This window comes from Chaetodon auriga, chromosome 18 (assembly GCF_051107435.1).
Source record: "Chaetodon auriga isolate fChaAug3 chromosome 18, fChaAug3.hap1, whole genome shotgun sequence".
NCBI classification, from domain to species: Eukaryota; Metazoa; Chordata; class Actinopteri; order Chaetodontiformes; family Chaetodontidae; genus Chaetodon; species Chaetodon auriga.
The window spans coordinates 2,801,295-2,912,410 of record NC_135091.1 but is presented as its reverse complement, the minus strand read 5'-3'; the positions used below and the strand labels follow the sequence as shown (position 1 = coordinate 2,912,410).

The 111,116-nt window shown below is 43.8% G+C and overlaps 4 protein-coding genes across 8 annotated transcripts; 2 read left to right on the top strand and 2 right to left on the bottom strand.

The window, feature by feature from the left end:
- Positions 1 to 41,813: 41,813 nt before the first annotated feature.
- On the top strand, positions 41,814 to 73,449 carry xrn2 (5'-3' exoribonuclease 2). Of its 5 annotated transcripts, none has more exons than XM_076756167.1 (31): positions 41,814 to 42,046; positions 42,713 to 42,840; positions 43,339 to 43,450; positions 43,714 to 43,825; positions 44,255 to 44,313; positions 44,526 to 44,615; positions 44,869 to 44,941; positions 45,179 to 45,229; positions 45,346 to 45,503; positions 45,894 to 45,968; positions 46,179 to 46,312; positions 46,864 to 46,921; positions 47,028 to 47,135; positions 47,429 to 47,473; positions 47,603 to 47,746; positions 48,583 to 48,627; positions 49,571 to 49,665; positions 51,818 to 51,953; positions 56,045 to 56,152; positions 56,438 to 56,527; positions 56,617 to 56,689; positions 56,791 to 56,874; positions 57,242 to 57,339; positions 58,285 to 58,364; positions 58,540 to 58,596; positions 59,876 to 59,944; positions 60,981 to 61,109; positions 62,445 to 62,563; positions 69,352 to 69,412; positions 71,427 to 71,643; positions 73,088 to 73,449. In XM_076756167.1, exons 1-31 carry the CDS (start codon positions 41,972 to 41,974, stop codon positions 73,148 to 73,150), a joined length of 2,946 nt encoding a protein of 981 aa, XP_076612282.1. In that variant the 5' UTR covers positions 41,814 to 41,971; the 3' UTR covers positions 73,151 to 73,449. The 5 variants fall into 5 exon arrangements, 4 of the variants coding, with proteins under 4 accessions (XP_076612282.1, XP_076612283.1, XP_076612284.1 ...); XM_076756168.1 differs by having other exon boundaries at positions 69,352 to 69,413; positions 71,434 to 71,643; positions 73,088 to 73,295; XM_076756169.1 differs by lacking the exon at positions 73,088 to 73,449 and having other exon boundaries at positions 69,352 to 69,416; positions 71,440 to 71,574.
- Positions 73,450 to 73,812: 363 nt separating this feature from the next.
- On the bottom strand, positions 73,813 to 76,456 carry nkx2.4b (NK2 homeobox 4b). The gene is made up of 2 exons (XM_076756172.1): positions 75,829 to 76,456; positions 73,813 to 75,068 (listed from the first exon to the last, which is right to left on the bottom strand). The coding sequence occupies exons 1-2, from the start codon at positions 76,319 to 76,321 to the stop codon at positions 74,392 to 74,394; spliced, it is 1,170 nt and encodes a 389-aa protein (XP_076612287.1). The 5' UTR covers positions 76,322 to 76,456; the 3' UTR covers positions 73,813 to 74,391.
- Positions 76,457 to 87,630: 11,174 nt separating this feature from the next.
- Positions 87,631 to 89,220, bottom strand: nkx2.2b (NK2 homeobox 2b). The gene is made up of 2 exons (XM_076756901.1): positions 88,992 to 89,220; positions 87,631 to 88,178 (listed from the first exon to the last, which is right to left on the bottom strand). The coding sequence occupies exons 1-2, from the start codon at positions 89,218 to 89,220 to the stop codon at positions 87,631 to 87,633; spliced, it is 777 nt and encodes a 258-aa protein (XP_076613016.1).
- Positions 89,221 to 94,409: 5,189 nt separating this feature from the next.
- pax1b (paired box 1b) lies at positions 94,410 to 103,328 on the top strand. The gene is made up of 5 exons (XM_076756377.1): positions 94,410 to 94,484; positions 95,977 to 96,567; positions 98,781 to 98,914; positions 100,352 to 100,592; positions 102,350 to 103,328. Exons 1-5 carry the CDS (start codon positions 94,481 to 94,483, stop codon positions 102,418 to 102,420), a joined length of 1,041 nt encoding a protein of 346 aa, XP_076612492.1. The 5' UTR covers positions 94,410 to 94,480; the 3' UTR covers positions 102,421 to 103,328.
- Positions 103,329 to 111,116: the final 7,788 nt, after the last annotated feature.

Below are 111,116 nucleotides of genomic sequence, written 5' to 3'. Positions count from 1 at the left end.
AGTAATAATAATAATGAGTAATAAAATTGTACTCACACAGTCTATTTTCAGTACTTTTGTTACTTCAAGTACTGCTAACTACAAACTATGTACATGCTTTGACTCAAAGATCTGAACACTTCCTCCATCGCTGTGTCTTGCTTGAATATTCAGGGTCATTAAATCCTCAAATTCCCAGAAGCGTCAGTGAGGATGTGACAAACAGCTCAAACAGCACGTGGAGGTATTTGACTTAAAATATTGGTTGAATGAATCAATGAATCAATGAATGAATGAACGAATGAATAATTAAGGTATAAATCAGCATTAGGTTATATAATGAAAGCAAGAACCAGAAAATTCAAACAACTGCTGGCTTACTGTTAGATCAAAGTGACAGTAGACTGGTTCAGGTGTCCATCACACTCTGTTCATATTCATGTGTAGCAGGACGAACATGTGGAGGCCGATCACTGCACACTGTAAGAGCAGCTGGAGGTCAGAGGTCAGGTCAGAGGTCCCCTGCAGGTCAACACACACAGAACATCTCTGCATCTGAAAGACATTCCTGCAGTTCCACTCGTCCTTCCTTTCTCTCTGCTTCTCTTTCATATACGGCTGCCATCGTGTTCTTCTGTGGAGCAGAAACCAGAAAGTTCTAAAGAACTGACCCGACGTCAGCTGCTGTGGCGTCAAGCCAGTTAGGAAACAATCAGCCAATCAGAGGAGACGTTTTACTGCAAAGCGAGTACTTTTACTGCTGATACATTAATATTTCTTCACTTTTTCTTGAGTGGGATTTTGAATGCAGGACTTTTACCTGTAATGAAGTATTTCTACATTTTTGTGCTGGTACTTTCAAAGGATCTGATTCCATGAACAAATAACAGAAACGACTGTTTCCAGAGTCGAGAAAGAAGTTAAACTCAACACAAATGAGTTTTAATCAGTGGTTGATTTATATTGAAAAGTACTTATGAGGTTATTAAATTTGCATCGACGTGCTTATTAAATGTGCTAATTAATAATTCCATTTCATCATCTTGTCCTGAGTAAATGAGCAATCTTTTAATGGATTCCCGTTCACAATATGATTCTTAAAAGGCTTTTTCATTTATTTATTCCAGTTATTGATGTGACTAATGTGTCCACTGAGGTCAAACCTCTGTTCATTTTTACCTGCTGTGACATCTGAAGACTAAAACTCACCACCGTGCAGCTTTTTCATCGCGTCACATCAAAGTTCATTTTTGACGTCTGAAACAGCAGCTGATAGAACGATCTCATCTCGAGGTTCGTTCGGTGGCTGTTCTGGAGCTTTCGATCCAATCAGACGCTCTTCCTCAGCATCCGTCTCCACGGTAAAGATCTAATTTTCAAGTTGTTTAATAACGTTAACAGATGAGAAAGTGAGCAGAAGAGAGGAGTAGAAGAAGCTTTTTGAAGCAGTAATGAAATTCAATCATTTATCTGAAACAACAAACGGTGTCAAAAACAAACTGACACGTTTTATTTTGACGAGTTTTTTTTATTATTAAGCAGAAACTGCTGAGAATTTTCACAACATGTAGATGGAAACCTTTTGTTTCACCTCCACTTTAACCCCTCCATCACACACACTCTCCCTGCCTCTAGCTTTTACCACACACACACACACACACACACACACACACACACACACACAGAAAGGCAGGCCATCAGTCTGCGTCTCCCTCCTTGTGTGGCTCTGACAGGTGTAAGCCAGCTGGGGAGCAGGCTGCAGATAAGAGCTACAGATAACACACACACACATTAACACACACACACACACACACACACACACACACACACACACACACACACACACACACACTCTGTCTCCATAATGGACCACAGCAGTGTATCCACAGAAATAAAGAGTCTGAGCAGAAAGCAGCAGCTGTCGGAGATGCAGGACTCAAACTGTACGTCTGAATACGAACATGTTTCACAGCTGAGCCGCAGCAGCGAAAACACGTCTTTTATTCAGACAATGACACTGAGCACAGACGCCAGTTCACCGCCAAAATGTCTCAACAGCTATTTGATGGATTTTGTTTGTTTCCCAGAGAAGGAATCCTTTTCACTTTGGTGATCCTCTGAGTTTGTCTCTAGCGCCACCACGTGGCCACCACGTTTGGTTTAAAGTGGAACATCTCAACAAATGTTGGATGAATTAGCAAAACATTTGATGATCCCTTAACTTTTCATCTCCATCATCAGCTCAGATTTGTCCAGTAATACACCAACACCAACACCAGTACAATACTGGTTTATGGTTTCTATAATGCACCCATCCAACCATCCGTCTGTCCATCCACCCAACAAATCAAATCCACCTTTCAATCCATCCATCCATCCACCCTTCCATACATCCAACAAACCAAATCCATCCAACCGACTATTAATCCATTAATCCACTCAACCAACCAACCAACCAAACACATCCATCCATCCATCCAACCAACCACCCACTCATCTATTGGCCTCTATTAGCTTTTAATTGGACACCGATGAAGAGAAGAACACACCTATTGATGGAAACCTGTTACAGACTTTTCCTCCACCCTCCTTTTGTTCGGTGTCTCCTGATGTCACAGACGCTCTGCAGTCCGTCAGTGTTCACACGTCCTCCTCAGATCTGTTGGTGGTGGTTTTGCTTCTTTCTGCTGCTGTTTTCTTCACGTCAGACGACTTGTTATCAGACATGAAAGCGACACGATGTGATTCAATTTGTCTGGTTTAATCAGACATTCACTGCTCTCTAATGCTGTTAGGCCGGGACAGGGAGTAATGTTACAACCTGTGTGTGTGTGTGTGTGTGTGTGTGTGTGTGTGTGTGTGTGGACATGTATTACTCATTATATAAATCTGTTTACACAGTTGGGGACTTGCCTTCCTTAACGTAGATCATGAAATGTTAGGATGAAGCGTGTGGCTGTAGATATTAAAGGATAATTTGTCGACTTCAAAGCTTCTATTTTTGCATTCTATTGTTACTCTGATGAGGAAAAGGTTCCATTAACAGTAATTCACTCTATCTCACACTAGTAGTGTTAGTGCTCATGTTTCTCAGCATTAAGACTGCATTTCCCATCAGCCCCATCACTTCCAGGCAATCCATCCATCTGTCACAAATTCATCCAATTATACATCCAACCAACCAACCATTCATCAATCCATATTCAAACATCATCGCCGCAGTCATCCATCCATCTGTCCGATCATTCCATCCACCCCTACATCCCCCGGAGGGATTGATAAAGTATGCCTTCCTCTTCTTTTTCTACCCCTCCACAGATTCATTCACCCATCATCAAGCCATCCAACCATCATTTCATGCATCATCCAAATGTCCATTTACCCATCCATCATACAACCACCCAGGGTATATTCTTCAAACCATCCATCCATCCAACCATGCTTATACTGGTCTATCCAGCCAATCATCCACACATCCATCAGGGACAGATTTCTTCCACTCATCCACCAGGAGCACCATCCGATGTGTGCTAAAAAGAGAGACAAATGGCTCAAGGAATCTACAACACCTAAAACTGATTGTTTTCTGTATGAGAAAAATTACTGTTGGCCAACTTTACACATGTTTAAATTCTTCTTCTCTACGTGTTGGTTTTGTTTGCAGCATATAAATTCCTGACGAGCAGGTGGGGGGTTACATCACTCCAGCTCCCTCACACTTTCCAGTCAACTCACATCGACTCGCGTCTTTTCACCTCCTCCTCCTCCTCCTCCTCCACTCCCCGCTCTCCGTCATGGCCGCCCTCTCTCAGTTGCTGCCGCCCTGCACGCGCCTCCTCTTATCTCCACTACACTCAAACAAAGAGACCAGAAAAAAGAAAGAAAGAGGCAGGAGCAGACAGAGTAAACACGGCCTCGCTGCCTCGCTGCGTAGGCCGAGGTAAGTCAAACAAACCTCGGGGGCATTTTCCAGGCCGGCAGGTGTTGGTGTCAGAGGCAGGCGAGCGTGGCGTCGAGTCAACAAGTGGAGAAGAACAAGCAGTGAGAGGCGGACGCAAACACACGGACAGCGTGTTTTAAGTGCATGTTCAGCTTTAGTTGTTGCTGCTTGTAGAGTGTTTGCTGCCTGCGCTGTCTTTTGTTCCCTCGCCATGTGGGCGCTAAAGTTAAAGTGGTAAATCCTCCTGTTTGTCTTTTGTTTGATGTACTGTAGTGTTTCTGCACGGCACGACCAGCAGGCCTCCTGTCAATCACAACAGAGGAGGTGGGACTTGGATGACTTTTCCTTTCATTATGCTACTTAGGGGCTCTCTGCTAATTATGCTTCCTCCAGTCTGTGACCCGGAAACAGATCAAGGACCGCTATCATTGACATTTAAGCCCCTTAAATGTGTCTTGGAGAAAATTAGCCAACAGCACTGCAGAACATTTAATAACGTGGAAGGAATTCAAACACATACTGACAAAGACCTTTCAAATGGCTGTTATATGATGTTTGTATGTCATGAAATAGACATCATGGAAGTACTGATTTGTTTTCTTCTGCAGTCACTGGTTTGATCCCATGTGTTACTCAAAGTTACCAGTTTGATTGAAAGCACTCACTGCACCTAACTACATTTAAACCAATGGCTGTGATCAGTGATCAATAAACATGAGATGTGTTGTGTAAATCCATCCTGTTTGGACCTGTGACATAATTTCCAGGGTCGGGGTCCACAGATGACTTCTGATCAGCTTTACAGACGAGCCTACAGCTGGCTGTGATACCCATCTCCCCTCTGATCAGCAGGGCTCAAGTGAAACCTTAATCGCCTTGTTGACTTGAAAGGCTCTCGAAGTGGGAAAGCTAATTAACTCTGTCCAGCAGCACAGAGACGGAGAGGCATTTCAGCAGTGGAGTTCTTGATATATACATTGTATTTGGTCTCTTGTGTAAAAAAAATGAGTAAATGAGTAAAAATCCTGCAAGAAATACAAACTCATATCCAACCTTGACACAAACAGCACCAAGTTTTATTGTGCCAACAAGTTTCCTCATTCAGACATTTATTCCAGTCCTTCCTTTGACTGGTTTTGCCACATGTATACATGCATTTTCCCTCTCCACTCACACACAGGTGTAACAGCTTACCTGATTGCCTGTGAGTGATTGAGTTCATTTGTGTTCTCTGAGGAACAAAAGACAAGACACATGGACACAGTGAAACTTACGGAAGGACTCAAGAAATGTTTGTACTTTCAAAAAATTGTCCTGTTTACTAAGACTGACGAGCAACTGCACTGATGGAGCATCCTGTAAATATTAAATATATGAAAGACAGCACCACAAACTATCACATACAGGCCAAAAACAAATACAAATTATTGCCTCAAGTTACCTCCAGGGCGAAAGTTAATGATTTAGCAGTCATTTGCTATGTATAGTGTACTTATTCCCAGTCCAAATTTTCCAGTTGTGTGATTTATGATCTAAATTTCCGTCCTGCTAACAGTCCCACACGACAATATGGAGCATTTTAAAGATGGGAAAGTTACATGATGTTACCCATAACATTTAGATGACATGACAACATTTAGTGAATGAGTGAACAAGGAAGTGATTTCAGACATGCTACATTCAACTAGCTAGCAATTAGCTAATATGCTAGTTAGCCCCTCACCCAAAGTACCTATTTTCTCTCAAATTACCACAACAGATACTGTATATCGTGGCACGTTTCTCATATATATAAAAAAACAAAAAAACAAAAAAACAAAACAACCCAAAACAGATATATATATATATAAAAAAATAGCACAAAAGAACTGACAGGGTGAGAGCTGCACTGTTACAATGCGCTAACTTAGCTAGCATGCAACTGCAGCTTGTCACCCAGCTGGGCTCCTTTTTTATATGATTATGAGGGTAAAAATGTTTTTGTTGTGATAATTTGGGCACTTTTTGTACCGTTCAGGTAGACACAGAGCTCAGGCGGCTCATCACGCTGATAACCAAATAGATATAAAACCAAATGTCATTTCAGCTCACTGCAGCTCGGCTGAAGCTTTGTTCCCATTGAAATTATTGTTCTGTGATAAATAGCCTACATATAAAAGCTTACATCTGTTTGTATGAGTGGAAACTTAATGTTTTAATGGAACATTAAATGAGTTTATTTTCTGACTTATTGTTTTAAGTCACTTATTGGGTTTATATTGGCTGTCTGTACTGACAGGCTTTAAATATTGGGGACACTGCACACGAGCTCGCGGTGGAAATTGAGGAGCAGCTTTTTGCATCTGCTGTGGCTGAAAGCACACGTCTGTTCTGTAATTTCTAAAATCCTGCAAAACATCAGTGTGTTCTGTAAGCTTTTGTTCAGAGGGTTGAGGTAATGGGTGGCGCAGGGGGGTGATATCTGTGAGTGTGTGTGTGTGTGTGTGTGTGTGTGTGTGTGTTTGGGGAGGGGGGACAGCTGATTTGAGGGCCCTGGCAAACACAAAGGGGCCAGGACCTCCTCCACACATGCCCCACACAATGCCCCGGCCCTAATGCTTGTAAATCTATTCACACATCCAGAGGCCAAAGATAATAACAAGCTGTTCAGAATGAATTTCTAATGACCAAACTGAAGCCCGTCTCTCCACTGGAAGCCTGATTCTGGTTCTGCCTCACAGTCAGCCATGAAACAAACGCGCCTGTTTAGCATTGATGCAGAGACGTGTGCTTTCTCTAACGAACCAATGGCGATGGGCAAACAACAGAGCAGCAGGGTGCAGACAGACGGACAACCTGCCTACGAAGGAATCTGAGCAACGATTTAACATTTTAAACATTTGGTTGATCTTCTGCACAAAGAGAATTTGGGGTTTTTTAATTCCTAAATCGCTGTCAGTGTGGACTACATGGGTCAAAGCTACAGCTGGGATTTATGGGCGACCTTCTGGTCCTTCTTCTTCCATATTTAAAACTGGTCCACTGTCAAAAATGACTCCCGTCTGCTTCTGTAAAAGCATTTCTGCTGAGCAGTGACGCGTCCATCGATTTATCTGCAGCCTCCTCACACTTAAAGCTACGCTGAGATTTGCCAGTTGAAGACTTTCAATGTGAAGCAGCTGCAGTAAAAAATTGTTGATTAGCTTCAGCAGTGACTTAATCCAGCTCTGCTCTGACTGGAGGAGAGTGAGCAGTAAACAGTTGATATTGCTGAGATGAAATTAGTGACAGTGATGTCACTTCCTGTGAGTCCCTTGTGTGCGTGGAGGCGACTTCAATTCAGAGCAGAAATGTCGGACTCCGCCACTAACAATGAAAACTACCATAAGGAGGTGACTGAACTAAAATATATTAAACAACTATTGCAGAAAAAACTTTGAGTTCCAGACTTAAAATCCTTAAGATTCACGTGAAATCACACCTCTTCTCTGATGCGACAGTCATTCAGTGCGTTGCATAATTACTTCTCCACCACTGAATACCGAGCAGGAGAGATTCACAGGAAGCGAAGCAGCATGCGACCCAGCGTCGGTGTGTGATTGGTGTCAGTGTCGGTGCTCTGGTTGAGCTTTGGGCTGTGAAGGTGTTTGAGTAGCAGCTGAAGAAAGGTCATCAGAGGTCACAGCAGCTCCCCTCATCACTGCAGGAAGCACGAGCATAATTATGTAAATGAGCCGGGATCATCCCTGATGCTGCCAGTCTGCTGGACACACACACACACACACACACACACACACATTCACACACACATTTTATAATATAGTTAAATCGTAACTAAAGTTGATTGATTAAAAAGAAAAGGAGTAAATCTGTAATGAAAGCCACTTAAAATACAATTTACTGAAATAGTTAATAGAAAGTAATCAATGTTCATACTAATTGAATGCAAATAATAATCATGACAATACAAACATATTGTACTTGCATCATTTAATACAATTAAAAAAAGACATATCTTTATCATCATGGCTAGTTGTGGTACTTTATATTAAACATTAGGAAAGAATATGCTCCCAAATCTTCATAAATCGTCTTTTTGGGAGAATCTAGTTAGTGTGTAGTCGCCTAAATATGTAGTTTTATACCAGCCCAAGAAAGGAAGGACGTTGTCTGTGTGCTGGCATTTGAAACATCAGTCATTCATATCTACTTTTAAAATATCACATATCTTAGACTTGGTCGTGTAGTTGAGTCTTGTGTTGCTGCATCAGTAAGCAGTCGAGGTGTGGGATGATTCACTCTAAAGAGCGTTAAGAAATCAATAAAAACATGGTGGAGACAAAGTGGGAAATAAAAATGCTGCCTGAAGTCAAACAGCGAGTATGTTGATCTGCTCGTTTCCATGTTGATGCTGCAGTGACCTTCACAGCAAAACTTCACTTTAATCACTGGTCAATACAGTTAAACGCTCGCTCTGACACACACAGCTCAGAGTGTGTGTGTGTGTGTGTGTGTGTGTGTGTGTGTGTGTGTGGGTGTGTGTGTTCAAACCCCTCCACTTGTCTCATTCAGTCCTAACCTCCTGATGACTGCAGCTAATGAAAAGCCTGCAGAGAGGAAGGAGGAGGGAGGGTTTGCTGCCTATTCTTGTCCCTGGATGGGGGCTGGGACCGGGTGCCAGGGCGGACGGCGGCTCCCGGGCCCCTGGCTGACAGCGGCGGGCTGTCGGGCCGAGCGGCCGTCTGGCGAGCAGGCCAGGCCTTCCTCGGTGAGCTGGCACGTGCCGGCGCAGCAGCCCGCTCGAGGCATGACGAATCACTGAAAGAGACCTCGCAAGGCCGCGAGGAGGAACACCTGAGCCGCCGAGCAGAGGGAGGGGTCAGGATGGAGGGAGGGGTCCAACGGTCTGGTGTCACAGACGGCGGGTCATACTGATGACACTGAAAAGGACCAGAGCAGACAGGAAGAGACCAAAACACATTATCCTTAAATTATTGCCTTTATAGGATCATTTAGCTTCATCACAATTTGAGTGATATTTTCCAATATTCCACCATCATTTCTGTAAGTTTACACCAAAGTAACGCTGAGATCTGGAAATATGTCAACATTATCAAAAAAAACACTTCAACAGAACAAAGATATGCACGGTCCAGTGATCACAAGACATCCAAGCCGCTTCATCTAAGGTCAAACTGAACGTGAGCGCAGCAGAGTCAGTAAAAACGCCTCATCACACAGGAAAACTGTGTAATTACAGTCAGTCAAAGTTCAACCAGAGGTGGGTCTGTAAGCTGTGATGGATGCTTACAACAGACTGCCTTCATTCTCTCTTCCACATTCACATTTGACTGATCTGTACGTCAGTTTACAGCAGCACTGTGGTGACTTCGTGCCTCCTTCTCCTGGTGCAGATCATGGGGACAGCAGGCTAAACAAGGCAGCCCAGGTGTCTTCCTTCCACGTCCTCCAGCTCTTTCCAGTGGAATCCTGAGGCGTTCCCCGGCCAGATGGGATTTGTAATCCCTCCGGTGTATCCTGGGGTCTCCTTCCAGTTAAATGCCTGGAATACCTCCACAGTGAGGCGCCTCTGGAATCAGATATCCAAATCACGTTAAAATGGTTCCTTTCAACGTGAAGGAGCAGCGTCTCTACTGCAGGTTTACTCTGTCTGTGGATGTGAGAAAAACAATTATCCGAATTATCATTTCAACGTAATATCTGCCAAATATCTACAGTTTGAGCTTAAATGATGGCAGTGAAATTTAGCAGTTTTTGGCCCTCACTAATAAGCAGCAGCAGTGACCAATGGGAATTCATGTCAGGCACAGTGGATTCTTCTGTTTTCACGTTTGGAAAATCTGAAAACACACGACGTCCTCGGGAGCTTCTGCAAACCAATCCGCTCCTCTGCTGTCCTTCTGAAGGCTCGGCGCGCTCACAACAGTCACACTTTTGGAAAACTGCATCGTCAACATGTCGTCTGTTTGAAGGCAAGGGATTTATCTGTCCTCAAGAAATCTTTTGCATGTCTTTGTAGTGTGAGATGCTTCTGGACAGTCTGTCCTCAGTGGCCTTCTTAGAGCTGCATCGTGCGTAATTATGTCGTACACATTGAGCACTTCTATGTTTCTGGTTTCGCAGCTTCATGTTTCTCTTTATTGGATGCTTCAGGATGCATTGGGAGCATTTAAGTAGCAGTTCAGTTGCCATAGCAACCAAAGCCTCATCAGCGAATCGCACGTTTTGGTTTTTTTTTTACAACATACAGTATCACAACATTTTATGACAATTATATAAAAAGCCTGAATGAGGACTTCACAAACAGACATTTTCACAAAATTGACACCCACTCCAAACAAAATGATTGCTGGCATTAAACTGAAATGCATTATGGGTTTGCTTTTATGTTGTGAGTCATTCTCAGAGCTTTGTTAATAAAAAAAAAAAAAAAAAGATGAATTTCCAGTTTTAAAAATAATAACAGATAAACTTCAATTAGCTGAATAATTTCCCAAATGCCTGCATGTAGCTGCAGCAGCTGATTTCAGATGAACCCGGGTCCTTGATCTCCATAGGAACAGAGCGCTTCAGATTCAGTTTCACAGAAATGAGTCACTGATGGACGAGCAGCCGGTAAGTTACATGGACTCAGGAGGAGCGAGCAGACCTGCCGCGCTCCCTCGGGCGAGTATTGATCCGAGAGAGAGGCACTCAAGTCACGTACATGTGGTCGGGATTCTCGTTGTTCGAGGAGCGGCTGAAGGACAGTTAGGCCGCCGTGAGGGTTTGTTTAATAGGTTACAGACCTTTCTGAGGCTCCCAGGCTGGTAGAAAACATCTCTGCTGTAAGCTGCCGAGCCTCCACCTGCTCCGATGGCTGCCCGCGACCTCTGACCCCTCCGCAGAAATGAGTGGAGCTGTGTTTGTTGCCCTCGAGCAAGCGCACGTGCTTTCTATCAACATGATGGTTCTAATATACGAACACAGTTTCTTAATCATCACGTAAAAATAAAGTTACCATGAGTGAATTAACCACAGGCATTTATAAATAAATAAATTTAAAAAAAAAGGAAAATAATCTGCAATAATTTGATTATTGATTGTTTGTCATAATTTTCATGGAAATACATCAAATATTCTCTGGTGTTTTTCTGTGTTGGACATAATCTCTTTGGGCTTTAGGAAACTATTTGCTGACATTTAATTAAGAAAGTAATCAGGTTAATGGATCTATATAGATAATTGTTAGTTGCAGCCATCTTACTCATCTGCAGGATTTATGGATGCTGGACTTCTGGTTCTCCTTGGGTCAGCTGGTGTCTCAGCAGTCTTCAGATTGATGCTGCTCTCTCAGGTGGTGTACAGAGTGTTTATCAGAGCTTCTTTTATGAAAACAGGCTCTGGAAACGAAGCTGATGAGAGCCGTCAGACAGAAAATATGATGTAAAATCAACAGAATGAGCTCAAAACGACTGTGTCTTCACATTTCAACGATGACTCATTTCGTTCTGTATTAAAAATACACTTTCAGATAACGTATTTCTTTTCTAAAATGTGGAGTTGTGAAGCCAGACTGTTCGAATGGATTTCTCCTGTCACGCCCGAACAATGACAGACATCAGTAATTGAAACATTACGGCACCCCAGTGCTGTAGCTCGAGGGCCTGAGCTCTTTGGAGACAGCGTGTGTGTGTGTGTGTGTGTGTGTGTGTGTGTGTGTGTGTGTGTGGGTGGGTGGGGAGTTGAAGAGGGCGCAGTGCAGACCTGAATCAATAAGGGTCAGGGAGAAAGGGTCGTCTGAAGTCCCCATAAACTGACAGAGGTTTCAAAAGGTTTGGGGATGGTGGCAGCTGAGGCCTTTTACAGAGGAGCTGCCGGCGGATTAACCCCCTCCAACCACACAGTCGGACAACTTGTTTCATTGCCTAATGGAGCTGCAGGCAAGGGGATTATTGCAATGGCAGACCATGACGAGAAGTCTTTCACCTCAAAGACGATGTAAGGACAAAACCTTGTGGCCTTTGACAGGTCATTATCGTTCACCAGCGATTTTAGACAATCATTCGATGGAGGGAGCGTCGCCTCTGTTTCCTTTAACCTTGAATTATTCTACACTTTCTCCAGCCTACCGTAAACAAGAGTTAAAAGAAAGGATCCCAGCCAATGAGAAGATTCCACCATGGCCGTTTTGAAGTGTTTGCGTAACGGGTCAAGCACACACGAGGACGCTGTCTCTGCTGTGAGAAGCAAATACGTCCTTGATTTCAAGAAACAAGACATTCCTCTGATGGGCAAAGTAATGGGTGACTCACACTTGACTGCCTCTTGAGCGACAGTTGGTTAATTAGCCCCCATCGACGTCGCTGACCTTCATGTAACATGCTCGAGAGGCCTGCGGTCACACCGACCCTCCCTCACAGAGATAATTGGCCTGTAAATATGAAGCCTCTCACGGAGGCTCGGTATGGTGCAGCTACAGGCTCGCAGCTCCACACGGGCGAAGCACGCGTCCCTTCCTGCCGGAGTCAATACATCTGGATGTCAACGATCGCTGAAAGATATAGACATCATAACGAAATTAAGAGTCGTTCGAGTAAAGGAGGAGCGATGTGCTACAGTTTGGGAAATACGTCTCATCCCATACGGAGTCAGGAAACGTTAGCCTGCAGCTTAGCGCGCAGACGGGATTCAGAAGGAAACGTCCAGTCTGGATCTGTCCAGTTCAATAAAAAACAAATCTAAAGCTGAGTCATTAAACATGTGAATAAACACAAATTCAACATGATGTCAGTCTTTTCTGAGAGAGTTTATGGTGCAGCGGTAGGCGACACAGGCTAATGACGACAGCATGGCTAAGATTACCTGACATTTCATAGCTAGCTACTTTAGCAAACATGTTAGCGACCATGAAAATGTTGGATGTGTTTGAAATCACTCCCTGTTTGCCAAGCAGTGCATTTATTTATCCTCCTTCTGATTGTGAAATACTGTATTTGCACTTTATAGCAGTGTTGATGGCATGTAGACCAACGTTACTTTATGATACGAAATTTACCTTTGTGAGCCTCGACATCTGTCAATGAATGGCGGAAAATGACGACAACAGTCAAATTACTGCTCACCACAGTACAAATGTTAAGTATCTGTTATGTAGAGAGTAGTAAATGAGTGAAAAAGGAAGTAATTTTGGAAACAGCCTTAGTCCCATTCCACTCATTTCCCCTCACATTATCGTGACAAATTTTTAGCTAAATGCATGTTTAACAGGCGATCACTGAGCTTAAAATTCTGCACTGCTACAGATGGACGAAATATATTATTTTTTATTAGAGCAGAACTAAAAATCCACCTTCACAGAAAACAACATGGAGACAATTTCAGCCTAAATGATGGACCAAGAAATTCACATTTCAGGTTAAAACCCTCCTCACACCATCTTTCTCACCATCTCCTGCATGGAGAAGCGCCGCTGTGCTCAAAGTTACAAACATCAGTCTTGTCCCAGATGGCTCGGAGCTGAGATACGCTATAATCTAATTTCCATCTCCATTACCCAAATAAGTGAGCAGATTAAATTTTCATCTGCATCTAGGGTTTAGGAAATTAAGACGGTGCTGTAACAGAGATGAGGCTTGATTGCTGCGAAATGTGATTGTCAGCGCTGCGTTTCTCATGGATGATATTCAGTGACGGTGAAAATTAGGATTTGTTTTTTTGTGTGTGTGATCCACAAAGGGCTTCATTATACATGTACATGTAAATGAGAAAATACGAGTTTTAGGTTTTAGGAATGTTATAATTTACATAAGAGTATGCATGAGAATGACCCCTTCACCTGTCTGATGTGGTAGATTTATGTGTAGTTTCAGGTGGTTCAGGTAGTTGAATGCTGGTGCATTCAGTCAGAGCTGACACTATGTTTACTCCTCAGAAACAACAAAAGCTGAAGCTGGGAGCTGGAGCCCGTGTGGCCCTCTGCTTCCTGCTGAGCGCTGATCAGCCTCCACCCTGTCTGGGCATGCCAACACCCGGGCGTCTAGTTAACCGATCTGGTGGGAACGGCAGGAACAGTTCGTGCCGAAGTGGCAGGAAGAGGCAAAGATGGCTGACGAGACCCTCCCTGCTGTATTAACAAACCACATAACAGCACACAGCAGCGCCTCCGAGTTCTGAGAAAGCTTTTTGTGTGATCATTAGAGAGCAGAGAGGAGGGAAAGGCATCTCCCTGAGGTTCGGCACAATACAACAACCACGCCGGGTCTGTGGAAGGAGTGTCTGCTCCAGCAGGCAGCTAATGAAGGCTGAGAGGACCTGTGGCGGCTCGGTAATTGAACCTCGGGGACATTCTCACACTCTACATCAGCATTCTGCTCTCCTGAAGTTACATGCGGTATCACACTGCTGAGCTGAGGGTGTGTTTCATGTGCAGGGACAAAGGCATTGTGTTGTGTTCGTCTCGGTTTTGTTGACTCCTCAGTTCACCTTTGAGGGCGTTTTCATTCATGTGTAACAGCAAATATGCTGTGAAGGAAATGCACAGAAACGCAGAAACAGTCTACTCAGGACGAATTGTTCGACAATGCACCGAACGTGGACTCTGGTGTCAGAGTCCAGCGCTTTAGGTCACCATCCAGCCAGACAGCCTCTCTGCGATGCAGAAGCAGCGCACTGAAGCTGAGATGAGATGAAAAATGCCTCTTTGACCCTTTTCGATCACTGATCCCAGGTCAGATTATGCATCTGTTTAACAAAATGTGCAAAAAAAAAAAATCTTAATATTCGTTGTTTTCTTCCTGTAAAACAAAGCATGACGTGCGCTTACGTGAGCTTGAACCAGCTGGTTTCCACCAATGATATCATGACGTCCACCCATCAATCAACTTTTAGCAGCACAGAGCTAACACTCGTTTGTTAGCTTACTAGCAACAGCGTCATATATCAGTGTGTTTTCCATCGTTTACCTCCACCTCTGCTCACCTCCACCTATTCACAACAGCGTGGCTAAACGTGTTGAGATGAAAATCAGCCTCAGCGCCATCATGTCCTGGCACCATCTGAGACACGTCTACCATGTCTGTCCCACAGATGGCCCGGCCCCGCTCTCCCTCTGTCCTCTGGCTGGACCGGCTGTCTGCTGGACGCCGCCCTGGTGCCAAATCCACCCCCCTCCCCAAAAAACTCTCCTCCAACATCTCCCTGACTGCTCCTGGCAGCCGAGGCAAAGCTCTCTCACTCCTCGTCTCATCTGACTGCGTCTGTAAATAAATAACAACAACAAAATAGCAACAAGAGGGTGACACCCGGCAGAACCCGGTCGGCCACACGGGACCTGCTGGTTGTCAGCGCTTGGCGAGGTGCGGGGGTCACAGATGGCGGCACAACCCCCGCGCCGGCCCACATTTTTCCAGGCTACTGTGCTTTTAGGTCGTCCTCCATCACTAAACCGCCCTTTTCCAACTAATTTTTTGAATGTTGACACGGGCTCAGATGGGTAAAACACAATAGCAAATAATTAACCAAAGGGGGCTGAATTAAAGGGGGACTTAATATGAGACGGGTGGTGAATGACTCACTTTGCATTAGGCTTTGAAGCCGGTCCCTCGTGGCCGGCGTGGGGCGCTCCGGCTTTAAAAAGCTAGTGCATCTTGGCATCTTGCTCAATAGAAAAGCAGGCGGTTGATCTGTGCTGCATTAGTGCTGAGCCTTTGTTCTCCCGAAGGGCTGTCAAATGGAGAGACGGCTCCCTGAGACATTTTATAGATACATTCCCCTCAAAGGCAGCTGAGCACCGGCAGGATGAGGCAGGCTCAGAGTATTAAAGCTGCAAGTATTCCATTCATCCATTTGTAAACATGGATGGATTCGACTGACAGACAACTCGGAGGTTGCTTGAGAGGATTTGAAGTTCAATTTCATTCTCGTCATTGTCCTTTGTTGTTACTTCTTCATTTTTCTCTCCTCTCCCTGGTTCTCCTGCACTTTCTGATTAAATGCTTTCATGTGTGGCATACCGGGTGGGGAAATGAATTCCTTATTACACTTTGCCCAACAAGACAGAAGTGCTTTGGAGAGCACTTAAAATTTCTGCAGATTGGAGTTGTAGCTCTGCAGAGGTTTCATAGAAAGAGAGATGCTGTGAAAGGAGCCGCATTAAACCTGAAAGTATGTTCCAGACAGCATTTGGAGTCTTTTTCTGATTTGTTCTTGACGTTTTCTACAGTATTTAAACATTTAACCACTGAAGAAAGTAATTGAATTGAATGAAAACTGAATTGCTACGTTTAGAATCGACTCAATTAAGTTAAATCTACTAATTTATAACTGAAAAAGCATTTGAAATACTCTACTTTCCACCCGTGCTGCCCTCCTGTATTAGTACTAGCACTTGTAATTACTATTCTGATGCAGGTTGTCCTCCCCTCTGAACATTCACTGTGTTGTTCTGTTGTCTGTAAGTGGAATAATCCCGCTGCTGCCGCTTCAGTCCCAGCCGGGCTCCTCCTGGCCCCGGGTCCCGCAGGAGATCAGGCAGTCAGGCCCTGTGGACGGTTACCTGGCAGCCGGTGCAGCGGGGAGGCTGAAGGTCCCTGAACACAGCAGCACTCAGCCTCCTCCCCCTGATCCTCCTCACTGCATCAGCTCCATCTGTGGCCACAGTCACACTCAGGAAGATTATGTTACATCTACAGTCTGTCTGAGCACTCGCTTTGACTGAATCTGTGCTGAGAGAGAAGCTACTACGGCTGGAAATGCATCAGTTTTAGAGAAGTAGACCAATACAGGAAGAACAGGGTGAGGTTTGATAGGCGGGATTGGACAAAATAAAAGAAACACAAAGGGCATGAAAGTAGTTCTGGACGATTTTTATAATAAAAATATATCAAATGACAACGTGAACGTGGCCTCTCATAGTGATGAACTTGCAGAGTTACATCATATTTGAAGCTTTGCAGATCTTTATATCGTGATCTTCGCTGTCTTTTAGCTCCACTTTGGTCTCCACCAGCTCCTGAGAGAACTATCTGGCTCTGTATCTGTGAAATGCTTCGCTGTGTTCAAACACAGTCAGGCGCTCATGTTCACACATGTTGAAGTGCTGCACGTACTGGAATGAAAAAACATTTCAGTATGAGTATTCAATGCAGATGTGCATCCAGAGGCAGATTTAAACTGCTTTTATGATCAACTCATTCTGCGATTTATCACTAGAAAAGCACTTAAGAGGCAGCCTCAGCAGGAGGTTACATCCACTTGTTCGTGTACTTTCCTGGCTGAGATCTGGACCTCTGCGTCTCAGGGTTCAGGAGTCATCTTTGCTGAAGGCAAATATTCTGCTCCATCCAGCTGCTTTCAAGCCTCGTCGTCATCCAGGAGCCGATAGAGACGCATCCAAACCCCCGGACGCGGCGGCTGTTCACCTCAGATAGCCTCCTCGAGCCACGTAACCAAATGAAAACTGCACTCTGGCCTCCTTTCATCCCCTCCTCCCTGAGTCCCTTCCCTTTTCCTTTCATTACTCAAGGAGTGTGTGTCTGTGTTGCACTGGGGGGGTTAAGGTGGGGGGGGTGCAGTGATAGAAAATGGACTTCTGTGTGGTAGCTAGCAGCAACAGCTTTTTCTAATCCCAGCCCCAAGCCATACTGTGCGCTGAAGCAAGCTATTACATGGCAACAATTAAGAGGCTGGAGCGCAGCACCTGGTCCTCCCCATTCGCTGGCCTTCAGTGGCAGCTGACTATACAGTTCCCCACGCCAGGTGGTTCCACTTCAATCACATTAGCTAGTCACTGTAGGGTTAATAAAGAGCCCACTAACCCTCCCTCCACACTCCCTGCTTCTTTTCTGCAGCAAATCTGAAGACAGAGCATTTTAAAACTCGTTAAAATTAAGATCCCTCCGCCAGCGCCGGGTAATTAAAGCAGTGGCAGGACGAGCTCCTTGGAATCCAGGGCTAATGTTTCAGGGAGGGGGGTGTCAATGAGGAGGGGGTGCTGGGGGTCCCTATCCGCTTAGTAGTCCATTTGTTCAAAGAGCAGAGGATCATAATAGACCTTTTCATGGATAGACAAAACAGATGGAGGCCAATTGAAATGAGACAGGCAGGGAGACTGTACATATCTGCCCGGATACTGGCGATGTGGAGGGATTCACAAAAACAAGTGGCGAGCCAGCAGCAGCGCCGCCGCTCGCCTTTTGTTTGTCGCCGCCGCTCGAAGCGTTATCACACTAAAAACAGCTTGAAAACCAAAACCTGTAAATAAAGGAGTTGGGGCCGAGTGTGTCAGCCTCGCAATCAATAGTCATTTGTAAGCGCAGAAAGCAGATGTATGCAGTGACATTTAATGCAGCTCGGCCTCCTTTCAGCGGGATGTTAATGGTACGTTTCTCGACTAACCTCCTGTTGCTCTGCTGTTGTTGTCGATTTTCTTATTGGTGGGAAAAGTTTTATCCTTTTAACCTTTATTCTTTTCACTCACTCGACGAAGATGCCTTTGTTTGTTCACAAAAAATAGATTTTTGAGGGTTTAGGCAACACTTTAATTGTGAGATAAGACGTGTTGGTACCTCGAGGGCCTCTGTAGAAACATGGCGGACTCTGCACGCTCTGTTCATACAGAGAGCTCATTCTGAGGTAATGACAACACAACAGTTTCTGTTCTCAGGTGATTTCACACTGATGGAAACATAATGATGAATATTGGATTTCATTTCTGCCAATAAATCCCCCTAAATCCTACCGGACCTTTAATCCTGTGTGAATCTGCCCTGTCTGTAAATTAACAACCATTTTTCACCAAACACAGAGGTCATGTGACAATTTTAGTCATCATTATTATCATTATTATTACTGTTTGACATCATGTCTGGGGGATAATGACAGTGAATTCTTTCTTTTGACATCCAGTTTTCTCTTCTTTTACTTCCCTTCAAGCAGCTGCACAGTTAATAAAATCCCATTTTTCCTCACTGTCTGAACTTGTCGTGTATATTCAGCATCATTTTGTTCGACTTGCTCATTCAAACTGTATGTTTACACGAAGTAAAAGACTTTTTATGGCTGCAGCGGCTCATATAGATATAAATAGAATAAATCCACTGTCATCTGACAACAAGCTAAAAAATGAAGCCGACGCAGAAAACTGCAGTTCTTTGAATGGCACCAAATGCGAGTCACTCCCCATAGACCCCCACATTAAAATGACCAACTTTACAGCACATTCACAGCTTTGTACATGAAACAGTTTTGGTCTTTATACCTCATTCCCACGTTCATGACGACTGTCCAGAGTGAATTTTCATATAACTCACACATTTAAATTCTATTAGGGCTTAAAGTTCTGCATAATTGTGACCTTTGAGTGACAGAGGCTTCATTCGCCGGCCTCAGCTCCACCCACGCTCCACCTCTTTGACCATTTCTGGATCAGCTGGGAGTCTGGTGGCGTCAGACTATGTCCATGTTTTATACAGTCTATGATGATAACAAACAAACAAACGAACAAATCAGTTGGAATAATAGTTAATTTCTTGTCTGTTGTTCCCTTTTTGTGGAACACGATATAAAGGACCGCGTGTTGAAAAATTATTAGCGCTACCATGGAGATCATGCTAAAGTTCCTGCATTGAAGCCGATTCGTTAACATCTCCTGTCGCTCGACATCGGCCTTTTGTTTGCTTCTCTTTCATCAGCAGAATAAAAACCCTCTTTACAAACCCTGATTCTACGTGTCGAGTCCTTTCTCTGGATGTAACTCGACCGTATTTCATGTCTGCCTTCCCCAGAAGCATCACGAGACCGAGGCCGAGCTGGAGATGGAAGGAGGGAGGAGGGAGGAGGAGAGGCGAGGAGGAGGGAGGGAACGCAGGATGCCCGCACTTTAATCTTCTTTATCCGCTGATGTGAGGACAGACCGTCCCAAATTCCATTTATAAGAGAAATACTGATGCAAAAAGGCTGAGCGTGTCTTTATACCAGAGTGAACAAATTGGGATGCAAATGCGCAGCCTTTGAACTGTGTAAAGTGGCATAATGGGATGATCCATAAATTATTAATCAGTGTTGGTTTAGAGCTGAACACAGAGGACGGCTGACATCACCGCTGCACAAGAAACCCACCAAAGAAATGATATTTATTCAGCAGCACATTACGAAGAGGAGCGCAGCGTCGTACACCTGACACAAACCGGAAAATCAGCCTGATTTGACCTTTTTTAACAAGGTTCACCAACACGTGTTAACGGCGGGTTTCTCACTGATTTCATGTTTCCAGACTTTTCTTGGGATAACTGTTGTTGTTCCATTATGTAGATATTCTAATAAATGAACTAAACATGCTGTAGTAATGTCAGCGTTACCTGAATTGAAAAATCCATGAATGTGCATCTTTAAGAATCGACATCGTCAACTTGAGATCCAAACTTCAGGCGTCTGCAGTCGATGTTTGTGTACTGTTCAGCTGACTTGGTGTGATGTGATACAGGTGGCGTGACGCGATGAACCCGCTGACTGTGGCTCCCCTCTGCTCCTTAAAACGTTTGAGCATCTTTTCAGCTCTTTGTGTTGGTTTTACGGTCCACGACTTTACTGCTTTGGTTCAGCCTCAGCTCTCTCACAGCGTCACTTTCTCTGAGCAGCAGCTGTTTTCAGCAGCAGAGCTGTAAAACGCCACTGAGCTCGACCCGCTCTGCAGAAAACAGCACACAGACGGGAGGCTGGATGGAGAGGAAAGTGGAACAAGTTCCTCTCTGTCCGCTGGATGTGATGTGGACACAAGCTAACAAGTGCAACCAGCTTAAATGGTGCTGGTTCGTCAGTACGACTTCCTGTCAGGTTATCCAGCACCGACAAGGTCAATCAATCAACCTGACAGGCAGAACATTTTGTTCTTATCTCGTCTTATTTCAGAAATCAAACAAATCAAATTAAATCGAGCAAAAAACAGAAGCACGAGGACGAAACATGGATTTTTATCCTCATCGTTATTTGTGCTCTAACTTTTCTCGGACAGGTGTGCATGCTTTTTTAAAATAACCACAGTCACCTCAACGGCTCCTCTCTCTGGTCTTCAGAGTCAAATTAAGATGAAATACCTCCTTAAAATTGACTTTTCGGCTCGTTTGCCACACTGAGCACAAAGAAACGTCTCCAGGTTGCACTAATCTTCTCCTACCTGCCTTCAGACCCTGCGGGGCCTCTCGCATTGTTTGGGAAGCTGGATTAGCGACGCTCTGAGTGACTCGGCATTATTGTGTTGCGTTGTGGAACTCCAACGCCGCCTTTCCTCGGGGATCCGCGCCACATGCTGTCCGGGCTAGCGCGCTAGCTAGCGGGCAGGAGAGCCGAGGTCGTGGCTGATAGGCTGGCAGGCTGCTGGGCCTCCGAGCCAAAGCACGCTGCAAAAAATGACCTCAGAATCAGCTTTTTATTAAAAAAAAAACAATGAGCAAAATAATGTTGAGTTCTGATACACGGTGCTCAGACCAGAGGCGACTCCATTGAAATGTAAATGGCTTTTCTACACGAAGACATTCTGTCCAGAGGGCCTGCATGAGGAATTGTCTCTGCCTTTAATAATGCATGACTGTCTCTGCTCTCATCCTGTGGTGAACCTGTCCCCTAAAAACACTTTGTTTAGGTTCACTATATTTTTAGGTTGTTGCTGACTGTAATCCTTCCTCTCCTCGTTAGATACCCTCCTAATGTGGTCCAAGTGATGAAGGACGTTGCCAACACTCCTCCCTCTGCACAGAAAAATGCATCCCAGTTCAAGGTGGTATGAGGCTTCAGCAGCTGAGTCACCGAAGTTGTTTTTAGCACAGAATTCCCTCTTTTTGTGTCCTTGGACAGTGTTTCCTCGCTGAGCTCGAGGGATTTTCTTCTGAAAGCTTCAGAGGGGATCCTCAGCTCGGGCTGCTCCAGAGTTTTATTATCTGCATGTGAGCCGAAATATTTTCTTGAACATGAATGCTGTTGATTTTGGGCCCCATCACTGACAATGGAAGCTCATTTTTCATTGTTTTGAGTTGACACATCCGTAAAATCGTGTTGCCAAGAGGAAACAAAAATCGAACAGGCTGCAAAAAGACGTTCAGCTTTCAGCACCAACGTTTCAGGACTTTGCAAGTGCGTTCTTTAAAAGCCTGTTCAGGTTATGTTTGTAAAAAATAAACAGAATTTTTACTTCTTTAGACTTTTCAAAATTCCTTCTGCTAACTTCACCTCTAGTTGTCATGTATTGGATATTTATGAAAACCAGTTGCTTTTAATTGATTCATGTTTCTGCTTCATTCATGTGTTTGATGCATTTCACTGCTGCAGATGTTTCAGCTCATTTGAACTCCTTTATATCCTGTTGGCTGCTTTCATCTACAGCAATGCATCATATTCTATAAGATCATCATATGTTTGCAGCGTGGCCGTCCTGTGAGAACCACGTATCTCCGTATCTTTCAGCTGATCCGAGAGGCTTTTAAAGAGTTTATTGACCCGAAGACATAAAGGAAAACTTCATCCTTCATTTTAGCATGAACATTCAACACATCTGGAGATACAAGGTTTCCATGGGACAGGAATCTGAATTGCAATCTGTAAGTAAAGCCGTCAGAGGAATGTAGTTGAGTAACAGGTCGAATATTTGTCTCTGACATGTTGTGGAAGTATTAAGTTGCGTGAAATGTAAACATCAAGGTCAGGTTCGTCTCATCACTGAGGCTCATGGGTAACGCAGTGTGAAGCATCAGTGGTGTTGCCATGGTTACCTTCTGATAGATCCTGCATAAACCGTGAAACAGATGTGTCATCATCGCACTCGCACTCAAGACGAACCCTTTTTTTTCCTGCTTCCTGCAGCTCTGCGACTGAAGGTGTGATTTTTATTTTTATTTTTTGGCACTGACATTTTTTGCAGTGTGCGAGCGGTGGCCAGACTCGGAGCAGCTGGTCAGTTAGCAGGCCACATCAGCGTCAGGCCGCCTCACTGATAATGGGATTAGCTTAAGCCAGGCAGCAGGGAAAGCAGAGAGGGGAGGCGTGTGGAGGGGGGGGCAGAGTGCGAGTGGGGAGGGGGGCGGCGGGGAGGGGGGCAATCGCCACAATACACACAACCCTCACTCCTCCTAAACCCCAAAACCCATGACTGTACACTGCAGGGCCCGGATACTGCAGGTATGTCGGTCAGCTCTCAGACTCCGGCTCTTCGTATCAGCGCTGTGCAGATGAATGAAGGAGAACTGGTCACGCTGAGATCGGCTGAATTTTTCTTTCTGCAGAGTGTGAATGAGTTTCTTTTCTGTTTCACACTGTGTGTTCTGAGGAGCGCAGAGAGATGGTCCAAACGTGCCAGAGCAGGTGTCTTAGCCCGTACCTGGCGACGACCGCAAGCCAAAATCCAGACGGTGAAGTTGTTCTTTCAACATTAAAAATGTGTTTGAGGCAGTGAAATCTTAACTGAAGCAAATGAGGCAGGAGAGAATCAGTGTGGGGGGGTTTGGGGTCAGGAGAGAGGAAGCTGGGGGGGCTCTGCCTTACGATCAGAGCAGTTATCATCTTCCACACACTACATTTAAGCTCATGTTTTCTTTATCGGTGCTTTATAAATGGAGGTGTTTCGGTAATTCATGATGCCTTTTTGTACCAAATTCCTCCTTTGGGTCTTGAGCTGAAAGGTTTGTGAACGACCCTTTCAGTGAGCCTGTTTGTGCGGTCCAAACCTTCTAAAGGGACAGTTCACCCAAAATCAAAAATCCATACTTTTCCTCTCACCTGCACTGATGTTGTTCTGGTGTGAGCCGCTGAGGTCTGGACATGTCAGCTGTCTGCCTTCTCTGCAACATAATGGAACTGGATAGCGTTCAACTTGTGTCGCTCAAAACGCCAAAAGATCCATTTGAAAAGCTCGACAGCGGCGTTTTTTACTCTACTAACCCAGCTCAGCTCGACCTGAAGCATCATTTCTAATTTCGTATCCGCTCTCTAATACAGAGAACCGAACGTACCTCAGAAGCATCAACATTTTCTCTGTGAGCTCAAGCCTGCGTGAACTTCTGGGCCGGATATTTTTTGCAGCGCAGGCTCTCCGCCCCTCGGCTCACCTGCAGTGGAGGCGGTTGAACCACACTGGGCTCTAATAGGCTCACAGCAGCCCTATTATCATAGCCAATCTCACTTGCTCGCAGCCTCATCTTGTTCTGCAGCGACCGCAGGCTTTAATGGCTGAAGTCTTTGCCAAGGGGAGCGCTAATAGTGGCATCAATACGAACAGCAATTTTGGTGTGATGAGAAAGCCCCGAAGTCGACATATTACATCCTCTAAACCACCAGCAGCAGCAGAGGCACTACCACATAATTTCACCCTAAAAGCCCCTGGAGCTCCCGCTGAGGGCTGGAGAGGATTGCAGGGGGATTGATCTGTGAGAGTAGATGGATGTGTGAAAGCCCACAGAGCCGCCTATTGGTTTCAGACGGCGTGGAGGATGAATCCATGATAACAAAAGGTCACCGCTCCTTAATCCTGGTCTTTAATCAGAGCAGAGATCCGTCCTGCAGCCCCCGTCCTCCTTCAAAAGAGTCCGAAGCCAAAACAAGGGACGTTTCAGAGGCAATACATTCACAAAGAACTGTCTCGGTGGCTCGTGATGTCGGAGGAAGAGCTGCACAACAAAGATGTCTTCCTCCCCAGAGTGCCATCACGTTCGGAAGAAGAACAATCATCACGGTCCAAAATGTCTTCCACATTTTCCAGGAGGCGTCTTCTCAAACATGCCCCCCCTTTCCAAAAGAAGTCCCCATTTTTCACTTTCCAAAAATCTCTTTCGTAACTTTCCTGAATACCTTCACTGTCCAAAACTGTCCAAAACTGTCCCCACATACCACAAAACATGTTCATTCATCCTCTTTCAAAATCGACTTTCTATAACTCAAATCCCAGCTTTCTGAAAATGTCTTCTCTTTCCAGCAAAGTCTCCGTTCATTGCTCCCTTCAATGTCCTCACCTTTCCAAAAATGTCCCCACTTGTCATGTAATTTCCTTCTTTCTAAAAATGTCCTCACACACACACATACACACACACACACACACACACACACACACACGCACACACACACACACACACACACACACACGCACACACACACACACACACACACACACACACACACAGGCACATATATACTGTACTTGCAAACATTCACACACACACGCTGCCGCACACTCCTAATTATTTCACACGTAGAATCACACACACGCGAACACACACACACATTTCCCATGAGGCACCTGACACATGCAGCTGCCTGTGGCTCTGACATGTTCCTACATGTCATTCCAACATGCTGCTGAGTGGCGTCTCGGACAAAACACCCACACACACACGGTCACACACACGTGTTGACTTTACACGCTTCAGTCTTCCTGTTTCCAGATTTTTGAGTTTGACGAACAGAAACATTCATGTTCAACATCACGTTGTTTCCTCCTGTATGACCTCACATCGAACCGTTATTAGACGGCGGCCTTTTTGACAGCTGAGCGCCATCTGACGCTGTGACGCCGACCTTGAAATCGATGGATTGTTTCTTTTAATCACATAATTTCGATGTGATTCACACCTAATCCATATCATCGTAAAAAGTTAACGACTGAGAGCGAACTGTGCCGGCGCGAGTTGAATTAACAAGAAGCAGCGGGGGGACAATTTCTGGCCGAAAGCACTAATGAGCTTGTTGAACACACTCCAACCTAATTAAGGACTTTATTTGTGTGTGTGCGTGTGCGCGTGAGTGGGTGTAATTGGCATGTTTTTGGTTTATTCGTTTATTCTGGAGGGGGAACAACAGCCTTTGAGGCTGTTCAGATTCTTTATTTTGGATCATTCTACAGGTGAGAGGGCATCATGAGGTCGCCACGTAGCATCAGCCTCAGCTCCACCCACGATGCACCTCCACTGAGCTCCACAGCGGCCCTTCAGAAACCTGTGGGTGACGTCACGGAGGCTACGTCCATGTTTTGTGGTCTGTGGACTTCACACAGCGCCTTCCTGAGACACGAGAGCCTTTAAAGTTCACCTGCCGATGTGTAAAATCCCTTTAACTCAAAGTCCACTGACAAGGTTTTCCCAGAACTTCAGCACGTGGAGTCTGCTCATGGAGATGGTTCAGAGGTCACATGACCTAAGAACAGAACGCCAGCGTATGGAGGCGTAGTAGTACTCTCATGATGGTACTGTTACTTGAAAGTTGCAGCAGCTCACGGTCTCATTATGCAGATGATGTTATAATGAACAGAGTCGTCCCTCCATTAGCGGGCTGGACTGACGGAGCTGCAGCAGGGGCTGCTGGGAGTTTGACAGCTCTGCGGTGGTGGTTATGGCTGAGGCAGCAGGGGCTGCTGGGAGCTGCTGGTGCCATGGAACGATGCCTGAGCCGCCAGCAGCGCTCCTCCGCTTCTTCAGCATCGGACACAAGCTGACACCCCCCCCAACTCACACACACACACACACACACACACACACACACACACACACACACACACGCTCGGCCAGCCGTGCCTTTGTCTGGCGTGTCCACATACATCTGTCATGCATGGCAGCGCTGGCACTGACAGTCTGCTATTGTTGCCCCCACAAACCCCGTTCGCCCACCCCTTCAGCAGGAGACGCAGCCACAGTTTGGGGTAATTGCTGGTCCTAATTAGTTCACACACACATCGACACACACACTCTCACGTAAACACACACATATATGCCAAAAACACAGATTAAATGCCCAAATCCTATTAAAGGGAAGCTTCACTACAACAATGTAAAGTGTGTTTTGTAAAGCGTCATTGTTCAGTTCTGAATGGACACAGGAGCAAAGTTTCTCTCTTAATTCTGTATTTAACAGTTGTGTTGGAGAGAGGACGGACACACACGTCACCTCCTGGTGTTCAGGTGTTTTACTCGCCGAGGTCAGTGGAGGAGAATGAAGCAGCAGTTTATTTTTCTTGACTAATTCTGACAATATAAACACAAATGTTGAAACTTTAAAGCTCCTCTTCTGTGAAAAATCATGTTTGGGTATTTCTCTTCTAAACTCTGAGATCACTTCCTGTCTCATCAGCTGTTTATTAATATTTGAACAAATCACACCATGACAGATTTCTGACCCCGCCCACGCCTCCTCTGACCCCTCCCACATCTCATCCACCCCCACAATCCTCTTCAAAAACATCAAGGAGGACGGATTCTCTCATAATGTGATCTGCAGACTTTGCTGATGGAGGAACGCATGCAACTGTGACCGCACCCAGCGGTGATGTCACAGGTCTCGGAGTACACGCCTACATCACTGCAGCCAGGTGAGACGTTACACCAGCGAAGAAGAAACAAAGAGAGAAAAGACTGTGAGCAAGGTGACGTAAACAACGCAGGTTTCAGACTTTTAAGAGACATTTCACGAGGAAGAATTCGGCACATTTGTTAGACCTTTAAACTTTGTTTAACACCTTACGGGGACACCTTGAAGGTCACAGGTCATCGCTGCCCCCTGTGGTGGTTGGAGGAAACACACAGCACTCAACACTGATCTGTTACAAGCTAACACTGTGTGCAACACTGTGCTGTGTATTATTTATACTGCATTATTCTACTACTACTACTACTATTATATTATCATTGTTATTATTATCATTAGTACCATGTGTATGTTAGTATTGTTGCTGTCATGTTATCAGTAGTACAGTGTGAGGAAACATCTCTGCTGTCACTGCAGAGTTTGATCTGGTCTGAACTGAACTGTTTCTGCTCAGTCCTGTTGCTTCCAGCTGCAGCCTGTTGTCATGGACACTGTTACCTGATAGTAATCAGGGCTTCGCAGGGGGAATACATGCGAGCGCCTCCGCTCCAAATAATAGCCGGAGCGCGGCCTCGTTGGCTCCCAGGAGCCCCGACACCACCACAATCCTGATTTAATCTGCTCATTAAAATACTGACAAAATACATCAGCAGGCCCGGGCTTCATGCGGGAGGCGGCGTGATTTACATCCTGCGCTGCTTCACCTGTTTAACTTTGGTGTTTGAAGGCTGGACAAACTTCACAGTTTGGTTTGTAAAATCAAACTCTGGTCTGTGTCTTTAAACCGCTGTGGTGACTTTTTTCTAAATGTTTACTGTCATCTCACCTGCAGGTGCTGTTTCAGTAACATCACACACTTACATGACTCACCTCACATGATTCATCCCTGCAGGACGCCCTGAGACGATTAGAAAAATACCTCAATAATACAAAATTACAGCAAACTCTGCATTCAGCTGCAGCTTCCTCTGAACGACTCGCTGTCAACCTTCTACATCTGAGGATGAAGCAGTCGTCCGGACAAGTGATCAACATCACTGCCACAAGAACCGCAAGTAAAAGATTTAGCTTCAAAATGTACTTAAAGTACCAAAAGTACAAGCACTCACTATGCAGAATGGCCCATTTCAGAATAATCAACTGGATTACAATTATTCCAGCATTCATGTGTTCATCACTTCATGTTGCATCTAATCTAAAGTATTTCAAAGGTGTACATGAGCACAGTACTTGGAGTAAATGTACTTAAAGTGCCTCAAACTTGCCGGAAACGTCTGACGAGGTAGAAAAAGCTGAACGTGATCAGCACGACTGACTGCAGTGGCTCCATGTTGATGATAATGAGATATTTGATGGTATCAAATTTTTAGTCTCAAGGTTCATTGTGAAAAGTTGATTTCGTAAATCTATTAAAGTGTATAAATTACACTGCAGTCAGCCTCAAACATTATGAAGGATCACACAGAGTAACTGTAACAGATCACCGTGATCATCCTCAGTGTTGCTGCACTGACTCCAGGAGACTGGAACAAACCACGTGTGGAGAAGGGTGGAGGTGTCCAGGTAACTTTGCTGTGCTGAAGCAACGCATTTTCCAAACCACAGCGCCATCTAGGGTTCAGAACGAAGAAGTTCTCCAGAGTTAAAGGCATGAGGAAAGAGAGTCAGGAAATTTGGCCTGTTAATTATCTGAAGGGACATGAGGAGCTTTGGGAGGCGGATTCTGGCTGTTTCTGGCTCAGCTTAAAAAGAAAAAAATCACTAAATCGTGAATCAAGAATTCAAGTCACTCATGTGTTCTTGGTTGTCTTCTACAACCTTTATAACACCTCCATTATAAACCTCTGACTCCACTTCTGAACAAAGAAAAGATAAAATAAAAAGTTTCTCTAATATACTGCATCTCACGTATTCCCACAGTAGAACTCGTTAAATGTTTCTGTGACGTTTCCCGAACTCGCATTGAGCCCCTGAGCTCTAAAACCACCAGCAGGTGGCAGCAAAAGACCAGAAATACAAAACCCTAAAAGTCTGTGAATCCTCTGCAGGAAGTTTGAGCGTCCACTGTTTACTGCGCATGCTCAGTTCCACCCAGCTGAGACTGTAAATGTTTGAAAGTGTTTGAGCTCACAGTCCAGTCCTTCAGGCCTCAGACGTGCAGAATGGTGAGTTTTCACTTCATTTTTTAATGTTCGCACTCAGCGTAACGACAGGTTTGAATACATCATCAGGTCAGTCTTTTTACAGGGAATTTTTAGGAAAATCTAATGTGTGTTTACACTGGAAACTGGTCAAAAAACTGGATCAAATGAGCCTTTTAAAGGGCTAAATCTGATGAATATTAAAGCTCAAGAGGGCCGTTAGTTGACACAGACGAGCGGACATGTTTGCTCCTCCTCGCCGCCTGTTTTCCAGAAGCTCTGTGCAAACCTGCGGATCAGTGCAGGCTCCACTGATGTCTCCTCCTCCCCCTGCAGGGTCAAAGGTCAGGCCGCTGTTTGGTTAAACACAGTGATCCTGTTAAAGATCTGAATGGACCACAAACACACACACACACACACACACACACACACACACACACACACACGCTGAACAAAAGATTTGTGTCTGATTTGTGTTTCTTTTCAGTACATTCAGAGCCTGTTTCACGCAGCTGTTAAGGTCTGTTAAGGTGGTCACTTTAAAGGACAGACTACACGACCAATCAGAGCTGGATGTGTTTCATGACCCGCGCGATGACGTGAGGGACAAGAACGTAAACAAACAGCAGCGTCTGAGGTGGTGTGTGTCACACCGCCCATGTCGAAAAGCCTAAAAAAAAAAGAAAGAAGAAACGAAGGCGACCTTTGAAGTTCCACCTCGTCGTCACACCAGCATCTCTCCTCGCTCACCTCACCTTGCAGTGAAGGTGTGCTCCTATTGGTCAGCATCTCCAACGCTTTGTGGAATGGGTCACGTCCGACATCCAACATGGTGGTCTGATATTCTGTAGCTTCAGCCCAGCGGCCTGTGATGTGACCCAGGAGGCTGCTGTTCGCTTTCCAACAAAGTCAAACAGTCTCTGCTTTGGGCCGAATCACATGATCTTCATCGTGATGAGGTTTTCAGAATCCTCCGTCACGGTGGAGCAAACCCGCCTGCTGAAGAGGATCACGTGTTATGGTTAAAAACAATCTAACGCTTTATTTAGATGGTTACAGGCTCTTGAAAAACATCGTCCAGCTAAACCCAAAGTAGATCGTTCAGCCAGCACAGATCGAAATGTTTGAGGGCTCCCAAGAACTTAGGAGTATAAAAAATAAGCACCAGGACGCATCGTGAGTCGATGAGTTCCTGATCAATGAACTTTTTCATTATTTTGTCATTATTCAGTTAGTTTTTCTGTTCCCTTGTGTTCATGTATTTATTTATATACAAAACTATTTTATGTTACCAAACCAAAAAGATCCAAAATAAAAGTTTGTCAAAATGATGTGAAGAGGCAGAGTAGTGCCAGTAAACAGAAAGAGAAAATGAATCAGATATAATGAAAGCAGCAGAGATTAACAGATGAAAGCTTCTCTTCAGAGTTCAGCAGGAGGAGGATCGTCCCTGCGGGTCCACGCGGTCCGCTTCGGTCCGGGTCAGGAGCTGCTGGGGTCTCTGCAGGCCTTCGTGGAGGAGAGGCGACTCCGGGCGCCGTTCATCATCACCTGCGTGGGCAGCGTCACCAAGGCCACGCTCCGGCTGGCCAACGCCACGGCCAGCAATACAAACGAGGTACGTAACAGCAGCGCGAAGGCCTGAGGTTCATCTCTGGAGTCCAGACTCACTCAGACACCAACCCTCAATCATAATGTTCCTCAAGAATAAAGCTGACAAGAGCCAAAATCCAAAAAATGACACAGGTGGTGGTAAAAATACCCAAATCTTGGTGATAATCCCTGAAATTGTATTATATGTATTATAGACCACTTTAAGGTTCAATAAAAATATATTGTTTCACTCATTAGAAATACTGAAAACACAATAATTTCTATTTAAAGTATAAATATACGGTATATAGTTTGGAGGTATGAAAGTAGTATGTCTAATATGTCAAATATGTCTAATTGCGTCATCACGTACTAAAAAACGTGTAGATACCTCATAATGAGTTTTACCCAAAAAAATGTTTTGGTAAATTCACTTGAAAATGAAATTAAATCAAAGTTTTTTGTCAAGAAAAATTACATGATACGTTTGCAGCTCCATAATAATAAGAACATTTTAATAACAAGAATAATATGAAAAATTCCATTTCATATGTTTGTGTCACTGTCGTCCCGTCAGATGGTCAAAAGTAAAAATGCGTAGCTTTAATTCATTCCACATGTGCACAGAGTGGCCCTGGTGCTGGTAGAACACAGAGGAGAAGCACTGCTTTGGTCCTGGTTCTCTCCTGCTGTCTATAAACTGTGCTCAGCAGGACTCCAGGACCTGGTCTGGGAGGCTGTGGGCAGGATGTGGGCGTGGAAACAGAAGAACAAAGCCGAAGATCCTCAGTGTCATGTTGTTCCCTCAGGTGCTCCACCTCAGCGGGCGCTTCGAGATCGTCTCCCTGGTCGGTACGCTGAACCCGGACGCCCACCTCCACGTCTGCCTGTCGGACGTCTTGGGCCGGACGGTCGGCGGTCACGTGCTGGGTGATCTGGAGGTGTTCACCACGGCCGAGGTGGTCGTCGGCGAGGCGGTCGACCTGCAGTTCACCAGAGAGACGGACGAGCGGACGGGGTTCCCTGAGCTCGTGGTTCGACCGCACTCACAGAGCAAAGACAACTGAAGAGTGCCTCGATTAAAGGAGTGAAAATAGTCCAAAATACGCGACATACAGTGTTTTTGATTACAGCTGTTAGATAAACCTCCTCAGGCTGCGTCCTCCTTCCTCCTGATTTTGGTCAAAGCAGCTCTGTGATCAGATTTATGGCAGGCTTTGACGACATCCGTGAACTATAGCCAGTGTGTTTTAGTGTTGTTCAGAGTGTGCAGAAAAACTCGACTTCACTGCAGAACAGACCACAATATCTGCATCTCCTCAGTTTCACATTCATATTAGAATTGCAGAAAAAGCTGCTTCTTTCTTTTTGGATAGAATCGCTGGAGGGTTGCAGCGTGATCGGTTAATTGATCCATACAGCGTGAGTGTAGCTGCACGTTTCGGCTATTTAAGATGTGTAAGATTGAAGAAGCTTTAAGAACAACATCTTCGAGAGATGCAGCTTCTTAAACACACACACACACACACATACACACACCGTTTTCCGGAGCCTCAACAGCCAATCACAGCGGCTCTGCGGGGGGTGCAGCTTTCTGCTAATAGATGTTAAACTGGGCTGCGGCCTTTCAGAGCCTCTGACCCCCGTGGTTGTGACAAGACAAAGCGAAACCCCCCCAAGGATTAGCCATGACCAAGCAGAGGCCGCCGCGAAGAAAAGACGGCCTCCGTTGCCGTGTGGCGGGCGGGTCGGAGGGAGGGGAGAGGGGAGTGGTAACAGCCTTTTGATGGAATCCAGTTCAGTTTAATTGGACCTCAGGCTGATTGATTCCAGCCTGGCTGACATGTTTCTTCATTACCATGAACGCACACGCTCGTTTATTTTGACCGAATTCTGCACACATGAATACTCACTAGAGCACCAAACGTGGATTAATCCACCGCTGAAAGTAGTCCCAACAAATGCACAGAAAGAGAGCAGCAGTCTCCAGGTGAAAAGTGGACTGACCTCCACTCCAGTTTCCACAAATGTTTTCTCTTTGCGTACAAAATTACATATGTAAACATACATATATATTTTGCAGTATTACCTCATAAACAAGTTATTTGCTCTTGAAATTGCCAGAACAAACCATCAGAATCTTCTCAGATTTCAGAGTGAACAGCATTGGATGCATCTTTAAAAAATCTGATGTGGAAACAAAAACAAATTTGGGAGCTTTTTGCTTTTTTCAAAACATGCATCAAATCTTGAACGCTGGATGTTCCTAAAAAACCAAGACGATATAAAAATATTACCAGCCTGTAGTTATATTCTCATACACATCTAGTGCACAGTTTTAGCAAAACAAATGGCTGAAGACTGTATTGAAAACACAATGTTAGCATAACATTTCTGTTTGTTTCATGCATTAATGTGAGGAAGGGTACGGTCTCCTTCTCCACACAGATCTGATGTTTTTGTCTCAGCATATAGGACCGTTGGAGAGAAGCAGCGACAGCGCACACTCTCACAGAACTGGAGTTACATCCAATAACCATTTAACATGAAACACAGTTTGGTCGGCTTTAGGCACCGAAACTGGTTGGTCAGGAAAAGATCATGGTTTGTTACATCAGTGGACTTACTCAGCGAAGCACAAAACTTTTTTGTTTGATAGTTGGGCTTATTTTTCTCCACATTTAAATTTTTCAGATAATTATATTCTGAAATTATATTTTTTGGTGCACAAATGTGATAATGTGCGTACGGGTTGGATAGAAATGCGCTGCGGTGGTTAGAAAAGCGTTAATATTCCTGAATGCCGACTGTGATGGATTATATATCTGCAGAAAGTTTTAGTCTCAGCAAGTTGATCTTCTGAAAGGACGGTTTATAAAATACTCAAAGAGCGATTTGTTGTCATATAAAATGCAAAACCCACCAGTACAGTTCCAGTCAGGACGGAGACCCTGAACGTGTCTCCCACAGCACGAGGACACTTCGGCCGTCCTGCCGCCACATTAAAGCGGAGCTACAAAGCGTCCCCGCTGCAGCTTTGTGCTTTTGTTTTGCTGTGTTGACGCAGCATGGTGGCCGAAAAGCGTTGGTGGTCTGCCCCAGTGCCCCCTGGGAGGCGGTTTTACGCATCCAACTAAAGCAGCTCAGTTCTCGTTCCTGACAAATTGAAAGGCGATGCAGCAGCCCAAAGCGGATGTTCTGGATTTGAAATCTGGCTTTTGATCTCAATTCTCATCTTTTTGTCTTTCTTTAAATGGTATCATCGAGCGGCAGATTATTAAACGTGTTGCTGTTGTTTTTCCTATTTGCTTACGTGCACTTGTTGAAAATGTTTGTTATCTGTATTTGAAATGTCTGTGAATAACAAGTTAGTCGTCATGCTTGTTGTTTATTAATGCAGCAGCGTTTGCAGTTGCCTCCTGCTGTGAGGCGCCAATTACATTTTACTGGGAGACTCTTGCTCTTCAAAGACTTGACTTTAATCTCTGCACAGCTCTGCTGTAGTGCTCAAGACCACTGTGGCTGCCAGTCCGCACATCTTTGACACGGACAAATAATAAAGGTGTCAGTTTCTTTTAAAATAGTCTAAAATCTGAATCCTAAAGAAGAAATATTTACTATTTCTTTACTTTGGAATTTGGCCAGTTGTTATTAGAACATAGGTCCAGAGGTTGATACTCAGAGCCAAGTTTTATCTCCTTCAGGTTAAACTTCTCTGTTGTAGAGACCTTTAGCTGTGTTTTACGTCTTGATTTTATGCTGGCCGGATGAAGGTCATGGTGAAGATGTTTCGGCGGCAGCAGCATTCACAAAACAAGGGACACACAGGTACATGAGACTCTGTGTTGTCCTCATGTGGCCTTCATCAAACTTCTTCTAAATCAACCACACACAGGCTGTTATGGAGCTTCAAAAATGGCTTTTGTGAAGACCTTCAGAGAAACTTGTGAGGACATGGCCGTGCTGCTTTCAGGGGCAGCTTTAACTCCCTGTAAAAGGACAAGATCAAACACTACGTCATAACGTGGCCTCTTCGATTCCTGCTTTGACTTTGGAGAGACAGACTAACATCAACAGTGAAACTGAAATGAATGAGGGGACTGCACGACCAAAGAGTCTCACAGCTCCACGATGTTTCATCAGAGCTGCTTGTCGGATGGTGGAATGTCTTTGGAAACCCCTCCTCAAACACCCTCCCAACCACTGATCTGGGGGGTACAATCTGACATTCACACTCATTTCAGCAGTGATTGGGAAAGGTCTGTTTTTTGGAGCATGACTTTACAGATGCAGCAGGTCTCTTCCTGCTCTGCTCAGGTGAATCTCCCCCTGCAGCATGGACAGTCCGAGTGACAGACGAGGAGCAGAGAAGCCGGTGAGGAGGCTCGTAATTCCTCCGTTTAGTATCTGCTCTTTCGCTCATTAGCGACTTCTCCTCCCTGTCGCCTTTTGTCCGTCAGAGTAATGAGCCATGTGAGCGGCGCAGGGACTCCGGCGTTGTTAAGCCGCCCCCTCTCCGCCTCACTTCAAACGAGACCAACCCAGGTCATTTGTAAGTCAGCTGCTAAACGGCCTCCTGTTTGGGAAACAAGAAGCCGTGGCGGCGGTCGCTGGCCTATGCGTGTCCTCCGGCACGGGGATGCAAGCGGCCGCCCACCCGGGGAGCCGCCGCCGCCGATCAGGCAGCTTTCATGTGGCAGTCAAAGATCTCAGGCTAATGACACGCAGCTCTGTTTGAATGTCACAGCATGAGGCGGAGGGCCGGACGGATAACAAACACAGATCAAAACATCCGAGCCGCCGCTGTCGCTGCTCAAGGAAGTTGTCCCAAGTTTGTTGAGTTTTCGCTCCAACATTTTGTTGTTTTCGACATTCAGAGGAGAGTCAAAGACACACTCACAGCACATCAGCATTGCTGTAAACACAAACGGTTTGCACACAGTTCAGCTCTATTTCCAACAGCAACAGTGCGTCCAGTCGAGAAAGTTTCTCTTCAGAGGTGGAAGAACGAGTCCTTCGCCAAATCACAAGTCAAGTCACTTTCAATTATACAGTCCAAAATCCCAAATCACGAATGTCAACACACGTCAACCTTTGTCCTTAGATGCTCCATTCAGATGAAGAAGAACTCTTTGGTAGAACCAATGTCCGTTTGGTGGACTGTTTCGAGTATGGATGCTGCAAAGAAGCTACAAATCTAAAATGTGGACGCTTCTCACCCTCTTAATCCCTCTCATCCAGCTCTGGATTTGGACTCGAGACCCTTTGGGGCCCCGTCAGAGGGGCCTCGGGTGCTGCTGCAGGGGCCATCATGAGGCAAGAAGTTCCTGAGAGGAAGATGACGACAGGAGAACATCTCAGCAACAAGGATTTCATTTTTTTCTCTTTAACACTAGTTTGTCCTGAGGGTGGCGCCAGAGGAGAGAGTTGCCCAGATGAAAAGGTTTTCCCAGCATGCAGTGGAAATTCTGACGTTTTCAAAAAACAGTAGTGGAAAGGTTCATCCTCCTGTAACTCCTGTGATTCTCCTCTCTGTCAGGGTCTGAAGCTCCCACCGTGCTGTTTCTCTTCGGAGAGAATGGCCGTCTAACTTTATCCTTATTTTAAGTGTTATACAGAGATCGTTAAGTTTTGTGTGTTTATCTGATGGAGACAGATGAAGTTTAACTAACCTGCAGGACGAGAAACTGAAACTCAGCGCACAGATCAGCCTGATGAGGCTCCCTTTAAAAATGTGTAGTGAACTTCCATTAACAATAATTGAGTCCCACTCCAGTGACATGTTAACGGGGGGGGGGGGGGCTGTGTTGTTATTAAAATGCCTTCTCCTCTAATGTGCAGGTAAGGACCCCTTCACTGTGGCTGCCTGCTGCCAGGACCGTCTCTCGCTTTTAAGTGAGCACCTTCATTGAGACAAATTTAGCTCAATTAAACCGTTTTACCTCTGCTGAGAGTGTTTCAGAGCATCGGTGCTGCAGAGCGGCCTTTTCAGCCAGGCGCCGCCGCCGCCACTGATCCCGTTACTGTCTGGGTTTCTGGAACCATCCTCAGGTTACATTTTTAATTCGACTTACTGCACAAATTCCTGCAACTCACATTCCCATCATCCTCTGCAGCAGTTTGCACACATGCTCACATGCAACATCACACGGTGAACATGGTGAGTTTAAGAAAAAATTAAACATAAGTTGCAGGTCTGTGACCGGATGCAGACTCAAACCACCCATCGCCTCACAATCATATATTCACACGACTCCGAGGATGTTGGGCTGCCTCCTACATGCAGGATCGACGCACTGCATGTCCATCGACCTTCTTTCTGTACTTACCTTTTTGCCCTTCTTCTTTCATCTCTACTCATACATTCTACTGTTAATTGTTTACTTTTACTTAAACATGTATACATTGTTTTTTTGGCCACTCAGAACATACTGCATTATCATCTAATTAAGTTGACACGGTGAACGAGTGCAGAGCTGCAGTTGGTGAGACTTCACTCTGGGTTTGTCACTGCAAACACTGCACACTGTAATCTGAGCCTTTGTTAATATAAGAAAATTGTTTATAGCAGCTTTAAGCACAGAAGTATTTTTTCCTTTCAGTTGAGAGTCTTTGCACTCGTAGCACTGGCACTTAGCTAATTAGATAATTATGTTTTTCCACCACTGATGATTCAAACAAAACGAAACCAAGCCCACTGTCCCCTGCATGGCACCTGAAAGTATTTCCACACAGAAACATCACAATGTTTTGTAAAACTCGGCTGAAATGGGCACTAAATGAGAAGTTTCAGACTGTGTGCGTTTCACTGGAGGGATAAAAAACGGAAACCCGGCGGGTCTTTATTCCTGCAGCACAATGGGCAGAAACCAACTCAAAGAGGCTCAGATGTGAAGACATTCTGCGAGCCGCTGAGGACACATCACAACCTTGGGGACACAAATTGCTGTATGAAACCATGTGACTTCCTGCTGAGCTTTTCATGTGCAGGCGAAAGGGAACAGTTAATCAAAGGCACGAGGAGGAAGGAGCGCTAACACATTTAGCCGGCGTCTTTGTTAGCATGACATTACAGTGCAGTTTGAATTGGACCAACACGACGGAAAAACAGCTCCTTTTTCCTCCACGAGCTCTTTCGTCAAACGTCTGTTAATCAGACGATTCATATCTCGTGTAAAACGCTCCGGCTGTGTGGACATTAAAGTGTGAATTTAACCCGCAGAAACACAGATCCTGGTTCTCTGAAGACAGATTAAATGAGATTAACTGTTGTTTGAATACTTAAGCGAGAGCTGCAACGTCCTGGTGAGAAATTAATCCTCAAAAGCCTTTTATCTGTTTTTTGTTTCAGATTTAATGCCTGGAAAGAAATGAGGCATTATCACTGTGTGTGTGCGTGTGTGTGTGCACGCGTGTGTGTGTGTGTGTGTGTGTGTGTGTGTGTGTGTGTCCAGACAGGATTATTTCAAATCTAAATGCGCAGAGGCTTTGTGTGCAGCAGATCAATGATTATATGTTCCACGGAGATCATCGTCATTCCTCGAGTGCGGGCGGTAATCAGACGTCACTGATTTAAGATTTAAGAGCAACTTTAAATCCCAGCAGTGTCTTTTAAGTTTGTATGAACTGTACAAGCCAAGAAATTGCATTTATACCTTTAAATGACTCTTTACATGGTGGATCTAATGAAGCCACCCTTCCACATACAAACTGTTATAATTTGGGAGGTTCCTGACATTATAACAGTTTAACTGGTCAACACAGGTCTTCATGTAACTGCAGCTAAAAACACTAATTTCAGATACTGTTAACAAGCAGGGGTGATGACAGTGAAGAAGGAGGTTGTAGCCAGTGCTGGAGGAAGTATTTACTTATAGTAAAAGTACTAACACCACCCTGTAAACCACTACTTAACTTGTAAAGTATCAGGTAACCAAAGCTGTCAGATAACTGCAGTGGAGTTGAGCTGTGGCAGATTGGAAAAGTGGCATTGACGAAAATACTCAAATACAAGTACCTCATACTTGTAAGTACAGTACTTCAAATTCACAGCTGCATTCCACCAGACATGACCTGAACATGCAGATGTCACATGTTTCTCAGTTATAATAATAAAACTTTTTACACAGAAAAGATTTGTCTACAACCCTGAATCCAGAAAAGTTTGATAATGTGATAATTAACCTAATATCTTTAGTCTTGAATTGTTTCACAAACAAACAAGCAATTTTATAGCATCATCTGGGGTGATGGGGAAATCTTTTCTTCCATTTTAAAGACCAAACGTCTGATCAAGAAAATGAACAGCAGATAAATTAATTTAAATTAATTTATATAAAATACAGACAGTTAAAAAGTAAAAAAGCAACAAAATATAAGATTTGAAGCAAAAGCAAAAAAAAAAAAAAAAAACACAATTATTTCAGTAAACCTAAGAACTAACAGAGAAGTTGTCCTGAAAGCGTTGATGTTGAATTTTTGGATTTTTTCATAAATTTGGCATCTGATTAATTAGCCAAACAAATATCCAGCAGTCCAGATTAACTTTTTCCTTGTGGACTTGAACTATATATCACAAGAAGAAAACATGAATAGACTTTTATATGTCAGCTTGTATAAACTGTAAAAGGAAAGAGGAGGATCATCCACATATGACGTGTTTTTAATCAGTTTTCATGCCCTTAACTGGTTTTAAAACACTGAGATTCAGTGGCTTTACTGATGAAACACAGTAGCTGGAGTGACTCAGGTTTAATATGCCAACACACACACACACACACACACACACACACACACACACACACACACACACACACAAGGAATCTGACAGCTGCCTGGAGGCTCCATCCTTACTGTAATGGTGATGATCCACCAGGTGAGGGCGCTCTCCCTCTTTAAGTCTTGTGCATGTGGGAGGAAATCTAGTCAGGAAAAATCAGCTCACACACAGACAGAAAATGAGTCGACCTGCGCGCTTTGATTTAGTTTCATCCTGTTTGAAGGCAGAAAGCGGTTCACTGCGTTCAGCTGCTGCACTGAAACACACGTACTGACTCCTGGAACGTCCACATTGAACCTTTAGGGTCAAATACTGCTCGAAGCTCGTTTTGACAAAATTAATTTTCCAGTTTTTAATAAAAAGGTCTTTATGGACATTCGTCTGCAGCAAACCAAAGCCCCAAATCAGCGTGAATTTTCACATGATTTCAGTGAATGCATCATCTGCAGCGACCAAAATGTATTTTCATGTCACATTCCTGAGCTGTAACGCCTCCGTCTGAGTGGGAGGTTTGTGTTGGAGCTCTCACATCAGGGATTTGCATCAGATTTTCCTTCATTTCCTCTGTTTCTCTCCACAAACACTGAAATGATGGCTTCATCCTATTACCTGCAACTCCAGCGTAAATGTTTATGGAAATGGCCTGTCGGAGCAGGCCAAGTGTTTTCCATCAGCAGCTCTTTGCAGTAATAATACTGCAGTGTTGATGTCAGACCCACCCTGCCTGAAGAGGGGAGGCTAATGGCCCTTTCCTCCCTCCATGCATGAACCGCAGAGATGAGGAGGGGGAAAAAAATCTAATTCACCTTAAATGTGGTGCTGCAGGGTTGGGAAGCGAGAGGGCATCTGTTCAGAGAGTCCCCATTAAAGGAACATTATGTAACATCAGACTGTGGATGATGGAGATTCAACCACAATACAATTAGAGGGAATATGGACACGAGTCTGCAGGGCTCACACATTCACACACCTGCTTTAATTCGGTGGTTAGTTGCTCTGTACAACATTCAAATTGTAGTCTTTAACAAAAACAACAACGATAATTATTTCTGTTATTAAGAATTTGCTATTGTTTGTTAGATGAAAAATCCAACCCAGTCAGCAGAATCAATGTTTCTGCAAACCACAGAATTTTTGTTATGCTGTCTGAAAAGACTCTCGTTATTGGTTTAGGCACCAAAATCACCTGGTTAAAATTAAGAAAAAAATTATGTTTTGGCTTAAAAAAGCTGGTTTTGTTGCCATAAACACAGCTGGAAAATGCTCCAACTTCTCCTTGAAGGTCTTTGTCCAGTGATGTGAAAAACATACGTGTGGAAACGTTGACGTGATATGTATGAATATATAACATTTCTGTGGGTTGCAGAAGTTAAACAATGTTGACATTTTATTCTGATGACTGGTCTTTCTTATTCATGATGTCCAAGTTATCTGTTTCCTCTGCTTTCACTAAATTTGTTTGTATTTATGTGTATTTTCTTATTTATACATTTTTTTCATTCTAAATTTGGGGTATAGGTCTGTTCTATAATATCTTGACATCTCCTGTCACATGTTTCACTTGTGTTTTTATCCAGTTTGAATTAGTACAGAAATTATATATATAATGAAATCTTTGGATAATAGATGGTAACCAACTAGTGTTGTTATTTTGAATCCCTGAAAACAGTGTTGGTGACAATAATGTAATAATAATGATAATAATAATAATAATGACAAAGCAAAAATCCATGAGATAGCATAAAGGGTTAGACCAAATGTACTGTCCATATTGTAATTTTGTTCACACATCTATTTCTTGTCTGTCTGTCCTCCCTTAAATGAATTAAATTAATATTGAAATGCAATAAATAGGCTACATCAAAATAAACAGGCAGAAATTTTATGTCATAAATTTATCCGAAATGAGACGCGTTTGAGGTGCTTTTCTGCTTGGATGTAACGCGACATTCTCAGGAATGAATGAGTCTTGTTTAAGAAAAGCCGTCAGCTGCCTGCAGTACCGGTTATGGCCATGATGTCGCTGTAGGCCCAAGGGCATTTCCGGAATGCTACGAAAAAAGTCGACACGAACCGGAAGAAGTACACAATGGTCATTACCAGCAGCATGTAACCGAAGTGTTGGATTCATCCATAACAACTTCAGTGTTTTAATTGAGCTATTTTAACTGTTTCGTACGGGTTCATATTTTTATAAACTACCAGATACGCGGTTCTTTACCGGAGATGGGAGTCCCGGCGTTTTTCCGTTGGCTGAGCCGAAAATATTCGTCAATCATTGTGCATTGTGTTGAGGAGAAGGTAAGTGAGTAGCATGTTAGCTAGCAACCGAGTCAGTCTGCCTGTCGCGTGAACGTTAGCGGGAAGGTTTTTAACGGACTGTAACCTCCTAAATACACATCGTTTACCGTGTCCGGGAAATTAAAAATGTTCTCTGTCGTCAATGCTGCGTCTTCGATGCATTTTTGTGTTGTGAAAGCTTCGGTTTGTCAGACATTAGCTAGCACTAACAGCACGGCGGAAGTTTGTGGCCTTCGTAGTGAGACTGTAAACAAAACGGCGCGGTTTGTTTGTCCTCAACTTCAGACCACCAACAATAACGTCCTGTTGAAAATATTTAATGTAACGTTAGCACTATGAACCATAATCAACCTTTAATCATTAATGACGATGTTAAAAAACATTGACTGAGTTTCTGTAACCCTTGTGCACTCAGTACGGGGATGAAGTGAAATGTTTGAGGGCTTTAACTCCTCAGCTTATATTACAAAAAGCAGGACACCTTTTAGAAATGAAACCATAGAAGTTCACGGGTGATGGAGCTGATGTACCCTTTCTTTTAGCAGCTGTCACGTGTTGAATGAGCGGGTCTGTTGTTTCGACCTCCTCTGCCAAACGGTTTTCTACGGAAAGCCTGGGGTGTCTTCAAACGAAACGATTTATTAGTCTTCTGTTTTACCTTCACAGGCCAAAGAATGTAATGGAGTCCGCATTCCTGTTGATACAACCAAACCAAACCCCAACGAGGTGGAGTTCGACAACTTGTACTTGGACATGAACGGGATCATTCACCCGTGCACACATCCAGAAGACAAGTAGGAGCCTCTCTGTGCACTTTAGACCTGTAGGACCTGGTTTGTGTAGTTTAGCATCACCACTGGTTCTGTTTGCTAACTGTTAATGTTTGTGTTGCTTCTGCTGACCAAAAAGCTGAATGCAGTCCTTTTTATCGGAACGCTGTCCTTGAGAAACTGATTATTTTAGGGGGTTTTCTTTGTAATGTTGCAGCTCATGTTGTGAGATTTGGACTGCTGGTTGGACAGAATAGAAAACAACCAACCAAGTAAAATAAAATTTGTAGTTTTTTTTTTTTTTATTATTTTGCTTCGATGATCAAACCTTGATGTGTGATTATTGCAGCAAAATGGAGCCACGTTTGTTAAACTTTCAAATTTGAGTGTTGGTGTCTGGGGGTTTGCTAAACAAGGACACCCTCTCACATAAGACAGCACAGATAATGGATTAAAAAATGAATCCATCGTCAGCCCACATACCCTCTGCGTACTTCATACTCTTCACTCTGCTTTCCACAGACCCGCTCCCAAAAATGAAGATGAGATGATGGTCGCCATTTTCGAGTACATCGACCGCCTGTTCAACATTGTGCGGCCCAGGAGAGTTCTCTACATGGCCATCGATGGAGTGGTGAGTAACTGTCAGGAGGAGAAACCTGCAGCCAGAGCCTGATTTAAATATGTGCTTCAGTCTCACATGAGTTTTATTTTAACAGTCAGTTATTGTTTTCATGTGAGGTCATTTGACCGCAGTGCTTGCTTTATTGCTTATTCTTATTGCTTATGTTCTGTTCAACACAATCAGGCTTAATAGAGGCAAGAAAGTAGCTTTGAGCACCAACCTGAAATCAGCTGCTGTACGTTCGAAATAACACCCTGTTTCACTACGACCAGGCTCCACGGGCCAAAATGAACCAGCAGCGCTCTCGGCGGTTCCGTGCCTCCAAAGAAGGAGTGGAGTTGGTGGAGGAGAAGAATCGAATGAGGGAGGAGATCATCCAGAGAGGTGTGTGATGTTATTAAATCCCTGCCCTGCTGGATAAAAACTTGTGGACTTTGTGCAGAATTACAGAGACGGATCCAGGCTTCAGAAACACACCTGGTGTACTTTCACACACAGAACTGACACCTTTAAAAAAAGAGCATCGTTATGTGTCCCTGTGAGTCTCTGTGCAGTGACGTTACCTGCTGCACAGTTGTGTTTCGTGTACCTGAAGTGTCGTTTACACTTGTCTGAGAGAGGAAAGACTCGAACCAGGACAGCAACTTAAAACTTTCACTGACTGAAATGAAATGCTGAGTTAATCTGGCAGCTCACCCTGGATGAGTAACCAAATCCTCCATGATTTACGGCTGTAGTTGTGTGTTTCGCTGTTTGTGCAGTTTTATGTCTTTCGATCTTCTCCCTTCATGCTCAACCTTACTTCCTCTACAGGAGGTTATCTTCCACCTGAGCAGATTAAAGAGCGGTTTGACAGCAACTGCATCACTCCAGTAAGTGTGTCAAAGTACTGCATTCAGATTCTCTTTAAAAATTAAAATCAGAGGTTTTAGCTGATATTTATTTCGCTATAGCTTAATACTGGATAGCTTGCCTTCTTTCATGACCACGTTAGTCTTTTTTTTTTTTTAGATCAGATTTTTTTGTGTTTGTTTTTATGATACAAACTTGGCTCACTCTTGGACTTGACTGCTTGTGTCTCCAGGGAACAGAGTTCATGGACAACCTGGCGAAGTGTCTTCGATACTACGTCGCAGACAGACTCAGCAATGATCCTGGATGGAGGAACGTCACAGTACGTGTAACTCTGCTGCTCAGGCTTTCAGATGCAGCCAGAAGTGTTACCAGCAAATTCACATTTTATAGCTTAAACAGATTTATTGACAAAATATTATGTTTAAACAAGAAATGACAACGTTAGAATGATTTTTCCTGTTTTACTTTGTTGTTTTAGCCTCCAGCTCTTGTCAGTTGACATGTTGCATCCTGGTTGTATCTTGACCTTGTTGACAGTCAGTAACCTTTGACCTTCACTTCTGCTTCTCCAGGTCTTCCTGTCTGATGCCAGTGTTCCCGGGGAGGGTGAACACAAGATTATGGACTTCATCAGGAGACAGAGAGGTACAGCTGCCATGCGCTGACTTTCTGAACTGATGGATGCCTGTTACATTACGAAGACGTCCATTAAAGCACAAACAAACGCACACAGTCCCAACAGACAAGACACAATGTTCACGAAATCACAAGAAAAATGTACTTAATGTGCAGAAAAGTGCAGAATTCCATCAGACTGAATCTTCTGCACACACAAACGCCATCAGACGTGTTTTGACTCGTGTTTGTGATTCGCTTTGACAGCTCAACCCAACCACGACCCCAACACACACCACTGCCTGTGTGGAGCCGACGGTAAGCCTTTAAAACCACCTTCTGAGATGAAGAGGAAGTGCAATAAAATACACGTTTCACGATTTCCATCCTGTTGAGATAAAACCTTTTCTGTCTCCGCGGTGGCTGATGATCAGCTGACCTGATCATGCTGGGCCTGGCCACCCATGAGCCAAACTTCACCATCATCAGGGAGGAGTTTAAACCCAACAAACCCCGCCCCTGCGCGCTCTGCGGACAGATGGGTCACGAAATCAAAGACTGTCAGGGGACGGCCAGAGAGAAACAGGGAGAGGTGAGCTCTGCTTGTGCTTCTGCGGTTTATTTAACGTCAAGAATCTGATGTATAGAATGTTTTTGTTAGTGTTTTATAGTAGCAATCTTTGTTCAAAGGCCAGAACTAATGGGGAAAAAATGCTTATTTTATAGTGAAGTTCAGTTAAAAAAACAAGCTATGAAGTAACTGGGCGGGAAAAAACAAATGTCACTGAGTTTCAATCAGAAAAATTCAACATGTGCTGTGAAACAATATATAAATTTTAGCGTTCCTGCCGTCCTGTGATGCAGATTTGAATATTTAAAAAAGCTGACTGTAACTCTGAAGTATCATGAGTGTCAGGTCGATACCTTCCTGCCTGGCTTTCTGTTAATCTGATGTGAATTCTACTTTTCTCCTTTCTTTCAGCATGATGAGTTTGCAGATTCGATGCCAGTGTCTGAACAGGAGTTCATATTCATCAGGCTCTGTGTGCTGCGGGAGGTACGATGTTTATGATGTTAATTGCTTCCTTCTTCATCGCAGCTCTACACTCTGTTTAATTCATGCTTTCCTGATTTTCATTAAACTCTTAGGAGTGGTGCTTGTCAGACACACAAATCATAATTTTCTTAATCGTTGTTAGAGCAACCTTAGAAGTAAAAGCACAAACCAGACGACCCACCTTAACTCCGCTTCCCTCCGTGTTGCCAGTACCTCGCCAGAGAGCTGACCATGGCCAGCCTGCCGTTTCCCTTCGACTTTGAGAGGAGCGTGGACGACTGGGTCTTCATGTGTTTCTTTGTCGGAAATGATTTTCTACCACACCTGCCGTCCTTAGAAATCAGGTGAGCTTCAGGACACCTTTTCATGGTGAAAGCTGCTTTGACCATTAGAAACGGTTCAGAGGTTTGATAAATAAACATACAGGGTTTTTTTTTTTTTTTTACGCTTCCTTCCTGCCAACTCCTTTATGGCAGCACGAGTCCAGAAGCGGGCGAGACTCGGTCTTTCTTTAAGCTTCACAATAACGGTGTTAATTGCAGGACGGTTGTATTGTGTTGCTTTAGATCGCGCAGGTGTTGAAGACAGCCTGATTATTCACTTTCACGGTGATGTCACTCCAACAGTGATCAGACTAAACGCTGGTGGAGAAGCTCAGACTTCTGTTGTTCAGTTTAAATACTCCTCTGTAGCCTTTTTTATTTCTATAAGGATAAAACAGAGCTCTGAATGTTGGTTGGTTACCTGCCAGAGTGGCTAACGGGGCAGCCAAATTTCCTGCTGCTGTCAAGGACAAACCAGTGTTTGGTGTCGGTTCAGTGTCCTCTCCCGATTCTCATTTAAATCCACACTGATTGACTCGTCTTTAATTATTCACTGCTGTCGTTTCTTTCAGAGAGGGAGCAATAGATCGACTGGTCAACATCTACAAAGACGTCGTGCACAAAACTGGAGTGAGTGTCCTTGTAAATTTGTCTCGCTCGGTGTTTCCAGTTTGGGTTGCTTTTCTTTGGAGCAGCTCTGTCTCTCTGGACTAACCAGGCCTGTGTTCGCCTGCAGGGCTACCTGACGGAGAACGGCTACGTCAACCTGGAGCGCGTTGAGATGATCATGCAGGCGGTGGGCGTGGCCGAGGACAACATCTTCAAGAAACGCAAAGAGGACGACGTAAGTTTTCCGCAGTTTCACACACAGTGATCATGAGAACTTTTTTAAAGACGCCTTTGTATGCAGCCTCAGTACGTTTGATAGGAGCCACAAGGTGTCTGAAACATAAGTTTTTATTCATGGTTATGATTAACCATAAATAATTAGTTTTGATATAAACCCCAAGAAACTGTTGTTTGATTACACAGCTTTCCACCTCCGGGCCAGTTTGCCTCAGGAGTGTTGATATTTCTGTTCTGGCAGTGGTTTGTTGCTTTCTCTCATTGAAACGTCTTCACATTTTCTTCTTTTAGGAAAGTTTTAAGAGAAGAATGAAAGAGAAAAAAAAGAGGATGAAGGTGAGTGTGCTGCAGAGTACTGAGACAATGAGGTGATAAGTTTCGTAGAATTATCATTGACTAAGAAAAGGCACTGGCGACGCTGAAGTCACGGGTGACTGTGTCATGTTTCCCTCTGTGTTATGGCAGATGGAGCAGCGGGGCCCCGCCTACCTGACCACGGGCCAGTTCGCCCCTCAGGCTTTGGGGAGAAGAGACCGACCTGAGGCCGTCCAGAACGCTCGGCACCAGGCCTACGACATGAGGATGCAGTCCAGGCAGCAACACAACATGGTACCACACGTTTCTGTGTGCACATGAGGGAATTTGTCAGTTCTGGTTCTGGGGTGTGTGTGTGGTCTACAGGGAGCAGGAAGGACCTGCAGGAGTGTCCTGCATGGAGTATGACAGGAATGATCGCTTAGCCGTCATGGAGTCCAGGGGTCATCCCAGGACATCCCATGGACAGTGTGGACGGTTTATACCATGGTTCCTTCCCAAAGAAGACAAAATTAAGACCATTAATCTATACTTTTATGCACTTTGCAATCAAAATCTCAGTTTTTTTTCAAGCCATAACTCCTTTTCCATGGTAGCGCCTGAGGGTTTGACTAATGCCTGGAACAATCAGTACCATCCCACATGGCTCTTATGCAACGCAGCATTCACTGCTCCGTTAAATAGGACGAACCTTGGATGCGACTTTGAGCAGGAGGTGTTTCCAGTCTGCTCCTCTCATACAGAGGACTCAAAGAGTGTCTGTGTATTAGCTGCTCAGTCTGTTTTGTTTCTTTTGTGTGTGTGTTGATCTCGTCTTGTTGATTTAATTCTCCTGGTGTTACCTCTCTGTGCCTGCTCTGTTTATTCTCATTCCCTCGAATTCGGTTCTTTTAAAAGCAGGATTGATTTGTTGACCCTGGATGAAGTTATTGAAAACAACGCCTCGCTCTTCTTTTGATTATTTAAATGACGGCTGTAATTTAAAATCTCAGTCTAAATGTGACATCAGTATTTGATGTATGTGTCTGCGGTTCAGTCACATGTTGTGATGTTTTCTTCAGGTCCGGTCAGGAAGGTGGAACAGGTGACATGCAGTCATGAATGTTTTTTTTCTTCTTCTTCTTCTGCAGGATGCTGCTCAGTCCCTGAAGGCCATGATGAGGAACGGCGGCAATGTAAGTTCTTGGTGGAAAATGTCTCTCAACAGTAATCTGAAAGTTCTTGATCAGTGTGTTCAGAAGTGAAAGCATTTCATTCTCCAGCAGGTAAAGTCGATCGCATCCGTGAAAACGTCTCTGAACTCGTTAAAATTTCATGCCGTCAGTCATTTTGAAACCGATGAGTTGTAGCTGAACCGCAGTCCGTTTGAATGCGGGCGCTGTCTTTTTGTTCACTTCATGGTCGTGTTTCTATTTAACGCGTCTGTTAAGCTGTTAAATTTCCTGCCCGTGTACTGCGTTAAATGTATCGACCAACAATAGCCGGCCATTCATTAGCACATGAATGAAAAGAGTACAAAGGCTTCAGAGAAAAAGGAAGGCTAAGGAGCTGTGTTCGTCTTTATTCTTCTTTCTTTCTTTCCATCAGCTTCCTTGAAATGTAGAAAACCGTATCCATACATACATACAGCAGCTGTACCAGACAGCAGCGCAGGTAGTTCAGATCAGTCAAAGGATTTTTTGTTTTGATGATGTAGCAGCAGACACCACTGTCGAACACAGTACAAGCTGCTGAAAACACATTTCTAATGTTCTGATTAACATACTGCAATATTCAGCCTTTGATCTTTATCTCTATGGTAGGAGTGTATGTATAAAACGTGGAGTTTAATGGCGTGGTCAGTGTTTCTTGGTTGATGTTAAAAAGGACAATCACATAAATAGAAGATGTGTGGACCACTAATTATTTGTTGATTAATTAACGGACAGAAAAATAATGTTCTGTTATAAACAATCAGTCTTCCCAGTTGTGAGGGTTTACTGCTGGATAAACTGGAGTTGATAAACTGGTTATGTTTGTTGTGACTCCTGGTGCTCTGATGAAGCTTTCATTCTCTGCTTTGGGTTTCTCCTGATCTCTTTCTTTTGTTCCGTCCTGGGTTTTTGTCGCCCTGTGCAGCCGTCTGCAGGGCCCAGCGACAGCTCGGACAGCAGGGGGGTGAAGAGGAAAGCTGAGGACAGTGACAGCGAGCCGGAGCCTGAGGACAACGTCAGGTAAACCTGGACGGGGGGGTGGTGGCATGGAGGAGGGAGGGGTTTAGAGTTTCACTCCTGTGACACTGGCAGAACCAGAGACATCGGCTTTGTTCCACACATTCTTCTTCCTAGTCGAAATCGGGTGCCTACGTTACCCACAATGCATCATGACTGTTGAATTTCGGGTCAGAAGTTTGTGTGTGTGTTGTGTCATGGTCGTGGCTAATGCCTGGAGCGTCTCGCCTGCAGCAGAGATCCAGAGCAGCTACAGAGGTCACCACAAGTGAAACCATTTGAAGGTGCAGAGGACATCTTTGTATCTGACGAGTCGATAAAAACAGTTTTTAGTCATTTTCAAATGACGAAAGGAGACAGCCTGCAGCTGAAGTCTCACCATCAAGCAGCTGCTTTGAAGTTTACCTGCCCGATGCATCCTCTCCACGAGCGCTGTCTCTGACCAGAGACCAATCAAATCAGAGCAGCAGATCACTTTAGCAAACACGGTCCTGATTGGCTGCCTGCTCTACACACAGCGGTAACACAGTTAAGGCCTCCACTGTCACCACGTGGTGACTGATAGCAGCTTTTTCAAACACCACAAAGAAAATGAAGCTAAAAAGAAAAATTAAGCATTTATTGTATTAACATTCAGAATTTGCTGTCTGTTGTCGCACAGCTCAATGAGGAATTAATCCTGGAAACAGGTAGAATAATAAGAGCCTATTGTTGAGTGGTAAGGACTAATTCCTGGTTTTTGGGGTACGTTCAATCTAAGTGTCCAGACAGTCTTTACAGACCAGCTTCAGGCGGCGAAGATGCCGTTAACAAACACAACCAGGGAGATGTGCTCATTAATGCCACAGTGCTGCAGCACAAGCTGTTTAACTCTCTGCCACCTCCCCAACACACACACACACACAAACACACACACACACACACACTCACCCCTCTGCTGAACAGCTCCCACCTCCTTCTGCATGTGATTAATATGGAAAGCAGGAATATTCGAGTAAATTCCTCTGTGACGCACTCCTCAAAGCTGCTAAATCCATCGGGCTAAATTGGTATTCATGGAGGCTTTCCTCTCAGGAGCCGGCGCTCCCCGCAGGCTGCTCCGAGGATCCACGCCACAGATGCCGGACAGCCTTGATTATGTGTGCAGAACGGCATCGCTGCCCCAAGTCTGCCAAGAAGTCAAAGCCATTAAACTATTCCAGCAGCAGCGAGGAAGTTAATGCAGGTTTTTTTTCAGCCTACAGATGTGCGGAGCGGCATCCTGAAAACTACTGATTTTAATAAGCAAATGTGTCGTTTTGGTACGTTTACACTGCAAACAGCTAACGTGAACCGTCACTTTCACTCATGTTCAGCAGTCCAGTAAATTCACATTTCAAGGTCAGAAACCATATATGTAATAAAAAGATGTAATAAGCCTCAGCGGCCAGAGAGTTGATTTTGACGTCTGATTTGAGCGTTGATCAGCATCATGATACTTCACAAACAGAGGTACACACGCTGTGTGTGTGGGGCAGCCATGTTGGATGTGGGCATCAGTGTCGGTGGGAATTGAGAATGAAAGCATTGGGTCATAGTTTTGTGGTCAGCTGGTTGTTTCCACATGTGTATTCTGAGAAAATCACTGGATCCTTGACCTGCAAATGTTTTGGAATTGGGCCGATTTCCCACCACCATCCGATCCGTACTGTCAGGTCCTGACGCCTGGAGGATGGGTCACTCCAACCTAGCTAGCGACGTTTGAGGGCTGCATTTTCGCACCGGTTGAGCACCGACACCCCTGATTGGCTGTCGTTCGGTGGCGATGTCAGAGTTTTTGACCAGCAGACTTGTCTTCGAGCAGATTTCCCCATGGCCGCTGTCACTAATCTGTTCTAAACCTCAGTCAGCATGTTTTTAATATTGCTGGTATCAAAAAAGCAGCATTTAGCATGTTGTTACAGTGTGAGCGTATTTTAACTGCACAGAAAGGCCGATTAAGACATGAAGTGCGAGTTAATTCAGCGTACAGGATCAATGGAAACACACAGTGTCTGCTCAGCGTCAAAGGCTGCAGTTAACTGACTGATTGTTTTTAATGCTTCCTAATCCAGGACTTTGTGTCTTTGTGAGGAAAACTAGATTCATCATTAAAGTACAACCATCTGTGTTGCAGGCTGTGGGAGGAGGGCTGGAAGCAGAGATACTACAAGACCAAATTTGACGTGGACGAAACGGACGACGACTTCAGGCGGAGGGTGGTTAAGTCGTACGTGGAGGGTCTCTGCTGGGTGCTGCGCTACTACTACCAGGTAACACTGACGTCACTCTGCGGCTTCATTTACTGTCATTCATACCGTGAAATCATAAAATCCATCTGCATTTTCTTATACCGCTCTCGCCAAACCCACCAGACTCCATTGACAGAAACAGCAATTTTAGCATCGTAATTTACACAAAATTCAAACCCAGCAGAACCAAAATAAAACTCACCAGAAGTCTTACAGATGTGTTTTGTGCATACACATCTGGCCCCCACCTATGGCTGCTCAAGCCACTGCAGCAGCTGTGCTTCAGCATCGACTGCAGTGAAGATGGGCTCGTTCCCCCCAGGGCCGATCTGAAGTATGCTGCATCGACTGGGGCTGTTTAACTGTGCTATTTTACAATCATTGTATAGTTAATGTAAGTTGTAGTTTGTCGCTGATGAAGCCATTTGGATCTCCAAGTGGCTGTGAGGTCTTAAATGTGCGGAAAAGGTCTTAGATTTAACTTCCTGTATACGTATAAACCAGGACTAGTTACCCAAACGCTATTCAGAACGAGTGTGACAGACTTTTAATTGGCTTCCTTTGAACTGTTCTAATGATTCTGGTGACCCCCCCCCCTTTCATCCTGCTTCCCAATCAGACCGCCTCTGCACGAGTAACTTCAGCTGTATTCAATAAAAACCAATCAGCGCACGTTTGATTTGAGGTACAGATTCAAATTCTGTCGAGCTCCCAGAATAACTGTGCAGATTAGGAGTCCGAGTGAACTTTAAGAGCGTTTTACAGGGCAGAGCTCGTCTCCTCGCAGTTCTACACGCTCAGTCTCTCTTTCTTCAGCATGAGTGGGTCAAAATATCAACTGTTTTTTTTCTGCTTGCAGTTATAATGTGTTTTTCCATCAAAGTCTTCACTAAGGGGCAGTGTGCGTGTCCATTAGAAACTGTTCAAAGAGCTGATTTTAAGTTATTTTGACGAGGATCTCTTTATTCAGAGATCCAGAAACGTGCTGCAGGTTTGTGTTTGTGTCGTTCTTTTTTCTGTCTCAGGTCGGACTCGAGCAGAGACGCCTAATGGGCGAGCGGCGTCTTTAACAGAGCAACAGGTTTTCTCCTCCGTTCTGTCGAGCATCTCAACAAACAAGCCTCCTCGCTGAGCTGCTGATATCTGCACTTCTTGTTTGCAGTGTGATTATACACTAAATCATTTTATTGTTGTAAAATATTGATCTTTATCTTGAAATGAAATAATCAGCCGCGGGCCCTCTTCAGAAGAGCCGGGGCATTTCGGGCTGAGCCGGGGGGATTTGTCCGGCCTGATTGTGAGCCGTGTATATGCACGTTCTGTGTTGACTCCACATGCTCGCCAATCCAAAGCCCGTCTCAGGGGGCTCTTCTGGATGAATTCATTAGCGGGCCCTCGGCGGACGGGGACGTGTCTGCGTTCTGCTGCCACACATTCAACGGTTCCGTCCGCCGCTGCAGAATTATGATCGCGCACACCTCGCCGAGTGATCAGGCGAGGCAGGCCGGGTTCATCCAAAACACAAAAGAGGGGATTCGCTCCTCGTTCTGAACCTCAGTTTGTCAGATCCTTTGAGTTTGTGTGTCATTTTCCACGCCGACAGTCTGTTTGAGACGGCTCATGCAAAAATCAGACACCGTAGACAAACCACATTCGTCATGAATTTATTAATTTTTAACAATAATTCACCTGCTGATCAGTTGATTTTCCAGTTAATAATGATCCAAAGATCAGTGTTTTTCTCTGTGAATGCGCAGCTTTGATTCCTTCTTATATTGTTTTATTTTCCTTAGTTTCACAGCGTTACAACAGTGAAATGTGTCCATGTGTCCAGATAGAAGAAGCCCTGAATCTGCTTTCAGGGTGACAGTTCGGTGTTTGTTTCAGATGTTGACTGAATAGACTGAAGATCCCAACTCACAATCTGAGAGGCGTTTTTGTATGAAATGCTTTTATTCTGCTAATTTACAGGAATCCTCAAGAATTCAGACAAATTCAGTCAAACCTCGACCCTGAATAGAATCGAGGAATCAGCGGCAGCAAGTCTTCTGTCTTAAACAACAACCTGCATGCTGCTTGATAATAATAATAATGATCCTGATGACAACATGTGGTTTAATTAATGCATGCTTTGATTTCAGCATCGCTGTTCTTGATATTCGTTTTTTTAAAGATGCTTGAATTCATTTTAAAGTGAACTGACTCCCCAAAATATCCACCTGTGTGAAACACTGCACGAACATGAAGAGTTTAGAATAAAAATGATCAATTATTTTTAAGAATGGTGCTTTAGATTGAAGTTTTGGATTTGACAAATGTCAGCAAAATCCTGTGTAAAATAATCTGATTTCATTTTACGAGTTTTAACTAATTTCATGGTAGTTATTTATTTTTTTTTTATTACAGTCTGATTTGAATCATTGATTGGGATCTGAGCAGCAGTGATTAGTTAATTAGACAATAGACTGAAAATTGATAGGCAACTTTTTAATAATCGATTAAGATTAAGTCATTTGCTCACGTGAAGATTTTCTGTTGCTTTAGTTGACACGAAAAATTGAACATGTTTGGGTTTTGGACATTTGTTCAGCCATCATCATTTTAGAGACTAAAGGGGAAATCAGAGGAGTGATTGATAGGCTAATTGATGATCAAAGTATTGGTTAGTTGCAGTCCTAAATCAGGCAGCAGAAGAGTTTTATAACACTTGTTCACTACGAAGAAATCGTCCGGAGAAGACCACACTGGGTCGAGACGCCGTGAGCTCGCAGCTCTTCCATCTGCGTCAGGTGTTCTGAAGCAGGCCGTAAATGTATTTGGTCGCCGTGGTTTGTGGTCTTTGACCCCGCCGGCTGCAGTCACAAATGAATTTCTCCTCGAGACAAATCATTTCGTCATATTAACATAAATGATTTGTGCGATTATTTCAATGTGGAGATTGGCGCCTCTTCTGCCTTTTATTATGGTAAAGTCCCATATTATCATTTGAATGACCATCTTTGATAATAGAGTGGTGAGGTTGGCTGAGATGTGAGGATTGGTGGATTTATCAGAGGGCCTTGTTTTCTCAGAGGTGGATTGTGGGAAGTGAAGGTCGTTCTTTGGTGTGAGACGTGTTTGTTCAGGAAGGATAAGTGGTGCAAATGCTGGATCTGTGGGATTAGATGGCGTGTTTTTTTTTTTTTTTTCTACTGCTCTTCTTCTCTGCTCCTGCATAAAGCTTTCAAAAACACAGAGCTGAGGACGGGAATTATTTTTGAGATGCAAGAGCCTCTCAGGAGGCGCTGAGGAATATTTTGTTCCCAGATGCTCCAGGGTTCACGGGGCAGTCTGGTTTTGAAGGACTGGCTCGGTTCGTGCTCCATTGTAGCTCAAGCAGCAGAAATCAGCCCCCACACGTCGAAGTTTGGAAGTGTGGCCGCGACAGGCAGGAAGGTAATTTTGGAGTTGGAGCCACTGAGCAGGCAGTTCAGACTCGGTTTAAAACAGGGATCAGGATTCAGGCCTGTGAAGGTTTTTAAATGTCAGCTCAGTCACATTCGCCTGATCAGACTGGATCTTAAGCTTTGTGCTGCAGTGGAATTTTAGTGGAAAAAGGGCAAAGAAAAGCTTTTCTCTGTCCATTTCCTCGTCGTCTCTGAGTGTTTTTTTCTGTCTCCTTTTGTCCCGTTAGCATGTTCGTCTGGACGTCACGTCTAGTCCAGCACTTAAAATGAAATGATAATGAAGAGTTCAGTGGAGAGTAGAAACATTAAATCGAACAGGAAGTCAATCGACAATTTGGATAATTTATCAATCATCATGTTAATCAAACAAAAACACCAAACTCAAACATTTAGCTTTGCTGCTTTTTCTATGTTATAAATTAAATCTTTGTGTGTTCTGGACGACACAGATGATTTGGAGACGTTTCTTTGGGCTCTGGGGAATTGTGAGAGACATTTATTTAACAGCCTGATCAGTGAAACTTAAAGATCTTCGACAGATCAATCATCTATGAGGATAAGGCGTCAGCTGCAGCCTCAGTTAAATGGTAATATTCACATGGCCTGAACGTGGCGTTCCCGTGAAGTCATGGTAAAGTCAGTGATTGTCTCCGTGTGGATTTGCAGGGTTGCGCCTCCTGGAAGTGGTACTTCCCGTTCCACTACGCTCCGTTCGCCTCCGACTTCAAAGACATCAAAGGGATGTTCACGGACTTCGAGAAGGGGACCAAGCCGGTAAGAATGGACTGAAATCTTCATCTGCTGTTTCTCCTCTTCAAAGTCAAACTCTGACAAAGAAAAGTTTTTTGTGATCAAAGCACGTTGAACACGTCGAACACGTCACTCCCGTCAACGCCAGATGGAGGCGTTATTATAGAAATCCTGTAGAGTTCTTAGATAAACAGGTGAAGCTGTGTCTTCAGCAGCGATGCTCCTCTTCCTACCTTGGACACGGTTAATCATCATTACATTGTAGTTCAATGAGTGTGCAAACTGCTTGCGTGTGGTTGTTGTGTGCAGTTCAAGCCGCTGGAGCAGCTGATGGGAGTGTTTCCTGCTGCCAGCGGCAACTTCCTGCCGGAGACGTGGCGAAACCTCATGAGCAGTCCGGTAAGTCGTTGGGCCCAGAATGGGATGCAGAGACACCAGGGGGCCGCTCCGTCTTCAGTCTCTTATTCTAAGTGCTTCTTTTGACACAGGATTCCTCCATCATCGACTTCTACCCCGACGACTTCGCCATTGATCTCAACGGCAAGAAATACGCCTGGCAGGGTGAGTCGCGATAAACGCTGGAGTTGTCCGTTTCATGACACTGAGGAGTCACGCTGAGTGCATTTGTTGACTGTGTGTTTATTTCTTTGTTTATTTTGAAGGCGTGGCCCTGTTGCCTTTCGTGGATGAACGTCGGCTGAGGGCGGCGCTGGCTGACGTCTACCCCGACCTCACGACCGAGGAAGGTGAGCAAAAGCACTTTAAAGCTCTGGATCTCTTTTAATGAACTCTGTAACAGAAGGAGCTTCTCTGCTGAGTTGATTGCGGTTTGACATAAAAGAGCCGTTTTATGACTGACGCTGGAGGAGATGTATTCAGATTTGATTGAATTACAGTTTATAGAGGAGATATCATGCAGGTTACTGTTGGCCCCTCTCCTTCCTTCCTCCTCTCCTCTTCTGTCTTTGCTCGTCTGTTCTTTTATCTCTCGTCTAACCAGCCCTCTCATCCTTCCTTTCCACCGTCCAGTCCAGTAAGGTCAGAGCTCCAGTCTGTCCAGCACTCACTGGTTTTTCCTCCCTGACCACAGCTGCCGTCTGCTCTCTGTTTCAGTGAAAAGAAACAGCTTGGGCAGCGACGTGTTGTTTCTGGGGAAGTGTCACCCGCTCTTCGACTTCATCCACGAACTCTACCGCGCAGAGTCTCTCGAGGTAAACCCGAATCCCGGTCACATCGGGTCCGCTTCAGAGCAGACTCATGGCTAAATAGCAACGACTGAGAATTTTAGTTTAGCTCACAACATGCAGCATCTGAAGGTTTCGCAGTAAGTTTGACACTGAAGCAATTAGTTCCTCACAGTTACGCTGATTCATTGCTTCTTTAGCTTTATGTTAAAGATCCTGATGTGGTGCGATGCATCCTGCAGCTGCACTCAGTCAGCTGCTTCGTCAGCTTCACACGTGTCTGTAATGATAGTCTTCTTCTGTGGTTCAAACTTTCACATCCAGTGAAAGATTTGCATTACTTGCTGCGTCACTCTGCTGCAGATGTGTTTGTGTGGCCGTGCAGGTGTCGCCTCAGTCGGATTTCGTCCTGTTGATTGTGCATTTGTAAAGCGGAGCGATTGCAGTTCAGACTCTTGTTTCGCTCGCTGGGTGAATGCTCGTTAATGAGCATGTCTGCAAAATACAGCAGCGTAGACAGCAGACTGCAGACAGTAATCAGGACTGATCAGGTTTGGACAGACGAGCGTTTTCTTACTTAAAACACGTTCCGAATCTGAAGCTCTGGTCTGCTCAGACATTCACATTTATCTGTTGAGAGTCTCATTAGTGGCAGAGCTCAACATGTATACTTGGTCCTGATGGTGGCACCACAGAGTTGCTCATGTGGGCTTTAAATGAAAAAGGTTTCCCCTTTGAGGAGCAGGAATGTGGTCAAAGACATTCAGAACGTGGCTCCTGTGGTGTTAGATTACAGATATCCTCTGTGCAAAGCTGACACGCTGTCCAAAAAGGAAGCGGTTCATCCTCTGGGGAGCCTTGAAGTAACTGCACATTATTTCAGTTTTCTGTCCATCGTCTGGTAACAGCTGGGAGCAGATGTTCCTCTGCTGCTGGTCTGCTTGACACAGCCTCCACCTTTCTCTCCTGCAGGGCACTGAGATCCCTGCAGAGCTGTGCCATGGAATCCAAGGTACATTAAATCTTGATGACGACCCTATTCTACCAGATAAGTAAGGAACGCCCGCTTTATTCCCACTTTTGTACATTTTGTCCCACGTTCCAGTGTTTTTAACAAGCGCTCTGACCCACTGAAGGCGAGCCGGTCCAGCGTGACGACTCTGACCTGCTGATTTGTTCATCGTTTTTGTGCTTTTCTGTTTGTTTTTTGACATTTTTCCCCCTCAGGGCAGTGGAGTCGCCCATCCCGATGCTGCGCGACATTTCACAGAACAGTGCGATCGGGTAAGGACCGCCTAGCATCGACGCTAGCTGTGTGACAGCAAAAGGAGTGAACACAGAGAGTAGAACGTTGTCGTATTTGTAGGATTTTTGTTTGCAGGTTGAGGTATCTGCCATTTGACGACACTTCATAAACACTCGTCCAAGTCTAAAAAGGACGGGTGCTCATGCTGGTTTTTGTTTGTGCGCTGACGGCGTAGCAGCTTGAGAGGATGGATCCTCTGTGTTCAAACATACAGCGTGCTGAAAGTCGGTCTGCGCTTTCAAATGCTTGTACTTGAACTCTGACTCTGCATATGCATGTCTGCCTGGAACAAAGAATGATTGGAGTGCAAATGTTCAGATAATGGAAAGCTGAAGTCAAGTGCCAGAGGAGGTGGACACAAAAAGAGGAACACCTGTAAGTTTAAAGCAGACAAATCCAGTAGCCGCACGGCAGATCCTTTCTTTTGGAGGCTGATAACTACATGTGCAAGGAGTCATTATCAGATTCGTTTCATTGTTATTCAGTTAATCCTTTAAAATCGTTTTATCTGAACAGCTGCCTAAAACCCAAAGATGGTCCAATTACAATAATATACAAGTGAGAAAAGCAGCATATCCTCTCACTGAGAAGCTGGAACTGTTTGCTGTTTTTGCTTGAGAAATAACTGAACTCGTTATCGATGGCGATAAATACTCCAACCATCAGCCTTTTTTTTGTCTGGGCCACTTAGATGTAGTGAATTGTTTCATGTGGTCAGGTGTTCCTCTTATTTTGTCCAGCCCTTCTGTGTAAACTACTTGCAATTTTAACACAGATCTCACCTTTAACACAAAGAGGTTTGAGATGAGCATAAAAAACCTTCACACACAGTTCAAAATCACATTGGACTGAACACTGACCGCTAACAGTACTCAGTATTCTGTGTACAGGTACTTTAAGACCTCTCGTTCAGATGTATTTTGTCTGCCTGCCTGCCAGTGAGCATAGCTGCAGAGCGGCATATTTTTAGGCACATGACAGCGCTGAGCCATGTGTTTCTTTACACCCACCCGTCATTAGAATAATGCGAGTGTGCGGCTGAAAAGACATTCAGGAACATGTTGAAAATCACGGGGTGAAGTAGACGAGGCAGGTTGAGAAGAAAATGACAACACTTCATCGGAGAATAATCCTCCACATCGCACATCTCAAACTCAGGATCCCTGTGCTGAAGGGGACGTTTTCCTTTTAAAAATGTGAGCTAATGGAAATATTTCTGACTGTTTTTGTTGAAAAATCTTTCCTTCTGCTTTCCAGAGTGAAGTTCAAGGATCCTCAGTATGCAGATGACTTTGTGTTCAAAGCGGTCCTCCTTCCTGGAGCCAAGTGAGGGTTTTTCTTTGTTAAACTTATCTATCTCAGAAAGGCTTTTCTTCATTTAGGTGACATTCTGTATTTTTGTTCCTGTCCACAAATCCCATCAAAAGACCGTAACCAAGAATGTGTGAGTGCTTCTCTCAGCACTTGACTTGCCCTCTCTGTCTGTGGCGTTCAGCTTCGAGCCCGTTGGTTTTTATTGAAGATATAAATCCCACAAACACACTGACTCGTTTTTAACAACAGTCCAGTAAATTCCTACAAGAGCTGCTTCCTGTAGCTTTTAACAGACGTTATTCAAACAGGTGGAAATGTTGAATTTGTTGGGGACTATTTTCAGCAGCGGATTAATCCACATGTGGTCCTCCAGTGAGTGTTTGCTGGAGGGTGTGTGTCACAACAGTGTGACTCACTGATGATGATGAGTAGTGACCCAACCCCGCAGTGACGTCCTCAAAATGTTCATTTTGTTTGACCTTTCGTCAAAATACACAGAGTCTTCAAATTAAAGCAGTATTGTACAAGAATTGGCATTTTTTCCACGACAGTTTCAAAGTGTGATTCGGTTTTAGCGGGTCTGTACGTGTGCATGTTACTACATTACTTGGCTAACACCCCCAAATGTCAAGAACCCAAGACACAACAGAACAGGCCAGCTAATATCACATACTAGTCCAAAGGCAAGAAGGCCAGCTCGGCGTCTCTTGCTGCCAGTCAGCTAGCTGCACGGCTAACTGAGCTAACTCGCTAATGGCAGCAGTTAGCGGTTAAGTAACAAGTGAAGCTATCTGTCCCATTTTATGTAACAGCATTGATCGCAGTAATTAAGTAAATGAAATGAAGACTTGGTTTTAAAGATCTTACCAGATCACGCTTCATCACATTTTATTATTTCCTTCTTTTATCTGGAGCAAACAGAAACAGCCGGCTCACCTGAGACGACACTCGAGTTAAAAACAAACAGTAAAAAGAGCTTTATGTTAAAATGAAGCTTTAAGTTTAAGTTTTTTTTTGTCACTGATCGTCTTTACTGTTGTTTTTTCAGGATGCCCAATAAGGTCCTGAAGCCAGGGGACTGGGAGAGGGGGAACAGGGAACCATGGAGGCCCCAGCTGGGCTTCAACCCAAACAGGCAGCAGGCTCACCTGGACCAGTCCGCCTTCCGGTCTCTAAGGTAGGTTTACCTGTTACCTGTCATATCTGTCCATCTCCAGGGTCGAGTAATGCATTAACTTTGACTGAGTCCTCACTTCTGCATCTGCTTTCAGACAGATGATTGGAATTTAAGACACACAAAACCTCTTTTTTTGTCAGTCTATCACCTCTTTTATCAGTATCACCTCTGGAAATGCAGTAGATGTGTTCACAGTGCACAAATGCAGACAGATAGAAGTGCATGTTTTAGTCTAACAGACCCGTACAGTCAATATCCACAAACATGACATCAGTCTAATGAAACACACCCTTATAAACACATCAGTTTGTAAAATGTTTCCTTTTCATGCTGCTTAATAAACAGAGAAATATCTAAAAGTCAGCTCACACCTGCCTCCAAAGCGCCCTGCAGGGTGTGATGATATGATTTCATAGTGAGGAGTGTTTAACAATGACTGCTGATTCTGCAGTGACTCAGTGTTCAGATTTTACAGTATTTTCAAACAGAAAACGTGTTTAAATGTTTGTGTCCCCCCTAACGCTCCCCATTAACCAGCCATCCTTGATTATGATCTAAGCTCTCTCCTCCACACGTTGATATTATCATTAAGGAAATGTGAATAATTGAACATCTGGCTCGGCCCGACTGTAGCGTGTGTGGGAATTAATTATGCACGGATTCGAAGAAACACAATGTATTCCAATTTTTTCTCCTTTTTCCCACTAAACTAAGTCGTTAATTCAGTAATTCAGGCGGTTTTGTGCCTTGATGGGGCCAAACAGGCAGGTGCTCAGAGGCTGTGAGCAAGAAAAGGAAAAGAAAATGGTCTTTTTGTCGCTTTCATTTCAAATCATTGACTGTTGGGTGGAGGCAGGGATGTGGTTTAAGTCCAGTCCGAGACCTGAAGCCAGTATTGGACTTCATCCGGTCAGTGGTGCAGCTCTGATATGATGGAGGCTGCTTGATGACAGAATGTCAACAGTAAAACAAATATTTGGCCTTAAATGTCAATACAGTACTTTAAATCAGCGGCTCAGGACTCGTCTTTAAGAAGAAACCTTTCTGTTTAGCAGTCCAGAGCGTGGCAGACACACCTGACAGTAAAAAATGCCTTTGGGAAGTAAAACGTCACCTTGATGGAGAACAACTTTTGCCATCGTCATCTTCAAATGTGTGCAAGCTGACGTTCGTGGTAGATTATTGTGCAGCGTGAACCTCGTACGTCTGCTGTCTGAATGACGTGGCTCTCCTCCAACCTAAAAGAAGCCTCAGTGGGAGAATTAATGCAGATTTAGAGGCTTTTTTTCTGTTGTTGAATTCGATTCTGCAGTAAAACTTGTTTTCTTGCTTTAGTCACAATCTGAACAGAAACCAACACGGCAGAGGACAGTACAGCAGCACGCCTCCACCAGGCAACTACCAACAAGGACACTACCGTCCTCACCACGGCGGAGGCCACCAGTCTTTCCATCGTAAGACACACACACACACACACACACACACACATCCTGAGAGGTGTTGAACTACAGTAGTAAAGCTTATTTGAATTAATCTCTGCTGTATTTGCATCACAGATTGGCTGATTTTGTTGGAACATTGATAAAATACAGGGATGTCCTGGTGTAAATCAGCCATGTTTGGAAATGACATGCCTGTCTGAACAGCCTGCTGTTCATTAAGTTCACAGTTTTATTTGATTTGATGCAGTTAAGGTTGGACAAAAGTGAGAAAATCCAAAGTGCTGGCTGCTGGTGTTTGCAGAGGACATTTAAGAAAGAAGGAAAACTGTGCATTCAACGTCAAATAAATGTGTCCATGTCGCTCAGAGCAGTTAAAGAAGCTCCGAAAACTCTGTCGCTGAAGCTGAACCGCAGAACACAAACCTATTCACCATCACACCTGATGCATGTGCAACGTCTTTGTCTCCATTTCCCTGCCTGGATCTCTGCTATCACCATCACATAATAGCGAAATGCCAAAGACGACCTGAAGAATAGGTTTGACTTAATAAAAGCGTGATGAAGTGTAACAGAAGGTCAAACACGGCGTTGTGACGCAGCGCTCACATTCGGACGTGGTGGCACAAACATCTGAGCTCCTTCAAACAGACATCAGGTGTGTTTGACCAGATGTAGTTGGAAGTTTTGTAAAAAGTAAAATTGCTGTCAAGCTGCTGTTTCCCGGGTCATGAATGAATGCTCAAAGTGGGTGAATTGTTGGATTCGCAGCCACAGCCTTGCACGGAACAATGTGCTATGAGTTCATGTCTTATTACAAACCTCCTTATTATTCGGGTCCCATTAAATTCAGCTGATGTTTTCTTTTGGCTCGCCGTGTCACCTCCTTCATTCAGCCGGCCATGAAAGGAGAGGTCATTGTGTTGTGCTACTCTTATTAGAAGTGTTTCTGCTTCCTGAGTGAGAAATCTAAAATATTACACAGTTAAGATTTGGTGCTTTCATGTCCCTTGTGTTCCTGGTCAATACGTTTTCTAGTTTTTCTTCCACAAACTGCTGATGGACATAAAATTCTGCTCAATGTCTGTTGAAACGTAGTGAAGAGAGATCGTACATCTCGTACTCTTACAGCTGTTCGTCCTCTAAGAAACTCTCAGACTTTTCTTCATGATGACTCCCTGCCGGAGATAAATGGACATTATTAGCACAATACACAGAAACAAGAGATGCTTGTTGCTCAGCAATGAGCTAATTTAAAGATGAAAAGTACGGAAATCAATACACAATACACATCCACCAGGTCGTTGAAAATAGCCCTTATTTAACAAAGTGAGACACTCTGTCATACCGAGCGCTGAATCGGGTTTCATGTTAAACCGTGTTTGGATTAATCCTGTAGTATTATTTAACTAATCTGTGTCAAAGTTTAGGCTTGAATATAGTGAGAGTCATCACTGTGAGCTGTTGATTTACAAAGTTCGTCACTTTGGGATCAGCTAGGATCAGATCCTTCGTTCATTGCACTCTTTCGTTGCAGTGCTGAACTCGGCCAAAGAGATTTTTTGAGGGAGGACCTTCACTCTGTTTTTGTAGTTCCCACAACTCCATCAGAGTCATAACGTCTTCTTGGTAGCTGATCGCATTGTGTCAGTATCAGGAGTTCTTCAGTCAGTTTTTCACTCATACTGATGATCAAAGCTGAGCAGGACCTGAAGTCTTTGGATCAGGTCGGGTTTAGTAGCTGCAGCTGTTATTTCAGTGTGCAGGATACACGTTTAATCGTGCCTAAAGCTTGATGAGGACATCCACACTCGTGTTCGGATCTCTGGTTTGAAGCAAAGATCGCGTGCAGATGAAGCAGCGGGTTTCAGACAGCCGTGTGACCTGCCGGAGTGTCCTTGAGCCAGAACATACAGCATCGTCTGAATGCCTGAGCATAAACACAAGAGACAAACAGACATTAGGAGATACGGTTATCATTTCGCTCAGAGGAAAGCACACACAGCTGCCAAACTGTCTCTGGAAGACACAAATAATGTAGGTATATGATTAAATGGCTGCCTTTTGTCGGTCACGTGACGGGTGGTTGAACAGCTCGTCACATATGGAGGCAGAATCTCTTTCCCGGCTCCTAATCACGCTCTGAGCCGAGCCCGGCCTCGGCCCCCTGCTCCTCTGCCAGCTCTTCTCCAGTTTGACTTTGATGTGCCAATTTGCAAGTAGATGAATAATCTCATCTGCCCGCTGATAGCGTGCGGGGGAGTCGTAGCTATTCTGGTGGCACTTGACACAAATGGGGGTTTTTGGCTCCTCCGGATTGCGGCAGCACCTCCTCTGGCCTCTGCCGCTCGTTCTTAATGTTAAACTTGCCAATTAGCGGCCAAAGACGTTCTTTTTTTTTTTTTTTTTTTTTTAATCTCGCTCTGCATTTTTTCCGTCGTCGCTTTGCTAACAAACAGGAATCTTTGTAAATGTTCGGTGTGGCTCGTCGGTGACTGTCTGATTCTGGTGACAGGATCGTTTTTGTTAGATGAGGTTTATCAAGTGCCCGGAGCCTAAGCGCCGTAGTTGAAGGTAGCACTGATATTAGATTTGACTTCTGCTGATTTTAGGCTGTTTAAGGTTCTAAACCTTTGACCTTTTCTGCTTTCATTTTGGTCTGAAATAAGGTTTTTAGATATCAGCAGCTGGAAGAATTAGACTTTTTTTAATAACACGAATGACTGGTGGAATTTATTGTTTAACACTGAAGGTAAAAACTGGACTTATTGTGGGTCTGCGATGATATTGGCGTCCACAGGACTGTGAGTATCCAGACAAGTAGACCTTGTCCTGCAGCAGGAGGCTCGCTTTTGTCCGGATTACACTTTCTCAGGGCCAATCCTCTGCTCGGCCAGTAATCACTGCAGGCTTTGCTCCTCTGGGCTTTTGTGTTTTTGGGGGGGTTGGTTGCTGATTAGCGTTGTGGGAGACCCGGGCCCGTAATGAGACTGTCGAGTGGCTCCGCTGGACACAGTGGCCCCCTCTGATAAAAGCATCCGGGAGGATCCCGTTTGATTGGGTGTGTGATGCGCTGTGAAGAGGGTTGAAACCAAAGTTAACTTCCCCCTTTGACGGCGCTGCTACCTCCTGCAGTGATGTGTCAACACGCTGCCTCTGAAACACGCCGCAGGGCTTTTGTGCGCCGCAGCCAGACCAGCTGGTGTTTAATAACCAGCCGGGGAGTCTCTGCTGGTGGCCATTATTGTCTTGACACGCAGTGACACCAAATTTTAACCAGGGCAGCAAAGTAACGGATTCATCCAGCGGCCACAGTGGCTGATAAGCCTCCGAACTCCCCAGCCACTTCAGAATAACAACTGCACATAATAGCTGTTCGCACTGGCTGGTAAACCAACTTCAACAACAAAGAGTCACCAAAGCGTGGCCTTGGTGATTACAGTGTTTCCATCCTCTGTATTTTTCTGTGATGTCAAAAGAAACTCAGAAATGTTTCATAAAACATTAGATTTACTTTGAGGCTTCTTAAACTCGAGCATCAGTCCAGGAGACTGCTGTCGTTTCTGCTCGGCTCACTTTTAATACTCATATTGACTGAAGCTCTGCAGCAGCAGCAGCAGCAGCGATGCAGCTTTGAGACGATGCATCAGAGACCTCGACAGAGACGTTTGCTGCCGCAGGTCAGAAGGGGTTCAGGTGCTTCACAATAACTCAGTATTCTTGTTTATCAGTGGCCTTGTAGCCTGTGCTCGAGTTATTTAATGACAAAATTCTGTTCCCCAAATAATAAGACTGAGGCCACTGTAATAGTGTTTGAGGTTTGCTGATTAAATCCAGACATAAAGAGTGGAGTACAGTTAATGCAGAGAAGATCTGAAGCCATTTAGTGATCTATAGAGCTTCATAGCTTATTGAGTATCAAACCAAATGTGTCCGTCACGTCTGATTCTTTGTCACTTTCTTAACTTAACACACGACCGACAGCGTTGCTCCCTCAGCTGTCCTTCATGTCCAGGTTTGTATTCTCGCCCAGCAGCGGTGGCAGATGCCGTTTTGGGAGCTTGTTTGTCTGCTTTGTCAGGCAGACAGAAAAGTTGCCGTCCTGCTTCTGTTACCAGACCTGAGCCGGCCGGACGGGAGCTGAGTCAAATAGTCGCTGAACTAATTGAAAAGAGGTGGAGAGAGACGTTTAGTTGTTTAGCGCGGTTGTAATCCCTGCATTAATACAGTGGACGCAGCGTGTTTTAAGGATTTAAAGCGTAATCCTTTGTTGGCTTTTATCCGGCGCAGACTGGAGGTCTATACACTTTCAGATTATTGTTAATTAAGGAGATTGACAGGTGTCCACTTGTAATTCTCTCTTTTGAGTCATCGCTGGCGACAGGGAAAAGAAGGCCGGAGTGTTGTGGAGTTATAATTGGAGCCCAACTGGGTGGTCCACTTAAAGTTTGTTGGTGGAGGAGATAATCAAACATGAAAACTGAATGACAAAAACAAAATGATAATGCGCCAACAGCAGTCTGCCTGCTGGCTGGTAATTGTGTCTTTTACTTCATTTTGCTGCAGCCTACAGAGATCTGGTGGAATATTCGCTGTTCGACTTGCCTTTCAGCGATCAGGTCATAAACAAATGACTTGTTTTTCAACCATTTCAGTGGTTTTCGTGAAAATCAAGAAGTCCACTGGTATCTTAGAGTTACACTCCGGCGTGTTTCCCTGGTATTTGACCATTATCAGTCATCAGATGGTCCCACAGCCTCCTCCAGCGTGATCGAGATTCCTTTCAGACCAAAGATCTGTAGACCTGCAGTGACCTTTATTTCCTCGTTCTTTCCTTTTGGCTGTTTTTTGTTTTCATTTGTTGGTTTGTTATGTTGTATTTCTAATTATACTTGCAAAATAGGGTCGCCATGTAAAACTAATGCAACAGAATCTGATAACTCGTTAATCCTTTTTGACATAAACTCAACTGAAAACAGCACAAAGTCAATATATTTAATGTCTGAGCTCATCAGCCTAATTGATTTCTGTAAATATCTGCTTATTGTGGATCTGATGCAGCAACACATTTTAAACCAGTTGGGGCAGGAGCAACAAAACACCTGTTTGGATCATTCCACAGGTAAACAGGCTCACTGGTAACAGGTGAGAGGATCACGGTTGGGTATGAAAGGGCCATCGTGGAAAGGCTCAGTCACTCACGAGCGAGGAAGGAGCGAGGGTCGCCACTTTGTGATGATGGAAACTTGCTGCATTGGGAGCTTAAAAATTTAGATAAGAATTTCAAACCGGAAAATAAAAACAAGACTAAGAGTCTACAGTCATGCTAACCGCTCTGTGAGACTGTTGAGCTAAATGCTAACGTCGGCATGCTAGCGTGTTGATGTTCAGTAGGTACGTTTTCCATGTTCATCATGTTTAGCATGCTAACATTAGCTATGGCTGAGGCTAATGGGATTATCATGACCGCACAAAGTTAGCAGCGTAGCGCTCTGCCGGTCTTTTAGGCCATTTGATGCTAATGTCATCAGTTGGTGAACATTCGGTCCGGCTCCCCTCGGAGGGTGTGAGGGTGAGGAAGCTCTGTGGACTCCACTGGACAACAACAACTGATGGAAGTTTGGAGTTGAAATCATTTCAGATTGAAAGTGCTGAAGGTCTCAAACGTTGGTACAGGTGCACCTTCTCCTGTGGCGTTAAGGCCCCGTCTCGTTCGTACGTAACGCTGAGAAACGACACCTCTGATCATTTTTGCAACATTTGCTTTAAACATTCCTTTTCTGCTGATCGACTTGTGATCGATCGAATCGTTTTACTTCTAGAATGATATAAATGTTGCAGAATGTTTGGTCCCGGCCTGAAGATGGACGAGTATCTCCGCTCGGTGTTGGATTGATCCCGTAACATCCGCGTCGGCGTCTGTGAACCTGATTTTTACTCCGACTCCTTCCCGGGTTTGTGGCTCTCCGGGTCCTTTCATGGCCCCCTTCACCCACCCTGAGCAGAGCCACTCAGCAGGCCTGCCCCTATAAACAAACAAGTCCGCGGCTCGCAGCTGGTCATCGCCTTGGCAACAGTGAATCTGGAAGAAGCCGTTAGCCCCCCCCCACCTCCCCCCGCCATCTTTTTTTTTTTTTTAAAGTGCGCCTTTGTGAAGGGCTTGCAGCGATGGAACCAGGGTACTTGAGGCGTCCACAATGCTGCCGGCTGAATGCTTATTTCATTTTCTGAACAAAAAATGCAAATGTGGCGCTCTGGTTCTCCCTCTTCCACCCCCACCCCCCCTCCTCCACCCCCCCACCCTCCACCTCCAGAGCCCGCCGTGATTCGACGTTTGAAAGAGCTTAATTTTATCATGACAACTGATTTGTTCTGTATCCATGACAGAAATGAAATAGTTGGTATTTTTCTTTCTTTTTTTAATCTTCAAGGTTAAAGCTGACTTGAATTGGGTTAATTAGTATCGATGTTTAATGTCAAATCCCTCCAGTTTTGGCTCCTAAACACTGAAAATGGAGGATTTTCTCCGGTTTCGTTGCAGTTTTGCTCAGAAAAGTCGACTCAGGTGACATGAAACATTTCTTTTTTTGTCCTGTGGAGCGTTTAAACTGAACCACCTGCTGAAGTTTGAAGTCAGACTGACAGAGTAAGAGCTGCTGCTTTCATGTTGCTTTAGAAACATTCAGATTCAGATCAAATTTAGGACAAATCGTCTTTCCTCGCCGAGCCCTCTGCTCCGTGGAAAACTTCAAACTCATTCCAGCAGAACCACTTGTGAACATGTCGTCTTTTGTCCTCTGCAGATTCCAGGCAGGACAGTTTGCTGGGAGCGCCTCCCCCCTTCAACCAGCCCCAGTTTCCAAGGTGAGTCCTGGTCCGTCCGCTTTCTCCAAATCTGCCTTTTCTGGTTGTGTTGGGAGGTAAAGTTCACGGCCCGTGACCTCTTTTATCTCTCCGAAAAAGAAAATTACCTCAGTTTACATCCTGTTACTCTTCAGTTGGATTTAGTCTTTGTGATGTTGTCAACCAAGGACTTTATCGACCACTCTGTACAAAAAACAGCCTTTTTTTAAACTTTGTTAATGTCAGAATTGTTATTTTGCAGGAACATTTCCCTTCCTTTTCCTCTCTGTGTGGCTTCTTTTTACAACCGCAGGTAGAGCTCGTGCATTAAACATGTCACGGCCCTGGTTTGTGCTCGCTGTGGCTCGTCTCCGTCTAAATCCCTCCGCAGATTTCCAGCCTTTCTCCGCCGGCGCTCGGCCTTCCTCTGTCGGGGGGCTTTGCTGCCGCCGAATTAAGATTTTTCCCCGTCGCTCTAAAACAAATTTCTCTCGAGGAGGTTTGTGCAACTTAATGAGGCATCACTAATGCCGTTGGAGGCTGCCGTTCCCTGCGCCGCGGCCGCACAGCTCAGCTATTGATTCCAGCTCCAGGCCTCTCCAAAGTCCTAATCAGGTTCCTCTGGTTCAACTTTTCAGGCCCATTGTGGCTCAGTGTCACCTCAGGTCAGTAGTTATTAGCCGCCACTGAAAACAGTTTCTTAAACTACTCGGGACCGGACCAAATGAAATGCAGGAGGAACTTGGAGAGAGGGGATTATGGATTCCAGCGCTCGGTTAAGTCCGCCGCTGGCCGGAGTGTGACATGGTTCAGTAATGAGGGATGGGGCTGCTGCTCCGAGTCCCGTCTCTCCTCATTGTCACTAAGAAGAGACTTTTAATATCACTGTTGCATTGACACATTGTCCGGCGGCGGTTTGGAGGGCCGTGGCGTGCCGACTCTTCACTCGGTCCCACGGACGCAATGCGGCCGCCTCATTTGAGGGATGAGGGCGATCCGAGCCATATGTGAATATGCTTCATTTCATACTCGCCGCTCTTTCATGTGCGTGGACGCCAAGTCATCCGAGAGGAGAGGCGGTTTTATCTCTTTGAGAGCTCGATCCCTCAGTAAACGCCCGTCGATGGGGATTTTAGGGAGGTCACTTCAAAGCAGAGGCCGCCTCTCTTTATCTGCTGGCTGGAGATTCCCCACAACATGAATCAGTGTGAAGCGGTGAAATCAGACTTCCTGCTTCTGATCAAACGCTTCCTGATCTCAATCATAACTTCACTCACTTTAAACCACGTTTTATTCTTTTTTTACAGCTGCACCTCACGACTGTTTCATCCTCTAATCTGCAGATTAAGATGTTTTTCTGTGACTGAATCGATCAATCAGTTATGAAAGTATTTCTCGTGCTTTCAAGTTCTGCTCTGTTACACCTGCACTTCTTAAAACACCGTTAATTACTGAGGTTTGTCTTCTTTTATTACATGGAGCCACGTTTATAGTGAATGATTGTAAAAGTAGCATCTTGGTCCTGTGAACAAAGCAGGTAGAACTTCAGATTTCAGTGTTTTAAAAAGTACAGAACAAGCTGCAGCGTGGCCAGCAAGCTGCTTTTGATTCACCTCTGCTCATTAATTCACATCAGTTAAAAGTATCGAGTCACTGTTGAGGACAAAAACAGTCAAATGAATAAAACAGTGATTCTGTCAACATGCCGGTGACCTCGTCCTCCTGGTTTAACCTGTTTTAACCCACAGAAAAACATTTCTGAGTTGAAATCTCTGAGAGCACGGCGTTGTCGTGTGCCTCCTGACCGGTGCTGAAGTGTATTAACTGCGTCAACAGATTCAGGGATGCTGGAGTCTCTGCGGCGGTTCAGTTTCAGTGCAGGTACCTCTTCTTCCAAGGTCCCTCCATCCACTTCAGACAGAAACAGCCCGGAGCTCCGCTGCTGGAGAGCATATGTAGAAATTTAAGGCCTTGTTGGAGAGTACTTAACGGGGCGTTTCAGAGGCTCACAGATGTGATGTGTTGGTGTCTCCAGGCAGCAGCAGCAGCAGCAGCAGTACGGAGGCGGGGGTCACGGCTGGGATCGAGCCATGCAGTCGCAGCGGTCGGCCTACGTGCAGAACATGAGCCGCGGGCAGGGAGGGGCCGGGCCGGGCGGCTACCAGCAGCGCTACGAGCACCGCAGGGACGACTGGCACAATCGCCGGGACGATCGCAGGGATGATCGGGATGGCCGGGGACAGCAGCATCAGGTAAAGGCTTCAGATCCGTCGGTGAGGTCAGCTCTGACGAGCCGGGGGCGGAGTTAACGCTTCTTCTTCAGCTCAAAATACCCGTCAGGAAAGTTACGTAAGACTTCAGAGCTTCAGTGGCTTCACGCGTTTCCTGTCCGAGCTGAGAGCTCCTGTCAGTCCTCTCAGCCTGTTCTAAGTTAGTGAAGCTCCTCTGAGGTCATCGATTCGATCCGAGTGGACAAACTGAATCTGAGACGCCTTTTTCTTCACAGTATGAAGTTTCCATCCTGTTTGACTTTTTCATTTCATTTATTCTCTGAAAGAGCATCAGTGTTGAAGTTGGTTTCAGAAGAAGGTTTAATGCATGTTAATATTTTTAATTCAATTAATCAACTCATTGTTTAGTTTTTTTTAAGTGTGTTAAATGTTAATTAAAAATTGTAAAAAAAAAAAAAAAAAAACGGCCATCAGCATGTTCTGGACTGTCGGCCTGAAACCAAAAAGATGCTCAGTTCACAGCACGATCACATAAAACAGAGAAGAGCATCAAACCCTCACACGAGAAGCTGCAACATTTACATTTTGGACATTTTTGCCCAAAAATGACTTAAACCAATTACTCGATTATCAAAAATCTTCAACGCTTAACTTTCTGTCAGCTGACTAATCGATTAATCAACGAATTATATTTCATTTCATCACCTGACATCTGAACAAATTTGAATATTTCAGGATATTTCAAACAGATTTTGACTTTGAGACCTAAATCTCCCAGCAGACTGTCTCCTGATTGGTCAACAGCTGCATATTCATTTATCTGTTTGAAGCAGCTTTCAAAGGGTTTAGGTGGTCGCTGACTTTCAGCCTCTTTGCTTCAGTAAACTGCTGGTTTCCATCTGACTGATCCAGAAACTGAGTAAAACCTTCAGACGCTTCAGTTTGTCTGGTTTCTTCAGATGAAACGGTTTCAATCGCTGATGCAGAGTTCGCTCAGCAGCAGCGTTAAAGGATCCGTTCACACAGATTGACAGTTTTTTCCTCTGGCCTCCGTCCGTGCAGATCGATTTGGTTTGATTTGTCCAGGTTTTAGTCTGATCCTGAGCTTTCTGCTGTCAAAGCGATTCAGTTCATGAGGTTTACTGTTTTTCAGGAGAAAGTAATTCCTGTGATTTAAATGTACTTTTTATCTTTTAAACTAACTTTGATTGTTTGTCTTCTCGTCTCTCTCAGAGAAGCATGAATTTTTTTTTAACAGTTTAAAGTTTTTGTTTTAAAGATCTTCAAATGACCTTAATATTTGATTCATGTGATGGAAATGTGACGCCTCAGAAAAGAAGTCAAATCACTTGATTTTAACTTTTTTGGTTTTTAGTGGTCGTAGCTGTGTTTTTATTTAAAAGGAGTCTTTTTTTTATTTTTATTTTTAATTTTTAAACTCGCTCTCGCTGTGTTTGTCTTTCAGGGCTACGGCTCTGGCAGAGGTTACCCTCATCCTCCTCCATCCAGAAGATACAACTGGAATTAAAGTAATGTTGGACTTCACGGGGTGGGGGGGGGGGGGGGGGGGCACGATTATTTGTAGGGGAGACACGTCATCTTTTTCATTTTATTGTCTTCTTGTAAATTTTTTTTCCTTTTTATTCTACTTACAGAAAAAAAATTGTAATGTAACTTGTGATTTTTAAAATGAAAAGACTGTAAAACTTGTAAAATACAAGTGAGTCAAGGACAAAACGTCCCGCTGTCTTTCTTTTTGAGAGGAATCTCCAAAGTGGTTCCTGTGTTTAAGAGCAAAAACCATGAAATAAAACGTTGGTGTCGGGATTCTGTTTGTCTGACAGGAATAATCTTCATCTTCAGATGAAGATCATTTATTTTAATTCAGGTAAATTTCACCAAAAATTAAAAAGCAAAAACACAAAAAGTCATTTGTTTTTAATAGCTTAAGATTTCTTCAGGAAATGAAAAGACATCATTAATTTAGATTTAACTGAAGCATTGAGCATTTTCTGGTGAATGTTCGCAAAGTTTAATCGTCATCGTGGCGCCGTTCAAACCCAAATTCCGTGTGTCTGCCGCGAATTACTGCTGTTGTCTTTGCTCCAAATATTATTCTAGAAATTAAAAAAAAAAAAAAAAAAAACACTGCAAACTTCAGTTTCAGGCTGCACAAAAACATCGAAATGTCCAAAATGAAAATATCCTTTATTCAATACTGGAAACAAATAAAAATCAGCTGTGACAGAACACTGAATGACTTCCTCTGAAAATACTTCGCTTCCTTTGATTCCAGCAGTTTCTTCTCTCAAACCGGCCTCTCGCTTCACTTTGTGTGAACTTCATTTAGAAACCTGCAATAATTTAATTTGTCCCAGAAATGAACGAGAAGCACAGCGCGTGCCTCCCCCTGAATCCCCCAGATTAGATTTTGTGGTTTCGTTTCATGAGTTTAAACGCAGCAGCAACCAACATCTGTCATGAACAAAAAGCCTTAACAAATATTTCGCTTGCAGAGGAAGAAAATACATTATCAGCAACATTCAGACCAGTTCAAGGCTCGAATTTACAGTTTGTTTTTGCGCCTTGTTGCTCAAAACCACCGAGTGTCTTTTGAGTCCCTGTGTGCGTAAAGGAACCGGAACTTTACGCACGGAAAGAAAAATAAAGTCTGGTGCTTGTTTTTGTCCTGCAGTCGGTTCTCTCAAAAATCCAACCCGGGAATGATGCCCCGCAGGCCCGATCCCGTCTGTCCTCCTCCCGGTATTCCTACCAAGTTCTCCCGTACAGTAAATTGGAGCCGATCATGCTGTTTGTGTACTCGATTAGCGCCGCGTCCGTCTGCGTCATGTTGAGCTGACCGTGCATTCCCAGCGGCGGACTTGGGGACAAATCCTCCAGCTCGTCCGTGGAAGACAGCTGGTTCACCTGCTGCTGCTGCTGCGGGGTGGCGGTCAAGGCCTCCCCCGCGCTGCTCTGTCGGTTTCCGGTCTGATTGGAGCCGCTGGACTCGTTCCGGCATCCTTTGCCGTTCTTGGAGAGGACGGGGGACACGGAGGAGGAGCGGTGGGTCGTCGCGCACAGACCTCCACCGCTTCCTCCTCCACCGCCGCCGCTGCTTCCGTCCTGCTGCAGCTGCTGTGTGGTCTTGTCTTTGGCCTGCCGCTTCAGCTTGTAGCGGTGGTTCTGGAACCAAATTTTGACCTGGTTCGGAGTGAGGTGGATCAGTCCGGCCAGGTGCTCCCTCTCCGGCGCGGACAGGTACTTCTGCTGCTTGAAGCGCCGCTCCAGCTCGTACACCTGCGCCTGGGAGAAGAGCACCCGCCGCTTCCTCCGCGGCGCGGCGTGCAGCGTCACCATGGACTTGGCGGTGGAGTCCATCCCGGCAAAACTGCCCACCATCCCGGACATGTTCATCCCGGCGGAGGGGCTCATGAATCTGGAAACTGAAGGAAAAAATGATCAATGCGTAAAAGAAAAAAGAAAAAGAAAAAAAAAACCTCACCGCTGAATTTAACTGGCGACATTTTTCTCAAGAAAACGTTCAGCTTCATTAATCAAACACTTCAATTTACCAACAAATATTCTGATTATCTTCTAGTAAAATACTGATAAATTTAATGTCCTGTTAAAAATCGCTCTTAAAGAATTAGAAAACAATATTTAAAAACGATGTAACTGAACCCTTGAAGAGAAAACACAGAGGCCGAAACGTGATTTTACTACATCAGTCGTTTAGAATTATTTTTAGGGGTATATCCGGTTATCAAAGCAAAAAAAAAAAAAAAAAAAGACTTTTCCATTGATATAACAGACTACATGAATTTCACTTTAAAGACTTACAGATTTATAGCAATTGCAGTCACAATGGAGGCCCACGGACACTTCCTAATGATATTAAATTCAATTGCTGCCGATAATTTAAATAACCATAAAGGTGGAAAATTAAAGTGCTGAACGGTCTCTAAGTGAACCGTGAGAAGGCCTGTCTTAAGTCCGGACAGAGCGACATGATGCTGATGCCTGTAAAAAATCTCAGTGCCCTAAAATATTCAGTGAAACTGTCACTTTAATTTCATACACGCTCTAAAGTTCATGAACATTTTAATTACAATTTTTCCAGGTCCAGGTCACATTTTCTGTCTTCAGAACTTTTCTGGGATTAAAAACAAAAACAATAAAACTTTTAATTGAGGCTTCTCTTACTTGTCGGGTATCTGGGCTCTGGGTTGCTGTACCACGCCGCCGCCGCGGCCGCTGCTCCTCCGCCTCGCACCGTCTCCTGGTAGGACGGCAGGTCTCCCACATTCCCGATGCCGCCGTTGCAGAACCCGCCGACGGCCCCGGAGAACTGCGGCACCCCGTGGGGCACATGATAGGGCCCGCCGGGCCCCAGAGAGGCGGCTGCTGCAGTGGCCGAGACTGAGGAAGAGGAGGAGGATGAAGATGAAGAGTTGGAGGACAGATGGTGATGGTGATGGTGGTGGTGGTGATGGTGGAGATGAGGCGCCTGATGCTGCGCCTGCTGCTGATGCTGCATACCGGGCTGCGAGACCTGCGGCTGCCGGTAGGCGCCCAGCTGGGACCCGAGGCTCCCGGCGGCGGGATCCATACCTCCAAACCTCCGGTAGCTGTCCTCCATCGGGCTCAAAATGTCGGTGACTGAGAAGGGAGTGGAGTGCTTTGGGCTGAAGGACATGGTGTGGCCACCCTGTGCTCTGGCTGGTTGCGGTCGGCTCTGTCCGGCGGCTCTCTGCCTGCGTCCCCCTCCCTCCCTCCGGCTTCTTGCTTCTTCTGTCTCCCTGGGAGAAAGTCCAGCTGATCGGCTGCAGGAGGAGACGCGTTGCCCTTATCCCGCTGGACTCAGACTCCAACACATGGAGGGGCGGAGCGACGCGGACACGGCAGCCAACAATGGCAATTGACATGACGGAGGTAAGTGGAGAAAATGGTTTGGAGATACTTTCTGCTGCCGCTGAGGCGCTTTGAGTTACAGGTCTGACCCAAATAAGACTGTTGAGTCACAAATTCCTTTAAAGTCACAGATGAGCTTCACCGCCTGCAGCTGAGCGTGTTCAGCTGAGGTTATTGATAACTGATCAGTAAAAACCAGCTGGGATCACCTCACTGATCACCAACTGTTTGGTGATGATTGATGCACATATTGATCCATGTTGGCAGCATTAAAAGCTAAACACTGTCCTTCAAACACCTGTTTACCTCTGTTTTCATCACTTTCACCTGTCTGAGGCTGTCTCAACGTGTGTGTGTGTGTGTGTGTGTGTGTGTGTGTGTGTGTGTGTGTGTGTGTGTGTGTGTGTGTGTGTGTGTGTGTGTCACCCCCAGTTAATCACGCTTTTCGATCCTGACTTTTCCAGTTGAAGCATCATTTTCATGTATTCATTTTTTTTTTCCTGCGCAGTGAATCGAGTTCAACTTCTGTCGGATGGAAACTGAACGACTTACTTCATTTCATTTAAGCCTCTATCGACAAACAGATCCTGGATCAGAGAGTCCAGTTTAACTCTGGACGGTTTTAACTTCTCAGGAGTTAAAAAAAAAATAAAATAAAAATAAAAATAAAAAAAACAATCAGCTCCTTGTTTCTGGTCCACATTCAATCAAAAAATTCAATCACAATCTGAGTTTATGCAGAAAATAGATGTTTTTTCTTTTCTAATTGTGAAGATAAATATTCATCTTTTTTATTCAACTTCATCGATGTTCAGACTTTTTCTTTCGGCCTTAAAAAAGAATAATTAAATATAATATTTAGTCCAGTTTATTTCCAGCTGCTCGTGCGTCCTTATGTGCCACCGTTCATTTCTCCACTTTCAGTCTTTCAGCCTTGTTCACTTCAACATGGCTCCATCACTAATTATCAATCCAGAATAATTAATTCTAAATGTTAAACGTTAATTCATATTTAATATGTCGTTATGTCCCATTCTGAAGACAATCTGAACTTAACTCAAAGTTTCGATTAAAAAAGTCAATCGTCGTCACTTTTAAAAGAATTTATCCTCAAATTAATTTTCAAAAACTGATTGATTGATTGATTGATTAATTTGGACAGAATTATTGGCTAAACTAAAATCTATTTCGATGAGTTTTTGCTTTTCTCTGTGAATCGGTTTAACAACTGATTTGGACTTTTTGGCTTTAATTCTCCCTGAATTGAACGTTTGGAGCACATTCAGTCTTCTTCTCTCGCTCTTTTGCTGCTTCGTGTTTCCTGCAGCTTCACTTCACCGTAAACAGTCCGAGCAGCCAATCACCTGCTGACCTGCTGCCTCACGTCACTTCACGTGCTCTTTGTAGTTTTCCGGCGGCCGATTAAAAACGAGTCCTCGCTTTTGCTCTCCGGTGAACCGCTCAGCTGCAGGAGGGACCGGGACCGGAGCTTCGTCCCGGCTCAGAGCTGCTGCCGCCGGCGGCCTCAGAGGAGCGGCCCGCCGAGCGAGCAGCTTCACCTGGAGGACTGTCCGAGGAGCTGCGCAGTGACCCGATGGTGTTTCCAGCTGGATTTAATCCTGCAGTTTATCAGAAGTTTACGGTTCATTAATTATCTGAGAGGCCTTTTAATTCTCATTTTATGTCTCAACATTATCACCATAATATTCCAGCGCCTTTTCAGCTGTCAGTCATCTGTGCGGCTGTTTCACGACTGAAAGGCGATTAGAAGAAGCTCTGTCACGATGTTACCGTACCAGAAGTTTCCACAGAGACCTCTGACGTGCGCGAGGAGGTTTGTGATGAGCTCCAGGTGGATCTACAGGTGTTGCGTGTGATTCTAGGCGTTTTTAACACGTTCGTATACCTGAAGGCTGCACGTGCCTCCTGTGTTACCTGATCATGTTCTCACCCTCCTCTTTGCCGTCTGCGGGAGCTGAATTACACCTGAAAGGCGTTTTAACTCACTTCAGGTTAACACTGTGTTGTCTGTTGCATCTGAAGTGTCTCATCTTCTTCCATCATTATTCTAATTATTGTCATTATCACACGGACCGAAATGCGACCGTTTAATGTTTTTAAGGCGCCTGAAAGCTTGTTCTGACACCAACAGTTTGCCTGAATGTGCCTGTGGTCGTTTATAGTCAGTGAATTAATTCCACTGAAAGGCCTTTTTACTTATTAAATGTAAAATAATAAGTGTCTGTGAGTTAATGGTGTCTTCATTAATGCTTAATTGACTTAACTGACACTAAAACACATGTTTGTATTTACACTTCTGTGGAATCATCACAGAATATTCTGACTGATATTCTACAGTCATTAATTATCATAAATATTTCATCTTTTGTTGGGACTCATAATGTGACACTGAAGCTTCAAAGCTGCAGACACTGAATAATGAGCCAAAAAAAAAAAAAAAAAACAGTTTAGATCTCCTCTGTCCTAAACTCTCAACACGTCCAATGATGAAGTATTCAGTACAAGTACAAAGATATTATCATGAAGTTTTACTAATTAGAATTTAAGACTTTAAACTACTTTAAAATTAACAAAACAATAATGATTTTTTTTTCTTTTTTGGGGCATTCTGGCCTTCATGATAAGAAATATAGTTTACAAAAACTGAAATTAAACACTTAATAAAGAAAAGATAAATGAAACTAATGAGAACAAACTGGGAGCTTTTAGTTTTTTGGCTCCTTCCTGCGTCCTCTGTCATGTTTGTTTTATTTTTGTAAGCTCGTTTTATTCTTGTTTCCTCAGAAACTTTATTCTAAAAGTCTCCATTTTACTGTATTTAAACTTTTTTTTTTTTTTTTTTTTATCTTAAAGCCACAGATCCCTGCAGACCAAAACACCCAGAGCCTGGACCTCCATCGGTTTCTGTGGAGCCAGTTCAGGCTGGTTTTCTAGAGGATATGAAGCGTTTAAAGAAAGCAGAGAGGAACCAGCAGATAATCAGAAGCTCCGTCCTCAGGCTGCTGCTCTCAGCTCTGTAAAGACGGATGTCAGCAGTCCCTGAAGGTGAGCGAGCGAGCTTCCTCCACCTTTGGAATCAATAAAGAGAAATCTTCTGCGAACGAGGGGAGAAAAGCGTTTTCGAGTCCAAGGCCGCAGCGCTGTCGACCTCAGACGCTTCCTGCAGCAGACGCTTTAATAATGACAAAGAGACTTCATCAAACCCTTCACACTGTTTAAGGGAGTTAATATGCAGCTTAATCAGCCGTCGAGTCGGAGCACCGAGCTTCAGTGTTTACCTCTGCTGGAGATTCATGTCTGCAAAGAAGGTTTGAGGATTTCAATGAAATTTCTCAGAATTCAAAATGTCTTCTCCAAAATCCAACAGAAATTCATCAGAAATTATTATTTAATTTAACTTTGTTTAAAACCCTCCAATGTTCACACACGATATTCAGATAGAAATTAGATTTCAAGCATCTGAACCTTTTTTTTGTTCCACAATAAACTTAAATTGTTGTTTTAAAGCTGAATTGTCACACAAAGTTTTCTCAAAATACACAATTTCATTCGTTTTGTCCTTTTAAACCACAAAAAATATTACTGTGTGATTTTGTCTGATATCTATATGGAATCTAACCAGCTGAAACATGACGGTGGTTCAATTTTAAATCTAATTTTATGTTTTTCTGCAAACTTGAGTGAGAATTTAAAGGAGCAGCTTTCTGTTTTCTGATATTTACAGATTTCTTTTCACTCTCAGCATCAACAGGACACTTCAGCCGCAGGAGGAAATGACGTCTGAAAACGCTCAAATAAGAAACTACATCAAACTTAAATATGACTCTTATTAACAGCTGAGGTCTCGTAGCCCAGCTAGCATCCTGGTCGAGTTAGCGAAGTCGTGTAGCTGCCTGATTCTGTGTTAAAGGACCAGGCTGCTGTTCTAGATTTTTCTTCTGGTCACGGTCATATGACAGGATAAGATTTACTGTTTCCCAGCACACAGGATGTCCTGGCCAGCCGGCTGACTATTCTGACCCACAATCCTTTGCACAGCGGAAGTTACGTCATATATACTGTATGTCACATATGTGTTTTCTACACTACTGCAACAGTACACACTTTGTGAGGGAAGCCGCCGTACAAAACGTCAAAAGAAAACATGTGATTTTAAAGGCAGCTTAAACCATGTGATCATTCGTCTCTCCAAACTTTCTGACTTCCTGTCTGCGGCTCTCAGCTTCAAGCCCATTGGTTTTTGCTGGGGACTATTTGAAGCGGCGGATTAATCTACATTTGGTTCACTAGTGAGTATTTCAGGCAGCAGGGCAGCATACGATAGCACGTTAGTTTGTTTTTTTCCATTGGATCTGATGTCCGTAAGAAACAAAACAAAATACCTTCATCAACACAAACTCTGAAATGATCAGTGATCAGAAATCAATCCTTCAAATCTAAAAAATAAATCTGTGATCAGGCAGTGACGAGGCTCAAAGTTGAGACACAAAAACCAATCAGAGACACTCGGGTTGTTTTTAATAACTTGTCCTGATGTGTCAAGCACTGTTGGACTCCCATAAAATCCCATAATGCACTTTGGAGTGCAGGAGGTCATAGCTGGCAGTCGGACACATGAACCTCCTCCACACGTTTATTGTGTGAAACATCTGATCACAGACTCTTTTTTTTCTTTATTGTTTTAGTTCTTCTCACAGATAAAATGTTCTTTAATGTGTAAAACGCCACTCTGGCGTTGACGTGAACGCGATTGACTCGCTCTGCGTTTGATGGTGTGTAGACCAGCTGCTCGTTAGCTCACAGTGAAAACAGGTGTTCCTCATGAAGGTGCAGCCTGATCACATTCATTTCAATGAAGAACCCGGTTCTCTCTGCTATGTGCTAAATGTGACACAAAATCTCGAGGCTCAGCAGTTTTTTCGACCCTGAATCCACAATTTTTATCAGTCATTAGCGATGAAAACAGAAGCAATTCATAAAAAAGGATCAAAGCTGAATTTTCGTGAAGTTAAAGTCACATCACGATCACATCGACACACTTGATTGTTTGTTTTCCTGATAAATGAAGGAGGAGGATGAAGCACTACCACCGTTGTCCACAGGGGGCGCCAAAATCAACTCAAAATAAAAGTTCTTCGTAGTTGCTGACACTGCAGTACTTCTACTTCAGTCTTTTACTTTTAATTGAGTATTTTAAATGATGGTGTTCCTACTTTTACTGAAGTAAAACATTTTAAACACAACCTTAAAATATCTTTTTTTCCAAACTTAGTCGTCAGGTGAAACCACCTGTGGCGTCGCCTCATGTCTCGGACTGAAAGTGGAAGAAGTGGGAGAGACCCCACGACCTCCACCCCCACCCACCCTTCACGTCTGCAGCCTCACGGCTTCCTTTCATTTCCCTCTGCAGACTGCGGTTCTCTGGCCGCCTCTCGGCTGCTTCCCCTCAGTTTAATCCTCAGCTCTCTGGAGGAGCATTAGGCCAAGCAGCTACGGCCCCTGAACGCCTCTTGAAAACGCAGCCCACTCCATCCAGCAGGGCGAGGGGGGGTGGGGGGAGGCGTCCAGACCACCTGGCTCCTGAAATGTAGAAAAATCCACCGACCTATAACTCCACTCTGAGAGGGAGGTGGAGGTGGTGGGATGGAGGACTCTCACTCAGGCGATGTGACGACCCTCTAGTGGCCACAACTCCTGGGAACTAAAATGTCTACACGCATGACCTTTGCCCCAGTTCTGTCTGTCTGTCTGTCTGTCTGTCTGTCTGTCTGTCTGTCTGTCTGTCTGTCTGTCAGCTGGAATCTAAGACTGCAGTTATTCTGCATCTAAGGCTCAACACTGCAACTTAAGAAAACACATACAAATAGACAAAACACACACACAGTCAGAAAACATCTTCTTCAACTGCATCAAACGACCCAGCGCCACAGATTCACCGAGAAAACAAACAACAGCACACATATTCAAACCAGCGTCACTCAGGAAAACACATGAAACAAAATGGAAACGTGTCAAAGACAAACTGTGTGTTCTGCATGTGACACATGATCAAGACGTGACCTGTGTGCGTGTTCGGGTCTTGTTCTACATGCTGTTACGAGTTATCATCTAATGCTAACGAGGAAAAACGTATTTGATCTTTGGGACTGAGTCTGAATGACAGGATGCCTTTAAGATTCAGATATTTGACCAAAGTGCTCCTGATGATCATATTTAACTGAAGTTTCATTTCGTCTTTCTGCTCTCGTTGATATTTTTCTGCTCTGATTTTCTTCTGCAACACGTCAGACGACTGTGAGAGGTTTTTTTTTTTTTTAAATCAAGGTTACAAAGCACTCACACATTTCAGCCCGTACCAGGAGAGAACAAAGACTCCATCTTCACCTGGTTACAGCGTGTAGGAGAAGGTCAGAGGTCACACGTCCAGAAGTGGTCTTCAGAAATCATTCAGTGTGTCTGCGTGCAGGTCGAGGGAGGTCAAGGCGCCGGCTCTGCACCACTTGGCAGTTAAAGCCACATTAAGAAACATGAGAAACATGGAAAACGCCCACGTATCTCCAGCTGTGTGTGTGTGTGTGTGTGTGTGTGTGTGTGTGTGTGTGTGTGTGTGTGTGTGTGTGTGTGTGTGTGTGTGTGTGTGTGTGTGGTGAAGAGCTCTCTGCTGGCTGTGGAAACGATGTGAGGACGCTGGAGCTCCAGAGCGCCATCGTGAGGTTAGTCTGTGTTTCCTTTCTTTCTTTTTTGGAATCGACAGAACAGATCATGTGACAGTTAATCTGATCTGTAATCTGTCATTTCTGACGTGACTTTATGTTGTTGGTTTGTATGGTTTTTTTTTCTTTCCTCCCTCCTCTTCGTCCTCTGTGGCCCTGAAAACAAATTTCATTCCCTCACAGTCAAAAATGCGTTCAGCTTATTGTCACTTCATCGACGTACCTGCAGGATTTTGTGTCCTCGTTTGGAGCCAATCATGGTTCAATATGTAATTTACACAAGTGTGATGAGGAAACATGACGCCTCCAGGGCCAATCCCGTCTCCTGCATATTGCTAAATGAGTTTGTGTGTTTTCAGATGGAGGGCTGCTCGAGGGGTCACGCATGAGCTGCAACGAGTCGGACCGATCAGGTTAGTGTTTGTCTGCTGAAGACATCAAGCGGCTCCACGACAATGTGAAGCCACTACAGTGACTGACTGTTTAAAGGATGACGACGTCCACCTTTTGTTCTTGTCAACAAATCTCTGTCAACACAGACATGTTAGTTTACTGCAAGTGAATGAGTCTGATGAAAAATACCAGAACAGGACTGAATGTATCGACCAACACGTTAACAAGTAGCGTGTGTGTATCTCAGCCTGATACATCACGTTCCCTCATTAGCATGAACACACACTATGTCATTCTGACTCTATCCCACACACACCATCCCTCTGCTGCAAATACTCACTAAAGCACCAAATGTATATTAATCCGCCGCTGAAAATAGTTCCCAATAAATAAGAGTGAGGATCCCCGACCGGACCTCTTTTAGTGAAGATATAGGCGGGAAAACGTGCAGAGAAATCAACAGTGTGGAGGTGTTTCACTTCAGCCATCAGTGCAGGTGAGAGCGAAGCAGCTGGTTTTGTAAAATGTCAAACGTGTGGCGCTCTGATATGATGATGCCTGCCGTCCCTGTCGCTCCTCTCTCGCCTCTCCTGTCCCCGTCTGAAGCCGCCGTGTCTTCATCATCCTGGAGTCAGAGTCCTGGTCGGAGCTGCTGTAAACCGCCTCAGTCCTGTTCCCCCTGCAGTCAGCCTCCCTCTCCCCTCACTGGGAGGCTGCTGAGCTCGGCTCTGTTGCCTGTTCGCTAACAGCAGCTACAGTTAGCAGCAGTTAGCGGTCACTCTGGCAATATGCTGCCCTCTGCTGATTTGTTTGGAGTGCAGGTCTTACATGTTGCACCTTTAACAGACTTTCTCCCATCTTCATCATTGTGGCTGTCATCACTGCAGGACGGGCTGTTCGACGTTCAAATCCAAGTTTCAAGTTCTTTATTGTCATTTGCACAGCAGGAGCAGAGAAGCAGTTCATTCACAAGGTGAATTACGTGTAATGTGGACAGGTAAGAACAGGGTTTAGGACAGGTGTGCACTAATAAATCTGCATCGGCCTGTTGTGATGGTTACAGCTTGTGCACAGGTGGTTTAAGACTCGTCTTTGGCTCAGACTGCAGTCAGGTTCAGGTTCAGGTTCAGGTTCAGTTCAAGGGAAAAAACAGGGCTGCACGTTTGATGGTGATGGCTAAGAGTTCAAGGACGTGAGGGTCCTCATGAGTACACAGCTGTGTGTGAGTGTGAGTGTGTGTGTGCCTGTAATAGCACGTTTTGATTAAGCTTTTGCTGCCACCTGCTGGCTGCATGTTGAATAGCAAGTCTGACATCAGCTGCTTTTAACCTTCTTCAATTATGAGTTCAAAGTAAAAAATACTGGATGAATAAACGACACCAACCCTAAATGAACACAATCTAAAAATACAGACTCACAGCAGACACAGACGTGGAGGGAAATGACGTGAAGTTAATGAAATAATGTAAAATAACGACCAGACAATAAATTAGCTTGATGAAATCCAAAATCATAACGTATCATTCATGTTCTGTCATAAGGAAACAAAGTGATTTAGAGGAAAATAAAATAAAGTAGAAAAGAATATAAATGAATGAAGAAACCAAAACCAGAGTTTTACCCAAATACTGCAAATCACATAACACTCTCAGTACACACCGTACTTCTTATGTGGCTGAGGTATTGAGCACTTCAATGGTCTTTGCTTCTGAATGTGTTTCCTCTTTCTTGAGTGAGTGACGTCTAAAACTTAAATATAACACACAGTTTCACCACTTCATTGTGAAACTCAACATACGAACGAGTTAATCCTAAATGTTCTCAGTAAACATCAGATTTTACTGTAATTAAAACTTCGTTAATGTCCTTTAAAGTCCAAAGCTTTTCTTCATCCTGGCATCGTTCAGAGTTTCTTCTTCTGGTCTTTTGGAGCAGCAGGTGACACATTATAACTGTCTCAAAGCTCTGACAGCCCGCCTCCTCCTTTGACATCGTCCCCCCGAGATGAGCTGACCTCTGACACCTCTGAACACAGAGACCCCCCAGCACACACCCACAGGGGGGTCTTTCTTCCCTTTGTCCCCACGCAGTAAATAGCTGGTTGTCTTGTGGTGAATGAAGTCGTCTGCTGCAGTAAAGATGTTTTAATCCTGTCGGCTGTTTAGCAAACAGAAAGTATTCAGTCTGAAGACGATAACCACAACTCTTCACTCTGCGTGACAGCTGATGCTCCAAACGTCAAATCAAAAGGACATTTTCCATTTTTTGTCCTTTTATTGTTTAATTTTGTTGTTTTTTGTTCATTTTTAATAAAGTGAAACAATCCTGTGATGAGCAGCTTTGAAAGACTAGTTCAGGAAAAAACTTCTCAATGTTTCTACCATAAAACTGAAGCTGCAGCCAGTTAGCTTTAGCATTAGCATTTCTCCTTTTCTTTTAGTCATTACAGTCGAGTCGAGCATCACAATGAGGCAACAGTAAATGCAAAGAACAACAAATGATCGTGTTGTTTCCTGATGTGTGAAAGGTGTTTTTCTCTGAGTCTAATCTGTCTGATCTGCACAGGTCTTCACGCAGTGGAAACTCAAACAGGGACGTTCTTAGCAGATGTTTAGTTTGTGGTTTAGTTCCTTCATGTCCGAAGTTCCTGTAACCGTTTGGTTGAAAAGGGGCTAAATTAACTCTTTATGTCTTATATCAGAAGTGTATAAATGGTGATTTGCTGCTGTGGTTTATGTGTCAGACTGCGTCTTAGCCGCCAGCTTTAGAGGTGCTGGTAGATGATTTTTTGACCTTTGAACAGAGCTCAGCTAGCTGTTTCTACTTGTTTCCAGTCTTTATGCTAAGCTAAGCTAACAGTCTCTGTGCTGTATCTTCACATCTAACGTACAGACATGACAGTGTTGTCAATCATCTCATCTGACTTTCTGCAAAAAAGTAAATAATTTACCAAAATGCTAAACGATTCCTTTATGATGAGCCTGTTAGACCCCATCACACCATGAACAAATTCATTCATTCATTCAATACCTGAGTGAATGAATGAATGTCTGGTGCTGGTTATGAGACATGGACTCAAGATGTTCAGAAGAACTCACCTTAAAGCCTTTTATAATAAAGTCCACTGATGTTGTGCTTTAGTAAAAATTCTCATATTACCAAACTCATAATTACTCAAATCTCCACAAACTGCCACAACCTGAACTTCAGGGTTTGTTGTCTCACTTTGCTCCTTAGCCAACCAAATCAAACCACTCACACCTGCTGCAACTTTTATTCACCATCATAAATATCCATCTTATTACAAAACAACTCACTGGTCAACATTATAAATAGATTTATAAAACACACGGAAACATAAAAGTGACACTTTTGCAGGAAAACACAACGATAACAACAAGAAAAAGTCCCCCAAACAAGAAAACATTTGGTTTGATCCGTTTTCTGATCAGTTTGAATTCAGTCTGGTTCATTCACAGTTTCAGAGTAGTTTGAGACGTTTTGCGCGTCTGAAAGGGAAGAAAGTCTTTTGTTGGTCGATCTGCAAACTGTGCGAGACAGAAAAAGATAATGTGGGGGAGTCCGTCATTACACCAAATAAATGTCCGAGTAACTGTGCTGTCTGAAACCGGAAACCACAAAGAAGAGTCTTAATTCTAGGTGCTTAAAAGAATTAAGAAGTTTAAGAAAAAAAATGCTTTAACCTAAACTTTATTTATAATTTTCTTGGCATGATTTATTTTGCTTTGTTGCAAGACACTCGTCCTTTCCGGAAAATAGTATTTTATATGTGGGAAAAAATAAATCCTGATTTATACCAAACTCCATTCAAAAAATAATGGAATTTACTTCTTCTTCCAATACTGGCATTTAGCATTAAGGGAGCCTATTCTGTGAAGAAAAACAATAATTTTAAGGCCGAACTGGAGCTTAAAACGTGGGCTTCTGTTTTAGGTATTCTGGGGCTTTACCAGCTCCAGTGGTACATGGGCGCCAGCTGCTGTACGCTTAGGTGCTGCTGCGGCAGCCCGCGGTGGTCCGGCCCGTAGGCGGGGTGCAGCAGCGGAGAGTAGGCACAAAGAGGCACACTCAGGCCGGACCTGAGCGTCGCCTCCAGGTCCTGTGCTGTGATTCTGTCGCATGGCTTCCCGTCCCGTACCAGGACCGGGATGGCGACCCGGCGGGCCGGAAGCAGCTGCAGCGCCTCCAGGCTGTGCTCGACCCGGGCCCGCTTCATCTTGTAGCGATGGTTCTGGAACCAGATCTTCACCTGGTTCGGGGTGAGGCGGATCAGCCCGGCCAGGTGCTCCCTCTCCGGGGCGGACAGGTAGCGCTGCTGCCGGAAGCGGCGCTCCAGCTCGAAGGTTTGCGCCTTGGAGAAGAGCACCCGCCGCTTCCTGCCGCGGCTCTTCGGTGCCGCGCCGTTCCCCGCATCCCGCTCCGCGTCAGGGGACTCGTCCGTGGAGAGCTCGGGAGATTTGGGCTCGATACGGGACTCTAAAGACAGGCCGTGTACTGCAGGGAGACAGGACAAGTAATCTGATTACTCCGTAACCCGCAGAAATAGACTGAAACTCAGATTCCACCACAAGTAATTTGTTGAAAACAACAGAGACTGACATCAGGCTTTTCTGCTGCTTTTAAACAGAAATCTATTAACCTTTAGGATAAATATTATTAGGATAAATTAGGAATTAATTAGGGTAAATAAATCCAGCTCAGTATGTTTTAGTTCATTTCATGCTTTAGACTCTTTATCTATTTTCCCAAAAATGTCCTGAAGCTGCTCTGGAGAAAAGCCGCATGTTGAACTCCCTTCACAAAAATACAGTTTTTAAGTTCAGCATGAGCACGAATGATTGGACAGCGCCCCACATGCTGTCCTTGCCAACAGGGACAAGAACTTAACATCAGCAACAATTTTGAACTGAATGACTCAGTCCAACATTAACGACGAGAAAATGATCAGGATCATTATTGATTAAATAACAATATAATGTGAAATCTCATAGATTAAAAAAAGATGGAGACACAGAGACGGTGTCCCATTACGCACGGGTGTGTGTGGATGTAATTCTAGATATTTTTAGAATTTTTTGAGGTAAAACTGAAGATTGAATCTATGTGAGCTAGACCTAATTACCTAATTATCCATTTTATTGTGGGGCAATCAATACAGTTTAGCATTGATTTGGTAATTACGCACGAGCAGAAGAGTGTCAGACTGAAGAGTCAGAAATTAGGGAGGCCTACACGTGATATAAATACACTTAACTTTTCTCATTTTATCTTTAAAACTAGTCTCCTCACATGAGAAGTGCAGGTTACCGGATCCGCGGCTCCACCTGCCGTAGCTTCCGCCGCTGTGCTCGCAGAAATTCCGTTCGCTAAATCCCAATTTCTGCGCGTTTTTCGAGCCCGACGCCTCCGCGGGGGCCTCCTCAGCGTCGTCCTCCTCGGTCTCCTCGGTCCCGGAGCCGCATCTCCCGGTCGCGTTGGGGAGATCCAGGATATCTCGCACAGAGAAGCCCGTTTTCGTGTTGGTGCCAAAAGACATGGCGCGGGGTGAAGGACAGACAGAGGGATGGAAAGCCACAGAAAAGTTCCAGGTTTGAGTCCGCGATGGTTCAGCCGCTGCAGCCCGTCGAAGAGGTGCAGACAGCGGAGTTTGGGTCCATGAATGCCGTTAAACGGAGTGGGAGCCCGGGGCTGCGCGGGCCGACCGGAGAGGATTTAACAGCATGAAAGATGTGTGAAGGAAGACATTGAGAGAGAGAGAGAGAGAGAGAGAGAGAGAGAGAGAGAGAGAGAGAGAGAGAGAGAGAGAGCCCTCCGTCCTTGTTAACGACGCAGCCGGTAAAAAGGACGGAGGCGGGTCTCGCGGGTCAAGTGGCCGAGGGTGTGAAAAAACCGGGAGCAGCGCGTGAAGAGAGACGCCGGAGCTTCAGGGCGAGGTGAATGTTTAATGATGGAGGATTAGAGAGAAAGAAGCGACTCATTTCCATCTATTAGAGTCACTGATCCGCTTCCTGTTTACAAAAGAACCAAAGAGCTCCCAGAGTGTCTAAAACACATGAAGGATGACTGAGGAGAGAAATATGAGTGAGGCTTTCTGACACTAATGCAGCATAAAACATTGACACTGTGATAGAAAAGGGCCTAATAATTGCATTTATGTTGACTTACAAAACTGGAAAAATGCTTAGATTTATTTACACAATTTTGCAATAAAAACAAAGCTGAATTGGACAAAAAGTGGAAAAAATAATTAATGGAAAAATCTAAACGCCCCAGCCGGTTAATTCATTTGTTTTTATTCTCTAACTTTAACGTCCAAATGTCTTTTCAGCTCGTTCTCCACACATAAGGTGAAGAAATAACTAGTGAAGAAATGCAGAAGATTGTATGTGTTCATTCCTAAAAATTATTTAAACAAACTGAGTACAAGATGCTGGAATCAGCCGACAAAATACAGCAAGCTCACAATTTTAGGACCAAAATCAAAAAACCAAAACCAAATCCCCTAATTCACATTAAAATAGATAAATAAACAAATGGCACGTGTCCTCTACGTCACTTTAAAATGGATCAAATAACATTTTGAAAGAGAAATAAAAAATAAAGTCCTAAACTAAACCGTGATCCACTTCATACTGGCTGTTTCACTGTGCATACAAAACTCCATTGAGAAATCACTGCATTTAAGACGATCATCAAGTGTGAGACACCAAAGACTCAGAGGAGCGTCAGTGTGTTTCAGTGTTTGTTATGAGGATTAACTCAAGCAGCAGATGAAGACTCAAAGTGTTTACACACACACACACACACACACACACACACACATTATAGATACTTAATCAAAGAGGTAGGATTTTGAGTGGAGGACTTTTACTTGTAATGGAGTCATTTATTTGTTGTATTTATACCTTTAATATGTAATGTAATCCTTCATGCCCTCTTATTAATCTGCATTTGAACAGCAACCTAATGTGAGTGCAAACAAAATGAGCTCAGTGCTTCCACTCAAACATTTTGGGAATTCTTGTTTCTCCAGTGTCAGATCAGAAGTGGTTTCTGTGGGTCCAGTACAGGCCCAGGATTTGTTCAGCCTAGCTTAGCACAAAGACTGAAAGCAGATAGAAACTGCTAGCTTCAATGAAATATCTCAATAACTAATAGATCAGGATGGAAATTTGCACAAACATTCATGACCCCCAGAGGATGAATCCTGCTGACTTTGGTGATCCACATGTCAGTGCATCGACACGGCTGACTCACGTTTTAAGACAAAAATAAGGCTTCAATGTCAAATATGAGATATGAGCTGTAAGTGACTTCTTTAGGATTTTTCCTGGTTTTCTGGAACGTTTGTATGGCAGTTTGTGAGTTTTGGTTTCCACTTTGCTGTGTGTGTGTGTGTGTGTGTGTGTGTGTGTGTGTGTGTGTTGGATCCTGCTGGGTGGTCAAACTCTGCAAACAAACACACGATGAGCTGACAGCCTCAAAGACCGCACAGCCTCCACATTTATCCCATTTATTCCCCCTGAACACTTTATAATGGCCTGACACACATTCACACACACACACACACACACACACACACGCACACATGCGCGCACACACACATGCGCGCACACACACTCACAAACTGCTGGAAATACATGTGAGGCTGCTGGGAGTTGTCATGGTGTTCAGACTGCTGCCTTCAATAGACTGTCTTCTATATTCATGACCACACACACACACACACACACACACACACACACACACACACACACACACACACACACGCAAAGTAGTTCTCATTTCCAGCAGTTAGCAGCCACATCGAGTTCATTTAATCTTCATATAATAATATAATAAACCTCATAAAAACGATTTCTTAATTCATTTGAAAAAACACAAAATAAACTTGGATGTAATGACGTACATGTAAATAAGAAATACAAAATGAATCTAACAAAATATTTGAATAAGAAAATAAAGTCAAATAAAAATTGAATTGATATTAAAAATACATTTTTTGATTATATAAAAAATAAGCAGAACAATAAATTGAATGTATTTTATCTCACATACAAATAAACCAAATCAGATCAAATGAGCAAAAAATGCCAACAACAAATATTTAAATACATAAATGAAATGAATAAATATACATATAAAAAAAGGAAAAGACGAAATGAAAGCTTCATTAATGGAACTCAGGTTCAGTTTTAACCTCATGTTTAGAATCACAAGGTGGTTTTTAACTGTCACTGCAGGCATCGTTACAACTTCCAAAACGATTATTATTCAAACATTTTAAAAACAATTTTTCATTTGCATTTATATATAAGTTCATGATGACGTTCAACTGTCAACCTGTGACCACCTGGTCAACCCTGAGCTCACACTGACCCCTGCTGTCAGACTGAAGAACTGCAGCTCAGAGTTTCAACTCATCAGTGTCGTCCTGACCTGAAACCTGTGAAGAAACATGAAGAAATTAGGAGGACAAGAATAAAACTGCATGTAATTTGGTTCTAATTAAAAGCTTTATTTAGCTGGTTTGCAAACAGTTGCTGGTTTATTGAGGAGTTTCCTTAAAAGTAAAACATGTATCCATCTTTTTTTTTTTTTTTTTTTTTTTTTTTTTTTTATCTGATTCTTCACAAATCTTTAATTGTTTGCTTGTCTGTAGACAAATTTAACATTTTTTGCGCATCCAGCTGACTGCTCGGCACTAAAAGACTGTTCTGGTTACGATAGCTTACAAATGAATTGGAATTAATTTACTAAATTAGTGTACCAAATCACCCAGAATTGATATCAAATTACACGATTCTCTTCAGGAAACTCCAGTGGAAAACATTTAGATTTTTCAGACCTGTAAAATAAAGTTTTATGTTTTTCATAAAATCTATATTCCACCAAATGTAAAAGTTTGTTAAAGGACAGCTGAGCTTTCACTGATCATCCCTCCAGAGGAAACAAAAAAACAAAAAAAAATACAAAACTGTAATGCGGGAAAAAGCCCAACAGGAGGCGCTATTGCATTAAAAATACACAAAGATACATTCAGTGCGGGAGTAATTTATTTCACGATCTTAAAGCTGCTTCTAATGACGATCAGATTTCACTCTTTGAACAATATAAACACCGTGTTTAGAGTCATGTCTGCATGCATGTTATGAAAACAGGGTCGTATCTGCTCACAGTGAGTCCAGGAAGCAGAGACAGGCTGCACTTTTAAGGTGGAATTTACCTTTAGATTAAAGCTGCTGCAGGGTCTGAATCCTCTGAAGAATCAATGACAGTCTGATCTTAAAGAGGTTAAAACTGATGAGGCGTTCAGGTACTCCTCCTCAGCACTACAGCTTCAGTACACTGTGATGGACAGTTTCTGTTCTAGTTTCTTTGTTGTTCTAACTCTGCAGCTGAATGAATGATTGTTTCTTCAGGACCAGCGTGTAAACACCAATAAAGCACCAGCAGAAAAAACATCTGCTACGTACTGAACTCTGACCGACCCAAATTTTACACCTGTAACTTAAAAATCTAACTTAAAAAGTTCTTACAGGTGCGTTCACTTGCTGTTTTACCTCCATAAACTACGGTTTTGATATCTTGGATAAACTGTTTTGTTTTTTTTGTTTTTTTATGTGAAAATAAGGCCTAAGTTGTAATAACCTGGAATCCTCAGTTTAACCAGCGCTTCCAAATCTTCTTCTTCTGTCGTTGTAAGTGTCCGACAGCGCTGTCAGATCTGAGCTATCGTAGCTATGACTGTTCATGTGTTTTAGCTATTTCAGCTGTTTGTCTTCTCACTTAAGCCATTTGAACTATTTATACATTCATTTACACTTTATCAACTTTTTATCCATTAGACACCTTTTAGCTAGCTAACTATTTCAACTGTTTATTTATTACTCTAACTACTTCAGTTTGTCTACTACTTTTAGCTAACTAATTTATAACTATTTCAACTGTTTATCTCTCACTTTTAGCCAGCTGTTTAAACTATTTCTACTTTACGCTATTTCAACTGTTTATCCATTAGAGTCTAATGGATAATGGATAGTCTAATGATTAGACTATTTAATTAGTTCAACTGCTGATCTATTACTTTAAGCTAACTGTTTCAACTGCTTATTACTTTTAGTGCCTATTTCAGCTGTTTATCTCTTATTTATCCATAACTATTTAAACTATTTAATCAGTGTATACCAGTTTCAACTTTCATGCTCACTTGCTAACTAGTTGACACTGACTCCCAACAAGTAGTGTTCAGAGTTACAGCTGACTCAATGTGAGGATTATTATTATTATTGTTATTATTATTATTATTTCTACTTTTTCCAAATTGTTGAAGCAACTCTTTATATGTACCCCTGAAACAACTGCAGAGGTACCTCGTGGGGAACAAGTACCCCTGTGTGGGAATCAGTGCTTTAAACAACTGATCGGGTGAGTTGTGTTTTCCAAATTTAGAAAAAGAAACTCAGCATCACTGAGTCAGATGGGACAGATGGGAGTTTCATCAGCCTCTTATGACGTATTCACAGTAAACATGTGGACTTTAGAGGAATGAGGACTCAGCTTTAAACTCAACAAGAGCCCTTCAGGAGTCCTTGTTTTTCTGGGCGCTGACGCCAAATGACCCTCCTGCTCTGCAAACAGGAAATGATGACAGGACTTCCACCCAGAGGAGGAGGAGGAGGAGGAGGAGGAGGAGGAGGAGGAGGAGGAGGAGGAGGAAGAGATCGCTCAGATCACTGCAGGCTGCAGTCAGAGCGTTGGATGGTGGAGCAGTGAGACGCTGTGGACGGCAGCTGATGGGTGAGATGACAGAAACTGAGCTTTTACACAAAACAGCTGAAGGTGACACAGAGAGAGTCAACTCATGTCATGATAGAAGGAATTTAATGTCCGTGTTGGATGTTTCCTCATGGAAACGTTTTACTGGTGCTTCCTTGCATGGAAGTGTAAAATGAGTTTTTCTCTAAGAGTCCTTTAAGAATTAAAACGACAGCTGATACTAATGCAACACCTTTAACTTAATGTTATTTAGACTGGATGATAATCTCCTTAATCTGGGAAAAGGTGTTCACTTGGATGGTTGATTGTAAATGTAAATTTCGTACACTGAAACTGAAGTCAGGAAAAAGTGAAATAAGAAAATTGAGTTCAATGTATTTGACTCCAGTGTTTTTTACAGAAAAATCAATGGTTAAAATGAAGGATGAGATCTAGAAAATGATAAAAACAGAGCAGAAATGCTGCTTCGTGCATGTCCGGATATGTATGTAAACCATCAGAGGATTAACACAGATTAACACAGATTAACACATAGAGACAGTTGAACTCTCAGATGTGTTGGATTGAGAACCCAGAAATGTAAACTTGTTTTTAAAGGAAACACAAATTTTGACCCAATGTAGCTCTGAAAATCTGGAGACATTTATTTTGTAATTACAGGCTTTTGGTGAAAGTAGCTAGAAAATAAATGATCCAAGAGTTTAACCTGCAGTCACTCTTAACTGATTTACAGGTAACGAGATGACAACCAAACCTGATGAATTCATGTTTTCTTCAGAGGTTTGTGAGCACAGGTTCAAATGAAAATGCAAATTCTCTCCTGTTATTTCCCTCAAAGCTGTTCGTGACAAAAGTGAATAAACCTGAAATGATCAATTAGCCCTTTAATTATCGGCCTTGTTACTGTCCCACATAGTGACATGGGCTCATAAATGAGAATTTAACACAATAAATCTGTTATTAGCATTAATATCATTAAACTTATTTGTAGACATTGGTTATATTTATTAAAATGTTGTTGTATTTAATAATTGTGAGAGGATGGAGCAGCTTTACAGTCAGGGTGTCAGCAGAAAAATGGCAGAAAAAAGCAACAACAACAGCAATAATCATCAAAGAATAACATTAGAAATCTGTTCGAGGTTTAGCAAATCTTTGACCAAAGTTACTTTGCTGATTTTCAGAGCTGAAAATCTATTTTTTAAACATATTGATATCTCATTTTGACTTGTTAAATGCAGAAAAACAACATCTGGGGCTGGTTTGATTTCTATCTCTGGATTACTTCCCCAAAAATGTTTCATTATTTCAAAAGAGGAAAAACTATGTGAGAAAATCATCATGTGTGTTTGAGAAGCTGCAGCATCAGTGTCTTTCACCGGTGATGAGGCTGAGACACATTATTTAAAGATATTTAAGATGTTAATCATGAGTTGAAGTACGATCAAAAGACTCTATGACGAAGCTGCTTTATATTCAGGCTAAATCCCGTTTTTGTGCCCCGCGTGTGCAGAGCAGAGCTACGGGGAGGTGAACCAGCTCGGCGGGGTGTTCGTGAACGGCCGGCCGCTTCCGAACGCGGTGCGGCTGCGGATCGTGGAGCTGGCTCAGCTCGGCATGCGGCCCTGCGACATCAGCCGCCAGCTGCGGGTCTCCCACGGCTGCGTGTCCAAGATCCTGGCCCGCTACAACGACACCGGCTCCATCCTGCCCGGAGCCATCGGAGGCAGCAAGCCCCGGGTCACCACCCCCGCCGTGGTGAGGAGCATACGCGACTATAAGCAGGACGACCCGGGCATCTTCGCCTGGGAGATCCGGGACCGGCTGCTGTCGGACGGGGTGTGCGACAAGTACAACGTGCCGTCTGTCAGCTCCATCAGCCGGATTCTCAGGAATAAAATCGGGACTCTCTCGCAGCCGTATGAAGGCAACAAACCGGCCTCGCCTCAGCTCCAGTACGGACACGTCTATCCGTACTCCTCCTACACCGGGGCCGCAGTCACCCACACCGGGACCAGGACCGGCAGCGGCCCCGCCGGACACGTCGGCCTGCCGCGGAGCTGGCACAACATCCTGGGCATCCGAGCCTTCATGGACCCGACAGGTTAGTGCAGACACTTAAAAAAACTTCAGATAAATACACTGAAAACCAAACTTTACGAACTCATCACATCTGGAATAATTCTGCATCTGTTAAACTTGATGTTCACAATGAAATTTTCTAAATAAAACAATGGAAAATAATACAAATCAGTACTTCAGTCTTCTGACGTTTTGTGGGTTCATCGTTTTAGACACATTTCCTTAAATATTTAAAATAAAGTTGTCTTTGTTTTATGAAGGTGGTTAAAATAAAACTGAACTGAATTAAACAACAAAAAACGACGTTATTCTGTTTACAGATATGTTGAGTGAGTTTTGAGGAAAAAATGCTATAAAGTAAATAATAATACAACAAAAATACGTTTAAGAAACTCGTCCAGTGAATCTGAGTTTGATGAAAAGCGTTCAGTTATTGTTTGTGTATTAGGAGCCAAACTTAAACATATTGAATCAGCTAAAAACATCAAAATATCAGAGTTTCCAGAAAAATGAATACCAAGACAATCACCTCAGTGACATTTAAAAAAAAATAAGACACAATACTGTAATTGTTAATCTTGTCAATTTAACATAATTGTTTTGTTTTTTTTTAAAAAAAAAAGGCTATTAAAAATTAATTGTGCGCAAATGTTGATGCCACAAGAAATAAAGTAGTTAATTAAAGGCTTTGGTACACAAAGTATCAGTTCAAACAGTTGGAATCACACATTAAATAATAAAATTATTATTATTTAGGATCTCCTTTAATTAATTTTATCATTCATTTTTATTTCCTCTTCATTGTTATTTTTAATTGACATTTTAATGTAATTCTTGTCAATGTTGAACAGAAAGACTTCAAACCTGCGTCTGATGTCATTTATTTCTTTACAATCGTTCACAATAAAACAAGGAAATATTGAAGAAAGAGAGAAAAAACAAACAATGCTTCGGTGTTCAAGGGTCAGAATGTATATTCAGATATTTTACTTCAGTAAAAGTACTAATACCACACTGTGAAAATACTTTGTTACAAGTTAAAGTCCAGTACTGAAAATGTTGCTTAAGTAAAAGTATGTAAGTATAAACAGGAAACTGTACTTCAAGTATTGAAGGTAAAAGTACTGGCTACAGTAAAGTGTCCCCTGTGTCTGTTGTCCTCTTGTCTCTGGTCTCAGCAGATTATTGTGTCTCCTCATTCATGTCAGAGCAGGATTTTACTGTTGGAGTTGATTGGAGCTCATTTTAAACTTTTTCATTCTGGATCAATCAGCTGATCATTTTCTCCATCGATCGATTGATCGTTTGGTTTGGAAACATCCTGAAAACTGAAGTGACACCTTCACAGTGTGTGTTCAGTCCAAAGCTCCACATCATGACAAATACATTCAAATCGTTAAAGTACTTCAAAGGAAAAGCAGCAGATCTTCATATTTGTGAAACTGGAACCACGAAAGGTTTTTACATGAAAAATGACATAAATGTTAATAACAAAGCGTCATTTTCTAGAAGTGACACTAAACACATCTCAAGTCTTTGAAGCCGACAGTTCTTTGAAAAAACTTCATTAGTCATCCTGACAAAATCTTATTTTTAAATTTAGAAATATGAGGAATTTTAATCTGATGTTATAATTCAGATTAAACATTTATTCCACAGTATTTCCGTCAGCTGCCAAAACGTTTGGTGCGTTTAGTTTTCATGCTCCTTTAGTCTATTTTACTGTTTTCAATCTATATTCATCACTTTAATTGGTTTTCTCATTACATTTTATATTCTCTAAATCATTTTATCGGGTACATTTAGTGTTTTCTGCTCAGCTTGTTTGTCCTCTGTAAACTGTGTGAAAGGTGTGATACAGATAAAGTTTGATTGAATGATGTGCTTCAGCCTCACTGACATTTTCAGAGATGTTGTTTCTAACTCTGAGCTGGTTTATGGTGAAGTTTTAAAGGAGCGTCAGTGTGTTCAAAGGAGCTGATCAACAGATTCCATCAATAAAAACTAAAAATCAGTTCGACCACAGAGTGAAAAGCTTTGAAGATGCTGACAGAAGATGTGAACAATGATCGAGATGACATGGAGGAAATTGGACACAGTTAAAACATCAGTTTACAACTGAATACGAGGGAAAGTGAGCTTTTAAGGTGGAATTGTTTGTTCTGTGATGTGCTAAAAACAGCTGCAGATGTTGAATTCTAAAAGTTTAAACTGGTGTTGACGTCTTCTTCTCAGCACTGTCTGGACCTGACGGACACGCGGCCAAAATGGAGGACTGGACCAGTATGACCAGTATGAGACCGTTCCCCTCTGGGATCAACGGAGTGGAGAAAACCAGCAGCGAGCCCGACCTCAAATACCCACAGCAGGTAAATAAATAAGCCATCAGAGGATTTCTGTTCTCGTTGGTGTTTCCACTTTTATGAAATAATGACTTGATGCTGCAGAAATAATTTATATTCTTCATATTTAACTTGACAATAAAAACAGGGACGAATAACTGACTGACTCTGACTCTTAAAAAGTCAAATTAAAGGGGGATTTATAAATAAATCGATTAAATACAGTTATTGAAAAGTCAAATTAAATGCACAAATAAATTCTCTAAAAAAAAAAATGAAACATAAGATTTTTCTTCAGCTGGTATTTTTCCATTTGTCAGCTCTGTTTTCATTTCGTGGCACACTGAGGCATCCATGTGTTATACAACGAGAGCTCTGATTGGCTATCATCGAGGCCCACTTCCTGTTTTCCAGCTGGTTTAGTAGTAAATTAGCAGCTGCAGGCTGATGATGATGAATGAATGAATAAATGTCGTGTTGGACAGTCATCGTTCGTCCTCTTCTCACATCAGGACACCTTCAGTTTCATGGTTTCTATGGTTTCCTGCAGTTTAACACCTGACTGAGAGTGGTGGTTTATCAGCCAATCAGAGCCGAGTTTTCTCCCTGGTATGTATGTATGTATGTATGTGAGGACCAATTTGGGGTTTGGACGTTGAAAATGACATTTTTTTGTACAGTGAGTATATTTAGATTTTTGAGAGAGTTGGTACATTTCTGGCAAAATGCAAGAACTTCTGTTCAGAAAGGACATTTTGGAAAGTTTCAGATATTGGAACATTTTTGGAAAGTGTGGAGACGTTTTGGAAAGGGAGAACGTTTGTGGAAAAAGAGGATAATTTAGCAAAGTGACGACATTTTTTGGAACGAGAGGACAATTTCCACCACGTGATTTTGTTGTGTGAGGACATTTTTAGGCTAATTTTGCTATTTAGGCTATTTTTTAGAAATGTGGGTGTCTGAATTCCGCACTGATTTGTCTGTATGTGCGTCAATCAATCAATGTGTCATGGCGGAGGCTGTTTGTAGCCGATGAGTGAGGCTCTCTTGATGAGCTGTGACACGTTCAGCTCTTTCTGACAGAATCTGTCAGGATGCTAACGGTTAGCTGTTTCTTGAAGAGCTCCAGGAGGCTCACTCCGTCCTTCTTTAAGTGCCTGGCAATGAAAATTCATGGCGTCCATGGTGTTGAAAGGTGTGCTGGGTAGGAGTGCTGAGCACTGAAACAACTGTCCAACCTGATGGAAACGCTAATGGTGCGTGCGTGCATAAGCCCATACATGTGCAAAAATGTGCAGTGCGCTTAAGGATCCCAGTCTGGGGCTGGAAAACATGCTCACTCCACCCCTGACTTGTTATCTGGGCCCACCAGGAGGCCGAACTCGAGCTCTTTAGACATACGACTTCTGAAAAGCCTCGTCATTGAATGTCATCCTGGGTTTTTTCTTTCTTTCTCGTCCTCAGTCTTCGTCCAGTCTGCCTGGTTATGTCTCAGCTTGTGCATATTCTCCACCGAACCAGTACGGCGTGTACGGCGGTCCGGCAGCCAGCTACGTCAGCACTGGACCCCACTGGCAGCCCCAGTCCTCCAGCCTCGCTCCCAGCCTCGCTCCCAGTCTGGCCCCGGCTCGTCCGGGCCCTGCAGCACCGCTGGAGGCTGCGGATTTCCACACGGCAGCATCTTTCAAACTTCCACAAAGAGAAGGTGAGGCTGGATTAAACACTCCCTTAAAGCTGATTTTGTGGAGTAGACCTGATCACGATGAAACGTGTCTTTTTGACACTGTATAGACAGAGATTATGGACCCAAACTGGGAATTTCATCACCCACAAATTCCCAGTTTCCCTCCAGCTCACAGCTGATATCCACAGTTGTATTTCAGTCTTTTGGAGGACGGATGCTGACGGCGAGGTCGACGCTGTGGCCTGACTGAAAATGACTAATCTAAGAAGCTGTTCTCTGAAAAGCCACAGAGCTTCCATCCTGTGTTTTAAGCTATAAAAACACACGAGCGACTTTATTTTCTGCTAAATGGCGCGTTTCTCCTTTCAACAACCACTAATGTTTGTGTTTTTAAGAAACAGGGTTGGTCCTGTTGAGATTAAAATGGTCCCAGATTGCAAAGCAGAAGCAGCTCCTGGTTTTTAGAAAAAATATAATTTTGTCTTTTGCTTAAGCATAAAATACAGATCATGAACACTATGGACCACATGTGCTGTGTAAACGGAGTGTTTTAGTCATAAATTGTGGACTGAAACCAGGATGAATTCTGGATCATTTGTCTGTCATTTGTAGAAACTTCACCAGTAAATACACATCGCTGAAGGTTTCTATCCTCAGTCATCTGAATGATTATACTTCAGTTCTGACAGACTCACCGAGGCCTTCAAACAGCAGCCTGCAGCTCAAATTTAAACTGAGGAAAAATAAAATAATGATCACAAATCTGATCTCCAACCAGCAGCTTCAGGCCTCATTACAGCTGCTCGTAAGCACAAAGCAGGAAGAACCAGTTCTTCATGAAGCTCAGCAAACAAACAGAGACATGAAATATGAATCAGAGCCGTCGGTTCGTCTCCTCAAGTGTCTTTATGGCACTTTGGACTCTGGCTTGTTTCTGTTATATAACACACATTTTATCCTATACACTGTTAATATAGATGGACCAATAATAATAACAACTAACACACCCGGGCCCCTCACCCAGGAGACCGGGGGTCACATCCCACGTGAAACCCAGAGTCAATCACCTTTTCCTCAGCCTGACCGAGTGAAGTGAACCGAGCATTTCACGGCGTTAAGCGTCTGTTCGAAAGGCTTTCTGACAGGAAGGTTTAGCGCGTCGCACGCAGATGCTGAAGGGCACCTGATGAGTCTGTATGAGGCGCCGAGGACCGTGAAACATGTTCAGATCCCATAAAAAGACCAAAACCAGCAGTGACTTCACCTACTGCGAACTCTGATAGGTCTTCCTCCTCTGAGCCGTGGAGCTCCACTGTTGTCCTAAAAACTATTAAAAACACATCAGTGAGCCTCACTGCTGCACTGACACGTTCCTTCATCACCATGAACACACACACATAGTTCACTCTGACTCGCTCCCACACACACCGTCCTGCCATAAGTACTCACTAAAGCACCACATGTGGATTCATCCGCCGCTGGAAATAGTCCCAATGAACGCACTATTTCCTCCATCTTTTTAAAAAAATGAAACTAAATATTTGTGAGGTGTTTTTTAAAGATTTAATGTTGGAGCTGAGAGCCACGGACAGGAAGTCAGAAAGCAGTGAGATGGACGAACAAAGAATATCAGCAGAACTATCCTCTCAGGTTAGGGTAGCTTGCTGACGTTCAGTTTGGTTGATTAAAAAATGAAAAACGGTCTGATTGAGTCCAGCAGTCGGCTTCTCGTCAGACGGTGACGATGAATGTTTTTATTTCCGTTGTTTTCTCTGCAGAGGACAGGAAACCTCAGAGTCCTGTGTACAAACATCATCATGGCGCTCACAGATTGTCTTCAGCCTCGTGACGACGCTGAGGATGAAGATGATGTGACGGTGAAAGACTGGCAGCTTTTATTTCTGAGGAGGGTCGTGACAAAGAGACTCTGACTGCTCCAGACCAGAACTGAAGACCCGACTGATGCAGCTCTTCCACCATCGTCTCCTTTATTTAGTGATTTATTCCCGTTTCTCAGGATGAGCAGCATGCAGACATTCAGTGAAGGAATTAATTAAAGTACATCAGCAGTCATTTTTTATCCTTAACAACAAAACACTTTTCACCCTGAACACAAATCATTTTTAATACATTAAACCTTTTAGGAAATATGTTCGTCAGCTTTCTTGCAAAGGGTTGGATGAGAAGATCGATACCTCTCAGCGATCTGTTAAATATGAAGCTACAGCTAGCAGCTAGTTAGCCTAGCTTAGCATAAAGACTGAAAATGGAGAAACAGCTAGCCTGGTTCTGTTAAAGGTAACAACACCTGGCCATCAGCTCCTCTAAAGCTCATTATTTAACACCTTGTATCTCTTTTTACGATGAGTAGACGAAGACTATTTTCTTGGCAAATTACTTCTTTACACCTCCGTTTTTGTATGAGTTAAACAGTTAATTAAACGTGTTAAATTTCTGAGCTTTTAAGCTGCTGGTAGCCAGATGTTGTTACCTCTGGACTGAGCCAGGCTAGCAGTTTCCCCCTGTTTTGCTAAGCTAAGCTAACCACCTGCTGCAGCTTCTTATCTAACAGACATGAGAGCATCAATCTAATCAGCTAACTCTCCCTCAAAAAGTGAATAAACATATTTCCCTATCACTTCAAACTGTTGCTTAAAGCTCCATCTTTTTCCATGTTTCTGTCACGAAGGGGAACGTTTAAACTGCAATGGAACTGTATCATCTTGTAAAATATCTGGGTGAAGCTGTAAGTATATTTTTCTATAAATGTGCTTAATAAAGACATGCAATAGAGACTGTATGTCAGTGCTTTGAGAGCATGAACACGCTTTCCAGATGTCGGAGCAGAGCAGAGAAGAATAACAGATGGTCACATTTGATAATAAAAATATATTTTTAACCTAAACTTCAGCTATTAAATATCCACAGTTTTTACAGGACGTACACCGGCAGCGCTGCTCAGATATTAATACACATACACACAAAGTAATCTGCAGAAGTTTGTCACTGCTAAGGGTTAAGCTAACACCGGTCAACCTTATATTAATCCTCCTCAATGTGAATTTATCATGTGTGAAATCATGTGACTTTTTTTGTAAACACGAAGTTGAACTCAGCGGTCGAATGTAACTGAGTACATTAACTGAAGTACTCAACTTACTGGTTTACTCATAGCCTTGTACTTGTGCTTTACTGGAGTATTTTAAGCTCACGCTACGTTCTACTTCTACTCCATCACGTTTTAGAAGGAAATATTGCACTTTGACTTACTGACAGGAAATTGATTAACTTCTTTAATAATCATTTAAATCATTTTTCATGTCAAAACACGTCATGGTCCCAGATTTGATGCTTTACCTTTTAATTACTTTAATGATTTGAATGTATTTGTCATAATGTGGAGCTTTGGACTAAACAAACACTGTGAAGGTGTCTCTTTGGGCTCATCGTGACCACATTTCTCACTGTTTTCAGGATGTTTCCAAACCAAACGATCAATCAGCAGTTTCATCCAGAATGAAAAGAATCACAAAATAGTTTAAAACGAGCTTCACCTCACAATAAGAGAGCAGATAGAAGAGGAGACACTTTACTGCACTACCTTTAATACTCTGAGTACATTTTCATGATTATACTAACATACTTTTACTTGAGTGAGATTTTGCTTGTAACAGAGTATTTTTACATAGTGGTATTAGTACTTGTACTAAAGTAAAGGATGTGAATTCTTCCTCCATCGCTGGTTGAATATAAGCAATGTTCGTGTGAACCTGGAGCAGCAGTAGCTCCAGTTGAGGACTCGTCATCTGTTGCCTCTGCAGGTCAGGAGACGCTTCCTGCAGGTAAAGAGAAAAGGTGTAAGATGATCCATCAGCAAACAGCTCAAAGCAAACAGAGGCCGTGCATTCATACCTGAGCCGTCAGAGCCGTGCTGAGGCGCAGGCTGACAGAGCCGACATCAGGTCTTTGTCTGAAGCGGCCTCTTTAGGAAGCGTTCGAGTCCTTTAGGAAGCCCCTTAAGTCCTTGTTCTCTTTTCTGTTGTTTTCTGCTTTGTGTTGCTCAGCGAGTCAGCAGCTTTCGGGCCACAAACATCTGGAGTCACTCCTCGGACTCTCAGGGATGGACGTTAAAGGATGCCATCATAATGACTGAGATCAGGTAACACATGAACACAACAGGATCCGACAAATCATCCAACATATCTGGAAAAGAAGGTGAACAAACAAACTGTTTACAGACCAGCTTCTGCTTCACTTTTGACCCTCTGCACTAACCGTAGTTTCTGTGCAACTGACCTTCAAAAGAAAAGTGCTTTAGATCATAAACTATTAGCTTGTTTGTAACCTACAAAAATCCTTTGAAATTTATGTTCATAATTCTTTTGTAAGAGCTTCATTTAACCTTATAATACAACATCAATTAAAGTGCATCCATTGAGACAAAGAACACAAATTAAACAGCAGCAAATACACAACAGTTACAAACAGAAACAAATGAGTGCATGAACATAAATGAGTAAATATTATTACATATGTTTACACCTCAAGAGTTTCTACTTAGTCCAATCAAGTTTTCTTATTGGCTTTACTCCAGTAAAGTACAAGTACCTTGAATGTGTACTGAAGGATCCCACAGTAGCAGTTTGTCTGATGGTCTGACCGCTCTGTGACGTGAACAGCTGGATCCCAGTTTGTGTTCTGCTGCACTTTACCCACACAAAACCTGCCCCGTGTTGACGGCTTTTTGGCAGCTGTTACGATGATGTTTTGTCGTATCACATATGTTCACCTTTCTGCTTATTGTTCTTCACACTCCCCGGTTTTATCTCTGCCAGGCCAAACGTGTTGCGCTTTGTACGAGCTCATCGCTCCCACGCACCAGCCGGGCTGAACGTCTGTTTCTTAACACGGACGGAGTCAAGACGCCACCACAGACAAGAGCGCTGGCTGAGCGTGAAACCGCAGCGAGAACTCACAGTTACAGAACGCCAAAGTTCTTCACTTTCATGTGAATATTTGACAAAATATTTGACAGCAGAGTCTTTAAAGTAGAGATACCAAATGGTGAAGTCATACATAAACAAAGTGTGCATTCAGTGGCCTACACTGACTGGCGTGCCTCCGTCTGACACATCGTTCATGATATCATCTCTGAAGCCAATAATCACAGTTGAATCTTGCATTGTTCACACCTCACACAGATTCGTGACTGAACGCCGTGTGGCTGCCAGTGGACCGTGGCCCTGCACAAAGCCCGACCCTGGCTAATTACTGCAAAACAACAACTGTGCATTGTGTCTCCGCTCCATCTGTGAACGTCAGGTATCAACTATGACGGATTAACTTGTCGGACGGAGAATCTGTTTTTTTTCTCTCTCAGGCGATGAAGTTTTCTCGTCATCTGAGCGGCTCTTACGAGGTGTCTTCTTCTGTTGTTTTTGGAATCTTAATGTGAGGAAATAATCCAGCCGAAGCCCCTGTTTAGCCCTGTTTCATCCCCATCTCCAAAATGTTCCATTAATAGACATTCATCAGGCAGTCTGATGCAGCAGTCCTGCAGTAAGCCCTTCTTTCATGAAGGTCATGTGCTCAGTTTGTTAGAGAGGTGTTGATTCAACCACATTACACAGAGAGAGGTTTCTGTTATTTAGCCTGCTCCCACTGGCATAAACTCAGTGCACAAAATAATAGAAACACCTGTCTATATAATGCAGCACAACTGTTTATGATGTGTCTATGATTTGATTGTCAGTTCACGGCCTCTCTGTCATGGCTGCTGCAGACGAAACGTGTCACACAGACCGGTGAAACCTGCTCAAAAAGCCATTACATGTCACTTAGAAGATCATTTGAATTTCTGTTGTGGGACCATCAAAGGCCACAGAATGCAGATATGGCTGTAAGATTAAAAGACCCACAAAGCGTTTCTTCTTCAGAAGCATAAAGTGACACATGATGTCCGTGTGATAACTGTGCTGAACTTACTCACAGTTTGCTAAAACATGCCACCGGCTCGCTGGGCCAGAGTAGAAACGGTTCCCACGGATGTTTCCTCGATACCCTGCTGCTAAAAAAAACTTTTAGTGTCTGATAGCATCTCTAATGAATCGCTGCAGGGCGCAGACAGACAGCTCTAACAAAGCTGAGAGGGAGCAGGTTAAAGTTGTCCAATCTCAGATGCCATCTTAGCTATTCGACTGCAGTGGTTGTCACGCAGGTCTGCTGACATGCCACGTCTAATTTCAAACTCTCAAACCCATTGACTGCTGCCACCCGGGGTGCTGCCCAACACTCTCGTCCCGTCAGCTCGTCTTCGTGTTGCTGCTGATGGCGGCTGGTGATAGTGCCACGTGAGTAGCTTAATGCAGATCACCATCAGAGGTCTGCCCGGTGTCATGAAGTGCTGAGAGCAGAGTGAGGTTTTCTCATGCAAATAATAAGATTCATGCACCTTTACCTAACCCTCACTCTAACCCCAGTCATTTCCATACAGTTTTGAACCTGAACACTGATTTCAGACAGCTCGCGGTTTCTCTACTGGGAGGGAAACAGCAGGTGCAGGAGCTGATTTCACAGATATCTGAGGTCCCTGAATTATACACCTCTTCATCCACCTGTTCACCATCAGAGCACAAACAGCAACATCAGCTTCAGGGTCTTATTATAGTGTCTGCGACCATAAACATCATTTATGATGCTATTTACAGTCATTAAACGATCCCTATGATCAGATCAAAGCTTTTCTTTCCTTCGCTGATGCCCCATTACAGTTCTCTCATTGTGATATTACGTCCTGCTGCAGCAAGAATTACACCCATCAAGGAAGTGAGGATTTAATTTCAGTGTGTCCTCTTCTTCATGAGTTTGGTTAAAGTGGTTGTTTTATGTACAACTTGTCTGATTGGTCAGCTTCAGCCCCTCTGTTACCCCCCGGGTCTTAAACCGAAGGCCCTGCTGTGAATCCATCTCTGCCGATCACCACATCTTTTACCTGCGCTGTTGATCTTTTAGTCTCTTCAGATCTTAAGTGAGGATCTGGGTTTAGACAATGTTTGACCTGTGGATTAACACCGAAAGGCTTTTAAAATAGCTGAGCAGAGGGGGAGGGGAGGACAAGATAAGTGAAAATCTCAGGTTTCGTGGTAAAATGGAGTTGATGGAGCTTTCCACTGGTACCTGAAGGCATCACGCTTGTTATAAACTGTAATTCTCCAGTATACAGTATAGATCATCACTGTATAGTGAAATTATGTTAAAAAATACTTGAGAATTGGCAATACAGTTGTTTTGTCACCTGCGCAGGTTTGCTCTTTAAAGGACCAGTGAAGCGTGAGCGGCTGCTGCAGTGATCTGCAGGCATGTCGCGGCTGGTCAGGATGCCGTGAAAAAGAGTGGAAGTATCACTGTGTTCACTCCTGTTGTTGTAGTTGTGCAGTTTTGTGGTGACCATCATTTTTGGAGTATTGCTTAAAGCTGTGGGTTCACTTTTACTGCAGTGTTTTCTGAAGCAGCGCAGAGTTTTCAGTGGCTCCACTTAAAACAGCACACAGTACTTCTAATTTTGTACTCTTGGAAACAAAATCACCAAGTTTTGCTTTGTGGAGCTACATTTGAGCGAAGAAATAGTCCCTCTAAAAATGAGACTGTCCTCCCAAGAAGAAAAGTAATTATGACTCGTTCATTGGAGGCAAAGAAAGGAAGCGACACTGTTGGCATCATATTTCAAGCCAAAGGTTAGTGACCAAATGATTATTGTAACCACAACAACGAGGGTCCCCTAAACGTAACCAAGTGCTTATTTTAACCTAAACTGTAATCCCTCTCTGACCGTAACCACGAGGTTTTCATGCCTTCAGCAGCAGTGCCACGTCAGAAACCTGTTGGCTGTGTTTTATGTGACGCTCTGGAAGTGGCACCGGCGTGTCACCACCTGAGATGAGAACGTGTTGGGTGAACCGACTGTAGTGTTTTTGTGGAGTTAACAACTTGGCAACCGTGACGCCTCAAACACTAACTTCTGAAAGAGCAGAGAAAGCTGTAGGATGGCTGCTGACAGATCTGCAGTCAGTGTGGTGGACCACCGATGTGCCACTTCCTCCTGCCTCGACCGGGCTGAATAGACTGTATAAACCACGAGATGAAACAACACTTATCTGAATGAGGGTCCATTGAAAACCTGCAGGGACTTTGGGATGTTTGTCTCCTCCCAAACACTTTTGTTGTGAAGCACTTGAGCTAAAGAAGAAGTCTAAGGCTCAGCTTAAGATCGAGAGAGATGTGAGAACACGTATTCGTACGTAAACTCTAGATCACAACATCCAACAACCATCAAAATGCAGCCGTTTAGAGCTTTTAATTCAGGACTCTTGCAATCATTAAAACAACATTTTGAGCTCACCGGTGTTCAGTGCGAGGGAGATTAAATGTGATATGGCAGCAGGTACTGAGGAAAGAAGCAGTGCTGTAAATTCAATGATTTTCTTCACTGTTGTCTTGAGGGAGTTCGTCTGACTTCTTCCCACAATGTGTGTCTGCACCGGTTGCATGTGCAGCTTCTGCAAGTGTTTTATGATTTTTAAGCACATGAACATTCATGTAACACACTTTGAACTCTGAAGCGTTGTGTTTTTCTCTCGCTGACGTTAAAGAGCACAAACTAGGCCATAAATCAGACCTTGTTGTAAAGCAGTTTGAGCAAATCTTGTCTGAAAGGTGCTTTACAAACAAAGTGAATATTATTAAACTTGTTATTATTAAATGTCAACAGTCACATTAAGACATTTGTCAAATCAGCCAACCATCACCTGAGAAACATATCAGGAATGAGAGGATTTCTATCTGACTGACAAAGACTCACAGAGGTCTTTCCAGGTCTCTCTAACAAGCCAATCAGCTGCAGCTGCTTCAGAGTCCTCACTCAGACCAGGAGAGACCACATCAGTCCAGATTTTCACACTGGCTTCTTGCTTGTCAAAGAGCTGATTGTTAAACAGAACTGTTGGTTTAAGGAGCGCTGAGCAGTTAATTTCTGACCTGCTGCTCCGTTGTGAAGCGTCCACACCTCATCATGTTTAAGGGTTTGACCTGATATAAACATCACAAACAAAGTTTCTTTCACAGTTTTGCTGACAGAAAATCTTGAAATGCTGAACGGTTTGTTATCAGCAGTCAAAATAAAACCTCTGGCAGAAGTTTGTTTGGGTATCGTGAGGGTGAACGCGAGTACAGATGCAGAGGGAAGAAAAACGGGAACAAAAGGCAGAAAAGATGACATGATTTTGATTCAGATGGCTGCGGCTGAGGTATGACGGGTATTTACAGGCAGTCGCTGAGCACTTCTGTGTTAAAGGTGGCAGAGAAGGAGAAGCTGTGGCTCAGCAGGTGAAGCCAGTTGTTCACTAATCGTTGGAGGTTTGATCCCCAGCTCCTCCCATCCACATGTCTGAGCGTCCTGAGGAAAGACACTGAACTGACACTAAATTTCTTCAAATTCACATATCAAAATACTGCTTTTTCTCTAAAATGTCTTGATGACTTATCCTACAATCGGTCAAGACAAGCAGCCGACCAGTTTGCTCCAAACCATGGTGGCTTGTGACCCCTGAAATGAAGCAAAGTCTGTGAGCAGCACGTCACAGGTTGTGGCTTTAAGGCAAACATGAGATGAGGATCAATTCAAAACAAAAACATATTGGTAAAAATATCCAGTATTTCACAAGAAAAAAGCAAACTGCGGCGAGCAGGAGGCGCAGCACACAAAGCTGAGGCTGATGTCAGTTAATTAGTCAGTCCTGAGAGCTCTAATCAAACAGGAAGTGAGATCACCTGTGGACCCTGTGACTGAGACACAAACAGCAGCAGCTCTTATTTGGCAATAAAAAAAAAAATCACATTATAACCACAACAAAGGCTGGACAGCGGCCATTTGAAGACAGACAGACTAAAAGACTCCAGTGTGAGCAGATTAGACTTTCTTTGATGGACGTGTGAGCAGGTTGTGGTTGGTTAATTAATGTTTGGTGAGAGCTACAGAAATCTGTTTGATTGACAGGTGAATCTGAAACTGGACTGAAAAACAGGATTTTACTGATTATCACTTTCCTTTAGAAGCTACATTAAGATGAGCTGCTGCTCTCTGCTCTCGGGTAGGTTCGCACATGGCCTGTCCTTCACTGCTGTTTCCCCTCCATGTGACCTCTGCTGGTGCCCGTGACCCCGCCGTGACGTCCCGGGGGTCACCAGGGGAAGGAAACAGATGTGACAGGCCTTCTTTATGAGGACCATCGAGGTCCGAGTCCCTCAGCCCCCGTTTACCATCGGCTGTTTGTTGTCAGAAGCTTTTCTGTTTCCGAGCCGTTAATCAGCGGAGGAAAACTGGTGTGTTGAGCAGAGAAGCAGAGAAGATGAAAACAGCACCAACAGCATCTCAGAAACGAGCTCCTCCATTTCTGTGATTATGGGATTAAGTTATTTAAACACTGAGGCAAATTTTGACCTCTTTAAAATCTGACGAGGAGCAAAACGCCCTCCAAATGTTAACAGACG

Coding starts and splice junctions, on each gene's coding strand:
- xrn2 (XM_076756167.1), top strand. CDS start 41,972: ATGGGAGTCCCGGCGTTTTTCCGTTGGCTGAGCCGAAAATATTCGTCA. Junction 44,616..44,868: donor CTGGATGGAGGAACGTCACA/GTACGTGTAACT, acceptor CTGCTTCTCCAG/GTCTTCCTGTCTGATGCCAG. Junction 46,922..47,027: donor ACGTCGTGCACAAAACTGGA/GTGAGTGTCCTT, acceptor GTTCGCCTGCAG/GGCTACCTGACGGAGAACGG.
- nkx2.4b (XM_076756172.1), bottom strand. CDS start 76,321: ATGTCCTTCAGCCCAAAGCACTCCACTCCCTTCTCAGTCACCGACATT. Junction 75,069..75,828: donor AGAGCCCAGATACCCGACAA/GTAAGAGAAGCC, acceptor TTTTTCCTTCAG/TTTCCAGATTCATGAGCCCC.
- nkx2.2b (XM_076756901.1), bottom strand. CDS start 89,220: ATGTCTTTTGGCACCAACACGAAAACGGGCTTCTCTGTGCGAGATATC. Junction 88,179..88,991: donor CAGGTGGAGCCGCGGATCCG/GTAACCTGCACT, acceptor GTCTCCCTGCAG/TACACGGCCTGTCTTTAGAG.
- pax1b (XM_076756377.1), top strand. Junction 98,915..100,351: donor ACCTCAAATACCCACAGCAG/GTAAATAAATAA, acceptor TCTCGTCCTCAG/TCTTCGTCCAGTCTGCCTGG. Junction 100,593..102,349: donor CAAACTTCCACAAAGAGAAG/GTGAGGCTGGAT, acceptor TTTTCTCTGCAG/AGGACAGGAAACCTCAGAGT.